Raw genomic sequence first — 144,179 nt, 5'->3', positions numbered from 1 at the left:
TAAGTGACTTGCCCAGGCTCATAGAGTTGATAAGCATCTAAGGGCAGATTTGAATTCTGGAAGATGAATCTTCTAGATTTCAGGCCAAGCACTCTAAGAACTGTGTCATCTATCTCACCACTGTGTGACTTTAGGAAAAAAATTATATATATTGTCATCTCTATGAGATCAATGTTTTGGAATTTCTCAGTTTACAGAGTTGTTGTGAAGCAATACAAATATGATATCTGCTAGAATCAAAAGCTTACAAGTTTATAGTGATAAAGTACTTTAGAGATAATTTCATTCAACACCCTCATTTTACAGACTAAGGTCTAGAGAGGTCAGCTTGCTGATGCTTCAAGATTTTTGAAGTAGTTGAGCAAGGACTGGAATTCTGACTCCCAATATAGCCTTTTCTAATGCATCCTTCAGGTGTCCCCATAATTACTTTTTTTTTTTTTTAGCATACCAACATCTGCTTTCTGTCTCAGATAGTAGTATTGAAAATGCTTTAGGTACTTTGCTCTCCTTCCTTTTTTCATACTTCTTATTCCTCAGAATCTGTTGATTGAAATGTTCCAGTATTATGATATAAGCTGTGTATTCTGAGGAAATCAGAATATGACAGCATGTACTTGTTTAACTTCAACAAATCAACAGAAATGTATTACTTAAACAAATTTGGAATAAATAAGAGTATATTGACTTTGTCCTTTAAAAACATATTCAGGCAAGCAAGTTTTCAAATAAGAAAAGACATTTCATACAGTGCTTTATAGGCATTAACTTCCCAGAGAAGAGTACATAAAATTGCATGAAGAAGAATCAATTAAGAAGCCAATCATTTTAGTGCAGAATAAACATTTTGAGTAACACATACATTAGGTAGCAAATGCATTTTGAACATGTCAATTTGGAGCTGCTAATCGCCACTATTTCATGCTCATGCATCAGTTGTATTGATGCAGTTGGCATGATGAGTATTTAGATTAAATCAAAACTTGCTGTGGACAGAAGAGGAATTGGAAGATAACAGGAAAAGGGGAGTCTACTTAATCTCAGTTTTGTATTAGTTAATTTTTTTAATTTTAATTTTTATTTATTTAGTTAGAATTTTCCCCAAGTTACATGAAAAAAATTTCCCATTGTTTTTTTTAAAACTTTGTGTTCCAGGGGGTGGCTAGGTGGCACAGTGGATTAAACACCGGCCCTGGATTCAGGAGTACCTGAGTTCAAATCCGGCCTCAGACACTTGGCACTTACTAGCTGTGTGACCCTGGGCAAGTCAATTAACCCCCATTGCCCCGCAAAAACAAACAAACAAAAAAAAAAACCCCAAAAACCTTTGTGTTCCAGATTTTCTTGCCCCCTCCCTCCTCACCCCTCTTTAATAAATCACACAATTCAATATAAATTTTACATGTCCAGTAATGCAGAACATCTTTATATTAGTTAGGTTCTGAAAGAAAACAGACAAAATAACTTCAGAAAGAGGAACTAATAAACAAAATTATACTCCAGTCTGTGTTCAGATACCATCAGTTCTTTCTCTGTTGATGGTTCACATTTTCAATGTCCTTCTGATATCATCCTGCTCATCGTTTCATTCACAAGGACTTTCTCTAACTGTATTACCCTCCATCTTATTCTCTCCCCTTTATATTTACTCTATTTTCTATCTTCTTTCACCCTATCCCTCCTGAAAAGTGTTTTGCTTTTTATTGCCCCCTCCCCCAATCTGTCCTCCTTTCCATCACCTCTCCCCCATTATTCCCTTCCCATCCCACTTTCCCTCAGGGCAAAATATATTACTATGCCCACTTGAGTGTGTATGCTATTCGCTCTTAGAGTGAATTTTGATGAGAGTACAGTTCACTCATTCTGCTGCTCCTTTCCCATCTTTCCCTCCTCTCCATAAGCTTTTCCTTGTTTCTTTTATGTGAGCTACTTTACACCCTTCCACTTCTCACTTTCCCTTTCTTCTAGTGCATTCCTCTTGCCCCTTAACTTTATTTTAAAGATGTCATAATGGGTCAGCCAGGTGACACAGTGGACACAGCACCAGCCCTGGACCTAGGAGGCCTCAAGCTAAAATTCAGTCCAAGGCATAAGCCAACCAACCCTTCCTGCTCCACACAAAAACAAGAATAACCAAAAAATAAATAGTTTACAGATATCATCCCTTCATATTCAATTCACACCTGTGCCCTCTGCTTAATTAAATTCCTTTCAGTTGTCCTAATACTAAGAAAGTTCTTATGAGTTGGAAGAATTATCTTCCCATGTGGGAATGGAAACAGTTTAACCTTTTAATATCCCTCATGATTTCTTTTTCCTGTTTACCATTTTATGACTCCCTAGGGTCTTGTATTTGAAACTCAATTTTTCTATTCAGTTCAGGTATTTTCATCACAGATTCCTGAAAGTCCTCTTTTTCACTGAAGTCCCATTTCCCCCCCTGAAATTTTATACTCAGTTTTGCTGTGTAGGCAATTTTTGGTTGTAATCCCAGTTCCTTTGCCCTCTGTAATATCATATTCCATGCCCTATGATCCTTTAATGTAGAAGCTGCTAGATCTTGTGTTATCCTGACTGTAGCTCAACAATATTTGAATTCCTTTTTTTCTAGCTGCTTGCAATATTTTCTCCTTGACCTGGGATCTCTGCAATTTGGCTATAATATTCCTTGATGTTTTCATTTTGCAATCTCTTTCTTGAGGTGATTGGCAGTTGCTTTAAATTTCTATTTTACCTTTTCTTTCTAGAATGTCCAGGTTATATTCCCTGATAATTTCTTGGAAGATGATATCTGAGGTCTCTTTTTGATCATGGCTTTCAGGTAGTCAAATAATTTTCAAATTATCTTTCCTGGATCTGTTTTCCAGGCCCACTGTTTTTCCAAGGAGCTATTTCATATTGCCCTACATTTTTTTACTCATTTGGATTTGCTTTATTGTGTCTTGATTTCTCAAAAACTCATTAGCTTATATTTGTTCAATCCTCATTAATAAGTAATGAGTTTCTTCACAAAGTGTATGTACCTCCTTTTCAATTTGGCTTTTCAAGCTGTTGCCTTTTTTTCATGACCCTCCTATACCACTGTCATTTCTCTTTCCATTTTTTCCTCTACGTCTCCTATGTTTTATTCTACCTCTCTTACTTTATATTCAAAGTCCTTTTGGAGGGCTTCCATGCCCTGAAACCAATTCATATTTTTCTTGGAAACTTTGGTTCGAGGTGCTTTGACTTTGTTATTATGTTCTTCTGAGCGTATATTTTGATCTACCTTGGCACCACAGAAGCTTTTGATGGTCTGCTGCTTTCTCTGCCTGCTCATCGTGTCCACCAATTTCTTGGCTTTTATCACCTTTTTAACATGGAGCAATATTTCTAGGATGTACTGTCCCAAGCTACAGGGGACCCCAGGTGGTAGTATTTGGCTTGTTCTCAGCCTGCCTCGCCTATAAGTAACCATGGCCTGCCTTCTCTTTAATCTGGAAGCAGAAATCTGATTGAAATCTGATTCTATATGGTCAAAAGCTTGTCATGCCCATACCCCTTCCTCACTGGGCCTCTGTCACTTAAGTCAGCTTCCTTAGCATCATGCTCCACCTCTGCTTCCACAGAGATCCCCACTATTTTTCCCTGAACTGCCAGTGGAACCCCTTACCAGCCTGTGAGCCGAGTTTCAGAAGTAACCACTGACACTGCAGATTATTAGGCTTTGGAGGCACAGTTTGCTTAGGGTTGGATCTGCGTTACATGCTGAGCTCCTCTCTTACCCAGAATAGCAGATGATCCCTGTTACCTATTTAGGATGTCTTTGGCTGGAAAATAGTCTCACTCTGTACTTTTGTGGGTTTTGCTACTCCAGGAATTACCATATAGCATATTTTTTGGAAGTATGGGGACAAATTTGTGGGGGACATGGAGAATCACAGCCTTTCCTCTGTCATCTTGTATTACTTTAAATATCTTAATTAAGTGCTTACTTTAAGTAGAAGTCATAATCAACCACTAAGTGGACAAACATCAGAGGCCATTGACTATCTCCAGTTTGGGGCAGAATGGAGCCTTACTCAATTGTCACAAGCAATCATTTGTCATATGGGATAGAAGGCAACATTCAGAATGGAATTTAGATATCAAATAGAGGAAGAGAATAGCAAGTCATAAAAAAAGAACAGAAAAAAACCACAGCTAGAGAGACATATATCATAAAATATATAGGAATAATTGAGCAGATACTAACTTAAGATAAAAATGAGAGACAGCAAAGGGCCTACCAGGGTCAAAATACCAGAGAGTAATTTCACTTCCTAATAAAGGGTTAAAAAGTCATAGTAGCTGGAGTCAACTTTGTAAAAAAAATTGTCAGACTTTTGAGAAATTTAGGAGAACTTGGTTATCAATATGGCTTCAATAGTAGATACAGATTCAGGGGATCTAGTAAGAAAGTTTCCTCTGCAGGCCAGATATGTGAGAATATAAGGGAAAGATTTGTCTTCATGGCACTTATTTCTTTACATCACCTTAAAAAGCAGAATGTGATGTTAGGATGGGGCAGTATGCAAAGAGGAAAGCACATTTGTTTATGTCTTTGGGCATACAGGGTTATAATGTTTGATCAGTGTCTGCCACATAAGAGATATTTAATAAATTCTTGTTGATTTGACTTGGTGGTTTTAAAGACTCAAGTTATTTTTCTGCTTTTCTTAAATATCATTATATTAAATGAAATTGGAGACAGTTAATAACACATCAGTTTAATCAATAATAATTCATAAAGTATTCCCCATGTGCCAGGCATGTTGTTAAGCTCTGGGAATTAACGGAGCCCATACCATTACTTAAAGATGTAATTATATTCTAATAGGTAAGATAGAATGTGCATAGACTTATAGGCAAAATACATAGGGACTGAATTGAATTTCTTTTTGAAAGAAGTACACTGATGGGGGGAAGAGAGCAATGATACCAAAAATTTTTCATGCAAAAGGTGTTGTTGTATGGTTAGTCTCAACATCTATTTTTTTTAATACAGTCCTAATATTTGGTGACTTGCTTTTTAATGAGTTTCTTACATTCCAGGGGCTAATATGAGCTGAGATGATTAACATTGGGATTAAGAGAACATTTCTTATTTGATTATTGTTCCAATGGGATTGTGGACTAAAGAGGTCAGTGATTACATGTAACTGTAAAAACATTTTTAAAATGTATTCTATGGAGAGAAGATGGTACATTGGGACATCCATTTAATGAGAAACATTCTAGTCATATTATTAATTTACCTAAAGAAAACCAGGATATTGATACTACATGTAGAAGAGTCAGATTAAAGATATAAAAATTTTAAATATATATATTTTAATTTATATGGGAAATGTCTCAGGAATACACACACATACATATACACAAATATGGGCATATGTATATGCATATACATTTTAAATCATGAAATTATATTTGTATGTTATAATAATTAAAGAATGGGATATATATACATATATAATATACAGTTAACATAATAGAATTATATATAATAGGCTAAATAATAGAATACATAAGCATACATATGCATGCATCCATATATTGTTTACATAATGGTTGAAAGGCAGGGGAAAATTGCTTCATAACCCAAATCAATAATGATGAATATGAACATTTCAGTTTATATAGTTTATCTTTATGGTCAATGAACTTCCATGTCCCTCCCTTTCCTCTTAAACTCCACTGAAATTTATATGGTCCTTAGTTTTTAATTTTTCTGAAAATTAAAATTTCATGTATAAGATTGATTATGTTTATAGAAATTGACTTTCTTGGATTGCAAATGTTTGCCTGAAGGAAGTTAGGTTTGTTTTCGGCTATGAACTGAATATAGTCATGAAAATATAATGAAGAGTTAATGAATATAAGCCACATATTAGACTGATCAAAGAATACTTAGGTAGAAATGAATTTTCCAGATCATATTTTCTCCTATTTTCTCTGCTGATTACTTGCAAATTTAGTTAAAATACAAAAGATGAGCCATAGTATGATGATGTTCAATTTATAAATGTAATAACATATGTATCCAAAAGTAGACTGAAAATGCAGAATATTAATGTTTTCCTTCATGACTACGTTGAATTCATCTTTGCCTAAAATGTGTAATTATTTAATGCAATATTTAATGGTGACTAAGACTGGAGGAAAATGAATATAGTACTCGATTGACTAAATATGTAATTTTTAGAATATTTGTTTATGTAATATTGAATAGATGGTCCCAATTAAATAGGGCTTTAAGAGTCTGAAAAGCCATATTGTAGTTTAAAGATGATTTTTTCTCTCAGAATGCATAATAATTCCATAATACTGCTGTTGTTTTTGATAACATATTATCAAAATTAGAATATTATTATTCTATATGCTCACTCTAAGCAATCTACTCTACCTTTACCAAAAGGATAATCTCTACAATTTAAATGCAATTTTCATAAAAGCAAAGCAAAGAATGTGTACCATGTTTTCTTTCCCCCTCCAATAATAAAGGAATAACAAGAGGAAAGCAGAACAACAAATTATCATTTTCATTATTATTATTTTCTATTTCATCTGAATCTGTGATTTTATGTATATAAGTAGCTTGCAGTTGAGGAAATTCTTTCTACCAAAGAAGGTAGGTTTCTTGTTTTTAATCTTTAGATTTGCTTCAAGTTTTGGTAGTTTATAACTTCCTAAGTCACCCAGCATGTATGTCAGAAGCTGTATTAATTTGATGATAAGAAGTGTAGCTTTATATTAGGCTCATATTTGTGTGTATGTATGTGTATGTATTTATGTATGTATATAAACATATATGTGTGCATGCAGATATGTATATATGTAAATAGTTCATAGACATACACACATATGTATGTGTTCTAAAATATGTATTTTTACATTTACATCTATAAATTTAATTTGAAAAATCAATATTTTTGCAGATTTATGAATATATATCCTATCACAGTATTTAAATTTATTTTTCAAGGGGTGAGAAGTCCTGCTGATTTGTGTTTTCAAAGAATGAATGTATACATTTGATTTCTCTCTCTACACACACACAGAGTATTTGTTTAAAGTGTATATATGTAAGCTTACACACTCACACACATATATGTGTATATATAAACAACTACATAGAAGAGACATATGAATAAATGATAGATAGATTATAGATAGATTAAAAATGATAGCTAGAGGGGCGGCTAGGTGGCACAGTGGACAAAGCACCGGCCCTGGATTCAGGAGTACCTGAGTTCAAATCCGGCCTCAGACACTTGACACTTACTAGCTGTGTGACCCTGGGCAAGTCACTTAACCCCAATTGCCCTGCAAAAAAAAAATGATAGATAGATAGATTTTCTTGCATATAACATTATTTCTAGCACTTAGCACAGAGCAGGTATTCAATAAATATTAATTGAGTGGTTTACACAAACATACTTCTATATTCTTTTGCCAACTTAGCTGACCAACATTTAAGTCTTATATATTTTTCTCCACTGCATCAAGCCCACTTAGGACATATTCTCTCTTATTTTTCATACTTATTCTCTATTATTTATTACTTCAAACCCACTTTGAGAAGCAATGAGGCATGGTGGAGAATACCATATCCTGGGAATCATAAAATCTATCTTTGATACCTGTCTCTGCCATTTAATGTTTTCTAAAGTTCAGCAAGTCATAGTATAATATGATTTATAACAGGAAGAGAAGTAATAATTGCTGATAGTAATAATTAGCATTTTTCAGGTGAATTATGTTTTATATAATGCATTATAAAAGCTCTCATCTGATCCTCTCAACAACCCTGAGAGGTAGTTCCTATTATTCTCATTTTACAGATGAGAAAACTGAAGCAGACAGTCAATGATTTATTTACTCAGAACCACACAAATAGGAAGTTTCTGAGGCTGAATTTTATTTCAATTCTCCCTGCTTCTAATCTTGGTGCTCTATCTACTATGCCACCTCTCTCTCAACAGACACATTTAGTCTAGTCTCCTCATTTTAAAGATTGAGAAACTGAAACCAATAAAAGTCAATTATCTTGCCAGCAATAGTTTTTTTTTGTTTGTTTGTTTGGTACAAATTTGATCCCCAAAGTCATGTATGTTGATAAGATGGTATAGTATAAAGAATACTTGATTTGATTCAGAAAACCTGGTTTGAAATTCTAATTCTGCTTTAATGATTTTGTGACTTTGGTCAAATTTCTTAAACTCTCTGTGCCTCTGCCTGCTCATTTCTAAGTGAAGTAGCTAGACTAGCTCAAATGTCAGACTCAAATAGAAAGTGGTATCCCTGTGGGCTTCATATTGACTTGGAATCTAACAAATTAACAGGATCTGTTTAATTATAGTTTTGCTTCTTTTCATAAATATTTTCCAATTATGTTTTAAATTTATTCCTGCAATTGGAAGTATTGGACTGTAAGCAGCTAGTTTCATGCCACTTTGATAGTAGATGCCTAAGTTTTAGCACTGAAGCTGTCACTCTGATCTCTTCTAGCATTTTATTCTCAATAGCTATGCAAAAGTTTGGATTCTGAGGGATTGTCTTGTGTACATTTATGTGGAAGAAATTTTCATTTTTACTTGGGCAAAAATGGGTGTGTAAGACATTTTCTATGCATAATCAAGTGAATCAGATTTTTTTGTTTGTTTATTTGTTTGGCTTTCATTTTCAAAATGAACAAATAACATCACAGTTCGATATCTTGACATTTGCATGAATTGGATTTAAATGAACCAGAGTTGCACAACGTTATCAGCCTCACACTTTTCCAGTCATTGAAGTCTGGGGGCAAATAAAGGAGTAATATACAATATTCATATTTATGTGATCACAGCAATAAGAAGATGTAACCAACAGCAACAACAAGAACAACAACATCCAAGAAGAGCTTCATTATTAGCATCAAGTTGAGGTTAACTTCCTTTAATAAACCTTCAGCAACTTCCTCATGATTACAGGCAAGGAAAAAAATGACCAAACAGTACCTAAGGAAGAAGTATAAATTAACGCTTTTTATCTTAAAAGTCAAGTTCACAACAGTATAGTTTGCTTACCAGTGCTATCTCTTTAAGCAACTTAACTTTCTGAATTCCTATTATTAACCCATCTCAACTTGAGTGATTTCATTTCTTTGGGTAGAGGCTTAAATAAAACTTTATTTCCTATGTCATCACCTTCTTTTTGGCCATGGTAAACTAAAACTTTTACATATTGATTCCTTGAATTTTAATTCAAAATGATTAGTGATATCTGTTTTATTCTGTATTGGCCCTCCAATTGATTATTTTTACCAGCTGCTGCTCATTTTCTTGATTTGACTTTTACTGATAGGTTGATTCTACTCCTCAACCTGATAAAAATCCCACCACCCTCCCATTTAGTCACAAGTGGAAAAAAGAGAGAGAGAATAGAAAAATGTTTTAATGTTGCTTTGAATATATGATAAAAAAAAGCAGATGCAAGGAAAAGGCTGAAGTATAAAGATGGTTTTAATAAAAGTAACATGGCTATGAACTTCCGGGAATGAGCTAACCACTCTACATATGTAGTAATCCATGATGCAGGTAGAAGTGTTTGAGACAATTATGCCAGTATTGTCTCAAATCTCCCAATTCATTTTGCATGTATGGACACAGTTTTGGAATTTATCTTAAAAGTTAATGCCATTACCCTTTACCAGGAAGCTGCTTTTGAGCCCAATTAACCTGATCTAAAGAAATTTGAAAGACTCCCAAGCCACTCAGTAAAGTGTGCATTAATTTCTAATTCCAACTAATTAGAAAACATTTTCTTTTTCTTTGACTTTTCTAAAGTATTTGAATTGTAAATGTGTTCCCCCTAAAATATTTTGCACACATTATAAATATTCAACTCATCATTCAACGCATTGATATTTCAGACTTGGGTAAAAATGAGGCTAAAGTGGCTGGGCATTATTGTAACCCCTTGGAACAGTGAACAAAAATGCATCACTTTCTTCACATATGTATAAAACAAAAGGCCTTGAGGGAACTTTGAAGAAGGTAATTAATTCAATGTGGCTGCAATAATGTTGCAAAATGCACTTTAGAGGATTTCTTTTAGAAAATGAAAATTTTACTTTTGAAGTGTTAATATATGGCAATACATGCAAATCATCTCAAATAATCATGAAGAGGATGTGGATTTTTCCTTAGTTGCAATAGCTACAGGACCATAAAGACTGAATGAAGTCTTTAGAAACTGGGGGATCATAGAAAAAGCCTGGCAGGCATAGATGATGGACAAACTCCCTAAAGTCAAAGAAGGTTGATATAATGTATGCCTATGCTTATGCTTAAATTGTGTGTGTGTGTGTGTGTGTGTGTGTGTGTGTGTTTGCTTATCTAAAGTGGTGTGTTGAAAAGACCAGAAGGGAAATAGATTGAAGCAAATCCAAATACCTTGTGAAATTGAGTGGCTTTTGAGAAGATATTTGTATAGAGTTATTGCCTTTGAAAATCAGAGAAGCTTCTTAACAGAACAACACAGTTAGAAGATGAATCAATTTTGTTAGCAAAATCTTGCATCAACAACTAATACCCCCAAAAAGTAAGGGAATATGATTCTTAAATCCAATGAAAATTTGAGCAAATTGGCACACCCATAATCCTTCCTCTTAGGGACATTAGACCACCCCCTCATTTTAGAGATGAAGAGACTGAAGGTCAAAAATACTTGAGTTAATTGTCCAATGCCACGTAGCTAGTAATTGCCAGAGGTCAGATATCAAATAAAGCCCTATGGGTCTAAATCCAGTGCTCACAACAGCCTTCTGCAGTGTATTCTTAAGGAACTTAAACATTTTTTTAAACATTTTTCACTACAATTTTCCCTTTTAGTCTTTATAGTTACCATTTCTCTCTAGCTGACATGGGATGGTTAGGTGGTTCAGCGGATAAAGAGTTGGACCTGGAGTCAAAATGATTCATCTTTGAATTAAACCTGGCCCCAGACATCCCTATCTATGTGACCCTAAGCAAGTCACTTAACCTTGTTTCTCTTAGTATTTTCATTTGTAAAATCAGATAGAAAAGGAGATGGAAAACCACTCCAATACCTTTACCAAGAGAACCCCAAATAGGGTAACAAAAAGTCATATATGGCTAAATACCAATAACTTTCACTGAAGAGGGCAGAGAGGCATTCTTATTCTTCTGATGGGGAAAATAAGGTTCATCAATGAAGTAAATTTAAACAAAATCAAATTATCAGTAAGTGGCAGAACTAATAGTATGCTGCAACAGTACTGGTATAGTTTTCTTTTTATTTTCCCATGCTTCATTTAAAAAATAATAATAGTAATGATTTCTAATATCTTTGATTATATCCTTGGAGAGCCATCAATTAGGTCTCTAGAGTTGTCTACTACATACACCAAGCATGGATTAAGCACATAGTAGTTTCTTAAAACATTTTTATAAGAATTCAATGAACATATTGCTCTATGATAAATTAATATCTCAAAATTTCTTAAGGAATTAACCATTTCATCTAAGTGAAAATATAAAATGGCATTGATAGAAATAATATATAAGCTGAGAGCTCAGGGGAATAAAATAAATATGGAAACTAAAACAGTGAAAACAAGGCCAAATATCTAAGCAAATAAGGTCATTTCCTAGAAGAGGAAACTTCTCAAAGAATTATTGACTTAAAGTCAAGAAGATCCAGATTCAAATACCACCTCTGGCAATTTCTAGAGAGATTCCAGGCTTATAATTTCAATTCATCTTCTTTCAGACACATGATTAAGTAATTTCTAATAAATTTTACTACAAATGGTTTGTTATCTGAGTTTACTGTAAAAGAACTTCCTATATGTTTATTGCCCTAGGTTCAGGAAATAACTGATCATATGTCTATGTCTATGTCTATATCTATGTCTATGTCTATGTCCATGTATACATATATGTATACATATACATGTATGTGTATGTGTGTATGTATATGTGTATGTGTATGTATATGTATATGTGGTGTGTATGTATATGTGTGTTTATGTATATTATATATTATATTTATATATTTATTATGAATTTAGAAAACAGCATATCTTTCTCCTTTTCATATCAACAAGGTGTTTACAAAAATAATTCAATTAAATTCAAAAATAAGTTATTAAAAGTTTTCTCTGTTCAAGAATTTTTTTCCAAGCCAGGAATAATGGCAATAATAAGAGAGTCCATGACTACAAGGAGTTTAGTCTATTGGAGGGATTCAATGTGGGCTGAAGTAAGTAGAACACAAGGAAATGAAGTGGAAGAGAGTAATAGCAACTAGAGTATGGGGGCAATATACTTCTCAGTGTTATAATGGATTTATATCAGATTTATCAAGAAAGTAAATAAATCGATTATATTCCTTAGTATAAATATTGCCTGATTTGATATCTGCTTTTCAAGGGACTCTCAAGAGTCTTCTCCAATACCACAATTCAAAAGCGTTGATTCTACAGTGCTCTGCATTTGTTATAGTCCAATTCTCACAATCCTACATTCCTATGAGAAAAATCATAGTTTGACAATTTCGACATTTTTCAGCAAAGTTATGTCTGCTTTTATTTTGTTGTCCAGATTTGCCATAGCTTTCCTTCCAAGGAGTAAGCATATTTTAATTTCATGGTTGCAGTCACTATCTGTAATGATCTTGAGCCCAAGATTATAAAATCTGACAGTACTTCCACTTCTATTTGCCAGAAATTGAAGGAATCAGTTGCCAAAATCTTAGGTTTGCTCTTTGGTTTTATATCTTTTATTGATGTTGAGTTTCAAGCCAGCTTTTATACTTTCCTCTTTCACCCTCAAGAGGCTTCTTAGTTCCTCTTCACTTTGAAGAATGCATTTTCCAGATTTAATATTATTTCTCATAAATATTTGTGGTTGACACTATCCTTATGTTATATGCTGTCTTTTTGTTTTTCAATATAAACATACAACCTGAGGCAGAAAGGAGATACTATAGAGCTAGAAGCTCAACCCCCAGATGTTTTATAGAGTTTTGCTCTCTAACTGGGGTAATAAGCATAAACCATTTCATAACTACCCCTCTAAATATAAAATTATTATAAAGTCAGGTCCTTTTATAAATAGTCCTCCTAAATGTTAGTCAAGGTTACATATACATTCGTATTTTTTTTTTGTTTAGTTTAGTTTTTATTTATTTATTTTTTGTTTTGTTTGTGAGGGTTTTTTTGTTTGTTTGTTTTTTGGTGAGGCAATTGGGGTTAAGTGACTTGCCCAGGGTCACAAAGCTAGTAAGTGTCAAGTGTGTGAGGTCAGATTTGAACTGAGGTCCTCCTAACTCTAGAGCCAGTGCTCTATCCATTGTGCCACTAGCTGACCCTACATATACTTTTTTCTTTCTTTCTTTTTTGTTTTAGTAAATATTTTTTTTAGCCTAGAACACTTCTGTCACATAGCAGATGCATAATAAATGCTTATTCCTTTATATATTTTTAATGTTTCTTCTATTTATTTATTTATTTAAAGTTTTGAGTTCCAAATTCTAACCCTCTCTCATTCCCTTCCTCCCTATCCTTCCCCCTCCCTGAGGCGGTAAGCAATCAGATATAGGTTATACCTGTGAAATTATGTAAAAAATTACCATATTAGTCATTTTATATAAAAAGTCTCAAGGTAAAAAAAATGAAAATGCAAAATAGCATGCTTCAGTCTGTGTTCATTCAATATCAGTTCTTTCTCTGGAGGTAGATAGTATACTTTATCATTAGTCCTTAGGAACTGCCTTGAACACTGCATTATTGAGAGTAGTCAAGTCATTCACAATTTCCCACAGAACAATAATGCTGTCACTGTGCTCAATATACTCCTGGTTCCACCCATCTCACTATATATCAACCCACAGAAGTCTCTCCAGGCCTCTCTGAAATCATCCTGCCCATCATTTCCCATAGCTCAACAACATTGCACTACAATCACATACCAGAGCCTGTCTAGTCATTCCCGACCTTATAGGCATTCCTATGATTTCCAACTCTTAGCTACAACAGAGTTGATATAAATATTTTTTGTACATTTTTTTCCTTTTCTCTTTTTCACAGTTACTATTGTTAACAGTTTCTCTCCATTCTATTCCCTTTCCCATGATATTTACTCTATTATCTATGTTCTTTCACCCTATCCCTCCCCAAAGAGGATTTGCTTCTGATTGCCCCCTGTCCCAATCTGCCCTCCCTTCTTTCACCCGCCCCTCCCTCCTTATCCCCTTCCCCTCTTACTTTCCTGCAGGGTTAGATAAATTACTTCAACCAGTTCAGTGTGTATATTATTTCCTCCTTTAGCCAACTCTGATAAGATTAAGGATTTTGAGCTAATTCTTATGAGGTTCATTTACTTCCCCACTCCTCTCCCATCTCTCCTATTCCATAAAACCTTTCCTCTTCTTTCCTGTGATATTTCACCCAATTATGCCTCTCCTTTTCTTGTGCCTCAGTGCATTTCTCTCCCCATCAATTTTACACTAAAGATGTCATCATGGGGCATCTATGTGACACAGTAGACAAAACACCAGCCCTGGATCCAGGAGGACCTAAGCCCAAATCCAGCCTCAGACACAAGACACTCACCCACCCCAACTGCACTCCCCCCCCCAAAATAAAAGATAAAAAATACATGTTTTACAGATATCAGCCCTTCATAATAAATTCCAATCTGTGTCCTCTGTCTAAATATATTCTTATCATCTGCCCTAATACTCAGAAATCTCTTAAGATTCAGATATATCATCTTCCCATGTAGGATTGTAAACATTTTAACCTTTTAAGATCTCTCATGATTTCTTTTTCCTGTTTATCGTTTTATGCTTCTCTAAGGACTTGTATTTGGAAATAAAATTTTCTATTAATTTCAGGCCTTTTTATCTCAAACACCTGAAAGTCCTCTTTTTCATTGAAGTTCCATTTTTCCCCCTGAAAAATTATACTCAGTTTTTCTGGGTAGGTGATTTTTGGTTGTAATCCCAATTCCTTTGCCTTTCAGAATATCATATCCCATGCCCTCTGATACTTTAATGTAGAAGCTGATAGATCCTGTGTTATCTTGACCATGGCTCCACAATATTTGAATTGCTTCTTTCTGGCTGCTTGCAATATTTTCTCCTTGACCTAGGGGCTCTGCAATTTGGGCATCCCACCACTCAAAATTAATTCCCGATTCCCTGATGGAGTAGGACTACTGAATTCTTCCTTAGGTCCCACAGACACTCCTGCATTTTCCCCCCTGGACAGTCATTCAGACCTCTCACCTGACCTTAAGCTTAGTTCCAGAAGACTCCAGCACTGCAGCTGATTCAGAGGCTCAGGGTAAGTTTCTCTGGCACAGTCTGCCTGGGACTAGAACTATGTGGTGCTATTGCAGGGTGAGACTCCACTCCCAGTCCAGCAGAGTGGCTCTCTCCTGTCAAGCTTCTAAGCTGTCTTTGGCTGAAAAATGATCTCAGCCCATTTTGGGGGGGTTCTACTGTTCCAGGGGTTGTCTTATGGCTGTGTTTGTAGCTTTTTGGAGTAATTGTGTCAGAAGCTCTGAGCACTTAATGTCGTTCCTCTGCCATTTTGGCTCCCCACCCCCGACATATACTTTTTTTTTTTTTTTTAAGGTGAGGCAAGGCAATTCAGTTAAGTGATTTGCCCAGGGTCACACAGATAGTAAGAGTCAAGTTTCTGAGGCTGGATTTGAACTCAGGTTCTCCTGAATCCAGGGCCAGTGCTCTATCCACTGAGCCACCTAGCTGCCCCCACTTATACTTTCAATTGTGCTATATGATATGTATTTTTCTCTCTCCTCACATGACCACTACTCTGATGCAGGCTCTTATCCTTATCACCTCATGCTTGCACTACTGCAATAGTTTCCCTCTTGGTCTACCTGAATTGTGTCTCTCCCTATTCCAGTCATTCCTCCATTCACCTATAAAAAGGAATCTTCCCAAAGTAAAAGTTGAGCAAATTATTTATCTAATCATGCCTCCCCAAATAAAAATAAAATTCTCCTTTTTATCTCTTAAAGCCCTTTATAATCTCATCATTTCCTACTTTTCTAGTCTTTTTACATTTTATTCACCTTGATGTATTTTATATTCAACACTGATGTTATTGTTCTTCACACATATCAATCCAACTCCTGATTCTCATACTCTGCCTTGCCTCCTCATCTCTGCTTCTTAGTATTTTTACCTTTGACTCACTTCAAATCATACCATCTAAAATGGGCATTTCCTGGCTCGTTCTATTCTCAACCCCCACCTTTACCCACTGCCAGTGCCCTCCCTCTGGGGTTATTTCCCATTTATACTGTGCATGTATGTGTGTGTATATATGTATGTGTATATACATGCATATATATATATATATATGTACGTGTCCATACATACATGTACATGCATATGCACATATATATGTATATATATTTGTCCATCTATTTATATGTATGTGTATACATATATATGTGTAAATATTTGTTTGCATGTTATCCACTCCATCAGACTATGAGGTACATGAGGGCAAGGACCCTGTTTTGAATTGTCTTTGCATTCCTAGCACTTAAGCCTGTGCCTGGAACATAATAATTGCTTTTTAAATGCTTGTTAATTAATGGAAATCACTGATCTGGTGAAAAAAATGTTTAATATGCACTCAGAACCTTGTTTATTCCTTTATTTTTTGGCCTGCCTTCCATGTATAAGGTAGATCAATAGGCAAGTCCAGGGGGCTAGGAAAAAGGCTCCTATTAAGCCTACTATAGCTGCAGTATGACATTTCATTCTGAACACATATTTCATAAAAGTTGGAGAGAAATTGGAGAATATCCAGAAGAGGACAACAGGGTGCATAAAAGACTCTATAAGTATAAGCCATTTGAAGATTACTTTATGGAAATGTTTATATTAACCTGGAAGCTTCCATTAAAATATGATAGTCATCCTTAATTATTTAAGGAACTTTCATTTAGAAGGATTATTCTTACTTTATTTGACCACAGAGGTATATATTTGGGGAAAATATTTGGAAGTTGCAAATTCAAAGACGTGGGTTTGAAGTATGCAAAAAAAAAAGGATTCTTAAAAATTATTCCTATTACTTTAGTTAATTGTTTATTCAACTTAATTTCCTTGAAAAAAGGTGTTTTGTCTTAATTTTCCTTGTTTTTATCTCAACACTATTAGAAAATAGTGGGGTGTACCTTGGGTGGAAAGTCTATAGATGATATGTGGAAGTTCATTTACAATAGTGTCCCAGGATAAGAGGGTCATTAAAAAATGAAATCTGTAATATTATAGAGAAAGTACTCATACCTATTAGGTGATAAATCCATTGAAATATCAAAAAAAAAACTAATTTCAACTTTTTAAGTGGAAACAAATTGGATTTCCTAGCCACTGACTTGGTTAGTAGTAAAGGATGCAAATTAAGGGCATGCCAATCATTTTCTATAGCACTCATATTTTAAAACAGTTACTAAGAAATCCATGCTATTATTTTAACCATTCATTTATCCAAGGATAACATCATAACTCTGCTTTATACCTGGACAAAATAAAGCCCTTTATTGTTAGGATAAACACATTGGAGGTTAACTTGAGATACTGCTTTCCCATGAACTTGTAATAACCTCTATCATTTGTCCAAAGAGTAAAATACATAAGACATAAGAGAGAGGTTTTTATTTTGTTTTGTTTTTTGTTTTTTGTGTTGTTGTTTTTCCTATTGGCTACAAATTAACATGAAGAGGTGGTTAAACACAAACTGAGAATTCTTCAGCATTTGTTGGTTCAATTGGCTGTATTTCAAGTCATTTTTGGTGTTACCTTTTAAATAGCTCACTAGAAGGTTTAGGAATTAAAAACATAAGCTATTTTTTAAAAAAAATCTGCTATATAATCTTTCCTTCTTGAGCTATAGAAAACCATGCATTTCTTGCTTGCCTCCTACCTCTCTGATCATTCCTTCTGTTTCTTTCTGGGTGCAATCCTTGTTGTCTTTTCACATTAATATGGAAGTTTCCTGGCATGAAACTTTGGCCTTTGACCCTTGGCCCACACTCTACAATTTCTAATTTTCATCTATGTCTATCACTTCTAAAAATTCTCAGACTCTTGAAGTTGACAATTTCCTTAGAAATCAATCACAGTAGTTCAACCATTATACGAACAGAAAGACCCTGTACTAAATAGCTATCTCAAGGTACTCCAGTAAAGGGATCCTATTATCTTAAAAGGCAAGTCATTCTACTTCAAAAGGAAAGACGTAATTGTTTGGGAATCTTTCTTTAAATATTTCTGAAAACTGCTTCTCTACAACTTCTGCCTGTTATTTCTTATTCTGCCCTGAGGAAGATAGGTATCACAGTATCTGGATCTGCAGACCTAAAAGCAAATCTAGGCTCAGGTACTTATTAGCTGCATGACCCTTGGCAAATCAAATAACTTCTTTCTAAGTTTTCTCCTCTGTAAAACAGGGGTAATAATAGTATCCACCTCCCAGGGTCCTTGTGAGGAGCCGATGACATACTATTTGGAAAGCACTTAGCTCACTATCTGACACATAGTAAGCATTACATAAACATTAATAACTTCTCCTTCTCCTTCCATTCTCCTTCTCCATCTCCTTCTCCTCCTTCATCACTTGACATCAAATTTATCTTCAGACACTTAATAGCTTTGTGATTCTGTATAAATCATTTAACTGCTGGATGACTCAGTTTCCTCAACCGTTAAACAGGGATAATAATAGCATCTACTTCCCAAAACCATTGTGAGGACTAAATAAGCCAATGTAAAGTGCTAAGCAAAGTGCAAGGCAAATTGGAAACATTTAACACATGTTCCCTTTATATTCTAGAACAGGGCTTAAACTGTTTCCACTCATGACCCCTTTCAATCTGAGAAATTTGGACATGACCCTAATTATATGTTTATAAAATAGGTATGCATAACCTTTTCCTGTTGCCGAATTTTTCATTGTCCCCACATCCAATTATTGGACCCCAGATGGAGTCCCAACCCACAGTTTAAGAAGCTTTGATCTATAGAATAAAGGCTAAGCCCACTTTTGTATGAGGAGTAACCACAAATATTTAAAAGTACTATGCTCCACTTCCCTCCTTTGTACTACTCTCTCTTCCCTAAATTTCCCTATGTGATAGGAATCTTTGCCCAATTCTAATTTTTTTGGGGGTGGGGCAATGAGGGTTAAGTGACTTGCCCAGGGTCACACAGCTAGTAAGTGTCCAGCATCTGAGGCCGGATTTGAACTCAGGTCCTCCTGAATCCAGGACCAGTGCTTTATCCAATGCGCCACCTAGCTGCCCCTCCCAATTATAATTTAACAGGGATATCAGGTACCTTATCCTCTTAACTCTCCTTTAGTCATGCTTTATCTTATTAGTGGCTTACTAAATTGTGATTCTTGGATGATTACAATAATTACTATTATTACTATTATAATTTCTTATAATTGATTTTCTGGCCTCGAGGATCTCACAACTTCAATCAATGTCCTACTTTGACATGTTAGCTTCTGGGTCAAAATGGCATGGCCCAAAACCTTTTGACAAACATGACTAATATGGAAATAAGTTTTACATAATTGCACATATATAACCTGTATATAATTGTTTACCATTGTAGGGAGTGGGGGGAGCAGGGAAGGAGGGAAAAAAGTTGGAACTCAAAATTTTATTAAAATATGAATCTTAAAAGTATCTTCACATGTAATTAGAAAAATAAAATACTATTAATTTTTTTAAATCTTGTGAAAATGTGAAATAATTTAAATGATTTTGTACCTGGAGTCAATATATCAGGGTTTGAATCTCAGACCTGATGACCCTCCATAACTATGCTAATTTGGTTAAGTTATTTAAACTCCTTAGAGTTCAGTATTCTCATCTATAAGATAGGAATAGTCCACATACGCTAAACAGTGTCCTGACTAGGTTCCCATTCTCCTTCGATTACCCCTCCCCCAATTCCTGCCTACTAAAAAGTAGGTGTACTGGGGCTACACAAGATACTATGGTATCTGCCTTAAGAGCATGATTAAAGGAATGATTCGCAATGATCAAATCACTCGCTTTCCTCACTAAACCTCTCCCCATCTATTGCTACTCTGTTCAGTTACACTCATTCACCATTGATTAAGAGACTACAACTCCATCGAACTCTTCCTTTCCCAATGATACTGAAACCCTGACTGTTGATGAAAAAAATCCCATTCTACAACATCAACTCTATTCCCATCCAAGCCAAACTTATCCTTTCAAGGTCTCATTCAAAATCTGCCCATCTCTTCCATTGTGCCCTTTGGAAAGACTGTTCCATGTTATGAGGTTCCTTTCATCTTAAATCTCTTCCTTCTTTTGCCGAGTGGGATGATATCTGTTTTTCTTTTGATCATTTTAGGACCTTTTAAACTTCACAAGATCAGAGGATTTGTACTTTTTTTCAGAACTTCTCGAATGCTGAACTAACTCTGGCAATATGGGAATCAACCCCATCATCTATATGGACAGCCCTGAGAAGTGTACTGCCAAGTTAAGTGAACTTATCCACAGCATTCAAAATGTCTTCATTTACATAGGGATGATCCGGTACTCTATTTTCTTGGCATTAATTATCAGGTCCAAATTAGCAGCCCCTCAGTGGCTATACTGAGTGCATAATTATTTTCAAACAAAAAGTTGAGCACCAAATTTCCCTGCACTTTTTCTTGGCTTATGTAGCCTTTTCTAGTAAATTAATTTGCTATTGCTGGGGAATTTCATCTTGATGACATTTTTGTTCTCATTGAAGGCATCTAACAACATCATGCTAAAGGGAATAGAAGCACACAACCCTCCTTCACTCCTCTGGAGGCTGAGCAAACATGAGAGCATCATTCTTCATCTAGGGCCCACATTAGCATGATATCATCTGGGCTGGCCAACCAAAGGACAAATGCATGCATACCTAAAAAAGCTATTTTAGAGAGAACTTATATCATAAGCATTCACATGGTGGTAAGAAGTGGTATAAGAACATTTTCAAGGCATCTCTGAGGAGCTTTAGTATTGACTATGAAACATGTGAAATGCTGATCCAGGCCCTTCCAATATGGCCTACCCTCATATAAGAAGGTGCTGCAATTCATGAGCAAAGCAGAATTGTAGAAACACAAAGGAAGCATGGGTTGCACAAATCAAAGCCTCTTGCACTATAAATATTCTAATGGGCCATTTGTGACTAATGTATGGTAGTGTCTTCCAAACTCATATTGCTCTGATCAACCATAACTGAATATACCATACCCTGACTCCAACACTTCAATATCACTGGTTTTCATTGAAAATTAAGGACAACCTACTGAAAGAAGAGTGAGGAAGGAATTCACTGTAGCCCTCCCATATTTCCCCTCCAAACAATTAGAAAACTACCTCAGGATTGTTTCTGGACCAGGGAAGCAGGTTACCAGATTGGCAGGAAAGGTCTGTCTTACCTGGGTATAAGGGAAACTAGGTCCAAGGGCAGCAGCAACAGCAGGCAGCCACATAGCAAGGGTACTACAGCAAGGTTTTTAGGATGGGGCTATCCGCCAATGAGGCCATAGCATCCTGCAAACCAGTAGCCCTTTAACCTAGTAAGGAGTCTGAGCTGCCCAGAAAGGCCCCAACCTTAGAAACCCCACCCCTGGCACAAGCCAATAGGGGGGCCTTGACCCTACTGCTGACCAATAGTGAAGCATAGCCCCAAGGATAGCCAACAGTGAGTTCCCATGCCTGAGGCCTACCAAGAAAGAGAATCTGTATCCATAAAAACCAAGCAGCATGGGCCCCAACCCTTGGGCAAATCTGGAACAACCTTAGTCCTCCATGGCTTACTAGGAGAAAGACTGTATTACCATTGCCACCCAACAGCAAGGCCATAACCCTTGGGCATATATGGAACAAACTTACTTCTCCAGGGCTTCATAACAAAGAAATACTGTTTTTTTAATATAGCCACCCAGAAACAGGACACCATCCCTGGGGAAGATAAGTAACAAGATCTGTTATCCATGACCAGTCACCAGAAAGATTCTGTTACTATAGCAACTCAGCAGGAGGACTTCACCCCTAGGCAAAGCCAGCAGCTAAACCCTGCTCCAATGAAGGCCAACAGGGAGGACTGACCCCAACCCCCACCCCCACCCAAAAAAAAGCCAGAAGGCATACTAACCTTACAGAGACAGCAAACAGCTAATCCCTATAGCCTAATGATAGCCATCTATAAGTCCAAGAGTACCAGCACAAAAACTTGGGACAGTGAGTAGAGCCTAACTCTCACTTGAAAACAGTAAGTCAAAAAAGGCAAAAAAAATGAGCAAAAGACACACAAAAAAAAACAAAAACTTTTGACTACTGATAGCTATTATAGTGAAAGGGAATATCAAGGCATAAATTTAGGGGAGAATAATAGTGTCAAAATGGCTAACAGGTGAAACTTCAAAGAAAAATGTAATTTGGTCTCAGTCCCAAAAAGAATTCCTGAAAGAGCTTTAAAAAATCTTTAAAAAGCAAATTAGAGTGGGGCAGCTAGATGGTGCAGGGGCAGCTAGATGGCGCAGTGGTTAAAGCACCGGCCCAGGATTCAGGAGAACCTGAGTTCAAATCCGGCCTCAGACACTTGACACTTACTAGCAGTGTGACCCTGGGCAAGTCACTTAACCCCCATTGCCTAAAAAAAAAAAAAAAAAAAAAAAAAAAAGCAAATTAGAGTGGAAGAAAAACTGGGAAAATAAATAAGAGTAATGAAACAGAATCATGAAAACAGAGTCAACAGTATGGGAAAAGATATAAAAAAATTTGGAAGGGCAGAGGCAAAAGGGAAGAAGAAATGCAATATCTTCACAGAGTTCCCCACTAGGTCCCCTCCAAATACCATAAAATTATGCCATAGCAAAATCCTTTATCCGCAAGCTCACAAAAGGATGAGGTGAGTTCATTTTCCAGCCATAGACAGATTAGAAGGTTGGCAAGAAAGGTCTTTTGTACTTGGAGTGAGAGTGGAGAAAAGCCCTGCAGCCATGCCATGCAGATCCAGCCCCTGGCCATGCCTGGCAGATCAAGCCCCAGGCAGACCATGGTAGAGGGAGCAATGGCTATTTCTGGAACTTGGCTCAAAGACAAGTGAGGGGGTTGAGTGGTTGGATGGGAGGAGATACGAGGGGCCTCTGCTGGTGCCGAGGCAGAACTCTGTTGTGTTCCCCTGCTCAGAACCAGGAAACAGTCTTCAGTGGCTGCTGCCCAGGTCAGGGAGGGGTGCAGGGATGCCCTAGCTTGCAACCATAGTGAACCAGATTGCTGTTCACAGGTTAAAGAGTAAGCAGGCCTGATGTAACTTACAGACCAGAGCACAGGCCAGGGAAGTGCAGAACGTGTCTCTCCTCAAATTGTACCACCTTGGACCCCCAGAAGAAATATAGAAAGTTTATTTGGTGACAAGGAAGATCAAAATACACCCTCAGAGGAAGATAACAAATTCAAAACTCCATATCCAAAGCTTATAAGAAAACTATGAATTGGTCTCAGGCCATAGAAGTGCATAAAGAGGACTTTGAAGATAAAGTGAGAGAAGTAGAGGAAAAATTGGAAAGAGAAACGAGAGTGATGCAGGAAAGTCATGAAAAAAAAATGTCAACAGCTTGAAAGGCCAAATGGAAAAGGAGATACAAAACCTCTTTGAAGAAAATAATTGTTTAAGAATTAAGATTGAGCAAATGGAAGCTAATGATTTTATGAGAAACCAAGACACAATAAAGCAAATCCAAATGAATAAAAAAAAAAATAGAGGGCAATGTGAAATATCTCCTTGGAAAAACAGATGATAATTTGGAAATTATTGGACTATCTGAAAACCATGATCATAAAAAGAGCTTAAACATCATCTTCCAATAAATTGCCTGGGAAAATTGACCTGATATTTGAGAACAAGAAGGTAAAATAGAAATTGAAAGAATCCACCCATCACCTCCTGAAAGAGGTGCAAAAATAAAGACTTCCAGGAATATGATAGCCAAATTCCAAAGATACCAGGTGTGGTAAAAAATGGAAGTTTTTAACTAAAATTTAAGAGTTGAATGAACATTACTGGAGGACTGCCAGTTTTTGAAGGACCGCCCTTTCAGGGAGGAGACCGTGACAAACAGCTGTGCGCCTGCTGATGCTCGGGAGAGCATGACCAAGTACTTCACTTCTAGTGTGCAAGCTTAAAAATGAGGAGAGAATGGAAGTGGGCTCTCTCGCTCTCGGCACACACATACTGGCTCAGGTTTGATGGGTGTTTGGGTGATCGGCTCGGGGCAGCACGTGCTTGATGCTGGTTCTCAGCCTGAGAGGTAGCTTTGGGATTCAGTGAGTTTTATAAAAGAATATAGACTAAGCTTAGATCTAAGACTATTTATTTGTATTTCTACTTTCCTATTTCTCTAATCAGTATCACCTGTTTGTTGCTTAATTAATTCCCAAACAATAAAAGCTAAGTAATCCATCTCTAATTGAAGCTCAGAGGTTTCTTTCTCTTACTGGCCTGGGAGATATATAAGGGAAAGGTTAAATAGGAGTTTAATGCTCTTATATCCAATTGTAAATCTCACACAGGCCAAAGAGAAAATATTTCAAGCAGCCAGAAAGGAACAATTCAAGAACTGTGGAGGTACAGTCAGGATAGCATAAGATTTAGCAGCTTCTACATTAAAGGACAAAAGGGCATTAGGGAAGGTATGTTGTACCAGGGTGAGAAGAGAGTACACCTGTGATGTACAGATACAGCCCCAGGCAGGCTGCACCTTCAGAGCCTCAGAATAATCACCAACAGTGGTTACTTCAGGAATTCAACTTATGGACCAGTGAAGGGGTCCAACAGTTGGCCAGGGACAGATAGAAGGTGTCTCTGCTGGAGCTCAGGCAGAGTGCCGATGTGTTGCCTGCATCTGGATCCAGGAAGTAGACTTGAATGGCAGCTGCCCAGTGGAGGAGGGGCACAGGCATGCCAAGCTTGTAACCAAAGTGAACCAGACTTCTGCTTCCTGGTTAAAGAGCAATCAGACCCATGTTTACTTATAGCCAAGAGCACGAGCCAGCCAAGCTGAGAACATGTCTTTCCTTAAATCTTGCCAGCTGGGACTCCTTGAAGCTTGGGACAGTGTGTACTGGAAGGAGTTCCCCACTTTATGAAGGATTTAAAAGCTAAGACACAGACTAGGGTAATGAGCTGGCATAAAAAGAAGTGGACCATCAAAAGTTTCTTTGGTGAAAAGGTAGATTAAAAGACACCCTCAGAAGAAGATAACAAAGTCAAAGCTCCTACATCAAAAATTTCAAATACACACACACACACACACACACACACACACACACACACACACACACATACACACACACACACACACATGAATTAATTCCAGGCCATAGAAGCACTCAAAAATGACCTTGAAAATTAAGTAATAGAGGTAGAGGGAAAAGTAGGATAGGTAGAGGAAAAAAAATGGAAAGAGAAATGAGAGTGATGCAAGAGAGTCATGACAAAAAAGGCAATAGGGTAGCTAAGTGGCACAGTGGATAAAGTACCTGCCCTGAAATCAGGAGGACCTCAGTTCATATCTTGCCTCAGATACTTGACACTTACTAGTTGTATGACCCTGGCTAAGTCATTTAATCCTCATTGCCCTGGGAGGAAAAAAAAGACAACAGCTTTAAAAGTCAAATTGGCCAAATGGAAAAGGAAATACAAAAGCTCTCTGGAGAAAATCATTGCTTAAAAAATAGGATTGAGCAAATGGAAGCTAATGACTTTATTAGAAATCAAGCCACAATAAAACATATTCAAATGAATACAAAAACTGACAGAATAATTGACTCTATCAGTAACAAGCCCAACTGAAATAATATGATTATTTCAATAGATGCAGAAAATGTCTTTAATAAAATACAGTACCCATTCCTACTTAAAAAAAAAACAAAGAAAAACACTAGAGAGTATAAGAATAAATGGAGCTTTTCTTAAAATTATAATATTTATCTAAAACCATCAGTGAGCATTATCTGAGATGAGAATAAGCTAGAAGTTGCTCCAATATAAACAGAGGTGAAACAATGATGCCCATTATCTATTATTTAATATTAATATCTATTATATAAAACTGTACTAGAAATGTTAGGTATAGCAATAAAAGCAGAAAAAGAAATTAAAGCAATTGGAATGAGCAATGCAGAAACAAAATGTTCACCCTCTGCTGCTTATACTTATAAAATCCCAGATAATCAACTAAAAACCTATTTGAGATTATTAACAACATTAGCAAAGTTGCAGGAGAGAAAATAAATCCATATAAATTGGTGCCATGTCTATTTATTACCAACAACATCCAGCAGCAACAGATAGATAGAGAAATTCCATTTAAAATAACTGTGACAATATAAAACACTTGGGAGTCTTCCTGCTAAGACAAACCCAGAAACTATATGAACACAACTATAAAACACTTTTTACACAAATAAAGTCAGGTTTAATCAATTGAAAAAAAAATTGCTCATAGGTACTCTGAGCCAGTAAAATAAAAATGAAAATCCTAAATAAATTAATATATTTATTTAGTGCCGTAACAGTGAAACTGTCAAAAATATTTTTATATCTAGAAAAATAATAGCAAAAATAATCTAGAAGAACAAAAGCTCAAGAACATCAAAGGAATCAATGAAAAAAATGCAAAATATGGTATTCTCACAGTACCAGATTTCAAGTTGTATTACAAAGCAGTAATTATCAAATTGATCTGATACTGGTTAGGAAATAGAGTGGTGGGCCAATGGAGTACAATAGGTATGAATTATGCTGTAGTAAATGTCTATAGTCATCTAGTATATAATAAACCGAAAGATCCAAGTTTTTGGAACAAAAATTCATTATTTGATAAAAAAAAACAAAAACATCTGCTTGGAAAACTGAAAAACATTATGGCCAGATCTCCATATAGATCAACATCCCACACCATATACTAAAATAAGGTCACAATGGGCATGTGATTTAATCATAAAGTATGATAAAATGGAAATTAAGAGATAATGGAATAGTTTATCTATCAGATTTATTCAGAGGGCACATATTTACTACCAAAGAAGATATAGAGAGAATTACAAAATGTAAAATAGAAAATTTCAATTATATAAATTTTTAAAAAAAGTTTTGCACAAACAAAACCACTGCAAAGAAAATTATAAGGAAAGCAAAAAAATGGGAAATAATTTTTGCAATAAGTGTCTATGATAAAGGCTTCATTTATCAACTATATGTGGAACTGAATCAAATTTATAAAGAAAATACAAGTTATCCTCCAGCTGATAAATGGTCTAAGTATATGAATACGCAGTTTTCAGACAAAGAAATCCAAGCTATCTTTAGATATATGAAAAAAAAATGTTCTAAATTAGTATTGGTCAGAGAAATGCAAATTAAAACAACTATGAGGTACCATTTCTCACCAATTAGAATGACAAAAATAAGAAATTAAAGTAAAATATTGGATGTTCTTGGGAATGTGGGAAAACTCAGATGCTAATCCAATGGTGGTTGAGTTGTGAACTGATCCAACCATTCTAAGAGCAATTTGGAATTATACGTAAAGGTCTATCAAATTGTAGATACCCTTTGATCCAGTAATACAACTGCTAGATTTATATCTCAAAGACATCACAAAAAAGAGGAAATAAGACCTAATTATACAAATATATTTTTAGCAACTCTTTTGGTGGTGGCTAAAATTGGAAATCAAAGGATTGCCTATCAATTTGGGAATGGCTAAACAAGTTGTGCTATATAATGATGGAATCTTATTGCGCTACAAAAAATGACAAGCAGGATATTTTCAGAAAGTTTTGGGATAACATATGAATTGATGTATAGTGAAGTGAGTAGAAACAGGAGAGTGTTGTGCACAATGAAAGCAATATTGTTTGATGAAGAACTGTGAATTAACTATTTTCAGCAAAATAACAATCCAAGGCAATCCCAAAGAACTATTGATGAAACACACTATTCACCTCCATAGAAAGAACTGATATTGATTAATCACAGACTAAAGGATGCTATTTTTCATTTAATTCTTTTCATTTTTTTATCCAAGTTTTCTTATACAAAATTACTTTGCCAGTGTTTTATATAATTGCATATGTATCACTTATATCTGATTGTTTGCTAACTAAGGAAGGGGGGGAAAGGAGGAAGGTAAGGAAGGATAAAATCTGGAACTCAATACTTTAAATACATTTTTTTTCTTAAAAAAAAAAAGAAAAAAGAAAAGTAAGGACAAATAAAAACTGTGTAAGATGGTACATTCTCAGAAAACTTACTAGAACTCTCTCACTTAGATGTAAGACTAAGTAATTGCCAAGTCAAAGTAACACGATATATACACTTTGTGATTAAACAACAAAAAGTATTTATGACTATTTTTAAGCACATGAGCATTTTTGCACAGTCAAAATAGGCCATATAATAATAATAATAATAGGCCTATTTTGATGCTGAAGGAATACTGCCAGTCTTAAAACAAATTCTGGAGAAAGAGAACCCACAAAAGGACAGGGCAAAACAATTTTCCAACCTAATATAACTTAGAAGTTCTCCTAGAAGAGATAAAAAAATGATTTTAAAAACCAAATCATAGAGGTAGAAGAAAAATTGAGAAATAAATGAGAGTTATGCAACAGAATTAGGCAAAAAAGAGTCAACTCTTTGGTAAAGGAAGCAGAATTATATGGGAAAACATGTACAATAATTCATTGAACAAAATGTTCCTTAAAAGTAGAATGGCCAAATGGACAAGGAAGTACAAAATTGGACAAATGTAAAAGAGGTACAAAAATCCTTAAAAAGTAGAATTGATCAAATAGAAAAGGAAATCCAAAAGCTAACTGAAGAAAATAATATCTTTAAAATTAGAATTGGGCAAATGTAAGCTATGAACTTTGTGAAACATCAAGAATAAATAAAATAAATCAAAAGAATGAAAAAAATGGGAATGTGATATACCTCATTGAAAAAAAAACTGACATGGAAAATAAATCCAGGAAAGATAATTTAGGAATTTTTCAAGTATCTGAAACCCATGACCAAAAAATAAATAAATAACAATAGATCATAGACACCATCTTTCAAGAAATCATCAAGGAAAAACACCCTGATATCCTGAAAGAAAATTCTTAAGTATTCCCCTTACTCACCAAAGAATTTTGAGATCTTTTGCTTACCCTCAAACTGGTTTAGCTAATCTGAAGAACTAGTTTTACTGTGATGTGGCCACTATACATGATTGTTGATTGTCTTTTGTTCTCAAAGGATCAATGCCATCAGGAAGATGATGTCTTTACTGGCAAGTGAATTAGATTTAAATGAAACAAGGCTGTGAATAATCATCAGTTTTACATTCTCCTCAGTAGCAGTCTAGATCCAATGGCAAGACACAGATATGGATGACTGGAGATGACCCTGGATGCAGTGGGAGGCCTTTACATTTAAGCTGTAGTCTTTTTCCAAGTGTCAGTTTGTCTAAGGCAACACCCATTAGTGATTAAGGATAGGTAAAAAATAAGGGAAAAAGATGGCCTCTTTTACCTACTCAAAAATAAAAAAATAAAAATTTTCAGATTTTCAAAAAAGCAATCTGCAACAGGAAGACCCTCAGGGTTTCTAGCCAGAACAAAAACAATTGTTATTTACACTCGGTCTGAGTCACCAAACCCCAAACCATGACATCCAGAAGCTTGGGCCAGAACTTCTTGTCCTATCAGTGAGAGCCAGAGTGATTTGTGTTTACAGTAGCTCCATTTGAATCCCAATGGGCCATAAGAAAGTCTGTTTTTTTTCACAGCTATATTTTAAGAAATCCCCTTTCCTTTGGGCAGAACACCCACATATAAATGCATGATTATCCATTCACAGGAAAGAAGAAAATAAGGGAGGAAGAGAGGAAGGAAGGAAGGAAGGAAGGAAGGAAGGAAGGAAGGAAGGAAGGAAGGAAGGAAGGAAGGAAGGAAGGAAGGAAGGAAAGATGAATGGAAAGAATGAAGCATCATTGACCAACTGGAACTTGCCAGTTTGGTCCCCAATGGGACATCAATTAATATTTACAATCTGTTGCTTATCCTACATTCTCAGAGAGGATCAATGAGATCAGAAAAGTGATATCTTAACTTACAAGTGAATTGGATTTAAATGAGGCAAAGCTGTGCAAAGTCACACATGCTACAGCTATTTGGAGACACAGATGAGAGTTGGGTGACAGATGGAGATCAAAACTTGTTGAATAGAACTGAAAATGGCTCAGCAAGCACTCACAGTGGAGATTCTAGTTCTCCCTGAACATCCCATACACATCATAGACCTTCATAGTGGGCACTTTCTCAGATACTCTTACATCTCTGAATTGTTCCCTCCTGTCTTTAAAACAAAAACAAAAACAAAAGACAAATTTTCTGTTGGTCTCTCCTTTTGAGGTAGGTTTTTACATAGGGATTTTCCCATGGTTTTTTGTCTTTAAGTCTTTCTCTTATATTCTGTCTTAGGACTCTGGTTTTCCTCCTCAATCTTTTATTCTCTATCTTTAACAGATAGACAGATCCCCAGTATCTGAGTTATTACTTTGGGGATTTGGGAAGCAAGCTTAGGCCCCTCACTAGATCAAAATCCAGTGGGAGTTTCTAGTTCTCTTTCCTTTAGAGTAAGGATCTTATTAAGGCCTGGAAAGGTCTATGTAACACTGTGCTCTGTGTATCTTCTAATCTTCCTCCTGAATGTTCGTTATTTTGTCATTGTGGCAAGAAAGAATACTTGGATGGTAACCGTTTGACATTTATTAGAGGTCATTGAGCAATGGGTGAATGACTACTTGGCAAGTGTGCTATAGAAGAGATTGCTCTTCCTTGATTTTTTTTTTTAAGACTAGATGACTGCTGTGTTCACTTCAAATTCTGAACTGTGATTCTTTGTGCTTATACTTCACTAAGATCCCAAATTATTCTTTCCATTTATTAACTTCTATCTAATTATCTACCCAAATATTATGATAAGGAAGTTGATATTTTCCTATTTTGAACTCTTGTTGGCTATGACATATTTCTTTATTAAATTCCATCTTATATACAGAGTTCAGTACTTTTGGATCCTGATCTTGTTTTCTAATGTTTAATGCTTTACTTTCCCCTACCACATTGTTGTTATATTTATATTTGATAAGTATATTGAATATGCTTCAATCCAAGTCATTAAATGCACACACATACATGTTTACATATAACATATAGATAGATAGATAAAACATCTCTCTCTCTCTCTCTACACACACACACACACACACACACACACACACACTACCACCACCACCACCACCACCACCAATAACAACACAAAGCCAAGGAGAAATCCCTGGGTCATTCTACCAGAGGCTGCCTTCCAAAGCAACATCAAACCATCAATACTTATTCTTAGGAAGACATTCATTTATTTTGAATTCAGCATTGTACCCCATAGGCTATTACTGTTTAACTTTTTTTTTTACTTTTTTATCCTGTGTGCCTAGTACAGTGTTGTACTTATTGTCCAAGCTTAGTAAATGTTTGTTGCATTGGATTAAATTGGAACTAGATAGGGGAAAAAATGTGATCTTCCTTATGATATAGAAACCTACTCAGAAATGTGCAGACTATTTCTATATTGACAGTACATTATGATTCAAATTCATTTCTTTGATATCCAGTGTGATAACATGGATCGATCAACCCTAATGAAAATCACTTGGCACTAATACCCCCCTACTTTCACTCATATCCCATACTGGTAATGGATGTACTAAAGCTGCCAGCTATGAGAGTTTAATGTGAATGTAATATGTAATTCCATCTTATAGGGACTTTTAATGTCCACTTTGTTTTGCAAGTTTGCGTTTTTACAGACATTCATGATGTTAATGCACTTTTTATTACTTTCTACAGCTTAATTTCTTTGTAGTGAAAACTTGTAAGAGTTAACCCATTCACAAGTGTTATGTAAAATACCTGGGACTATATGTGAAATATATTCGCTCTGGAGAAGAAATATTATTTTGCGAATTTCTTCCACCTATTGTTAAGGGCATTTAGAAATTATTTTAGATATTTCTTTCAATTTCTTCAGGAGATGGCATTGCTGGTTTTCATAAGACGCATTAATTTACATGATACATATTTGTTTGTATATACATGCTTGTATTTTTAGCATAGTGAAATAATGCCATTGTGTGTTAACTAACCAACCATCTAGGTCTTTTCAAACTAATTCATTCCATTAAAAAAATCACATGATCAAAGTTCTGAAATTGTAGCATTTCACTGTTAGACATATCACATAATGAGATGCTATTTTCAAGTTTAAGCATAAAGTTGGAAGAATATATTAAATAGATTGTAGTTTGATCCTGAAACACGAGAAATGTTTATCTGAGAAAAATTATAAGTTTTTTTTTTAGTCAGATTTGGGAAGAATTAAAATTGTTAGCATGCATGATCCATGACTCAATCAAGGCAGAAAATCCAAGTGGGAAGTAAAATTTCTTTAATCTTGATTTGAAGAAAATAATATCAAAGCCCCAAGAGCTGGATACACAGATTGAAAAGCCCAGAAATATTAATAGTAACTTGCCTAATGACATGTACCATTTCCTTGACTTTCACCTTCAGCCATGTTACTTCTGTTAAAATTTTTATATAGATAACATTTCTCTTTTCTACCTTTCCTTCTCTACTCATGTCCTTCCCATCTCTGGCACCCATGTTCCTTTTTTTCCCCTGAAGAACAGAGTTTGCCACTGTAGCCCCTGAGAAATTTACCCAATGTCCCATGCTCCAGAATTCAATCTTTTCTGATTCTACTATCCCACATATCTCCTTTCAAAATCCTGTGTCTTATTTCAACATCTTAGAGTCATACAGTATGAACAGCTAGATTATATGAAGGATTTTTTAAAAAAGCATAATATCAATGGTTGAAAAATAAGTTTTATGTTTTTCCTTGCAGATAATTTAATTGGATATATAATTCAAAAGAAGAGATATCATGAATATTTCAGGTATTGTAACAGAAAGAGCATGTGAAATGTTTTTGGATAGGAGAACATTTTCCTTGTTCTACTCAAGTCATACCACACAGTTGGAAGACTACCATGGCTAAGCAAATATACCTTCATTGTAATTCAAGATGACAGCTATTCAAGTTGATGTTTGAATCCTAACTATGGAGTAAAAATAAAGTTGGAATATATATTAAAAAAAACCACAAACAAACAACTGAGGGGCAGCTAGGTGACACAGTGAATAAAGCACCAGCCATGGATTCAGGAGGACTTGAGTTCAAATGTGACCTCAGACATTTGACACTAGCTGTGTCATGCTGGACAAGTCACAATTCTCATTGCCCCACAAAACAAAACAAAAAAAATTAAAAGCAAAAAACAAAAAAAAAAACTGAAATATACCATTCAACCAAATGAAAAGATGTATTAATTTTCTATCACCTAAATTTAGTTTATTGGATGGAGGCTGGTGGTAGTATGTTGCTAATAATGATTAGAGGAAGAAATGGCCCCCAAATATGTCATTAGGAGAATGTTTAAAGGGGAAAGCTTGATGGCACAGTGGATAAAGCACCGGCCTTGATTCAAGAGGACCTGAGTTCAAATCCATCCTCAGACATTTGACACTTACTAGCTGAGTGACCCTATGCAAGTCAGTTAAACCTCACATACCCACTCACACACAAAAAAAGCATGTTTGATTTAAAGAAAATTAAAAGGAGGTGAGCTAGTCTTGTAGAAATGGGAAAGATTAACAAATGTATGGCCTGAATGGTTCTGTACTCTGGGAAGAATATTAATTATTTGCATAAATTCATATATATATATATGTATATGTGTATGAACATGTGCATTTGTTTATATATGTACACATTTTTGTATATAATTGTCCAATGTACTGAGTTAATAGATCTTTTATCAAAAATTTATATGGAAAGACAAGAACTGAAATTGCACAGGTTGTAAAACAACGGATGAATTGTGACTAGGCCCAATGGAGGAAAGATTCAATTAGTGAGATAATGCCTCCATAGAAACAGATTCAATCATATCCTAACTCAAGAAAGTAATGAATAACACCTTATTAATTCACCATATCAACTCTTTGGAAAGGAGACATTAGTAAGAGGGGAAAGTATTTTATTCTGAATTTGCAAACATTCATGACTTGAGGGACAGTGGGATTCTCACTAGAAATAGGGAAATTGAAGGTTGAAAGGATCATGAAATGCAATCACCCAGACAACAAACATTTATTAAATGCTTATTATGTGACATATAATGAGATCTTCATTGGACATACAAAGAAAGGAAAAAAAAATATTCATCTCAAGAAATTAACCTTCTAATGGGAAGAACAACATGTAAATAGGTAAATTCAAGATATATGTAGAGGAGATAGAAGGCAATTGGAAAGCAAAAGGCAGTAGCAGGAGAGTAAGGGAAGAAGGAACTGGGAAAGGTCCCTTGAAGAAAGTAGTATTTGATTTTATTCTTAAAGTAGGTCAGAAAACTTAAGAGTTAGAGGTGAGAGAACAGAGAATTTTAGGTATTGGGATATGTACAGGATACACAATAATGTGATTAATTTGAGACACCTATGGTACATAGATGAAGAAATGTCTATTAATAGGTAGCTCTTCGTCTGGTACTGGAAGTTAGGTAAAAGATTAATCATCTTCATGAAGATGATAAGTGAATGATAATTGATATATAATGTTATATAGTGACTGAACTGCTGGGCTTGGATCAAAAAGACCTATGCTAAAATTTAAAAATATTAAATATTTGACTATGGTAAAGCGTTGTCATGTCTCTCAGTTTTAATTTTCTCACTTAGTAAATGAGAGTATTGAACCTTGAATTTAACATTCATTCATTCAAGCTCTAAATCTTTAAGCACCTGGGAACTGATAGGATAAGTGAGGGACTATAGAGAAAGATAAAATAAGATGATTTAGAAAATAGCCTTAGTGTTATAGTTATGGTTGTGACATGGACACTTTAGTCCATTAAATCTCTTAACCTATCAGGAGAGTGGGACATGAATGATGACACAATAAAGGAAAATAAAAAGCATTATGAGTAGTAGGATAAGATCCAGAAGAGTATATCATCACAAAAACCAGGGGAAAAGAAAGAATTTTGACAAAAGGATGTAGTCAACAGTGTCAATAACTAAGCAGTACTCAAAAAGAATGAGTACTGAGAAGAAACTATCAGAGTTAACAGCTAAGAGGTCTTTTATCACCTTGCAGCAAGCTAAGTTGAATGATAAGGTCAGAAGGAACAAAGGTAAAAACCAAGTCCAGTCAAAACAACAAGTAAATAAACATTTAAAGGTTTGTTGTGTACCAGGACCTCTTTGGATCACTACCTTATAATGGGAGAGGGGCTTGCATAGCTCAGTGAAACTATGAGCTGTATGCCATGTAGGATTAACTAAGATGGACAGGTCAAAGTGGAAAGATCTGACAAAAGGTATCTACTAGAGAATGAAATGGCTGAGTTTCCTTTTGGCTTTGATTCAGTCATTTATCAACACTAGAACTACTTATAGGTATCTTCCATTCTTTTCCACTAGAATATTGGACACATCCTAACCTGAGGGGTTCATCTTCTGATGGCATCTTTTTTATCACTTTAGCATGGTTAGTAGGAAGTTCTTGGCAAAGATTATGGAGTACTTTGCCATTTCCTTCTCTAGTTGATACCTCTTAGGTACTTCTGGTAACAAAAGGAAAGACTGATGTTGTAAAGATCAATATTGCTTAAGACCTAGAATATAAGATCTATGACAAGGCAAGCTCGATAGGGTCAAACAGCACATGGAAAGATTAAACATCAATATCTTGTGTGTCAGTGAACTTAAATGAATAGGAATGAGTGAATTGAATTCAGATGATACTACTGTTGACAAGAATCCATTAGAAATGTAGTAGCCCAGTGAGATCTTGAACTCATGACAGAATCACTCCACAAAACATCCAAATAATGCCATAAGACAATGCCTGGAGCAGTAAAACCCACAGAAGAATGTGCTGAAATCATCTTCTAACCAAGAATAGCTTGGAAGGTCAGAAGGAGTTGAACCCAACCCCACACTCACCCTGACATAGAGTCAGTCCCAGGAAGGCCTCACCAGAGAAGGAGACCCCCAGAGCCTCTGAACCAGCTGAAGCATCAATGTCGTCTAGAACTAAGCTCACAGTCTTATGAGAGGGCTGAGCCCTTGGCAGGGGGGACACTACAGGGGTCTATGCTGGTGCTGAGGCAGAACTTGGGTTTTTCACCCCTGCTGAGAAACAGGAGGTAGGCTTGAGTGACAGTGTTAAGTAGCAGTGGCCCAGGTTGGGGAGGGGCACAGGCTTGTCAGAGCTGACAACCACAACACACAAAGCTGGTTGATTAGCAAGTTGGTCTGGGGTCATCTACAGACCAGGGAATAGGCCAGGTGAGTGAAGAACCTGCTCTTCCTTAAGTCATACCACCTGGGACCTCCTGAAGCTTGGGATACTGCAGCCTGGAAACAGTGCCCCACTTTAAGGAGGTAAAGTCTAGTAAAAGAAAGGCAAGATGAGCAGACAGAAAAAGGTGAGGACCAAAGAATGTTTCTTCAGTGACAAAGAAGATCAAGGTGCACCCTCAGAGGAAGATGTCAATATCAGGGCCCCTATATCTAAAGCTTCCAAGAAAAATATGAATTGATCTCAGGCCATAGAGGTGCTAGAAAAGGACTTTGAAGATAAAGTTAGAGATGTAGAGGAAAAAATGGAAAGAGAAATGAGGGTGATGCAGGAAAGACATGAGAAAAGAGTCAATAGCTTGAGAAGCCAAATTGGACAAATAGAAAAGGAGGTACAAAAGCTCTCTGATGCAAATAATTGCCTAAGTATCAGAATTGAACAAATGGAAGCTAGTGACTTTATGAGAAACCAAGACACAATAAGGCAAATCCAAATGAATAAAAAAATAGAGGGCAATGTGAAATATCTTCTGGGAAAAACTGCTGACCTGGAAAATAGGTCCAGGAGAGATCATTTGAAAATTATTGTCCTATCTGAAAACTATGATCTAGGAAAGAGCTTAGACATCATCTTCCAAGATATTCTCAGTAAAAAATGCCCTGAAATTCTAGAAACAGAAGCTAAAATAGAAATTGAGAGAATTCACAGATCACCTCCAGAAAGCTATTTGAAAAGGAAAACTCCTTGGAATATTATAATCAAATTCCAGAGTTCTGAGGTCAAAGAGAAAATATTGCAAGCTGTCAGAATAGCACAAGATCTAGGAGCTTCTACATTAAAGGACCAAAGGGCATGGAATATGATATTCCAGAGGGCAACAGAATTGGGATTACAACCAAGAATCACCTACTCAGCAAAACTGAACATAAACTTACAGAGTAAAAAAAGTACTGTAATGTAAAAGAAGACTTTCAGGTATTCATGATGAAAAGACCTAAACTGAATGGAAAATTTGACTGTCAAATACAAGACCCTAGAGAAAGATATAATATTGGAGTTGGGGGACATACCTGGGGTTGTACATTGAGTTACTGTCTTGTGTCTGAGGCCAGGTTTTGGCTGGGATCCCCCTAGGTTCAGGATGTATGCTTTGTCCACTGTGTCACCTAGCTGCCCCATGATGACATCTTTAGGGTTAAATTGAGGGGTGAGTGGAATGCACTGGGGGAGAGGGAAGGGCAGAGGTAAAATCCTACATGAAAGAAACAGGAAAAGGATTACAGAGTGGGGGACAAGCAGGGCAGTAAATGAATTTTACGCTCATCAGAAAAGGTTCAAAGACCTTAAACTCATCAAAGTTGCCTCAAGGAGAGAATAACACACATACACAGAAGCACACACACACACACACATATGCAACTGGGGTGGAGTAATCTATTTAATCTGGGCAGTATATGAGCCTAACACTCATCAGAATTGGCTCAAAGACCTCAATCTCATTAGAATTAGCTCAAAGAGGGAATAACATACACACACAATTGAGTGCAGTAATCTCTCTAACACTGCAGGAAAATAGGAGTGGAAGGGGATAAAGAGAGAGGGGCAAAAGAAGGAAGGGTAGCTTGGGGGAGGGGACAGATGGAAACAAATCCCTTTGGAAGAGGGATAGGATGAAAGGAGAAGGATAATAGAATAAATATTATGGGGAAGGGAATATGATGGAAAGGAAACAGTTAATAATAGCAATCATGAAAAAGAGAAAAGGGGGAAAATTCTACAAAAATATTTATAGCAACTCTTTGTGGTGGCTAAGAATTATGAATCAAGGGAATATCTATCAATTGAGCAATGCCAGAAGAAGCTATGGTATATGATTATGGTGAAATGGTCTTGCGTTATAGGAAATGACAAACAGAATGATCCTAGAAATTCCTGGAAAGACTCAGGAACTGATGTATAGTGAACTGAGCAGAGCTGGGAGGACTATGTGCTTAGTGACAGCAGTATTGTTCAATGAGCAATTGTGAATGACTTAACTACTCTCAGCAATGCAATGATCCAAGACAATAGCAAGGGACTAAAGATGAAGCTTACTAAGTTTACTATCCACCCTCACAGAAAAAAAACTGATAAAAAGAGCACTTGTGGATTGGACACATATAACCTGGTTGCTGTCTTATGGAGGGGGAGGAAAGGGAGTGAGAAAGGGAGAAAAATTTGGAACTCTAATCTGATGAAAATGAATGTTATGCAGTTAGGTGGTGCAGTGGATAGAGCACTGGCCCTGGATTCAGGAGGACCCAGGTTCAAATCCAGCCTCAGACACTTGACACTTACTAGCTATGTGACCCTGGGCAAGTCACTTAACCCCAATTGCCTCACCAAAAAAAAAAAAAAAAAAAAGAATGTTGAAAACTACCCTTACATGTAACTGGAAAAAATAAAATAAATGTTTCTTGCTTTAAAAAAAAAAGTAGTAGCCCTCATAATGAATAAAACAGTAAGGAAAATAGTACTGGAATATACTCTCAAAAATGACAGAATTATATTTGAATCCAATGTAAACTATTCAACATCACAGTAATACAAGTCTATACTCCAACGATTGATGTCAAATAGCCCAGAAAAGACAATGCCAAGTAATGTTCGAATTACTTAACAATCATACAATAAGATGATGTTTAATATTCTGCAAGCTATGCTTCACCAATATGTGAACCAAAATAACTAGAAGAGCAGGCTGGTTTTCAAAGACTAAGAGGAACTAGAGACCAGATTGCCAACATTCTCTGGATTATGGCAAAGTGAAAAGATTACAGAAAAACATCTACTACTTCTTCATTGGTTACACTAAAGCTTTTGACTTTGTGGATCATAAAAAACATGGAAAGTCCTCAAAGAGAAGAGAATGACAGATCATCTTATCTGTCTTTTTAAAAACCTGTGTATTGGCCAAGAGGAAACAGTTAGAACTGCACATAGAAAACTGATTGGTTTAATATTGGAAAAGGAGTATGACATAGCTCTATTTTGTCATATTTTTAATTTAACTTATATACAGAGTACATCATGTAAAATGCCAGCTGAATGCATGAAAAGACATAATTAATATTTTTGAGAGAAATATATACAATCGCAGATATGGGGTTGCCACTCTGATGGCAGAAAGTGAAAAGGAATTAAGAATCATCTTGATGAGAATGAAAGAAGACGGTGGAAAAGCTAGCTTGAAGCTAAAAAGAAGAAAAAAAAAAGATTGTAACAACTGATCCCATCACTTCCTGGCAAATAGAAGGAGAGGAAATGGAAGCAGTATTATATTTTATATTCTTGGGCTGCAGATGTTGACTGTAGCTGCTGACTGTAGCCAAGAAATTAAAGGATTTTTTTGCTTCTTACAAGGAAAGGTATGGTAAATCCAGATAGCATGCTTAAAAACAAACAAAAAATCAAAACAGAATCATCACCTTTCTGACAAATATCCTGCTACTGAAAGTTATGATTTCCCCAGTAGTAGTATGTAGCTGTGGGAGTTGAACTATTAAAAAAAAAAAAAAAGCTGATCATTGCAGAATTGAAACCTTTAAATTGTGGTTCTAGAGAAAGTCCTTTGGACAACAAGGATATCAAATAGGTCAATACTTAAATTATTTCTGGCTATTCGCAGGTAGACCAAATACTGAAGCTGAACCTTAAATACTTTGGTCACATGATATGAAGATGGGACACACTGGAAAAGACTCTAATGTTGGGAAATATTGAAGGCAAAAGGAAAATGGGGCATGAGAGGATGAGATAGCAAAGCATGTCATGGAAACAATGAAGATGAACTTGATAGACTTTTCCAAAGAGTACAGAATAGAAGTGCTGGAGTGCTATCATCCATCAGGTCACAAAGAGTCATTCACAACTGAATGACTAAACAACATATTTTGTTACGTGATGGAAATAAAGATATAATTATGTTATGGGGGAAAATGTGGTACCGGGTTTGGGTTAGGGGTTCTTAGGAATTCCTCTTTAAAGAATTACACCCACTTGCACACAAAAACAGTTAGAATAAGATGGTAGTTTATTTAGGGGCAAGGGAAGGGAAGGGGGGGGAAGGGAAACCATGAAAGAAATCCTTGGACTTCTCATGGGGAGATAGGTATGGAACAAAGCACGTGGCTCTGAGGTACCAATCTCCTCAAGCAGGAGACTGGCAGGTACTTTTATACAGGACTGATGGGGAAAGGGGTGACCATTTGACTGTGGAAAGTTCTTTTAGTGAGGGAGGACCATCCCCCAGTGGTGGTAGCTGGGGGAATTGGGTGAGGAGTGTTGGACCATCCCCCACTGGTATTGATTAGAGGAATTGGGTGAGGGGTGGCTATAGATCTCTCTTCAGGACACAAAGGCCACAGTCACACCCAAACTTATCTCCCCAGGGGTAAGGGAAATCAGAATGAAGGGTGGAGATCACAACTAGCTCAGTCCAATTTGGTTCTGCTTATCTCTCTAGGTGTATCTGTCCTCTGGTTTAGTTTCTCAAGGAGAAGATTCCTTGATGTGCCCCAGAGAACTTCTGGGGTGCTTTGTACCCCATGACAATTAGAAAGAAACAGTGTTCTTGAAGAATTTATTTTTTACTGGTAACACACAGAACATAAAATGAAATTGAAAAGGTTAAAAATAGAGGAAGCTAGAAAAAGTCCTGAGAGTCAAAAGTAGAGACAAGATAAGAATGAAGAATTGGTTGGCCTAGGCACTTTCTTTTAAAATGAAGGTTCTGGGAAGAATAAGGCAATCAGAGGAAGGAGTTCCATATTGTGGAGTCTACTTGCAGTGTTGCAGTGTGAGATATCCAAAGTTGGAGTAAACTTTCAGGTTGAAGTGATTGCAAATTCAAGTCTAAATCCCCACCTTGAGCTTGTGTTCAGGTACTCTGGCTTTTCAGGACCTCCCTACTTGCAGGGCTACAACATCAGCTCCTGGAATCCTGGGCTGCAAAATTCACATGGCTTGCACTCCTGAGTTGAAGATTTAACTACAGGCAACCAGAACTGAAATAAATAAAAACAATGAAAGTCCAAATCTATTTCTTGGGAACACACATTATTGTATGGTACCTATTACCTCTGTTGAGTGAGTCTTTCACTACTGGTTGCCACCAGAAAAGAGGGAAAAAAATCCCGTGGTTTCTTAGGGGGATGCTTCTTCTGAATTTTCCTTGTTTAATTTATACACAAATAATAATAAAAATATCTTTCCATTGATTATACCAATTCCATTTGCTGAAAAAAATATAGTTTGCTTCTCATCTGCCTGTTGTGAGAAAATTATTAATAATTGGATGTTTGGGGGGCCACTGAAGGAGGTAGCCATGCAGCCCAGTTTCTCTCCGCTCTATCCTAGGCATTTGGGCTGCCAAACTTTAGGAGCCATGTGCTTTCCCTCTTTACCAACATTTAATATGCTTTAATAAATGCTTAATGCCAAAAACTGGTGTTATAGTCTCTAATTTCTAAGCAGCAATATATTAGAAACCCCAGCTAATTTTTTCCTAAAACCTAGAACAAGGATAGCACCCCCATAAGATTTCAAATGACACACTGTTATCTCTTTTCCAAATGACTTAATCAAGGCCAAAGAATCTGTATTTTACTTAAGCAAATGTGATAGAATTATCATAAAGCTGAATAATCTGGCAATTAATATGATAAATACAATTGATTGTGAAGTGACTGACTGGACTTCATCTAGTTTAGTTCCCAGGCCAATGAATTGCTTGGGGCTAAGCAGAATTTGTTATTTTGTAGATCTTCACTCCAGAGATTCCCCAAGCTTTCTTTTCATGCTTTTGCTTGTTATGTAAAATAGCTTACCTTAAGAACTTATGAGATACTTAACCCTCCCAAAGGTAGTCATGATTGTTCCATTAATTTTCAAGCTGACAAATATTAGTTATATTTGAATGTTTTCTTGGAGCTTCTATATGTGTGAGTGTATTTTTGGTGCATTCATGGATGTATATACATGAATATGAATAAGGCCTTTTTAGGTTTCTAATGGCTAGCTATTTGAAAGGAGAGTGGATGCTATTAAGCAGAACATATTGGGAAAGGTTTTTATAAGCATTTACACTAGTTCAGAAATTCAATATCTTAAAGTCTCATTGAAGTTGTTTTTATTTTTTTTTAATTTAGTTTGAATTTTGCTAAGTGAGTTCCTCCTGTGAACCATAGGGGTCTTTGATATAGTGTAGGTAGGGAAGTACCTAAGAGGAATGAATGAGGTACCATGAGGAGAGACTGTTATTCACTGGGAGAAAAAAAAATCACCAAAATCTCTGTTGAAATGCTTTCCAAAAACCCTGTGAAAGCCCCATTAGGCTAGGAGAGCCCTAAGAGGCACTTTCTGCCACCTTTATTTAAAGTACACGGCAGGCCGAATCTGATTTTAACAGAGTTTTGATTTTTGTTGTGCTCAGCAGGCAATTCAATTAAAAAACAAAGTTTGATTTTAAAGGGCCAGTTTTTACATTACTCTCATCTACTTTCATTTATGATGTTTTGCTTGGTTATTTACATTTTGCTCATTCCATTCACAACATATATAATTCTGTGATGAGATATCCTAGGGTATCACATATTATGTGATTGTGATGTAAGAAATATAATTCATTTGTACTAAGGAGTGCACATGAAAAAGTCCTGCAGATCTTTTCTCTGGGTTTCTACAAAGTTTAATTTTTAAGGGCTGTCAAATAACTTCTCAACTTCCATTTTTAAAGTTGCAAATATTCATAGAAGCTAGCTAGGTAAAGAATGCCAATACTCCAATATTTCATTGCATCTGTGATGCAATGTATGTAAATATTTCCTCATAGATGTAAATATTTCCTCCAATTGTGCAGATTGCAATCCATCCAAGTATGCTCATCTTGCCTATCTTTAGCATCTTTATATGAATTAAACAAAAAGTAGGGATGTGTGATGCAAGGGGGAGGGGAGAAGGTACCCAATGAGTGGCCTTCCTTCATTGTTCTTAATATTGAAGGTTTACCAATGAAGCATCTAGGCTATCCTTAATTGTTTATTTCTTTAGCACAGACAAATGACTATAGGGAATTACACCAGACATTCTGCCCAAAGGAATATAAATTTATTTCCTGAAACTCCAAAAATGTGTTGGGCTTTACATGCTAGATTTCTTCTAAGGATCACTCTTTAAACTCAAATACTCTGTCTCTCATTGATTGGATAATAATAGATCCTAGCCCAGGCCTCATTTGGCTATTGTTTGGCCTCTAGATGGCTCAGAGTGGGTATAAATAGCAATTGTTTCTACTTTGGCCAGAAATCCTGAGGGTCTCCCCAATCCCATCTATTTATTTATTCTTAGTTTTCTTTGAACAAAGGTAAAAGAAGTCTTTTTTTTGCCTCATTTCTTACCTAGCCTTAATCACTGAGTGGCTATTGCCTTGGGCAAACTGACCTGTGAAAGCTCTAAGCTTAAAAGATCAAGGTCCCCCACTTCATCTGGGTCAACTCTAGTTATCCTGATGTATATCTTATCACTGGACCCATATGGCTCTGGAGAAGAGAGTGAGGCTGGTGACTTTGCACAGCACTTCCTCACTTAAATCCAATTCCAATCATGATATCCTCTCCCAGATGTCATGATCCTCTTCTAGAATGAAAGACAAAATAACTTTAGCTATGACTGGACTATCAATTAGAGAATTTCAAATCCTCCTGACCCCAAGTCTAATACACTATTCACTAGCCTTACTGATAAAGGAAGGAAAATAACCACATTCTCTTTCCACCATAGATTCCTCCTCTCCTCTTCTTCCTTTTTGACATATAATGGATGCCATGCTTCTTTTGTCAAACAGCAGCTAAGGAGCCAATGAGATTCATCATGATGTAGTGTTACATGCTTGTTCTGACACTCCCTGTAGTCCCTGTGTAACCATGAGTAAATTACTTGACTATTTTGGACCTCAATATACTCATGGGTAAACTTAGAGGGTTGGACTAAGTCTTTACAAATCTATACTAGTCATATTAATTTGAAGGTGTCAGGTTAATATGTATTGAATAGGCAACTTTGTGCAATAGAGAGACTATAGAATTTGGATTCAGAAGGTTCAAATCTTGGCTATGCAACTTATAACTTATGTGACATTTGTCAAGTCACTTAAACTACTCAGGCCTCAATTTCTTTATATGTAAAATGAGAGGTTTACACCAGATGACTACAAAATCCACTTCAACCTCTATATCTTTAATCCTATTATAAAAGATGGGGTCATATACTCCCCTGTGAATTAATGTAATCTATTCAGTATAGGATCATTATGAATCTTTAAATGTGTAACACTGATTAAGCATCAGTCTCCTTGATTGAGTCAAGGAGTTGTCATGGGTCAGCAAAAGAGCCATCTGTACCTCTGGGGGTCTTTAAATAGTGGAAGAATTTTAGTAGTACTCAGTCTAGCAAGGAATCAGTCAACCTTCAATAGCTTCTAGGTCACCATAAGGAGCGAAATTCTTGCTCCTAGACAAGAGGTATCTTTCACGCTGCAGATATCAACTGAGTGATCCACCCTGCCAAAAGGAGACTCACAGAGAACAAATTCCAATAGATATGACACAAACTGCTTGAATAATGAAATAGTTTCAAGGTGGATGACCCCTTGAAAGACATAAGAATGTACTTTAAGGACTTAAGAAAGGACTTCCAAAACTAAGAGTTATATATTTTCCATAGGTGTGCCTCAGTAACTTCATACTCTCAGTTCAACCATTCTTACCTTGGAATTTGTGCATAATAGTGTGGGTGACTGTGCTCTGAGCTTTAAAAACATTAAGATAGGTACACTGTTTTGTATTAACTGTTCCTATTATAGTACTTTATTAATATCTTTTATTAAAAGCTAATCAAAGCTACTAGATCATAATAAATTGAAAAAAAAATCCTTTAGTGGGGGCTCCCAAGTAATAATGCTAGAAAACCCAGAGACTCTCAGGTTTACACCTAGGTCCTTGAAGGGATAGTAATAATCTAGAGATCCAGACCATCAATGTGAATCAGAATTGAGAAAGAAGCCCCAGAGGAGATGCTACACTATGATAAAGAGACACATGCAACTTAATAGACTAATGGGAATCCTTTGTAAATGGCAGGAATGATCAATGAAGTAGATTACAAACTAATTTGATGGGCAGTCAATCAATGAAAGAGACATACCTGCACAGTTGAAAAGAGAGGTTGATGTTAAAAATGATGTTTTCTAGTATCAGACAGAAGGTATTTCCAAAGAAAAGGGAGGGGAGGGTGTTGGTTATATTAGAACAGAATTATAATCCTAAGGGGGGAAAATGCATTCAAAATTTGAAAATAGAAATTCTTCAATCTAGCTACTAAAGTATAATTTTCATGCGATCATATATTTTTACTTGAATGGTAATTTAAAGTTTATCCTATCTGGCCCCTTCATCTTAGACATAAATAACTAATGCTCAGGAAGTTTCAATGATTAACAAAGGTTGCACAGAGACATACAAGCTGGGATACAAACATGGGTACTGTGACCTGAAATCCAGCTCTTTTTCTAGTATAAAACACTGTTTCACTGAATATTCTTTTGTGATGAGACCTTTATCCACTGTGCCACCTACCTGCCCCTCTTTTTTTTTTACTATTTTTAAAAATCAACAGTAATTTTTAAAGAACCTCAAGATCATGCCCCATCAAAATCCCTTATATGCATTAGGTTTAAAAATTCATATTTTCGTATCTTTGAACTTATCAGCCATAATAAAAATTTTTTAAAAAGTTAAAGGAAGTGGACAGATTTTGATACATTTATAGAATAACTCACATTTGACTAGTACCTGTAATGGGCTTCTGGGTACCTCAGAAGTTTTCTGGGCTAAATCAAAGAACCTTCTCCTTGAGAAAGTAAGCCAAAGGATAGACACACCTAAAGAAATAAGTAGCACCAGATCCTGACTGAGTTAGCTCCAGGACCACTATCCTTCATTTCAGTCTCCCCCACCCACTGGGGAGATGATTAGGTGTGGCTGCTGCCTTTATGGCTTGAGGTGGAGAGAGATGGCTTGGGAGATCCAAAGCCCACCCCTCACTCAACTTCCCCCAGTCACCACCAGTGGGAAATGGTCCTCTCCCAATAAAGGAACTTTACACAGTCAGATGATCACCCCATTGGATCACCACCATTGGTCCTCTATAATAGTATGTGCTTGTCTCCTGCTTGAGGAGAAAGGTATCTCATCTCAGAAAGCCACACCTCTGGGCCATGTCTTTTCCCCATGAGTAGAAGTCCAATGACTTCTCTCCTTTCCCTAGCACCTAAATAAACTATTATTTTACTCTAATTGGATTTGTGTGCAAGATGCTATAATTCTTTAAAGAGTAATTCCTAAGGACCCCTACCCCAAATCCCCATCAATTTCCCCACAACAGTACCCTAAGGTTTAAAAGTACTGTCTTCAGAGTAATCCTGCTAGGGACATAGGAACTTTTGTTCCCATTATATAGATGAAGAAACTGAAAGATTCAGTAGTTTATCCATGGATTAGAATCATAGATCAGGAAAGGATGCTAAAGAAAGAAGAGAGGCACATCATTATTACTATTACATATTCTACATATTTCTTTATGATGAATCTTATCTTTGCCTATGTTTTTTTTTTAATATGTGTAAATGCTATGCATGGATATTCCATTTCCTATTATGTTCTGCTGCTCTCTCACCATAAGACTCTAAATGGCTAATTTCACAAGAGTTAGAAAAGGAAACAATTCATCCTTCCTATAGATGATGCTACATTGTGAAGAATTTTAAATAGTAAAACGTAGAAATTAAATTCTTGATTAATAGGAAATTAATTCACTTTATCCTCTGAGTGTCTGGTTTGCTAATAATCTTCCCCTTAAATTTCCAAATGCATCCTTCTAGATAAAGATATGATAGCCTAAGCAGAAGAGGTATACTTATATTATTTTTCCTCTGGGCCTTCATGTGGCAAGGTAGATAAGGTGTTGGCCTTAGAGTCAGGAGGACATGAGTTCAAATCTGGTCTCTGACCCTTACTAGCCATGTTACCCTGGAAGAGTCACTTAACCCTGTTTGCTTCAGTTTCCTCATCTATAAAATGAGCTGATGAAGGAAATGACAAATTAATCCAGTATCTTAAAAAACAAACAAAAATAAAACCATTTAGAATTAGAAACATCAGCCATCTCTTTTCTCTGAGCCTTCTATTTCTCACTTTGTATACATTTTGTTTTCAGTTGTTTTTAAGGCACAGAATTCTATCACTTGGGAGTATAGGAATGTGTGGACAGCTGGTTTATATTGAGTTGATAATAGTTTGATGAAGTATGTCCTTTGTAAATGGTTGCACCTTTGATTTTATGTATATCTTAAACATTGCTTAAGATTTGTCTTATGGAAAGAGACTCATGCAACTTCTGTTTCCTTACTTCTTTCAAGGTCTCAGAACACTCACAACTAGATTCTACCTTTCACACACACACACACACACACACACACACACACACACACACACACACGCACACACACATATATATATAGGCAGGGCAATGAGGATTAAGTGACTTGCCCAGGGTCACACAGCTAGTAAGTGTCAAATGTCTGAGGCTGGATTTGAACTCAGGTCCTCCTGAATCCAGGTCCAGTGTTTTACCCACTGTGCCACCTAGTTGCCCCCCCCACCCTCACTCCTGCCCTTTTCACATAAATCTTAACTCTTTTTTCAGTGATAATTGATCCTTTCAATTTTGTAAAGAAAGAATAATGCCACAAATACAATTGATTCTTTTGACCTGAATCTTCACCAATTTACAGCTGGGAAATTAAACTTTACTTTAATAGGTACACTTCTTGTAAACTGTGTCTAAGTGAATAATAATGATAATTCACATTCTAAAGACATAAGCCTGTCAGTGCTGTTTATTACAGGCATAGATTGAACATAGTAAGCCTTCAAAACCGTTGATTCTGTGGGAAAAATTTTCCTTTTGTTTTTGGCTGAGGGCTTTTCACACACACACACACACACACACACACACAAACGCACACACACACACACACACAAAACCTTTCTAAAATAAAAATTTTTGCCTCTAGTCACTATTTCTTTGCTAACTAATATATGTCATTCCATGAAAATAGCACACCAGCTGTAGAGGTTTACCATCTGATGAAAGAGCAATTAAAGTTCCTAAATATAGTTAGTATAAGGAATATAAGCTCAATAATGTGATAAGATAGGAAAACAATTCATTTGCCATGCCATACATTGAAACCTTGATCTCTTCAGGGATTTTCAGGATAAAGCATATCATGTTCAAAAGCAGCATGTGATAATGCTGTCCAGTTTGATTACATATTTTAATTACCCAGAAAAGAGGTGAAAAGAGTTGGAAATAGCAGTTATCATGTCAATTGGGAAGAATTTGGAGAGGAAAGTCAATTATGGGAGAAAATTCTGAGTACAATTAAAACAACAGGGACATTCTAAGTTTGTGGAATCCATTTTAGCATTCATGACACTATAAATATGTTGTAATGCACATTATGCTTTGAATATCATAAAATGAATATGCTTGTATTCATTACTGCATATGGTACACAATAATGAATATAATTCTATTTATATTTCATGTTATACTTTACAACTCACTTTCCTTCAAAAAATATTTAACATAGGCATGCAAGATAACATTCCTGATTTATAAATGAGAATATAAAGGAGGAAGTTGAGAAAAATCAAATTTAGACGATGTCATTGGTGATGGCAGCATTCACTTATAATTATAATGACAAAAAAGTAGAATGGGTTTTCTCTTTATTAGAAGACATTGAACAGATGCTGGAAGTTGGTTGGTTTGTTGTCCTTCATTCTTGAAAAGGACCAAAATGACATCACTATATTGGTGTCAAGGTACAGTGTGTCTAACCATGACTGATCATACCAGTACCATAAAGGGCTAAAATTCTAGATATGATGTCTAAAATCTAATGAGTGGTTGCCCCAAATTAGAAGCTTTAGCAAGAGTTCAGACTTTTAAGAATTTATTAAAGAGCAATCAGAAGTAGGTGAGGAGATAAAGAGAGGTAAAGATCTAACTATTTCTACATCTCCAACCTGAGGTCAGGAATTCCAAAGACAAAACACTTCCTTCCTCCTCCCAGAAGTCTCCTTTCAAACAGGAAATAGGGATGTCCACACACACACACACACACACACACACACACACACACTTCCAAGCTAATTGGTTGGCATCCCTGATTGACAGACCTAACAGGCGGCTCTACAGATGCCAAGTTCCAGAAGCCGGCCAGCTTCCAAACACTAAAGTCACATGGCTTATTCTCACATACCTTCTGCTCATGGTGGAGCTACCCTATGGTATCTCTCCAGCAGGGGTGCCATTCCAATTCTCATAGTATCAACTCAGACGGCTCTACCAAAGTGGAACACAAATAGTCCATGTGAACTTTCAGAGTGGAAATGTCTCTAAATTTGCACATCTCATGTTTCTTTTAAGCTATTGCAATTCTGCTTTGCTCATAGAGTACAATGACTTTATTGATGTGGGCACTATATCCTGGAAAATCAGCCCCATGTCAGTGTTTTCATTGTCTCACAATTCATTACAAAGTTCTTCCATGAGATTTTGAAAATACCATCATATCACTTCTTCTGACCTCTGTGTGATTGCTTGCTTTATATGAGTTCTCTGCAAAATTGTCTTTTAGGAAAATGTACTTTTGGCATTTGAACAACATAGGTATCCCATTGGAGTTGTGTTGTATGTATTAGTTTGAATGCTTGTCAGTTCAGCTGAATAAAGGACATTAGTATCCACTACCTTATCTTGCCAGGTGGTCTTCAGAATGTTCATAAGACAATTCAAATGGAAGTGATTCATTTTACTTGCAGGGTACTGGTAGACTGTCCAAGTTTCACAGGCATAAAATAAAGAGGTCTGCATAACAACTCTGTAGACCTTCAATTTGGTAGGCAGCCTAATGGTTCTTCTTTCTCACACTTTCCTTCAGAGACTCCCAAACACTGATAGCTCTGGCAATTTATGTGTCAACCTTATGTTCTATGTGTACATCCCTGGAAAATATAATCTTAAGGTAAGTTAAGTGATCAATAGCATTCTAAACATCTTCATTTGCTGTAACAGATGGGCCCATGTATAGATGATGCCGTGCTATGTGGTGGAGTACCTGTGTTTTCTTGGTGTTAATTGTTAGGCAAAAATTAGCACAAGCAGCAGAAAATGGATCCATACTATGTTGCATCCCAGCTTCAGAGATTGAATTGATTTCACAGTCTTTTACAAATGAAAAGTAATGCACCAATTCTCCCTCCATTTTTGTCTTGGCTTGTAGCCCTTACAAGTTTAATTATTTACTACCAGTGTGGTAGCTGATCTTAATGCCATTTTCATTCTCATTGAAGACATATGAAAACAATTGTGATAATATCATGATAAAAAGCATGGGAGTAAGCACAAAACCCTGCTTCACTCCCTTGGCGACTGGGAAAGCAGGAGAAAATTGTCTATTATCTAGAACCTAGGCAAACATGCCATCATGAAACTGAGAAACAATACAGATGAACTTATCTAGGCAACAAAATTTTGCCATAATTTTCTACAAGCTCTTACAAGTGACATTAGATTAACAAGTGACATTAGATTAACAAATATTATGTACAGACCTCCATTCTGTTCTTGGCATTTCTTCTGGAGTTGTTGAGCAGCAAACATCTAAATGACCATTCCTGGGTCCTTTCTGAAGCCACAATGGCTTTTGGGTAGATAACCATCTTGTAGGTGGAGGGTTATCCTATTAAGAAGAACTCTGCCAAGAAGCTTGCCAACAATGACTAAGATACACCCCCATTAGTGTCACAAAACAATCAATTTCCCTTTCATATATATATATATATATATATATATATATATATATATATATATATATATGGTAAATGAAGGCATCCTTGAACTCTTGGGGAATAACATCCTCTTTCCATGTAAATTGGAATATTATAGTTATCTTTTGTATGAGTAGTGGATGCCCTGCCTTGTAAATCTCAGCTTGAATAGAATCAGCACCATGATCTTTGCCAAAAAGGGGGAGTCTAGTGATATTTAAAACTTTTTCAATTGGAAGTTTTACTAGAGAGGGATTGACTTCAAACTGAGCATGTGTTCAGTGATCTCAGCTTTGATTGATAATTGGCTGTTGAAAACTCAATAGACGTGTTCAGCCCATCGTTCCAGGACCATGTCCTTAACACTAATGAATATTGTTCTATCAGCAGTGAGTAACTGAAATGCATCAGAGATCTTTGAACCATAAATAGCCTTCAGGGAATCATAAATGTGCTTTGGACTGTTATTATCAGCATAAAACTAAATTTCCTTTGCCTTCTTACTGAGCCAAGGATCCTGTATCTCTCTAAAATTCACTCACGTTTTACTTTTGGGGTAGTTAAATGTTGCCTTCTTAGAAATGGATGAATTAACCTGCTGGTAAACCCCATAGAGTTCTCACTTTTGATTTAGCAGATTCTAAATTTCCCTGCCATATTTGTCAAATCAATCTTGATAAGTATTCCAGGCCAGGTGAGTAAGTGACATGTACACCAAATCTCTGAAAACTGCCCACTTCTTTTCTTTTACACTATAGCTAAATTAACAACAAACTGTTCACATATTGAGAGGTACTCTAATCTCTTGACATTAAGGCTTCTGGTAGTCATCTCATGTTGGGGACACTACTTTTGTTGAATGTGAATGTTTAGCTTAGAGAGGATAAGTCTATGATTGGTCCAACACACTGTGTCACACATGACCTTTGTCACTCTCACATCTTTTCTCTCTTCTCCTTACAATGATATAGTTATTAAATGTCAATGTTTGCTGTGAGAACATACCCATTAAGTTTTATTGTGTTTAGGTGAACTGAAGGCAGTATTTGTGATGAGGTCATGAAATGCACAAGTCTTCAGTAAAAAGTGACTGTTGATGTTACTGATTCTCTTCCTCCGATGGACACCCTGCCATGTTTGATAGTCACTGACTACTCTGGCATTAAAATCACCCAGTATTACAAACCTGTCCACTTTATTTTTCCCCAGGGCAATGAGGGTTAAGTGGCTTTCCCAGGGTCACACAGCTAATAAGTGTAAAGTGTTTGAGGCCAGATTTGACCTCAGGTCCTCCTGAATCCAGGGCCAGTGCTTTATCCACTGTGCCACCTAGCTGCCCCCAAACTTGTCCACACATTGATAAAGAAACTCTACAAATCTTCATAAAATTTTTCTCTGATTTCATCAGGATTTGTCATTATGGGAGCATATGTGTTGATGTTGTAGTGTTCCCCTTTTTTTGCAAGGGGAAATCTGTTTGTCATGAGATTGTTGTTCACCTCTTTGGGGAGGCATATAAGCTTGTTGACTAGTTTCGATTGTGAAAACTATGCCAGATCACAGTGCTTTCCATCACTGTAGCCACTCTAGAAAATAAACAAATAAACCAACAACAATAACAACAAAACCACATATATCTAGCTCAGACTTTGGTAAGCTGGGTTCCATTTGCCAACATGCTTTCATTCAGGGCTGTTATTTGGATGTGATATTTGCTGAATTCTCTTCCAACAAGAGGTTTTCATCTTTCAATTCTACTGTATTTCGTGTTGTCCATAAGTATGTGCACATTCTATTTAGTAATGGTGACTGAAATCATCTTCACAAAATAATTTTGTACATTTTGGTGTGTGTGTGTGTGTGTGTGTGTGTGTGTGTTTCAGCTGCAGGATGGGATCCCCCTCTTGCTGTGGCATGCAAACGAGGGTTCAGTGAAGCAGACAATTTTAAGGTACCTTTTCTAGCCCCTTCCTCTTTCCAGGAGGTGAGCAATGGAATCCCTAAATAAAGGCTGCTCATACAGCCAAGGGGCTGCTGAATCCCATTGCTACTTTATTCCAGTGAGAAAACAACCACATGGCTTGGGCCACCTGTGTGCAGAGTTGTGACTACAACTCCCAGTGTTTCTCTGCCTGCTGCTTCATCCCTTGCCTGTCACCACAGTACTTTGAGCTAGGTAAAAATGCCAAAATGGTAAGGATGATATCTTTTGATTCACACATAAGTTAGATTTAAATGAGGCAGAATTGCACAAAGTCATTGGTCTCACTCCCTCCTCCAGAGTCATCAAAGTCCATTGGCAAGACAAACCTTAAGAACAACTGGTGATAACTCAGGTGCAGTGCAAGACCTCAGTGTCTTTGCAGGATTATCAAGCTCTTAGCATTTCACAATGTGTTCTTCGGCTGCCTTTATGGTCTTTGTAACAAATTGTTCTCATCCATCTGTTCCACTGGGGGAAGTCTTTATATGCTTAGAGTAGGCACCCCCTAACTAAACAATGGCTTTGAGATTTTCAAGCTTCTGTAGCTTTTCTGCTGAAATAGTTTACCAGAGTGTGGCTGTTGCACATGTTACAGCGTTTTAGAGTCCCAAGTAAGAGTTTGATGAATCAGGTAGACAACAAAGGTGGAAACCAGACCTGAAAATGGGCTCAGTACCCCTCACCCCAAAGGTATTAATCTTCCGTGAACACCCTATGCTCTGGCTGCAAATTATTCCTCAGATATTATAATAGGAATTTATTTGAGGGTATGGTTTGAACGAGAATAATTCTGATTTTCCTTCCAAATCTAAAATTCTGTGTAATGCTTTACCTGCCCTCTCTATTGCATGACTCATGATCTCCAAATCTTTGGTAGTATTCTTTTTTAGTGTAAATGAATAATATATTAAAATTTTTTAAAGCATTAGTATTCCTCTAACTGGAGTATTCAATAGGTATTTCCCTAGGTGGTGACGAACTACATTTTATTCCACTGAACTCTATGTACTTCTATTTGGGGCCAAATCAGAAAGGTTGATAACATGGATGATTGGCAAGTATGTAATCAAAAAGTTGATAGGATCAATAGGCTGTTGGTATTATTTTGGCATCTGGCATTAAGAGGAACACACTGTAAAATGAACAGTGTAATTATTTTAATGATTAAAAAGATTTTCCTAGGTGTTGAGCCAATTTATAAATGAGCAATTTGACAGCAATCTTAAATTAGCAATCCTTAATTTTCCTTTTCTTTTCAATTTTGTGGAAGGGTGTCTGGACTGTGATTCCATCAGTGCAGTCAATTACTGAAGTGAAAATTCCCTTTGACAATGCTGATTGGGAATATCAACAAGACCTTTGTATATTGGAATATTAGACAAGTGCTGGAAAGTAATGAGAGATTAAACGACTTAGCCATCACTACACAGGTAGTAGAATATGAGGTCTTCTGCACTCCCAGTTTAGTTCTCCGTTCTCTAGGAGACTACCACTCAATCATATCTACAATAGTTAAATCCTAAGCCTCCCATTTCATACTTCAATGCTCCAGGCCCACATCACAAAAAAACATTTTACACTAAATGTCCCATAAACATTTCAAACACAAGAGTGCAAAACAAGCCATACAACTTTCCTCTTCCCTTCCCCAAACATAGCCCTCTGTTCACCATCACTATTTCAGGTAAAGGCAGTGTTATTCTTTCTTGTTTGGGACCTTGGTGTCATCCTGAAGTCCCTATTTTTCCTTTTTCTAAATATTCAATCATTGTCTGTCTTTTTGTTTCTACTTATTTCACAAATTTTAACACCTAAACACTTCTGTATACTAAGACATCCAACACCCTATTTTAAGCCCTCATTTCTCACATGGATTAGCACAATAGATTTCATTTTTTAAATAAAAGTATTTTATTATTTTCCAGTTACATGTAAGGATAGTTTTCAATATTTGTTTTTATAGGATTTTTGGTTCCAAATTTTGTTCCCACCCTCTTTTCCCTCCTTCCTCCCAAAGATGCAAAGCAAACTGATATAGGTTATATATGTACAACCACATTAAACATATTTCTTCATTAGTCACAGTGTGAAAGAAGAATCAGAGCACAATGGAAAAATCTAAAAAAAGTAGCCCCAAAGCAGAAACAGTGTGGTTCAATCTGTATTCATAATCCACAGTTCTTTTTTCTGGATGTTGAGAACATATTTTATGATGAGTTATTTGAAATTGTTTTGGATCTTTTCACTGCTAAGAAGAGCTGAGTCTAACACAGTTGATCATCACACAATGTTGCTGTTGCTGTGTACAATATTCCCCTGGTTCTGCTCCTCTCAGTCAGCATCAATTCATGTAAGTCCTTCCAGGTTTCTCTGAATTCCTCCTGCTCATCATTTCTTACAGAACAATAGTATCCCATTGTATTCATATACCACAACTTGTTTTACCATTCCTCAATTTATGGGCATTCCCTAGATTTCCAATTCTTTGCCACCACAAAGAGAGTTCCTATAAATATTTTTGTACATGTGAGTCCTTTTCCCTCTTCTATGATCTCTTTGGATTACATATCTATTAGTGGTACCACTGGATCAAAGGGTATAAACAGTCCCATAACCCTTTGGGCATAGTTCCAAAGTGCTTTCCAGAATGGTTGGATCAATTCACAGCTCCATCAACAATGCATTAGTGTTCCAATTTTTCCAGAGCTTCTCCAACATTTATTATTTTCCTTTTTTGTTATATTGGCCAATCTGATAGGTGTGAGGTGGCACCTCAGGGTTGTTTTAATTTGGATTTCTCTAATTAACAGTTATTTAGAGCATTTTTATATATGGCAATATGTAGCTTTGATTTATTCATCTGAAAATTGCCTGTTCGTATCGTTTGACCATTTCTCAATTGATGAAGCACAATAGATTCCTAACCAGGGTTCAAGTCTCAATAATTTCAAGTCTCCCCAATCTAATTCATCCTCCACACAGCTGCCATGGTAATTTTCCTAAATCACAGATCACACAGACACCCTTGCTCAATAAACTCTTTCCAAATAAATCGATGGTTGAAGACAAACTCCCTCCTTTGTTATTTGAGCTCTTTGAGAACCAGGTTCTACCCTAACTTTCCAACATTTTTTTTTTGTTTTTTAGTGTATTTATTTTGTATATTTGAATAAATACTCTTTAATGTATATACTATATCCAAAATATGATGTAAACTGCTTGAGAAGAACAGATGTTTCATGTTTTAGCTTGGTATTCCCTCATACCTACCCCAGTTCTCTGGTGCATATAATGTACTTAATTAAATGTTGGTTGATTGATTGAATGCTAACCTAAATAAGAAATTCAAAGCCATTTAAATTGTTTAATGAGCCACATAATAAATTTCCACTCTACAACATTAAGAATGTTGATATATATGTATAGCTGATTCTGACATAGTAATCATCATTCCATTAAAAAAATAAGATGTGACATGATAATTTGTTGAAGAAACTTATGATTGGTGGAGAGAAGGTTGGTGTGGGGGGGGAGGAATGATAATTGTCTTCAAACATTTGAATGCCCATCATTTAGAAAGATTAGACTTATTTGATCTCTTTCTGGGGGTAACAAATTAGAGCCATAGAGAGACTCTTTAAAGAAGTAAATTAAAACTAGATGTAAGGAAAACTTCCTAACATGCTTATCAGGCAAATTTCAATTCCAATGGATGCTTATTCTCAACACATCTGGAATACAATTTGATACATTTTTGTTCTAGTGCTTATAATATAATGCCAGTTGCCAGTGATTGAAAACACTAGATAGAGTCCTCATTTCCTCAAAAGGTATTAGGACAAATATTCACACAGGACAAATAAAAGCAGTCAGGATTTGTTTTTTCCATAATAATTATCCTACTCCAAAGGAGTGATTCCTCTCAAATGAGATAGTATTATATAGTGCAGATAGTAGGCAGTTAATTATTATTCCTTTCCTCTTTAATTGCCTTCATACACTATTTAAAAGATAGCCCAATTTATGCTCTCTCCACACCTACCCCAAATCACTATAAATATCTTGTAAGATATATAGTTCCAACTTTTGACAGTAATAAGATATGATAAAATATTGGATTATTATATTTGATTATATAGGAGAGATAGGCACAATCTGATTGTGACAATAATCACAATGTTATTATTTCCTTCCTTCCTTCCTTCCTTCCTTCCTTCCTTCCTTCCTTCCTTCCTTCCTTCCTTCCTTCCTTCCTTCCATTCATCCATCCATCCATTCATCCTGCTTTCTTGCCTTTCTGTCTCCTTTCCTATAACTAAGGACTGTCTGGAAAGATTTCCTGTAGAAGGTGGCACATGATATGAGCCTAGTGATTCTCAGTGGTGGAGGTGAACATGAGTGAGTGCATTCCAGGTACAGATGACAGCCTGTGCAAAGTCACTGAGGACATAGATGGAATGCAAAATACATGGTAAAGCAAACAGACTTTTTTACCTATGACAGAGAAGTACAAAATGTTTGGAAATGGATACATGCCTTATTTCCTCTATTAAATAATAAATATCTTGAGGACATAAATTAGATCTCATTAATTCTGGTTTCCAATCTAAATGTCTTAAGCAGCTATTACACAGAAGACAAAGATGAAACAAAAGAAAACTTGCTTTCAAGAAGCTTGTGTTCTACTTTGCCTAATTGTGAATAGTCAATTTCTAATATATAGAAATCTTTCAATTAGTATTAATGCAATAAATAAATGATTGACTTCTTCATGAGGCTTGGTTAGCACTCAATTGCTATTTATTTATTTAAATAAATAAGGGGCATGGTACAAAAACTTCAATTAATGCTTTGTGTTGTATTTTACTTTCTGGCATAGAAGATTTAGAGTGCATTTTCCCAGCATCATTTAATGAATACATTTACTCAACGTACAAGGTGTCCCCAAAGTATTAGTGCACTTTTATGCTTTAAGGGAATAAAGCCCCTGAAACTTTAGGGACACCCTTTACCTTTAATATCCCTTTCTTGCTGAACAGGAGCTCAGCAATAAAAATATTACTTTACTATGTTTCCTCCATTAATTCTAGCTTGCTTCCCTACCACACATAAATACCTAGTAGTTATTTTTCAAAATTATACAAGGCTATCCAGTTGTTTCCTGTAAAAATGGTGACTACCATGGTATGTTGCCCATGTGCATATTTGTAAAGTAAAAACTAGCCAATAATAACCTGGTAGACATTACCAGTTATTAGTATCACCATTTGAAATATAAGAAAATAGAGTCTCAAAACTCAAGTTGTCCATAACATCTATTACCCTATTTCCCATTTTTGTGGTCATATAGATACAACCTGTAAATGGAATTCTTTGGAAATTAGGACAAGAATTATTGACTTTGTATAGTTATGTTTGACTCTTTGTAACCCCATGAACTTGTCCATGAGGTTTTCTTGGCAAAGGCACTTGAGTGTTCTTCTTTTTCCTCCACCATGTCTTGGGGTTAAATGACTTGCCCAGGGTCACAAAGCTAGTAAATGTCTGCATCTGTTTTTGACCCCACCTAGCTGTCCCACATTATTAACTTAGTTCTAATCAAAATATTGTTTTCATTTTCTAGGTCTGATTGCCACTTAGTAATTACTATTGTACCTTTGCTGACTTTGTGTATTTTTGATTGTAATGTTGAATAATTATAGTATCTGAATGTGTTACCAAAAAGGTCTAATTCAAGTGGATGTTTGGCTTTAAATGGGCTGGGAATGCTACACCACAGATGGTGAGCAGCCTCATGGAAGGCCTATGTGCCACTGTGTGGGCCTTCAATGTTTTGGGAGCCAGACGTGTTTAATTGACTTAGGCCCAAGTGATCTATTTAAATTTATAGCTCAAAGATATTTTAAATTGACATTATGCTGTTAAAACAGGACTTGTTTTATTTTTTTCCCTCTTTCTCTGTTCCTTCATAGAGCCCATCTGTTTTTCATGGAAAGGCAGAATATAATACTCAACATGAGCATTGTTCTGAGAATTTGACACCTTAGCAAGTGGAGTTATGAAAAGTAATTATCTAGAACATATTTAATTCATTCCTGTTTTAATTTCAAGCTATCAATATCAGATAAAAGAAATTATTTCCCTTTCATTTTCTGATGACCCTAACTAGCTTTTGACTATAGAGGTAGAAATCTTGCCATGCTATAACAACTGTCTTAGTTTGAGCATGTCACCAAAAGTTTTGTTCCAATTTAAATAAAAAGGCATAATGACGATATTAATTCAATATCTCTAAGTAGAACAAATAAGGATTTGATCTGAGAATTTGCTAATATAGGAACTCCCCAAACAGGAAATTCCTCCAGGTAAATGTTTACTCCTTTTCTGCAACTACTTGTCTTACTGAGGTACTTCTTCCTCTTTTTCAGTTGTTTATCCATGTCTAACTCTTTGTGTCCCTATAAACCATGCTGTCCATATGTTTTTCTTGGCAGAGACACTGTAATGGTTTGTCATTTCCTCTTCCATTGGATTAAGACAAACAGAGGTAAAGGGACTTGCCCAGAACCATACAGATAATAAGTGTCTGAGGGCAGATTTGAATTCAGCTCTTCCCACTCCAGGCCCAGAGCTCTATCCCCTGAGTCACCTCACCGTCTCCTACTGACATACTTGGGGAACTGATATTTTAAATGACTTTTGTATGTTTTGGGGGTAAACCTATATAAGAGGCAGCTTAGTGAAGTCGAAACAGTACAGGTTTCTGAGTCAGGAAGACCTGTATTCAAGTTTCACTGCTGAGCTCTAAATAGAGCATTCACTTAATTGTAAAATAAACCTCACAGGCCAAGTAGACCCAGAGCAAGGACATAGAAATATAGATCTGTAAAGCAACTTCGAAATCAAAGTTCTAAACTAATAGATACTCAAGAGACTTTTAAAATTAAAAATGTTTTTTGACAACGCTCAGTAGAATGTAATACCTCAAATTTTAATGTATTTTATTCCTTATAGAACATATCTAGGGAGGCCCTTCAGGCCTATTTCTTGTTTTCCAAAAGGAGTTGAGAATTGACCAATGGTCACAGAGAAGTTAGAGCACAGAATGATTAGGGAGTGAGACATAAAATACAAAGCTAGTGACCTGATCTGGAGTTCATCCCGTCCCTTCTCTAGATTTTTATGATACTGTGCCCAGCTCCTGACAGGACCCCTATGGAAAGTAGAATTATTTCATGCTTCATCCAGGCATTTGTGAATGTCAATACCTTTTTAGGATCCTGACAGGAAACAACTCTGACGCTGCCCTCTGAGATGCTTATGAGTCCTATTTGGCAGTGATTTTGCAGGTCTTCTATAGCTCACTGAGGCTGCTAGGACAGTGTCCAGATATTTTAAGCTTTAAAAGAAAAGAAAAGAAAACAAATCAAAACAAAATTCCTCACCGGTTACTGATAGCTAACTGGGGCAATTAAAATTAGGAGGCATTACTTTCTGACCCAAACTCCTGTTTCTTGGAATGTCTAATCTGGCCACAGTGCTCAATTGGTTGTAGCTTTGTGATAATAAGGCCAAGGCCTTCTGTTAAATTTCTGGCCCTGTGGGCCAAGGCATTTCACTTTGTTTTATGGCTGTCAACTAAACATCTAATTTCAACCAGCTGTTTTGCTAAAGGATGTGCCTTACCACACAGTTGCAATGTGGAAGAGAGGGCTGATACATGGCACATATTCCTCTTCAGTACTAGAAAATCATCTTAAAGTACAAACTGATAGGAGCTAATAACACTATGTTTGTCTTCAAAGGAGAAGATTATTTTTGTTTGGTTTGTTTTTTTTTTTTTTTTTTAGTAAGTGAGGATGAGAAAATGGTATGAAAATTTTTCCAAATGTAATAATAATGATGAACTTTTATTATAGCCTTTTAAGATTTACAAAGTACTTTCCATATAGTAGTGATTCATTGGATCATCCCAACAACTGGATGTGGAAAATACTGCAGATACTACTATCTCCATCTTCCAGATGAGGAATTGAAGCTGAGAAAAGGTAAGTTATTTGCTCAAGGTCATACAGCTAATAAGTCTCTGTGTGTCGTTGGATTATACAGACTCAGGGTACAAAGCTATATTGCCTATGTTGCAATGGCTCCTTAGTCCATTAAATAGACAGAATAGAAGAAAACATTTTATTGCAATTATTGGGAGTTATTAATTTATTTGTACAACCATCAGTGAAATGGCAGGAAGAGTCACATGTTATATATAAGTTACAGCAGGAAACCTATTGCCAGGGTTTAAGCACATCCAAAGACAATGAGTCGTTAGCCTTGTGACCATTTGGGTAAGCTATACTTTCCAGAGATTCTTGTCTGGAAACATTCTCATTTTTCAATCTCATGTAAAATGCTTTCCGACATCACCATGAAAAAAATGGCTCCATGATAACCAAAGATCTCTTACTTATTCAATTCAGAAACCATTTCTTGGTTCTTATCTTTCCTGATCTCCATGAATCATGAGGCTCTTTAACCTTTCCTCCTTGACATTCTCTCCTCTATGAGTTTTCATGATACTTTTCTCCTTCAGTTATCCTCCTGTCTAAGCTCTCCTCATATTCCTTTGTATCAGAAACAGACATGGTTTTCTAAATCAAAGGGATGCTAAATAAGATTCTTTTGTACATCAGACTTATTTCCTAGTTCAATTCCAGCTAAACTAGATAAATTGCCATCTGGACAGTCGGGACTTTGAACTGAGTATACTGATTCCCCCTAAGAGCAAAGACACCTTTAAATCTGCATTACTTCTGCTCTCTCCTTTATGAGGTGTCTCCCCTTATTAGAACAAGATCTTTTTCAGAGAAGGGAATATTTCACTCTTCTATTTATGACCCTAGTGTTTAGCACAGTGCTTTACACACAATAAGCACTTAATACATATTCCCTTTTCATTCATTCAATCATTTATAATAAATTTATAAAAAACTGTAGTAGGCATTCAATAAATCCACATTTATTTATTTCTACTTGAGATAAATCATAACTTGTAACATCTTTTACCACTACAACTAAAGCATGGCATAATTCTTCCTTGTATGATATTTCACAGTTTGCAAAATGCTTTTGTGTATATAATCTCATTTGATATTGATGCAGAAGAAGAAAGGATATATTGCTTACCAATTTGTTTCATAACATTCAAATTAAAGTAATGTTAATGCCAAAAGGAAAAAAAAATGATTCCTATAATTACAGAATGTCAGTTTTTGGCACATATTTGGAGATAAACAGAAAAACAAGTATTTATAAAGAGCTTTCTATGTTCTAGGCACTAAGTGTTATCCTTATAAATATAGGTAAGTAAGAAAATTTCAGCCCTTAAAAATCTCATACTCTAAAGAGGGAAGATAATATATAAAGGGGAGCCAGAAAGGGGCTTGGGATAAGAATATGTTTAGCATGATATGTAGATTTCCAAGAAGTGTCATGGAGAGATTCTTCAGAGCATTATCATGCTAATTCACACCTAGATCACTATAAATCAGAATACAGGTGCCATATGTGGCAATGTCCAGGAAGTCATTTCACCCATCTGTTCTAAAATTCAAAGACTGAAATTCATAAAACAATTAAGGAGAACTGAGTAGCAATGTAATAAATGAGTAGCAATGTAAGACTATTGTAAATTAACTGCTGGGGTCTAATCTAGCTGGAGGGAGTAATCTAACTGGGGATTAATCTGGAGACTTTTGACTGGCTGGCTATCTGACTGCTATTAATTTAATATGGGCCATTTATAAAATTTCTCCACACTGCTCTACTCCCAAATTGATAAGCAAAAGATTAAGAAGTCTCTTAATTAATCAAAGCAGAATTTATTTATAAAAATCAATGTAAATGATAAGGGTTAAGAAATGCAAATTATACAACCTGTCTGCTTTTAATATAATAAGGGCCATTATTGCCTCTTGCCTGAGGGTATGCTGCTTGGACTAGTTAGCCTCCAGTTTTCTCCAACTTTCACTCTTTTTCTCCTTCACTCCAGCTTCCCTGCACTTTCACTGCTCAGCTCCTTTCTTCTAATTCCAAGCCCCTTTCACTTTGTCGACCCCCCCTTACCAGCTAACTTTCCTCTCTGTACTGCCGCGCTGAACCCCTGAGTCTCTCTCTCTCTCACAGACCATCTTGTGTTCTCCTAGTCCTCTGGCATCCTTATTCCTTGCTCTTAGCTTTTTCTCCCTCTCATTCAGCCCCTCTCTTTACATAGTTTCAGTCTCCTTAGTGTCCTTGTAGCAGCCCCCCCTTCTGTCCATCCACTCCAACCTCCCTTGGTTTCTTCTTAATCTTCTGGCCTCCAACTTTGCTTTCTGCCCTTACCTGTACCGTCTCTCCCTCTCTTGTCATCCCCATTTTTATTAACCTGCTCTCCCAGGTGAAACCCACACTCGCCGCCCCCAGGGCTGGCAGAGCCCTGTTCTTTAAGAGCCTGCAGCTGGGGCTGGGTGAAACAAACCCCAGCATCCCTGAGGGTTTTTGCTAGCCTTTCTTCTGTGCAAATGGGGCCATGCCATGCCACAGCCGTGGCTCAGGGATTTTGTCTGCTCAGTTTAGCCCCGCTCAGAGGACTCCCTGCAGCTGAAATGGAGGGGGAGGGGCCCTAGCCCCTCTTACACAAGAAAAATCCCTGAGTGCCTAAGGCTTTTTAATATCAGCCCAAAGGCAGGGTCCCCAAATCAAAATAAATTCCCACACCCTTTGCTCACCTCTGTTTTGTCTACTTACCATAGTCTATTTTATATTATGGTTATTTGGTTGAACATTTTTTTTTCTTGATTATGTTTTCTCTTCTTGATTATAGTGTAAACTCCATGAAGGCAGCTTCTATGTTATATTATCCCATGCTCCTCTCCTTATCTTGGACAATATAGATGTCCTTTAAATTAACATTTAATAATAATAATGAGTAAATAATTTCATGAATTAATGAATAAAAAATCAAAGGAAATAAACAAATGGGAAAATTTAGAAAAAAAATAAAGTCAAGATGAAAATTTGAAGGCATATTAAGGTCATCCCCACGATGGTATACATTCTTTGTGTCATTCTTTTTTTTTTTTTAACAGTAATTAGTGCATGATTATAGGAAGGAATGCCATTACCACTTTAAAAAAAATTCTTGCTATTGTCACCTTTTGAGATTAAACACATCTACCATTAGCATCAACTAAACCCTATAATTGTCATTCCTACCTTTGGAAATTTTAAAGAAAGTTTGAAAAGTCTTTTTTCCTAGAATTTGACTTTTACAACAATGTCCTCACTGCCTAAGGTCTGTGCTTTCATCAAACGAAAAAAAAAAAAAAGAAAAGGAACAAAACATTGAATGGCTGGTGTAGCAGGAAAGGAATAAATAAGCAAATAAAAGAAGCCTTTCTTGTCTCATGTCATTTTTTGATCCATTATTGGTAGAATAAAGGCAAATGGGATAACCAAATCATTACTCAACTAGGGCAGCCAAGTGCTGGCTTGTGTATATCACTTGCATTATTATAATGCCTTTCATTAAAGGTTGTCTTTTTTTTAGACTTATACAACATGAAGCCTACCTTTACTGTTCACTATGTTCCTTGTCTACACTCCAGTGACAGACAATAGAAAAATTTGATTTCAGTAAGCCCATGTTACATTTTTATTATTTTTTTTCCTTTCAAGCCTGAATGCACTTGAATGGGTTTTATTTAAAAGAAAATAGTTTAATGGTCCTATCTCTTCTCAGTTTGTGTTTGTCTCTTTCTTCCTCCTTCAGCTTTTCCCAAAAGAATATTGTTTTAATATGTGGAAGAAATGAGGAAAGGGAAGAGAGTTGACTTTTAAGAAATAATTGTTTGAAATTGTAAAGGCCAAATTGACAAAATGTGCACCAAAAATGTCTAGAGTTCTCCCCCATCCACAAAGTAAATGTAAAGACCTTAAAGAGTCAGAATAAGTTCAACATTTTGTGATACAAACATATAAGTCAATAATTGACTATTTGGCATGTCACCCACCCAAGCAGATAGTTGGCACAGTGGATAGAGCACCAGGACTGGAGTCAGGAAAACTCATCTTCCTGAGGTCAAATCTAAACTCAGATACTTACTAGCTAAATGACCCTAGGCAAGTTGCTTAACCCTGTTTTCCTCAGTTCCTCATCTGTAAAAAGATCTAGAGAAGAAAATGGCATCCTTCTTCAGAATTTCTTCCAAGAAAATATCAAATTGGGTCATAAAGAGTCAGACATTACTTCAAAGAGCTGAACAACATGTCACTCACTGAGGAAAAATCTAAATGAAATGCCTATCTCAGAGATCCATGTTCCCCAGTTACTACAGCTTTCTCCCCACAAAATTACCTTTTATAACATGTGTCCCTTGTTATAAAACTAATTGCTTGAAGGTTGGTACCATTTTATATTATTTTTCTTCATAAACCTAGCTCCCAACACAGAACCTGGGATATTACAAGTATTTAATACATGTGTGTTGATTGATTCTAAGGAGTAGGTGAAATAATGTATGCAAAATATATGTAAATTTTAAAAGGATACCCAATTGTCTATTTTTGCTATTGTTGTTGTTGTTATAAGCCATTTTGTCCTCTAAATATGTGTAACTGATAATTCAGTTATAATGAGAGTCTGGTTCTTGAAAAGCTCCCATTATCTGTTACAACATCTCCACCTGGATGACATAAAGGTTGAATCTACTCAGCAAGCTGAATGGGTCTGCTTTCACAACCAATTAAATCTTTTACTCAGTCTATCCTCTGTTATCCCATTTTCCAGTTAACATGTAGTCAGATATATTCACTTGTACTTTCAAGAGTAAGATTTCTCACAGCAAAAACAAACAAACAAACGAACAAACAAACAAGGGGGCAGCTAGGTGGCACAGTGGATAAAACACTGGTTCTGGATTTAGAAGGACCTGAGTTCAAATCCAGCTTCAGACACTTGGAACTTACTAGCTGTGTGACCCTGGGCAAGTGACTTAACCCTCATTGCCCTGCAAAAGCAAAAACAAACAAGAATAAGATTTCTAGTCATCACTAGTTTTAAGAAAATTGATATGTTTATCAATTTACAAGTAGTACAAGACTTTCCCCAAACCTGACAGCCAAAAAAAAAAAAAGTAATCCAGGAATGGACAGACTTAAGGGAGACATAACTTACAGTGATGAGGATATGACAGTTCTATTGTACTTTATACTGGTCAGATATATCTAGAATATTGTGTTTAAGTGAGAGAGCCACAATATAAGAAGGCTATTTATAAGATACAGAAAATCAGAAGAGGGAGGACAACTAAGATTTAAAGGGACTGGAGCTGATGCCATATGAGGATTTGGAGAAGAGAAAAATCAGGGTGTTGGGTGGGATATGGAAATGATAGTCATGTTCAAATATTGGAAAGACTTTCATCTGGGAGAGGGACAAAACTTGTTCTGTTTGGACCTTCAAGGTTGAAATATACAGGAGTTAAAGAGACAAATTTATATGTTCTGTAAAAAGGACCAAGTGAACAAACAAACAAAAAACTTCTAAAATGGTAACTATCTGAAGGTACAATGGGTTGCCTCATAAGTTTATGATTTTTTTCCTCACTTTAAGTCTGTTAGTTCAAGATGGATGAAAACTTGTTTATATTTTATAAATGATATTCCTTTTCAATAGACTGGACTAGGTGTCCACTGAAATCCACCCCATATTTAAAAATTCTGTGGTTCGGTGATTGGGACTTTAGATTTTTCCTTCCAATCACATTCAACAGGATCCAGCAAAAGTGATTTAGCTGCGCTGAATATCACCATAAATGAGAAACTGAATATGGTGAAGTACTTGGATTTAAGGGTTGTCTCTATGCATAAGGCATTCATTTTCATTTCACTTACTACAAAGCAATTCTCTGCAGCATTCACTTTTCTTAACCTATAAATAACAAAGCCTTTCATTTCCAACTCTCTTTTTGTAAAGTAGAGGGCTATAATTTCCCTCCTAAATTTCAGAAAGGGTGACAACTGTGGCCCTAGAGAAGCCATTTTTGAGAAGCCACCTTGAAGAATTGAAGCCATTAGTTTGAATATCAGATCTTTCTGGGGAGTTTAGCTTGGTACCTGGGTCTGAAAGTCTCAAACCTTCCCCCTTATATAAAAAGACTAGAGGCAAATACACAACATTTTTCTTTTGGAGGATCAGGAAACACTAAACCCATTTAATTTAAAAAAAAAAAAACAGAGGAGAGTTTGCCAAGAGGAAAGGGAATCTCCTTTTACCTTTACAAAGGCAACTTATTGTACTTAGAGACTAACGTGTACTAAGCTATCAGAGGTGGTGATAACCTCTTGACATTGGTTTCTAATGCTTTAGAAAATAGGAATAATAGAACATGAAGCTTATTTCTATTCATTCTCTCTCATTTCTGAAGAAGTAGCATTTTCTAACACCAGAAATTTAACTTCTTTTTAAGGAACCTATTGACTATGTACATTCAGTATCTACTCATACATGAGTCTTCTTCCCCCCCCCCCACCAGAAAATGTATGTTGTTTCCAGTGAAATTTGTAATTATTCAAGCAAAGCCATAACAAGTCAATCCCCACCAGCATAATCATCTTAGAGGAAATAATTATTTCAGAGCAAAGTAGTCAGAAAAAAAAAAACACATACTGACAAAAAACTCTTCTTTCCACTAAACTGAGATATACTCTCCCACTCATGTGAAAACTATGCATTTCTAGGGAACCCACACATAGAGGGCAAATATGACAGGACCAAAAAGATAAAGAAGCACACTTATAATTTACATACAATTTACAGATACACACATGTTTATATATAGCAAAAGTATTTGTGGCACACATTGAAAAACAGTAGCCCTTGAAGAATACAAAGCAGGTGATTTCTTGTGGCAATGTCATCACATTTGCTCTTATTGGGCCTTTTTGAGACCAGTCATCTCTACTGGTCTCCCATGACTTGTAACAGTTTCCAGAGTGTTTTATTGCTAGAAGATATGGGCATTATATTTTGTCAAAGCTAGGTTCTATTTTTTGTCTGCAGTAGTGGCCCCTGGATGGTTTTCCAAGTCATCTAGTTCCTGCTAGTTGATGATAGGTCTGTAGAATTTCTTTTCTTATCAAGCTTCTATTTTCAGCTGGAGTCTTCACTTGAGGTACTACCTCTTCCCTGTAATAGGAAGGGAGGGCTATACTATCTGTTTTAACCTAGAATCCAGAGACTTATGCTTACCTATGTTATAGATACAGGTTCATCACACACCCAGAATTTAACTAGGAAACATTAATTACTTTTTCCCCAGTAAAGGAAGTCTTACTGTACTAAGAGCTTTTTCCTCTGCTAGAACTCTTCTCAATAGAATAGATTTTAGTAGCAGGGTTGGACATCTGAAATGTAGAGCAGTCAGCCAATGAAACTGCAAACATAGGGCTTTCTGCTAACCGTGTTCACCTTGTGGCAAGGTCACAATCCCAAGCCTCTATGGGAAAAGATTAAAAAGTCCTTGTAAGTTTTGCTTAATTTCTTATTTACAATTAGTTATTATTTAGAACCATTTAAAAAGGCTTTCCTTTCATCAAACCCCAAGGTCCATGCGGATATGAGGCTTCCTCACTTTTCTGAACCCCAAGATTCTTTTGTTCTCCCATGAAAGCAAAAGAGGAAAGACAAAGAGTAACCCCACCCCCCAAATGAGGACCTTGCAGGCATTGCTCACAGAACCTTAATATTTTAGGCCATCTTCTAGGCTTTAGTGTGTGTATGTCTGTGTGTCTATGTATGACTCAGACCTTATTACTGCCTCTTTATATATGAGATAAGCATATGCAATTTAGTAATGTGTTAAGTTCTAGGTTTCTTTTTCTTTAAAGTAGAATTTTATTTTATATAGACTGTTTATATATGTTTGTCTATGTGTTCTTTTTGTTGTTATTTCTCTTTGACATTTTCTGAGATAGGAAAAAAGGTACATTACTTGAATAAAATATTTTGATAAATTTTAATTGTATAACTTACCCTACAATCCTAAAACTACAGTGACGAAAGAAGGGCTTAACCTTTTTTATGTGTGTCAAGGGCCTCTATGGCAGTCTGGCAAAACTTATGAACTCTGTCTCAGTTTTACATTTTTAAAAAGAAATCATAATTGACTTTATAAGGGGTTAAAATTAGAGCTATACTGTCTAAAATATCTAATGAATGGTCGACAATAAATTATAAGCTTTAGCAAGAGTTAGACTTTTAAGCATTTATTAAGGAGAATAAGAATTTGGTGAAGAAAGAAAGGCCTAGATTCATCTATCTATTAAAGAGAGAGAGTATTCCTGGCTCCACTCTCAAGAAGAGTCCTGAGGAAAGAGTGTGAGAGAGCCAGCCTGGCCCCCTCTTCTTCCCACAAACAAACATCACTTCCTGACACCAAAGAAAGATGCATGGCCTTGCCTTCAGAGGCCTTATCCTCATGGTGGAGCTTTCCTACAGTAAGTCTCCAGCAGGTGGCATCATTCCAATCATTCCAATCCCCCCTTTGTTTCTTCAAGAAACACGGGGTGCTTCCTTGATAAAACAGTCAAAAATAACAGAATATAATACCCTATGCTAGCAAACAATGTGTTAATAACAATATAGAAAAGGGAGAGAGAAACGTTTTGTCCAGAGGGGAGATCCCTCATGAACCAATGCTTTGACACTAGCCTGAAGAGGGAGGGCCTCTGCAGAAAATACATATTACAAATGGTGTATATAACAACAGAAAGGAATAAAATCAACAAAATGAAACCATTCATTTAAAGTCTTTGATTGTCTTTTCTCAGATGGTTCTTGGCATGTCCTCTTGGTGTAGTCATGGAATGGAAGTCTTTTCAGGGGTTGATGTGTGGATACTGATAATCAGTCAGGAAAATTTCCTACAAAATTGAGCTTAACACAACATTAAAATAGCTTTATCAATAATAAAATCAAACAATGAGAGTTCTCAAAAACATGTCTAAGCAAATTCAGAATCTTAGTTGTTATACAAGGACACTGGATTTGTAGTCACAGGACCTGGTTTAGAATCCCAGATCTGCTATTTACTACCTAAGTGATCTTAACAAAATCCCCTAACCTCTCTATGCCTTTTTCACCTCATTTCTAAGATAAAGGAGTTGGGTCAGATAACTTCTAAGGTCTCTTCTAACTCAATACATGATACCATGTGAAAAGGCAGAGAAAAGTACAATAAATCACTGAAGAAATAGATTTCACTGTAAAAAAGGATGTCTCATAAGCCATTCTGTATAACGTAGGAACCCCCATGTTTATGTTACTCTGGACTATGTATCCAATTTAAGATGTGTGGCTCCTTGGAGAGTGTAATGCCCCAAATCTCTGCTCTACACTTGATCATACAAATCTTCCCAAATCCCTGCTATGGCAGTGCTAATCCATACCCGACCTCCAACTTATTGGAAACTGTATGCTTACCCAAGTTCCCAGTGCCTCTGGGGAGACTGATCCTTCCTCCATTACTTCCTATTTAGTAAAGTAAAAACTTTGGGGATTGAAAAACCTAAAAAATAATGTTATCCTGTGGGGGAAAAATACACACACACACACACACACACACATACACACACACATATATATGCACACATACACACACATTTCATATATATATATATACACATACATACACACATATATATACATATATTATACTTTACATTTGAAATATGTCTGACAAAACATGCAATACACATTCACATACATACTTATATACATACCTATTTGTAAATTTATATTATTTTATATGCAAGCATATTTAACCTAGAGAGAGAAATGTCCAAACTGGGAAATCCAGCTGCCACCCTTGCTCTTCAATATGTTTCTCCAGCAGAGGAGATTTGATAAAAACAATTTTCAAACAAACAAAAGGTCATACATAAATTCAATCTGGGGTTAATATTTCCAGAAAAGTGACCCTGATTAATTACTTCTTTGTCCACTCCCCTCCAGAGTTATCCTAGAGTAATAAATGGGACTTCCTTCCTCTTATCAATATCTCAATCCTTTCTGAATGGCCCAATAAACTTAATTAATGTGAGTTTCCACCATTCTTCCATTTAGTGGGATCTTAACTTTTGCAATTTTTTTAAACTTTTGCACATTTTCAAGGATAGAAATGTGTGGAAACATTTTTAATAGCTTAATATCATTTCTTAATATTTCCAGTTGAATATAAAAGGAGGTTCTAAATATAATTCCACATACCTAAAGCAAATTACACAATCTATTTGCCTGAAAATATTTAAAGATAATAGTTTTCATTTGTCCTGTATGTTTTTAGGTATAATTCTGTTTGGAAGCATCAGAGAAAATAAAATAGTCTACAATGTCCAAACTGTAGCTGATACCAAATGGGATTGATGTGCTCTTATATCAAGATATTATAGATGTTGTTCTCAGCTAGAGCTGACCTAAGCTACCACAAAGGACATCCCTAACCTTTCTGCCAATGCCCCCTTCCCTTTTTCACTCTTGTCTGAACTCTCATCCCCCTCAGCAAAACAAAGCCTTGCCAAAAGGAACTCATAATCTCCACTCTAATCTGATACTTAAATTTACTCCCCTAAACCTAAGAGTGGAATGACACTCCACCCTTTGATTTCCACTTTTCGAGGCAAGCAATTTAATTCAATTTAACAGCCCAACTCCTGGACCTTGTCAGTCAACCTTTTTCTGAACCTTTAAGACCTCTGGGTCTTTCTATCTCCCTAACAGTTGAATTCTCCCATTTATTTTTTTTCTTCAATTATAGGATAAAAACCTTGAAAACAAGTAGTGTCTTCTCTTCTATTTGAGTCATTTAAACCTACAATTATCTTAGTGCCTTACACATAAAAAGTGTTTAATAAAAGCATTTTCATTCATTAATCTATCCATTTTGTGACTCTATACTTGAATAAATTTGTAGACTAAATTGAGTTTGGTAGGATGTGTATGTACCAGTATAACCAATTTTTTTCCTTCCCTGTGTACCTGGGAATTTCCTTAACTCAAAAATATTATCTGAAAATGTTTATGTGTATGACAAAAATATACTTCAAATTTGGAAAGAACTTTATAGGACATTGAGTCAAATGCATGCCTAAAGGGAAATCCTTCAAAAAACTACTCACTGTAGCTTAGGTGGAGCAGTGGATAGAGTACTGGCCATGGAGTCAGGAGTACTTGAGTTCAAATCTGACCTCAGACATTTAACACTTACTAGCTGTGTGACCCTGGACAAGTCACTTAACCCCAATTGCTTCACAAAAAAAAAAAATTAAAAACTACTCAGTCAGTCAACCTCTAGTCAAAGACCTCTAATAAAGGTAATAAATTTCATCCTGAGGAAAGTCATTCTACTTTGGGATAACTCAAATCATTAAGAAGTTTTTTTTTTTCTTTTTGAGTGAAATTTCCTTCATTTTTTGCAGGGCAATGAGAGTTAAGTGACTTGCTCAGTATCACAGAGCTAGAAAGTTTCAAGTCGTGGTTGAAGCTGGATTTGAACTCAAGTCTTCCTGAATCCAGAGCCAGTGCTTTATCCACTGCACCACCTAGCTGCCCCGAAATTTCCTTCATTTTGTTTTTTTTTTTTTTTTGGTGAGTCAGTTGGGGTTAAGTGACTTGCCTAGGGCCACACAGCTAGTAATTGTTAAATATCTGAGGCCGGATTTGAACTCAGGTCCTCCTGAATTCAGGGCCGGGGCTCTATCCACTGCACCACCTAGCTGCCCCGAAATTTCCTTCATTTTGTTTTTTTTTTTTTTTTTTGGTGAGTCAGTTGGGGTTAAGTGACTTGCCTAGGGCCACACAGCTAGTAATTGTTAAATATCTGAGGCCGGATTTGAACTCAGGTCCTCCTGAATTCAGGGCCGGGGCTCTATCCACTGACCACCTAGCTGCCCCAATTTCCTTCATTTTCAAGAGAAAACTGCCCCTTTACAAGTTTTGGGTTTTAGTACTTTTATTACCCTTTGGTGCCAAGAAGAAAAAATATAATGGGTAGAGCCAAGATGATGGAGTAGGGAAAGCATTCAGCAAAGCTCTCCCAACATTTCCACTCCAAACAACTTTAACATAATACCTCAAATTGAATTACGGAGTGGGAGAGAGCCAATGAAAGGTCAGAATAAGGCGTCTTTTCAGTCCTGGGCAACTTTGGAGATTGGAAAGTGAGATCTATGACACAGGTGGGGACTAGACGGAGCCCATGTGGATGAAAAAGAAGTGATCAGACTAGATGTAAGAAGTAACATCAGCTTCAGGATCTCTCAAGCCACAAATAGTAAGGATAGCTGACAACTGGTCACAAAGATATTACACGTTAACCCAGTGATAGCACTGAATAGAGAACCACATACCATTTGGAAAATCCTTTACCTATACCTATTTCTGGGTCATAATCAAGTGCAGAGGGGTATGCTTTTTGTTAAGATGGAGCAGGAGACCTGAGGAGAACTATTATTTTTTTTTGGGGGGGGGGACAGGGCAATGAGGGTTAAATGACTTGCCCAAGGTCACACATCTAGTAAGTGTCAAGTGTCTGAGGCTGGATTTGAACTCAGGTCCTCCTGAATCCAGAGCCAGTGCTTTATCCACTGCACCACCTAGCTGCCCCCAAGAAGTATTACTATTGATTATAAGGGGATCAGAGACCTTGAAGAATGCTATCACTTATGATCCCAAGTGAAGCTGGGGGCTGAGGAAGAGTATCATTTCCAAGATATCCAGGGACTTTCTTGGGTACGTGCTAGAAAACAGACCAGGAAAGAGGTTACAAAACCTTTCCCCAGATCATACCACCCTGAAAACAATAAAAATTTCCAAACCTCCATAACTACTGCTGAAAAAAGCAATGTGAAAAAGCCTAAAGCTTAAGACAGTTTCTCTCCCCCATCTCCTGGACAAGGAACAGAGTCAAACTTTAACAGAATGTTAAAAATTAATAAATAGGGGTGGGGGAAAAATAAGCAAATAATACTACTACTAATAAAGAAGAACTTTACTATAAGAAGGTACTATGGTGAAAGGGAAGATCAAGACACTAAATCAGAAGAAGACAATTAAGTCAAAACAGACAAAAGCAAAGCCAAAATTAAAAATGTGAATTCAACATAAGCACAACAAAAAATAATGGAAGAGCTAAAAAAAAGATTTTTAAATAAAATAAGAGTGGTAGAGGAAAATTAGTTAAATTAATGATAGAAAAGAAAGAAAATTATGAAAAGACAATTCGCAGCTTGAAAAAAGGTACACAAAAATTATTGAAGAAAACAACACCTTATAAACCAGAATGGGTAAAATGTAAAAAGAAGTACAAAAGTCCAGTGAAAGGGGGCAGCCAGGTGGTGCAGTGGATAAAGCACAGGCCCTGGATTCAGGAGGACCTAAGTTCACATCCAGCCTCAGAAACTTGAGACTCACTAGCTGTCAAGTCGCTTAACCCTCATTGTCCTGAAAAAAAAAAAATTAAAAAGTCCAGTGAAGAAAATACTTATTTGAAAATTATAGCTAAAGATTTAGAAGTTAATGATTACATGAAATATCAAGAAAAAATAAAACAAAGTCAAAAGAAAAAAATTAGAAAATGTTAAATATCTTAGAAAAATTCAATTCACCTGGAAATATATCCAAAAGAGATATTTTTTTAATTGAACTATCTGAAAGTCATCATCAAAGAAGGAAACTGGAAATCATATTTTAAAATAGTTATTCATCTAGAAAAAATACTGTTATATACCAGAAAGAGATAATAAATTGAAAGAATATATTAACTGCCAACTTAAAGAGATCCCATGAAAAGTCTGAGGAATATTATCACGAAATTCCAGAGCCACCAATTCAAAAAGGAAATACTTCAAGCAATCTGGTATTGGTTAAGAAGCAGAGTGGTGGATCAGTGGAATATAATGCATTCGAATTACACTATAATAAATGATCATAGTAATTAATATTTGATAAACTCAAAGATAAAAGCTGTTGGGACAAAAACTCATTATTTGACACAAATTGCTGGGAAAACTAGAAAATAGTATGGCAGACCATAGGCTTAGACCAACATATCACACCACATACCAAACTAAAGTCAAAATGGGTGCATTATTTAGACATAAAGAGTCATACCATAAGCAAATTAAGAAAGCATAGAATAGTTTATTTATCAGATTTATGGACAGTGGTAGAATTTAGAACCAAAGAAAACACAGAGCATTACAAAATATAAAATAGATAATTTTTATTATATAAAATTAAAAAGCTTTTACATCAATAAAAGCAATGCAACCAAAATTATAAGAAAAGGAGAAAACTGGGAAAAAAATCTTGCAACAAGTATCTCTGATAAAGGCCTCATTTCTCAAATATATGTATAACAGAGTCAAATTTATAAAAATATAAAAGTCATTTCTCGATTGACAAATGGTCTAAGGATATGAAGTTTTCAAAGGAATCAAAGCTATCTATAATCATACAGAAAATTTTCTAAATCACTATTGATCTGACAAATGAAAATTCAAACAACTCAGATACTACCCCACACATATCAGAGTGACTAATATAACAGAAAAAGCTAGGATATTGGAGGGGATGTGATAAAACTGGGACACTAATCCACTGTTAGAGTTGTGAACTGATCCAACCATTCTGGAGAATAATTAGGAACTAAGCCCAATGGACTATAAAACTGTAAATACACTTTGATTCAATAATACAACTGTTAGGTATGTATCCCAAAGACATTTAAAAAAAGGAGGGAAAGGACATATTCATACAAAAAAAATATTTACAGGAGCTCTTTGTCTGGTGCTATGAATTGTACATCAAAGGATTCCCATCAACTGGGGAATGGCTAAACAAGTTGTGGCATATAATTGTAATGGAATAATATTGTGTTATAAGAAATGACAAATGGGATTATTTTAGAAAAACCTGGAAAGACTTAGATGAATGTATATATAGTGAAGTAAACAGAACCATGAGGACCTTGTCCATAGTAACAGCAATATTATTTAATAAAAAAACTGTGAATGACTTAGCTATTCTCAGAAATGCAATGATCCAAGACAGTGATAAATGACTAAAGATGAAGCCTGCTATCCAACTCTAGAGAAAGAAATTATATCGATTGAATACAGACTTAAACATGTTATTTTTCACTTTCGTCTATTTTGTACTTTTATTAGAGTCTCATAACAAATTATTCATATGGGTACATTTTACATAATTCCATATTTAGGACTTATATGTGCTTGCTTACCACATTGGTTGGGGAAGGGGGTTTATGGAAAGGAGTAAGAGATAGAATTTAGAACTCAAAAGTATAAACAAACATGTTTAATAATGCAGTAAGAGAAAAAAAAACATTTTTTGGTAAATGGAGTCACATTAAAGATTACACAGCATTTAGCACTTACCACTTAAAAGAAGTGAAATACTTGGAATATGATATTTCAGATGGCAAACATTTTCCCAACGACACTGAGAAGTGAAATTCCTCTGTAGTTGTTACAGTCACTCCTGTCTCCATTGTTCGTATAAAGAATAACTATCTGGGCATCATGCATATCCTGTGGCACTTCACCTTTCCAACACAGGCACAACAATTCCATTGAGGGGCTTTAATAGGACGTTTTTAGAGCACTTGATCATATTCAGCTGTGATACCGTCTCACACCCGGAGCTTTCCACATCTTAGGGAGCTAATTGAATCCTCAAGTTCCTCAAGTGTGGGTACATTGTCCTAACTCCTGTAGTACAGGGAAGGACTCTCATGATGTTTAAAAGCTGATTCTGTGATAGAATTTCTAACGGTGTACAACTCAGAAAAGTTGCTCTACCCATCTTTCCATTTGTTTAACTCTGTCCATAATGTACTCTCCAGTGGCTGGACTTGAGGGGAGCTGTCTTGCTCTGAGTGGGCCTGCAATATTTCTTGATGCCTTTGTACATTCCTCTGAGTTACCTGTGTCAGCAGCACCTGTATTTCCTCACTGATCTCGACCCAATATTAATTCTCACACTGCCTCACAATTTGCTGAGCATTTCTTCTCGTAGCACGTAGTTTCTGAAGAGCACTTTCATTTGGGGAGTGTTTGTTTTCGATGAGTGAGAGAGAGAGAGAGAGAGAGAGAGAGAGAGAGAGAGAGAGAGAGAGAGAGAGAAGGATAAATAAAAAGAAATAGGATATAAGGAAATCAACTGTTAATAATTATAACTGTGAATGTGAATGTGAATGGGATTAACTCACCCATAATATGAAAGCAGATAGTAGAATGGATTAGAAACCAAAATTCAAAAATATGTTGTTTATAAGAAACAAACTGGAAGCAGAGACATGGACAGAGTAAAGGTAAAGGCCTGGAACAGAATTTATTGTGTTTTATGCTGATAGTATAATTAATAAAAGAATAGCAATAAAATATAAGACTAAAAATACTTGAAAATAGACCTAATTAAAAGGCATAAACAGAGAATATACATCTTGCTAAAAGTAACTATTGATGATGAATATTAATACTGAAATATGTGCACCAAATTGTATAGCATTCAAATCATTAAAGGGAAAAATAAATGAAATACTGGAAGAAAAAGACAGTAAAACTATACTATATAGGGGATATTTCAACTATAGAAAAAACATTAGTCAAGTGGAGCCAAGATGGTGGAGGAAAGGCAGCAACTTTTCAGAGCTCCCCACGATCCATCCACATACCTCCAAATAATGCCATAAGAAAATTCTTGGAGTAGTATAACCCATAAAATAAGAGAGTGAAGCCATTTTCTAGTCCAAGACAATATAAAAGGGTGGCAAGGCAGGTCTGTTATATTGGACTGAAGAGGGGAATAAAGCCACACTGCACAGATCAGCCACAGGCAGAATGGACCTCTAGAGTCTCTGAAACATCAGCTTCAGCAGCTACTTCTGGAACTCAGCTCATGGGACCAGTGAGGGGTTCCAGTGGTAAGCCAGGGAGAGATAGCAGCGGTTTCTACTGAAGGTGAGGCAGAGGGCTGTTATGCTTCCCAGGAAGCAGACTTGAGTGGGATGTGACTCAGTGGAGAATGGACATAGGCACACAAAGCTTACAACCAGAGAGAATCAGATTTCTGCTTCCAGGTTAAGAGCAAGAGGGCTTGTGGTTACTAACAGGACAAGTGGGCTTAGAAAAAGATTTCTCCTTAAATCATACCATGTGTGACCCCCATGAAGCCTGAGATAGTGCATCCAGGAAACAGTGCCCTATTTAAGAAGGAGTTTAAAAGCCAAGAAATAGGCTAGGATAATGAGCAGAGAGAAAATGATGAAGAATATTGAAAGTTTCTTTAGTGACTAGGTAGATCAAATACACCCTCAGAGAAGTAACAAAGTCAAAACTCCCATATCCAAAGCTTTCATAAAAAATATCAATAGGTCTCAAGCCATGGAAGCACTCAAAAAGGACATTGGAGATAAAGGAAGAGAGGAAAAGGAAAAATGAAAGAGAATTGAGAGAGATGGAGGAGGGTCAAGAAAAAAAAAAAAAGGTAATCAGTTTGAAAAGCCAAATTGGCCAAGTAGAAAAGGAGGTACAAAAGGTCTCTGAAGAAAATCATTGCTTAAGCATTAGGATTGAGCAAATAGAAGCTAATGACTTTATGAGAAATCAATACACAATAAAACAAATCCAAATGAATAAAACAATAGAGGGTGATGTGAAATATCTCCTTAGGGAAAAAAAAACAAAACAAACAAAACAAAACAGCAGACCTGGAAAATAGATCCAGGAGAGATAATTTGAAAATCATTGGACTACCTGAAAACAATGATCAAAAAAAGAACTTAGACATCATCTTCTAAGAAATTGTCAGAGAAACTTCCCACCAAGCCTCTGAATCACCTGCAGCACCAGCATCTTCTGGAACTAATCTTATGGTCAGGAGAGAGAGCTGAATGGCTGGATGGGGTGGGGACTATAAAGGGATGTCTGTATGACCTAAGGTGGAATTTGGCTATCCCATTCCAGGAGGGAACCAGGAAGAAATCTTGAGAAGCAGGAGGCCCAGGTGTGGGAGGGGTGCAGGCTCATCAGAGCTAAGAACCACAGCACACAAAATTTTGCTGGCTGGTTAATTAGCAAGTTGGATTGAGGTTCTCTTTGGACCAGAGAACAGGCCATGCTAGAGGAAAACCTCACTTCCTCAAAGCAAAACACCTAGGACCATCTGAAGCTTGGGGAAGTGTAGCTTGGAAGTAGGGCCCCACTGTGAGAGGGAGTTAAAGTCAAGTAAAAGATGGCAAGATAAGCAGGCAAAGAAAGTGGAGAACTATAGAAAATTTATTTAGTTACAAGGACGATCAAGGGTGCACCCTCAGAAGAGGAGAGCATCCTCAAGGCCCCCTAAATCCAAAGCTTCCAAGAAAAATATAAATTGGTCTCAGACCATGGAAGTACTCAAAAGGGACTTTGAAAAGAAAGTAGGAGAGATGGAAGGTGGAGGAAAGGTGGAGGAAAGAATGGAAAGAGAAATGAGAGCAATGCAGGAGAGTCTTGAGAAAAAGTCAACAGACTGAAAAGTCCATTGGCAAAGGAGATACAAAAGCTCTCAGAAGAAAATAATTGACTCAGAATTAGGATTGAATTAATGGAAGCTAGTGACTTTATGAGAAACCAAGATAAAGTAAAGCAAATCCAAATGAATAAAAAAAATAGAAGGCAATATTGAAATATTGGCCTTGGAAAAAGAGCTAACCTGGAAAATAGATCCACGGAGAGATCATTTTAAAATCATTGGACTACATGAAAACCATGATCTAAATAAGAGTTTAGACAGTAATCTTGCAAGAAATTTCCAGGGAAAATTGCCCCTGATATTCTAGAAGTAGTAGGTAAAATAGAAAATTGAAAGAATCCACCGATCACCTCCTGAAAGAGTTCTCAAAAGGAAAACTTCAGGAACATTTTAGCCAAATTCCAGAGCTCACAGGTCAAGAAGGAAAATACAAGCAAGTAGCTAGAAAAAAAGAATTCACAATACTGTGGAGCTACTATTAGGATAAACAAGATCTCAGTTAGCATTACCTTAAAGGACCAGAGGGCATACAATATAATATTTCAGATGGCAATGTTACTTGGACTACAGCCAAAAGCACCTACCTAGAAAAACTGTGTAAATCTTTCAGGTGAAAAATGGGACTTAAATGTAAAAGAGGACGTTCAGGAATTTGTGATGAAAAGACCTGAATTGAATAGAAAATTTGACTTTAAAATACAAGACCCCTAAAGATGTGTAAAAGGCTAAACAGGAAAAAAAAGTCATGAGGGATGTTAAAAGTTTAAACGTTTTCCATTCCTACATGAGAAGATGATATTTCTAACTCATAATTTTTTTTTTCAGTTTTAGGAAGGGTGAAAGGAATATAGTTAGACAAAGGACACAGGTCTTAATTGAATTTGTAAGTGATGATATCTGTGTAGATTTATTTTTTTTGTTTATCATTTTTTGTGGGCATTCAAAGTGGGTTTGCTTATGTCTAGGGCCAGATTTGGGCTCACACCCTCCTTTGTTCAAGGCTTGTGCTTTATCCACTTTGTTACCAGCTGCCCCATGATGACGTCCTAATATAAAATTAAGGGGTAAGAGGAATGCGCTGGAAGAAAGGGAAAGGGGGAGGTAGACTGGCAAAAAGTAGCTCACATAAAAGAAACAAGAACAAGGTTTTGGAGTTGAGGGGAAGATGGGAAGGTGCAGGGGCATGAGTGAGCCTTACTCTCATCAGAATTGTTGCAAAGAGAGAATAGCATACACATTCAAATGGGTGTTGTAATATATTTTGCCCTGAGGGAAATTGGGAAGGGAAGGGGATAAGGGGGGAGAGGTGAAGGAAGGGAGGGCAGATTGGGGGAGGGATCAGTAAGAAGCAAAACATTTTCAATGAGGTAAAGGGTGAAAGGAGATAGATAACAGAATAAATATCAAGGTGAGTTAATGCAGTTAGCAATAGTAACTATGAAAGAAATGATGAGCAAGATGCTATCAGAAGGACATGAAAACAGCAATCCTTCTACAGGGAATGAACTAATGTTTTCTGAATTAAGATTTAAAAAATATACTAGTATGGCACCTTCACAAAAAAACAAAAATATTGATCTTGTATTAGGGCATAAAACCTCAAAAACCAGTGCAGAAGATTAAAAATATTAAATTCAACCTTTTCAGACCACAATGCAATAAAAATTCTATTCAAAAAGGGCTATGAAAGCATAAATGGAAAACTAAGTAATATAATTCTAAAGAGCAGGTCAAATGACAAATCATAAAAAATAATAAATAATTTCATTGAAAAAGAATGACAACCAGGCAGGTAGGTGGCACACTGGATAGAGCACTGGCCCTGGATTCTGGAGGACCTGAGTTCAAATCCGACCTCAGACACTAACACTTAATAGCTGTGTGACCCTAGGCAAGTCACTTTACCTCAACTGCCTCACAAAAAAAGAATGGCAACCTTCAGGCAACATTATAAAAATATTAGAATGTCGTTCAAAGCAGTATTGGAGAAGAAAATTTATTCTTCTAAATGCTTATATCAATGCATGAGAGAAATAACAGATTATTGAATTGGGTGTGTTACTAAATAAACTAAACTAGAAAAAGATCAGTTTACTAACCCATAAAGACCAAAATTGAAATCTTAAAATTAAAAAAAAATAATTAATTTGAAAGTAAATTATTTTTACACAATAATAAATATATTAAGTATTGATTAATTGGATTTAACAAAATTAATTCAAATTACCAGTATTAAAAATAAAAAAGTGCTAATTCACCATCAATTAAAAATGCAATTAAAGCAATTATCAGGAGTTTTTTTATGAATTATGTACCAATAAAACAAAAAAATCTAAGTAAAATGCATTAATATTTAGGAAAGCATAAACTGCTCAGATTAAAAGAAAGGAAATAGAATATCTAAATACTCTAACTTAGAAAAACATAATTTATACAGGCATCAGTGAGCTCTCTGAGAAAAAAGTCTCTGGGCCAGATAGATTTACAGGTGAATTCTATCAAACATTAAGGAACAATTAATCACAATACTATACAAATTATTTGAAAAATAGGTAGGAAAAGAGTATTATGAAATTTCTTTTGTGACATAAATATAGTTACGATGCCTAACAGAGAAAAATCCTTATAGTACCACCTTCCTCAATGAATACCAATGCAAAATAATTTTTTTTCTTTTTCTTTATAGTTTAAATTTTTTCCCATTACATTTAGATAACTTTTTCATTAAAAAATTAATTTTTATAAGATTTTGAGTTCCACAATTACCCTCCACTCTCTTAACTCTCCCCCAACCTGACAGGAAGCAACCTGATAAAGGTTACATATGTACAATCACATTAAACTTATTTCCACATTAGTCAAGTTGTGAAACAAAAAGCAGAACAATAGGGGAAAATCTCAAGAAAGCAAAAAAAAAAAAAAGTGAAAATAGTATATTTCAATCTGCATTCCAGATTTCACAGTTTTTTGTTTTTTTTGTTTTGTTTTTTTTGCTTTATGTGGAGAGCATTTCCCATTATGAGTCCTTTGGAAATGTCTAAGATCATTGCATAGCTTAGAAAAGCAAAGTCTGTAACAGTCATTCATTACACAATATTGCTGTTACTATATACAATGTTATCTTGGTGCTCACTTCTACTCATCATCAGTCCACTTAAGTCATTTCAGATTTTTTTTGGAAATTTGGCCTCAATTCAAAATTTTTAATTAAAATATCAGTAAGGAGATTACACAAAATTTATACAGGATGACCAGGTAAGATTTATAACAGGAATTAAAGCTGTTCAATAATAGGAAAACTATACATCAAAAGTGACTACATCAATAACACCAACAATAAAGGTTAACATGATTATATAGATGCAAAAAAATCTTTTGAAAAAATATAACAACCATTCCTTTTAAAATGCTAGAGATAATAGAAAACAATGTAGTTTTTCTTAGAATGACTAAGTACTATCTAAATCCAAAAGCAAGTAATGGAGATAAACTTTAAAGGTTTCCCCAAATGATCAGGGATGAAACAAGGTTATCCATTGACACTACTATTACTGAATATTTTATAATTATGCTAGCTATAGTAAGACAAGAAAGAAGACAAGAAAAAGAAATGGAAAGAATAAAATAGGCAATGAGCAAAAAAAGTATCACTCTTTGTAGATGATATGATGGAATACTTACAGAGCCTAATAGAATCACCTAAAAATCTAGTTGAAACAATTAAAAATCTCACTAGATTTCCAGGTATTTAAACTATTAGAATTTCTATATACCAGCAAAGAAACCAAGAAGCAGGAGAGAAAAAAAGAAATGCTATTCAAACAATTGAATACAGTTTAAGATACTTAGAAGACTATCAGTCAATTTAAACCCAGGTACTCTGTGAACAAGATTATAAAACATTTCACACAAGTAAGGTAGTTCTAAACAATTGGAGAAATATGAATTGCTTGTGGCAGACAAACCCAATAGAATGAAATAACAATTGTGCCTAAGTTTATTTATTCTGTGTAATATCAAGCAAACTACTGTAAAGGCCAAAATTTAGTAACAGGAGAGTTAATTGGGAAGCTCGCCATAATAGTGGGTTAAGAAAGCAGATTAACAGCCTCTTCAAAAGACAAAACAGGGTTCATTAATGGGAACAAATTTAAACACAAGTAAGGTTAATAGAAGTATTGGACAATGACAAAGGGAATAGAGAGAGGAAAATAATACAACCTGGAAACTCACCAACCCTGGAAAATCAGTTCCAAAAGAGGACCAGCTGCTCAGTGTCTCACTCCCTCTTCCCACTCGTGCCAGAGTCAGCTCTCCTCCTTTGTCTCTCCCAGAAAACCCCTCTCTCACAGGAAAAAGGGGTCAACTACACACAGCCTTATAGCTAATTGGCTGGGAGCCCTGATTGACAGAACAAGCGGCTCTACAAATGCCCAGCCCCCCCAGCTTCTGGATTACCCAAAGATTACCTCACCTGTCCTCACCAGTTTTCTAGTCATGGTGGGCTTCCCTCATTATAAATTTTGGGTAGGTCCATGCAGGCACGTGGGTGTCCAGGGCAAGGCTAGCATTCACGGCCAACGTGCTGGGGCTTCCCAATCTCAGCCAAAGATGGGGTCACAGAAACCCAAACACTACAACCAATTTCTTACATTATGAAAGAATTGAGCTAGAAAAAATAATAACAACATTCATGTCAAAGAAGAAAAGGTCAAAAATATATAAGAAATCAATGAAAAGAAATGCAAAGGAAAGTGGCTTAGCGGACCAGATTTCAAGACTATATCACAAAATGTTAATCATCAAAATCCTAAGAAACAGAGTGGTGGATCAGTGGAATAGATTATGTACACAATACATAGCAGTAAATGATGATAGTAATCTAATGTTTGATAGTAATCTAGTGTTTGATAAGGCCCAAAGATGAAAGCTTTTCATATAAGTATTGAACATTTGACAGAAAATGCTGGGAATACTGAAAAAGCAATTTGGTGGCAAGGCATAACTCAATAATTAGAATGTAGTACTCTAAGATAACGTCAAATATATAAGATTTGCACATAAAGGATAATATCATAAGTAATTTAAGGGAACATGGAAAAAATATACGTGTCAGATCTATGAAAAAATGAAGTTTATAAGACAAAACAAGACATAGAGTTCACAGTAAATAAAATTAATTATTTTAATTATATGAAATTGAAAAGCTTTTGTGCAAACAAAACTAATGCACTCAAAATTATAAGGAAACCTGGAAACTGGGGAAGTGGGGATTACAACAAATTTCCCCAATAATGGTCTCATTTCTCAAATATATGGGGAACTGAGCCAAATTTATAAAACAACAGTTTCCCAGGTAATAAATAATGAAAGGATATTATTAGGCTATTTACAGAAACATGGAAACTACATTTAATAACTTGAAAAAATGCTCTAAATCAATATTGATTAGAAAAATGTAAATTAAAATACCTGACATACCACCTCACATTTATAACACTCTAACTTGATAGAAAAGGAAAATGACAAATTCTAGAGGGAATGTGGCAAAATATGGACCCCAAAGCACTGTTGGTTGAGTTGTGAACTAGTCCAATGATTCTGAAGAACAATTTGGAACAATACCCAAAGCCTCTAAAACTTTGCAGACCCTTTGATTCAGTGATACTCAATATTAGGTCTGTATCCCAAGAGACCAAAGGAAAAGGGCAAAGGACCTATTTGAATACTATTGGGCTATAAAAATAACAAAGATTGTTTCAGAAAATCTGAGGAGACATATGAATTCATTCAAGGGGAAATGAGCAGAACCAAGGAATATTATACACAGTAGTTGTTTGTCCTTCATTTTGGAAGAGGGATTTATGATATCACATAATGGGTGAGATCTTGACTTGTGTATGAATTGCATTTAAATGAGGCAGAGTTGAACAAAGTTAGTAGCCCTCATTCTCCTTCCTGAGTCGTTGAATTCCAGTGGCAAGGAAAAAGTCAAGATTGCCTGGCAATGTCCTGATATGTAATAGATGAACCTCTTCAATGTCCTTACCAAGCTCTAAGTGCTCAACAGGAACCCTGCTTCAGCCACCTTTATGGCCACTGGATCATTTTTTTTTTTCATCGATCCATTCCAACAGGGGGAGTCTTCATTTGCTGGGAGTAGACATCTTCCTAACTTACTCAACAGTATGAGGGCTTGTCAGTTATTCTCAATTTGCTTTGGGCCCCTCTACCAAGACAGTTTACCAGAATGTGCCCACTGTACATGCTGTAGGCTTCTTGGAGCCATACTAAGAAATGGTTGGACACTGTTAGACACCAGAGGTAGATGAGCAGCTCTGAAAGGATCTGAGGTGTTTATCCTTATGGCCTACCCCATGTATCTTTGAACACAGAAACAGCAATATTGTAAGGATGATCAATTGTGGAAAAACTTAGGTATTCTGATCAAGGACAATGACCGAAGACAATTCCAAAGGACCCATGATGAAAAATGCTATCCACCTCCAATATTTATGAACTCTGAATGCAGATTGCAGCATACTTTTATTTTGTTTTTCTTGTGATTTTTGTCTGTTTTATTTTGCATCATGGCCAGTGTAGAAAAAGGTTTTGCATGATTCACATTAGAATTGATAAAAAAAAAATGTTTGCCTTTTCAAGAAGAGGGAGAGGTGGGAGAGAAGAAAAAATTTGAAATTCAAAATTTTAAAAATGAAAAAGAAATAAAATTACATAAAAATTGGGAAATATTTAATGAAATGTTTTAAATCTGAAAATAATGAAGTATAATTCATTTTCCTTTTTTACAGTCTTCTGTGTACTTATTGTTTTTACAGCAGAATGCCCAAGACAGATCATCATAACTGCCAAATAGTCAGCTGTTCAAATATAAATAGTAGCTTGAGTACAAATGGGAGACGTGATTTTGTAAAATAAATACTTAAACACAAATTTATGGTCCTACAGAAAGAACATTTAACTATAGGTCTAAGTTGATCTGCCTCCTTTGACCCACATTAACTATTATTATTCCCCAAACCAATAGAAACAATATACTGAATCATCATCAGTTCCACTGTGTGAATAATGGATCACAATAAATGAGTCCCTTTTGTGAAGAGCTTTCCTTGACTCCCTCTACAAAACATGATCTGGCCTGGATAAAAAGACAACAGGAATTTCTTGAAGGTCAATTGGTCCCAAAATGCTATGTATGTTTAATTATTCTACATGATCTATCTTCACTGGTTCCATTATTAGTTATGGTGTACTTAGCTTACTTTCTTCAATCCATCATACAGGACAAGCATGAAAGCTCCACTCATGCCTCTAAGAAACATTGGACCAGGCACCCTCAAAAACAGCTTTGCCACCTTCATCTTTAGCAATCTTCTTCCAGCAGCCAGTATCCCAGTGTACATGATAAGAGCTCCTTTACACCCAGACTGCTTAGTCATTAGCACTGTACTCAAAGGAAAGGAAGCTACAACTGCTATAGCAGTCACTGTGCAATCATCCAATTTATCACAATATGAGTATTCTTCAAATCTGGGAGCATATCTTTTGCTGTATCATAGATCCCAACGTAGGCTGCTCTGATAATGATACCCTGCACTGAGACATTGAAACCTTGATATAAGCCGCAAATTCCATCAGACTTGATGATTTTCACAAGGCAGTCTCCCAGGCCTTTAAATTCTCTTTCAGTGCCAGATTTCCCAACACCCAGCTTGTAAGTGGGTTCTCACAAAAGCCAAGGGGTAGACAAAGCAGAGAGAAGTGGCTCCAGCCAGCACCACCAGAGGCAAGATTTGCCAGCAAAATACCTCCAACAATTATGTGTGCTTGTCTATTCTTCCCAAAACACCTGCTTATATTTATCCTTAAAGGCAAAGTTAAGGTTGTGCGTGGGGACATATCTGATGACATTTGCTAAATTACCCTGCCAGAAGGAAAGCATCACTTGTTCCTTTGGAATTCGGTCAATACAAACCATTCTGCCTTCTTACTGCTGAGCTACAGCAATTTGTTTACTTGCATGTTACACCTGCAATAGTAGCTTGAATCTCTCGATGGGGGCCACCACAGTCTTGAAGATAGCAGTGGTGAGCCACCAGCCAGGAAGCCCTTGGCAAAGGAGACAGACTGTTCCAATCATGGTTATGGGATGGGGGAAGAGTGTTGGAGATGGAAAAAGACGCCAGTGAGAGAGGGCCAAAGCTGATTAAACTAGTTGCTCTCTGCATAGCCACTTACTACAGCTTGGACCAAAAGAGTTAATTCAATTCCTATGTAACAGCTCTTGGTTTGTTGTGAAGATACTTGACAAGCTTTTCTCTCTTCCTTTCTCTTCCACTAAATCTTCAGTTTTAAAGGAAAAGTTTTTTAACCATTTTCACAGAGCATAGCCTCCATTCTTGTCACTAACCCATTCACTCTTTTTCAGACAATGTTCCCTCTAAAATATGGATAGTCCCATAAAATATGGATTCTTCAGTTGAGATAACATTAGAAGTATCAACTTCCCCTCAAACACCAATTTGCATAATAGTCTAAAATAAAAACTATTTTTGACTGCCACCATGGTACTGTTCATTCACAGTTTAGCATTCTTGAAAACTCTATGTGTTTTAAAGGAATCTTTCCTTACTACATGTGCTGAATATATGGCTGATTTCTTTTTAAAACTCAAACGTAGTACTTTACATTTAACATTATTAAAATTCATAAAATTTTATTAAGTTGATCATTGTTCTTGACAAGATTATTTTGGAAACTTACTCACAAATATTCCTCTCAGTTTTACATTGACTGAATTTTTGATTAAGCTACTATTTATGATTCCATCCAAGTCATTGATAAAGGTATTTCATAGCCATAGAAAGAGATATCTCTTGGAAAACTCACAGTGGACCTGCCTCAAGATTGGGCCCATTGACTGCCACTCTTTGAAACCAGAAATTCAACTCTTTCCAAACCTGGCAACTACTTTATCATTTAGTCCACTTTCCCCTTTTAACACACAAGATATTAATAACAAGCCTTTATTATTTCAAACTGAAATTTTCTTTAATATTTATAGATTTGGGTAATTTCTTCTACAGAAAACAAGACAAAAGAACAAACACCTCTAAAATGAATAATAATTTTGGAAGGATTCATATTAGTTATTATTTCAATACTCAAAATATCAAATTAAATTCAACAAATATTTATTGAAGGTAATAAAGCACATTGCTAGGTTTACCAGGGAATCAAAATAAAAGGAAATTATCCTTGATCACAAGGGTCTTTCCTTCTTATATGTCCTCAGCAATACAGATCTTATCTTCTCAGCTTAATCTATTTATCTAATAATGAAGAAGCAATGCTTATATCTAACATAATATTAAAATAGTTATTTAAAATAAATTATTTCCCTTATAACCTTTTATCATACTTGTTTAGAAAATGGGATATATAATTTCACTTGCATAAGTAATTCCAGATGAAGAAACATATCTACCAATTCAACTATGAAACTCATTCTTAGAAAGTTGTCTGGGGCATTGCTAGGTTAGGTAATTTATCAAAGTTTGAAAGACACTGTCAGAAGCCAGAATTGAATCCAGATCTTCCTGATATTGAGGCTGGCTACCTCTCTCCAGTATGTCATGATAATCTAAACATTAATAAAAAAAAAGACACTATTTTCAATTACTATTGTTTTTCTTATTCAACTAAAAAAAAATGAACCAGGTTGTCACAATACCTTTCTATTACCCAATGAATTTTGAGTTATTTTATATTTAGTCTAGCTTAAAATATAAGTTCAAATTATTTCTTATTTCAATTTTTGTTTTCAGCACTATTAATAGAGTTGCATTTGATTTTACAATTATTTTCTTCCTTTTGTAATCTTATTTCACATGAAATAACATAACCATTCACTTTTGGAGGGAACAATGACTTAAATTAATGACAAATCATGATGTACACAAGTAGGATTTGTTGCTAAGCAACAGATATCTATTATCAGGGGAATCATATTACATCTTATTGAACACTGACATACTCAGCAAATAGTCTCTGAGGAAAGGGATCAGTCAGAACTCTGTCACAAACCTCCCACTACAGATGGTCACAGGAATTCATCTAGGTTTTCTCACTTAATAGCTTGTAGTCCCTGTCTTTCCAAAAACATGCATTTCAATTTTATCGACTATGAATCACTGTAGTGCTTTAAAAGATTAAATATTATGAATCTTACAGACCAGTAATTTAAAAATAAAATATTCCATTTGCAGGTGCTGTCTGTCAAGTGTCTAACATTTAGTTAATCTTATACTGTCTTCAAAGATGTTCCCTGGGAAAATGAAGCCTGAAATTGTGGTAGACATCCTAAGCAATACTTTGAAGGGTCTCCAGAGCTTTTCTCCAAGTTCCCCCTAGATCTCAAATGAAAATCTATGCTCACATGTAGGTACATCCAAATATGCCTAAATATAATTAATGATAAAGTGGAGCAGAAGGGTTTTTACCAATAAGAATTCAGTTAAATAGGCAAGTTGATATTCAGTGAATGAACTTTTCTATCAAAGAATCAATATAATCTATGTAATAATTTAAGCATTAAATTGGTTTAAAAATGCAAATCTAATCTAAAACAAATGTTTCCAAGAGTATGTAAGGCATACAGTGAGGATGGCTATCAGGGCTGTGCAGAAATACCTTGAACCAGCTATTGGGATCTACTTGCTCTACTTTCTGTGTGAGGTAGGTGCTATTATTGTCCCATTTTACAGATGACTAAACAGAGCCTGAAAGAGGCTATATTATTACCCAGTATTATAAAGCTAGTAAGAATCTGTAGTAAAATTTGACTTCAGGTCTTCCTGACCCAATACCAACATTTTATGTACTGCAACATTTAGCTGGCTCAGGCTTGTATGACCTTGGGAAAGATATTTCTGATATCTCAGCCTCACTTTTTCCTCTATTAAATGAGTTGGTTGAAAATAGATAACTCCTAAGGTCAGTTTCACCTCTAAATACTATGATGCTGTAAAGTTTTCAAATTGTATGATGATAGTAGAGAAGACAAGTAACAGCACTATTTGTTAAATGGTACACCTCAAAATTTTTTAAAAATGTATAACAATTTGCCCTTATTATTTTAGTTGATTGTTACTTTCCAAACAAAAGAAATATCTCTATTCATGTGTCTGATTTGCAACTGCTCCTGTCCTTTTCATTTATGGCCTTTTTCAAAGAGTTTATAATTCTTCCCTTGGGAAATCTAAATCACCAAATTGGACATAGGGAGGGAAAATTATCCCTAATTCTACCCTGTTAAACTTGATCAGTTAAGAGCTAATGGTTTTCTCACATGTCATAAGCAATGAATTTCTCATTTATATATAATTACTACTAAATATTAAGATGTCAAAAATAATTGCCTAAATATATAACAAATAGATAAAAATTTATATGTCTAAATGAGTTGATGTTGGTCTACCTGACCATCATCAATGCTCTTTACAATCTAAACATAATTTCCCATATATGAAAAATACATATTTTTGAAGTTTACTCTTACTGTATTTTTATAAATGTTGCTATACCTAATAACTCAGTTACTAATACTAATGATTTTCTCCACAATCTCAGATATTATATACATTATCTAAATATATCTCTTCCCAACATCCTTTAACCTATTTTTTCATGAGCACTTAATAAGTCCTTACTACATGTAAACCACTGATCTGGACAATGAATGACATACGTATATGTAAGCTTGACCAACACATCAACCAAGTCAAAATTATGCACAATAATCCACACTTACATTTCCCTAGGCATGGATATTTTATCATTTCTTTGGAAACAAGCTTGGTCATTATAATTAAACAGTGATTAGGTTTTGCTCTCATGTTTTATTGTTGTTGCTGTTATTGTTCTTTCCATTTACATTGTTACAGTGATTGTGCTGTAACATATTTTTTACTTGCTCATTCTCTAACATACATTCTTGCTCCTTGAAAATTCTCAATTAACTAAACCTTTTTTACCCCAGGTATCAATTTCTACTATATTAGAATGAGGCTAAACCAGAAGAAAGCTTGATAACCTGATGCAGTGGCAATTATGAATCTCTCTATGTCTCTTTCTGTCTGGCTCCTCATTTCAATTTCTTTCTGTTTCTCTGTGTCTGTCTCTCTATGTATCTATTTCTCCCTCCTTCTTTCTCTTTCCACCTCCATTTTTCTCTCATAGCTCATGTTTTGGGGTCACACATTGTTAATATTACTTCCATATCTTTTGTGGTTTATATTTTACTAACCACTTTCAAATATTTTAGATACATTATATTCTTTGAACTATATACTTCCTCCAAAGTAAATGTGATTATACCTATTATAAAAATGAGAAGCCTAAGACTCAAAGTGATTATGTGATCAGCCCAAGGTCATAACAATTATTGGCAGGGTGAAAATTTGAATGAAAGCCTTCTGACTATAGTTCCAGTAATCTTTCAGTAGAAATTGTTGTATGCCACTACTGGAGTATTCCTGGCCTCAGTTTTTCTGATCCAGTAAAGAACACTTCCTTCCCTAAGAATCTGATGAACTAGCCAATTTTCTATCTTAATTGTCTTTCCCTTACAGGTTTATGAAGCACATTTGATTGTGGATGACTACGTTTATAACTCATTTCAACATGCTACTCCAAATCTGGTTTCCTTCAAGGGTGCTCTGTTGTAATAAGGAGGAATGAGGTTAAATTCTGCAGCAAATACATCCCAACTAAAGTAAATTTCTTTCCTTTTCCTGATCTTGGACTTCCTTTTTGTTTATTTTAATGAGTCATTTTAATAACCAAACACTAAAGTAAATTAGCTCAGAATCTCGTGGCTGTCATGACAACGATGGAACTGTCCCGGCTGATTTCTAGTCTGATTAAGCCCTTGACCATACCTTAAATCTTCATTTGGAACTGGAATTAAAACAACTCTGAGACTTAGCAGAGGCTCACAGGTTTAGGTTCTAAAAGAAATTAGACTGATTTAAAAGAAATTGAACTTTGGATAGGAGTATTTAAAATATAAATTGCAAATGACCCATGGGTGAGGCATATGGTTTACAGGAATATGGGAGGAAAATGGTCTATAAAAATATGGACATTTGGGGCAGTTAGGTAGAACAGGGGATAAAGCACTGGCCTTGGATTCAGGAGGACTTGAATTCAAATCCATCTTTACACACAATACTTACTATCTGTATGACCCTGAGCAAGTCACTTAACCCTTGTTAGCCAGCAAAAACATATGGACATTTGTGAGGCCTTCACACATTCCAGGCTACTGAAAGAATAAAGTCATTCAATTAACTTTAAATCTCCGTTAAGATTTTTAAAGTACATGCACAAATAATATGCTGGCTTCCATGGACATGAAGGTAGAAGCAAGCCATACATCCCATTAGGTCAAGTATGTTCTATTGGGGAATAGGATATGTGAACATTCATAAAACTATAGCTAAGCATCCTTTGGAATTATCTTGGATCATTGGAAAGACTACAATAGGTGCCAATACTTTCTGTCCTCTTTTCTCAAATCCTTTCTATCTAGCTTCTGACCATACCATTACATTAAAATTGCTCTCCACTATTACTAATGACCTCTTAGTTGACAGATCAAATGACTTTTTCTCAATTCCTTTTCTTGAATTCTCTGAAACCTTGACCATACCTTAAATCTTCATTTGGAACTGGAATTAAAACAACTCTGCTGAGACTTAGCAGAGGCCTCACAGGTTTAGGTTCTAAAAGAAATTAGACTGATCATCTGTTCTCTCTATGCTTTCAGGACACATTCTCCCCTATTGTTCTACCTACTGATCACTTCTATGTTTCATCTTCTGAATTATCTCACAGATTCTGACCTCTAACCATAGATGTTGCCTCATATTCTTTCTTGGACCCCTCTCTCTTCTCCCTCTACATAGGACTATGTCTGGGGTTTAGGGCTTCCTGGCTCCAGGGCTGGTGCATTTGTCCGCTGAGTCAGCTAGCTGTCCCATTATGACATCTTTAAAATAAAGTTAAGGTGTAAGAGAAATGCACTACAAGAAAGGGAAAGGGAAAGGTTGTGATTTGGCAAAGTAAGCTCACATAAAAGAAACAATAAAAATCTTATGGAATAGAGAGGAAGATGGGGAAGGAGTAGGGGAGGATGAGTGAGCATTACTCTCATCAAAATTGGATAAAAGAGGGAATAATATACACACTCAAGTGGTATAGCAAAATATCTTGCCTGAGGGAAAGTGGGAGGGGAAGGAAGCATAAGGGGGGGAGAGGCAAAGGAAGGGAGGGCAGATTGGGGAAGGGGGCGGTAAAAGCAAAATATTTTGAGGAGGGATAGGGTGAAAATGATAGAAAATGAGTAGTAAATATCAAGGGAGAGAATAGGATGGAGGGTAATTACAGTTATCAAAAATAAATGTGAAAGAAATGATGAGTGGCATGCTATCAGAAGGACATATGAAAAATGAGAACCATACACAGAGAAAGAACTGATGGTATCTGAGTACATATTGAAATATAATATTTTGTTAGTTCCTCTTTCTAAATTTATTTTGTCTGTTTCCTTTCACAACTGGACTAATATGAAGATGTTTTGCATGACTGCACATGCATCACTTATATTGAATGCTGATTCCGAGGGAGGGGTGAGGAAGGAGGGAGGAAGAAAATTTGGAACACAAGGTTTTTTTAAAAATCAGTGTGAAAAAATTGGGGATTTTTTACATGTAAATTGGAGAAAATTCTAATTAAATTAATTAATTAAAAAGAGTTGATTTGGAAAAAAAGTGTTGAGTTTCAAAATGTCTCTAGTCACATATGTCTACAAAGGTCAGTTGTTTTGGAATAAACAAATCTATCATATTAGATGGATCAATCAAATGATACTTTATTTCCCCAAAATAAAAGCATACTCCAAAAAAGCTTGATATTAATTGTTGGGAAACACTATAATTCCACAATCTAAATTCACACTAATAGATCCATTCTTTACCTCTTCCTCTTCTGCATCCTGTCTTCCTCATGCCAATGTATATCCAATATCCTTCCTCCTTTCTCTTCTTGCACAACTTCTACCAAAGTTCAGAATTTGTTTTCCTGGTTGCTCCCTGTGGCCCCCAGATTAAAATGCAAAATAATAACATCATCATGACATTGAGACAATAAACAATTTATTTAAATTTTTTTCCATAAAAGTATTTTATTATTTTCCAGGTACATGAAGAGATAGTTTTCAACATTTGTTTTTATAAGATTTCTAGATTCAAATTTCCCCCCCTCCATCAACTCCATCCCCCCTTCCCAAGACAGCAAGTAATCTGATATAGGTTATATATTTACATTCCCATATTTCTATTTTAGTCATGATGTGAAAGAAGAATCAGAGCAAAAAGGGAAAACCTCAAAAAATAAAAACAACAACAAAAACAATAGAAATAGTATGGTGCAATCTGAATATAGATTCCACAGTTCTTTATTTTCTGGATTTGGAGAGCATTTTCCAGCATGAGTCCTTTGGATCTATCTTGGACCATTGGATTGCTGAGAAGAATCAAGTCTATCACAGTTGATCAACATATTCTCCTGGTTCTGCTCATTTCACTCAGCATCAGCTCATGTAAGTCCTTCCAGTTTTTTTAAAAATCTGCCTGCAAATCATTTCTAACAGCGCAATAGTATTCCATTACATTCATATACCAAAACTTTTTTATTAGTTCCCTAGATATTCTTGACATTTTGCTTCTCCAGATGAATTTTGTTATTATTTTTTCTAACTCTATAAAATAATTTGAGGTAGTCTGATTGGTATGACACTGAATAAGTAAATTAATTTAGGTAGAATCATCATTTTTATTATATTAGCTCAGCCTATCCATGAGCATTTGATATCTTTCCAATTATTTAGATCTGAATTGATTTGTGTTTAAAGTGTTTTATAATTGTGTTCATAGAGTTCCTGGGTTTTTCTTCGCAAGTATACTATCTAGTATTCAACATTGTCTACAGTTACTTTATATGGAATTTCTCTTTCAATCTCTTACTGCTGGAATTTGTTGGTCATGTTTAGAAATGCTGATGATTTATGTAGATTTATTTTATATCCTGCTACTTTGCTAAAGTTGTTAATTTTTTCATGTAATTTTTTAGTTGATTCTCTAGGATTCTCTAAGTATAACATCATATCATCTGCAAAGAGTTACAGTTTTATTTCCTCCTTTCCTAATCCAATTCCTTTAACTCCTTTTTCTACTCTGATTGCTAAAGCTAACAGTATTAGTGAAACATTAAATAATAGAGGTGATAATGGGCATCCCTGTTTCATCCCAGATTTTATTGGGAATGCCTCTAACTTATCCCCATTACATATAATGCTTGCTGATGCTTTTATTGATGCTTATTATTTTAAAGAAAGTTCCACCTATTCCTAAGCTCTCTAGTGTTTGCTGTAATCTCTTTGCTAATATCTTATATAAAATTTTTGCATCAATATTCATTAGGGAAATTTGTCTATAATTTTCTTTCTCTGTTTTGACTCTGCTTGGTTTTGGTATCAATATCATATTTGTGTTTATTTATTTATTTTATTTTGCAGGGCAATGAGGGTTAAGTGACTTGCCCAAGGTTACACAGGTAGTAAGTATAAAGTATTTGAGGCTGGATTGGAACTCAGGTCTTCCTGACTTCAGGGCCGGTACTCTATCCACTGCACCACCTAGCTGCCCCCAATACCATATTTGTGATATAAAAGGAATTTGGTAGCACTCCTTCACCTATTTTTTCAAATAATTTGTATAATATTGGAATTAATTGTTCTTTAATTGTTTGGTAAAATTCACCTGTGAACTCATCTGGCCCTGGGGATTTTTTCTTAGGGAGTTCGTTAATGGCTTGTTCAATTTCTTTTTTTTAATATGGGCTTATTAAGGATTTTATTTCCTCTTCAGTTAACCTGGGCAGTTTGCATTTTTATAAATATTTATCCATTTCATTTAGATTCTGAAATTTATTGGCATACAGCTAGGCAAAAGAATTCCTAATTATTGCTTTAATTTCCATTTCAATTTTGGTTAAATCACTCCTTTCATTTTTGATACTAGTAATTTGTTTTTTCTTTTTTTTTAAATCAGATTCACCAATGTTTAATTTTTTCATAAAACTAGCTCTTAGTTTTACTGATTAATTGTATAGTTTTCTTACTTTCAATCTTATTTCTCCTTTAATTTTCTGGATTTCTAATTTAATGTTTAATGGGGATTTTTCATTTGTTCTTTTTCTAGTTTTTAAGTTGCATGCCCAATTCATTGATCTCCTCTTTCATTTTTTTTTTTTTTGATGTAAGCATTTAGAGCTATAAAATTTCCCCTAAGCACTGATTTGGCTGCATCTTGGATGAAGTTAGTGATTGTATCTATGATTTGTTGTTTGTCCCACTCATTCTTTAGAATGAAATTATTTAGTATTCACTTCTGTTTTATGGCAGAGTTCATCCCATTCACATTCATAATTATTATTACTATCTATTTCCCTCCATTCTGTTTACCCGCTTTGTACTTTTTTCCCCTTCTTTCACTCTATTCCTCCTCACCAATGTTTTGCTTCTTATCCCTTCCTCCCCCAATATGCCCTCCCTTTTATCAGTCCCCCTCCCTTTTCTTTACCCATGTCTCCCCTGCTTCTGCCCTCCCTTCTATTTTTGCCTCCCTTTCCCCCTTAACTTTTTGCTTTCCTAAAGAGTAAGCTAAATTTCTTCATTCAAATGAACATATATATTATTCCTTCTTTGAAGTAAATCCGATGAGAGTAAGTTTGAAACCATGCTCACCCCCTCCCTTCTTTCCCTCTATTGTAATTGGTTTTTTGCATCTCTTCATATGATGTAATTGACCCCATTTCACCTGCCTTTTCCTCTTTTCCTCATAAACTCCTTTTTTCTCCCTTTAATTTTCTTTATTTGATAACATCAAAGACAATTTATACCCTCTATGTTTACTTTGTCTGTCCACATAGAGATACAGTTCTCAAGATTTATAAGTATTATCTTCCCATGTAGGGATGTACGCAATTTAACCATATGGAATAACTCCCCCACCCCCCCCCCCAAACACCCATTTAACTTTTTTAACTTATCTTGAGTCTTGTATGTTAAGATCAAATTTTCTATTCAGTTCTGGTCCTTTTCATCAGGAAACTTTGAAAAGCCCCTAATATCATTGAATTTCCATCTTTTCCCCTGAAAGAGAATGCAGGTTTTGCTGGATAGTTCATCCTTGGTTGCAATCCAAGCTCCTTTGCCTTCCAGAATATCATATTCCAAGCCTTGTGGTCCTTTAATGTTGAAGCTGCCAGGTCCTGAGCAATCCTGACTGTGGCTCCATGATATTTAAATTGCTTCTTTTTGGCTGCTTGGAGTATTTTCTCCTTCATCTGATAATTCAGGAATTTGGCTACAACATTCCTTGGAGTTTTCTTTTTTGGGATCTCTTTCAGGAATTGATCGGTGGATTCTTTCAATGATGATTTTATCCTCTGATTCAATAATATTAGGACAGTTCTTCTTGATAATTTCCTGGAATATGGTACCCAGGCTCTTATTCTGAACACGACTTTCAGGTAATCCAATAATTCTCAATGTGCCTCTCCTGGATTTTTTTTTTTTTCAGGTCAGTTGTCTTTCTAATGAGGTATTTCACATTTTCTTCTACTTTTTCATTCTGTTGATTCTGTTTGATTGATTCCTGGTGTCTCATGGAGTCATTAGCTCCAATCTGTCCAATTTGAATCTTTTTTTTAAATTAATAAAGTATTTTATTTTTTCCCATTACATGTAAAGATACTTCTCAACTTTTGTTTATACAGGTTTTCCAATTTCAGATTTTTCTCCCTCCCTCCCCTCCCTCTCCCATCCCCTAGACAGCAGGTAATCTGATATAGGTTTTATACACACACACACACACACACACACACACAATAACATTAATCCTATTTCTGCACTAGTCATGTTATAAGAAAAAAATCAGAGCAATGATGAAAAACCTAAAAATAGAAAAAAAACAACAGCACCAAAAACAAAAGAAATAGTATGGTTCATCCAGAATCTATACTCCACAGTTCTTTTTTTTTTTTTTCTTGGATTTGGAGATCCTCTTCTATCATGAGTTCCCTGGAACTCTTCTGTACCATTGCATTGGTGAGAAAAATATAGTCCATCACAGTAGATCAACACTCAATGTTGATGATACTTTGTACAATGTTCTTCTGGTTCTGCTCATCTCACTCATCATCAGCTCACGCAAGACCCTCCAGGATTCTCTGAACTCCTCCTGCTCATCGTTTCTTACCACACAATAGTATTCCATTGTATTCATGTACCACAACTTGTCCAGCCATTCTGCAATTTATGGGCATCCCTTCGACTTCCAATTCCTTGCCACCACATAAAGAGCAGCTATAAATATTTTTGTACATGTGGGTCCCTTTACCCTTTCCATGATTTCTTTGGGCAAAAGACCAAAAAGTGGTATTGCTGGGTCAAAGGGTATGCACAGCTTTATTGCCCTTTGGGCATAATTCCAAATTATTCTCCAGAATGGTAGGATCAGTTCACAGCTCCATCAAGAATGCATTAGTGTTCCAATTTTCCCACAGATTCTCCAACATTTATTATTTTGCTTTTTTGTCATTTTAGCCAATGTGATAGGGGTCCGGTGGTACCTCAGACTTGTTTTAATTTGCATCTCTCTAATCATTAGGGATTTAGAGCATTTTTTCATATGGGAAGAGATAGCTTTGGTTTCTCCATCAGAAAACTGCCTGTTCATATCCTTTGACCATTTCTCAATTGGGGAATGACTTGAATTCTTATAAATTTGATTTAGATCCCTATATATTTTAGAAATGAGGCCTTTATCAGAAGTACTGGCCACAAAAATTGTTTCCCAGCTTTCTGCTTCCCTTCTAATTTTGGATGCATTGCTTCTGTTTGTACAATTTTTTTTTAATTTAATGTAATCAATATCATCCATTTTACATTTTATAATATACTCTATCTCTTGTTTGGTCATAAAATGTTTTCCTTTCCAAAGATCTGATAGGTAGACTATTCCTTTCTCTACTAATTTACCTATGGTATCACCTCTTATGTCTAAATCATGTATCCATTTTGACCTTATTTTAGTATAAGGTGTAAGATGTTGTTCTATGCCTAATTTCTGCCACACTATCTTCCAGTTTTCCCAGCAGTTTTTGTCAAATACTGAGTTCCTATCCCAGAAGCTGGAGTCTTTGGGTTTATCAAACACTACAAGTGTCATTTACTACTGTGTTTCCTGTGCCTAGCCTATTCCATTGATCTACCACTCTATTTTTTAGCCAGTACTAGATAGTTTTGATGATTGCTGTTTTATAATAAAGCCCAGGTTTGGTACCACTAACCCACCTTCCTGTGATTTTTTTTTTCATTATTTCCCTGGATATTCTTGATTTTTTTGTTTTTAGAGATTAATTTTATTATTATTTTTTTCTAGCTCTATAAAATAATTTTTAGGTAGTCTGACTGGTATGGCACTGAATAAGTAAATTAATTTAGGTAGTGTTGTCATTTTTATTATATTAGCTCTGCCTATCCATGAGCAATTGATATCTTTCCAATTATTTAGATCTGATTTGACTTGTGTGAAGAGTGTTTGGTAGTTGTGTTCATAGAGTTCCTGGGTTTGTCTTGGCAAGTAGACTCCCAAGTATTTTATATTACCTACCGTTACTTTAAATGGAATTTGTCTTTCTATCTCTTGCTGCTGGACTTTGTTGGTCATGTATAGAAATGCTGATAATTCATGTGGATTTATTTTATATCCTGGTACTTTGCTAAATTTGTTAATTGTTTCAAGTAATTTTTGAGTTGATTCTCTAGGATTCTTTAAGTATACCATCATATCATCTGCAAAGAGTGATAGTTTTGTTTCCTCCTTGCCTGTTCTAATTCCTTTAATTCCTTTCTCTTCTCTGATTGCTAAAGCTAACATTTCTAGGACAATATTAAATAATAGGGGTGATAATGGACAACCTTGTTTCACCCTTGATCTTATTGGGAAGGCCTTTAATTTATCTCCATTGCATATAATACTTGCTGATGGCTTTAAGTAGATACTATTTATTATTTTAAGGAAAGCTCCACCTATTCGTAAACTCTGTAGTGTTTTTATTAGGAATGGGTGTTGTATTTTCTCAAAAGCTTTCTCTGCATCTATTGAGATATTCATATGATTTTGGTTGGTTTTCTTATTGATGTGGTTGATTATGTTAATAGTTTCCTAATGTTGAAACCAGCCCTGCATTCCTAGTATAAATCCCATCTGGTCATAGTGTATTATCCTGGTGATCACTTGCTATAATCTCCTTGCTAATATCTTATTTAAGATTTTAGCATCAATATTCATTAGGGAAATTGGTCTATAATTTTCTTTCTCTGTTTTTCCTTTGCCTGGCTTTGGTATCACCACCATATTTCTGTCATAAAACGAATTTGGTAGAATTCCTTCTTCACCTATTTTTCCAAATAATTTGTATAATTTTGGAATTAATTGTTCTTTAAATGTTTGGTAAAATTCACCTGTAAACCCATCTGGCCCTGGGGATTTTTTCTTAGGGAGTTTATTAATGGCTTGTTCAATTTCTTTTTCTAATATTGGTTTATTTAAAGATTTTATTTCCTCTTCAGTTAACCTGGGCAGTTTGTATTTTTGTAAATATTCATTCATTTCATTTAGATTGTCAAATTTATTGGCATGCAGTTGGGCAAAATAATTCCTAATTATTGATTTAATTTCCACTTCATTGGTGGTAACATCACCCTTTTCATTTTTGATACTGGTAATTTGGTTTTCTTCTTTCTTTTTTTTAAATCAAATTAACCAATATTTTATCTATTTTATTGTTTTTTTCAAAAAACCAGCTCTTAGTTTTATTGATTAATTCTATAGTTTTTTTGCTTTCAATCTTATTAATTTCTCCTTTAATTTTCAGGATCTCTAGTTTAGTATCTAATTGGGGATTTCTAATTTGTTCTTTTTCTAGCTTTTTAAGTTGCATGCCCAATTCATTAATCTCCTCTTTCCCTTTTTTATTCATATAAGCATTTTGAGCTATAAATTTTCCCCTAAGCACTGCTTTGGCTGCATCCCATAGATTTTGCTATGTTGTATCATTATTGTCATTCTCTTGGATATAGTTATTGATTGTTTCTATGATTTGTTGTTTGGCCCATTCATTCTTTAGAATGATTATTTAGTTTCCAATTGATTTTCATTCTACTTTTCCCTGGCTCTTTCTTAAATGTAATTTTTATTGTATCATGATCTGAGAAGGATGCATTTACTATTTCTGCCTTTCTACATTTGACTATGATGTTTTTGTGCCCTAATACATGGTCCATTTTTGAAAATGGGCCATGTACTGCTGAGAAAAAGGTATATTCCTTTCTATCCCCATTCAATTTTCTCCAGACATCTATCATGTCTAACTTTTCTAGTAATCTATTCACTTCTTTCACTTCTTTCTTATTTATTTTTTGGCTAGATTTATCTTATTCTGAGTGGGGGAGATTCATATCCCCCACTAGTATAGTATTACTGTCTAATTCCTCACCAATGTTTTACTTCTTACCCCTGCCTTCCCTAATCTGCCCTCCCTTTTATAAGTACCCCTACCTTTTCTTTACCCTTTTCTCCATTGCTTTTGCCCTCCCTTCTATCAGTCCCCCTTTTCCCCTTACCCTTTTACTTTCCTAAAGAATGAGCTGTTTCTTTATCCAAATGAATTTATATGTTAGTCCCTCTATGAATCAAATCTAGTTGAGTAGGGTTGAAACAATGTTCACCCCTCCCTTCTTTCCTTCTATTGTAATATGTTTTTTTCACCTCTTCCTATGATGTAATTCACCCCATTCCACCTCCCCTTTCCTTTTCTCCCCATAAACTCCCTTTTTAACCCCTTAATTTTCTTGACATAATCACATCAAAGACAATTTATATTTATACTCTCTGTATATAATCCTTCTGTCTGCCCAATACATATACAATTCTCAAGAGCTATACATATTTTCTTCCCATGTAGGGATGTAAAGAGTTTAACCTTATTGAGTAAAAGTTTTCCCCTTGTTTACCTTTTTAAACTTCTCTTGAGTCTTGTATGTTAAGATCAAATTTTCTATTTAGTTCTGGTCTTTTCATCAGGAAACCTTGGGGTTTCACTCTCCAATATCATGGAATGTCCATCTTTTCCCCTGAAATAGATTGATGAGTTTTTCTGTGTAATAGATTTTTAGCTGCAATCCAAGCTCCTTTGCCTTCCAGAATATCATATTCAAAACCTTGCAATCCTTTAATGTTGAAGCTGTCAGGTCCTGAGCAATCCTGACTGTGGATCCATGATACTTAAGTTGCTTCTTTCTGGTTGCTTGGAGTATTTTCTCTTTCACCTCATAATTCTGGAATTTGGCTGCCATATTCCTTGGAATTTTCCTTTTGGGGTCTCTTTCAGGAGGTGATTGGTGGATGCTTTCAATGACAGTTTTTTCCTCTGATCTTATAATATTAGGGCAGTTCTCCTTAATAATTTCCTGGAATATTGTGTCTAGACTCTTTTTCTGATTATGACTTTCAGGCAGTCCAATGATTCTCAAGTTGTCTCTCCTGGATCTGTTTTCCAGGTCAGTTGTCTTTCCAATGAGAAATTTCACATTTTCTTCTACTTTTTCATTCTTTTGAGTCTGCTTGACTGATTCCTGGTGTCTCGTAGATTCCCTATCTGCCAACTGTCCAATTTTAATTGTTAAGGCATTGTTTTCTTCAATGAGATTATGCAATTTTTTTTCCATTTGGCCAAATGAATTTTTTAAGGAATTGTTTTCTTCAGTCAATCCTTGTCCTTCCTATTCCAAGCTGCTGATTGTTTTTTCACAATTTTCTTGTCTTGTTTTCATTTCTCTCCCTGTTTCTCTCATTTTTTTTCTTGTATCCTTCAATTTATTTTTAAAATCCTTTTTGAGCTCTTCAAAGAAGGCTTTTTGTTCTTGAGACCAATTCATCTTCCCTCATGAGCCTTCACATGTAGGCAATTTGAGGGTATAGTCTTCATCTGAGTTTGTGTCTGCTTCTTCCCTGTTGATACAGAAGCTCTCAATGGAGAGGGCTCTTTTTTGCTTCTTATTTGCTTCTTATTCATTATTGCAGCTTATTTATTTATTTTTTTTTAAGTTGAGGTCTGCTCTGAGGACACCAGGGTTCCTGTTTTAGACTTCTTGTGCAGGGGTATAGGTGCTATGTGACCAGCTTTTTACACTGAGGCCTTTATTATGTGTTCAGTTTGCCTCTTCTGCACTTCCTGTCTGAGCACACTAGGATCAGTGGGCCTAGTCGCGCCTATCCTGTTCGTGGCCCTCCAGCTGGCAACTTGCCCTCTCGGCTGGTACAGGTAGGTTTTTCCACTGTCCTGGTGGTCCACCAGATTTTTCGGCCAGTATCCAGGGGCCTCAGTTGTTTGGCTGTGGCCCGCAGCTTCCTGCTGACTTGTACTGACCCCCTTGGTGCTGGGCTGCTGCCCTGCCCTGCACCTCCCTTTTACCCGAATCAGACTGACCTTTTCTGAAGTCTTCTAAATTATCTCTGGTTGGAAGACTGTGTCTCTCTGTCTCTTTGTAAGTTCTGTAGTTTCAGAATCTGTCCAGAGGCTTATTTTAAAGTTCTTTTTGAGGGAACAGAAGGAGAGCTCAGGCAGCTTGCTGATTCCTCTCCACCAACTTGATAGTACATTTTTAATAACATAATATGTTTCACTCAAATGCTACAGTTAATCAATGTTTGAAGGGATCAAGATATAGAAAGCACATGCAATGTAGAGTCAGAGTTCTTCTCTGGGTCCTTAATTTCCTCATAAGCAAGATAAATGTATTGGACAAATTGATCTCCAAGGTACCTTCTTTCACTAAACATAATGATTTCAAGTTCATTCATTTGCAATCCTTGCCGAATATTAGTATTCTCGTATTCATAATCTTCCAGAGACAAGTTATGCCAAAACTACAATCACACAAATTTATGAATCATTCATCCCTGAAGGAAGGGCCCAAACATTATATCTTTTCTTCTTAAAGAAGCAAAAACTGTCTACTTTAATGCATAGTAAAGAAAAGGCATGAACTAGGTAACCTATACTATATAGGAAAAAAAGTCATCCAAATCATTAGTAATTAGAAAAATCCAAATGAAAGAATTCTGATATTCTAACTCTCACTTACCATATTAGTAAAGAGAAGAAACAGACAGAGTAATGATCTGTTTGTCAAACTATGAATTAATACAACCTTTCTGGAAAGCAATTTAGAAATATATACCAAAAAAATTACTAAAATTTTTGTGTCTGGGGGGCAGCTCAGTGGCTCAGTGGATAAAGCACTGGCCCTGGATTCAGGAGTACCTGAGTTCAAATCTGGCCTCATACACTTGACACTTACTAGCTGTGTGACCCTGGGCAAGTCACTTAACTCCCATTGCCCCGCGGAAAAAAAAAAGTGTGTCTTTTGACCCATTTTATATTACATCTCTGCCTTTAACCCCCAAAATTAGGAAAAAAAATAATTATACATACAAATACATATATAGAAGATATGTTTGTGGTGGTAATAAAACTGAAAACAAAAGGGAATATTGAGAAATTAAAGAATAGTTGAATGTCATGGCATTTAAATGTGATTAAATATTATAGTCCTGTAGGAAATGAGGAAAGAAATTATTTCAAAGAAACATGGAAAGAACTACTTGAACTGACAGAATGAGGTGAGCAGAATATATACCATATCATCAATGGATAAAAAATGAATAACTTTGAAGGCTTTACATACTGACAGAGAATGAAATGAGCAGAACCAGCAGCACAATTTATACAATAATGACAACATTGCAAAGACAAACAATTTTGATACAATGTCAATACAATGTTTCTTCATTATTTCAGAGGACCAGTGATGATACTTTCCTTTTCCTGACAGTGAACTGATAGATTTGGGTTGCAAAATGGTTGAAAACACATACAGACAATCATACACACCAATGTATGTATATATGCGTGGATATATGTATGTATGAATGTATATAAATATACAAATATATATTTGTGATTAGACATAGAGAGGCATATCTACATGTATTTATTATTTTGGCTTAAAACCAATGAGAGTTGTTTTAATTATATTTATGACAAGATATGTGTTTCTATACCACTTATTTCACAAGGATGGAAGAGGAAATATATTTCTTTACATTTCTTTTTTAATAGAGAGGTAGAGGCTACTACAAATGTAAAATCCTGCATTAATTTTCAATTGAGGTCACTATGTTGTTAGTTTTATTTAATTATTATATTATTTTCTAAGATATCTCCTCTAAAGAGTAAATAATACATAAATCTTTGTAATGTAAAAACTTTAATACTTTTTAAAGGGATGGGCCAAATGTATAAGCAGGGAGGAGGGAAAAGTGGAGACAGAAATGGGTACAGATGGCTTTGCTGCAACAGAGCAAGGCCTTCATTTGGGCTTCTGCTTCACCCTATGTCCAATTTGAATTCAGATCATGCTAATGAAGACCATTCAGAAGAAGCAAATGTGAAACCAATAGGACTTTTGAAATGGGGCAGCCAGCTGTCATTATCGTGAAATTGTAGTTGGAATTCAAACAAGGAGAAGTAAATAATATATGATCATATGGTGTACTTAGTGAAGTTTTTGACCATGTGTGGCTCATTTCTCAGGATATGTAACTTAAGATAGACATACCTCTGTGTACATCACACATCTGTGTCAATAGGCCTTAGACCAATATATTTAGCAAGCCTCTTTAGTATTCAGTACCAATAATGCTAAACTTACATTCGAGGCGATGAGACTGATTTTATAAGCTATTTACAACATTGTTGTCCTTTAATGAATTCAGCAGAAAATAAGAAAAAATTAGAAATGTGAGAAAGAATATGAATTATTATTGGAATTATTTCATCAGCATTTACGGAGCTACAAAACACATGATTAGGAATGGTAAACAAAGGAAAGGATTACAAATACATTTAAAATGATCTGATTATAAATTTGTTAATGTACTCCTAACTGGAGTCTGATTATTTTGGAATTTAAAGGAAAAGTACCTTTTCTGTAATCATTTTTGTTTGTTTGTTTTGCTGTTGAATTTTGAAGATAAAAATAATCTGCCCTGGACTTTTATTTCTAAAGCAAAAAGTAACTTTAAAAATAAATAATATTAGTTCCAGTTCTTTGAAGCTTTTAAATTATTAAATGAAACCCTAAGAATTCCTAATGTTTCAGCTAGGCAAAAGAGGGATAATTTAGTCCTAGAGTCATGTGGTTATTAGGAACATCAAGAAGTTTTCTAACTGATCTAACCTCTGGTAATAATAAAATGTAAGCATGTAAACCTCAGAGATGTATGGATACCTTCAGCAAGAGAGAGTGGATTGTGGCAACATAATGGCTATTAATTAACTTTTGTTTGTTTGTTTGTTTTGTTTTTCTTTTGTTTTGGTTTTTTTCTTTTTGTTTTGTTTTGTTTTGTTTTGTTGTTAGGCAATTGGGGTTAAGTAACTGTGCCCAGGGTCACACAGCTAGTAAGTGTTAAGTTTCTGAGGCCAGATTTCAACTCAGGTCCTTCTGAATCCAGGGTGCTCTATCCAGTGCACCATCTAACTGCCCCTATTAGGTAACTTTCAGGAATAAGAACATTCCACCCTTTCAGTGATTTCTTATAGATGAGACTACATATATAAACCAATATGTTCCATAAGCAGTTTCTGTATTGATGGATCAACAATAGGAAAGAGCTCTAATAGCAGTGAATTGTAAATGATTGGAATGACGCCACCTACTGGAGACTTACTATAGGAAAGCTCTGCCATGAAGTCTTTGAGGGCAGGCCCATGCGTCTTTTCTTTGGTTTCAGGAAGTGACGTTTGCTGGTGGAAGGAGGAAGGGGCAGCCGGGCGCTCTGCCTCTTTTCTCTTTTCCTGGGGACACTGGTGGAGAATGAAGCTAGAAATGCGCTCTCCCTTTTATAGATAGGAATCTAGGCCTTTTCTTCTCTCTTTACCAAATTCTTATTCTCCTTAATAAATGCTTAAAAGTCTAACTTTTGCTAAAGTTTATAATTTATTGGCAACCACTCATTAGATATTTTAGACATTTTAGCTATAATTTTAGCCTTAACAGAACAGAAATGTAAATATAAGATAGTAAAGTTAGGAGTCCCAGATTACAAAAAATGATAGAAGTAAATGGGCAGAAGTCTGAAACACTTTAAATGACCCTGAGCTACTCATGAAAGCAATAAAACATTTCACTAGTGTTGTTATAGGGTCACAAGACCAGGAACATCATGGCAACTAAAGAATAAGGATATTTACTACATAGAGCACAATAGAGAGGTGGCTGTGGTGAATTGCAACAAATAAAAAGAATAAAAGCTTTTGCCAAGGAATTGTGTGATAGGAAGAAATGATAGACTGGTCAGGAAGTTTTTCCTAATCTCTCTTCATTCTACTTCTTTTGTTCCTATTAATTATTCTCATTTTGTATATTGAATATATTGCTTGTATTCCATATATAGCTTCATTGTCCACAGTTATTTGTTTATTTACTTCCCCATTAGATTGTCAGCTTCTCAAATGTAGGGGCTGTCTTTTCACTTTCTGTCTAAACACGTTGTACATTGCCTGTCACAAAGTATGTTCCTTTTTGTTTGTTTGTTTTTATTTTTGTTTTTTGTTGTTTTTTTGTGGGCAATGAGGGTTAAGTGACTTGCCCAGGGTCACACAGCTAGTAAGTGTTAAGTGTCTGAGGCCGGATTTGAACTCAGGTACTCCTGACTCCAGGGCCAGTGCTCTATCCACTGTGCCACCTAGCTGCCCCACAAAGTAGGTTCTTAATATGTGTTTATTGACTGACAGACTAATTGGTCATAAGCAAAGAGAAAATGAAGACAGTCAGAATGTCAGAGGGCTCCATTGCTATCCTTTTGATTTGGAAAAAAAAAAGAGAAGGCCTCCAGCAACTTTAGTGGATAACCTGAGTTGAAATGAACAAGAGTCATCATATTGGGCAGGTAGAAATGGATGTGATATGTATCTTTAGAAGGAACTGAGTAGATGAAATCCCATATTTATTCAAGTGTGCTGAACAAGAATCAAGATAAGCATTGGGAGTCTTAGACTTTCAGGATTGCAAACAAGAAATAACTTAAGGAAGAAAATTCAGCATCTTTATTGGAGAACCTCTAGTGAGCTGGAAGCCATTACCTCCCAAGGCAGTTCATATAAATTTGGGATGGCTCTAATTGTAAGGAAGTTTTCACTTACATTTTTGTTTAGTTGTTTGATTTTGTTTTTGTTTTTTGGCACTTCAATTCATTGGATCCAGTTCTATCCTCTGCCTTCTATCATTTTTAAATAGTGCAAAAAATAAATATTATTTTCAAAATAAAAATTCCATTTTTTCAGAGAATCATTTGAACAAAATAGATTTTTTTTGTCTTTTTTTAAGGTGTAATTTAAAAATTGACATAGTGAATGTCCCTTTGCTCTCCTTTAGATGAGATCTCTCTCTCTCTCTCTCTCTCTCTCTCTCTCTCTCTCTCTCTCTCTCTCTCTCTATATATATATATATATATATATATATATATATATATATACATATCCCCTTGATAATTATGTAAAGGGAATTTGAGCCACTATAATTGTATTTTCTAGACCAAATATTCCATGTTTTGTTTTGCTTCGATTTTCATAGAACAGTAAGAAAACATTCAATGTTTTTTCAGTACTATACAGATATTGCCTTCTTACTGGCAGATTATTACTCTTTCCCCTATTTTATTCCTAGGAACCAGACAGTCAGGTGGTACAGCAAATAGATTGCCCTTCCTGGAGTCAGAAAGATTCATCTTTTTGAGTTCAAATATATCCTCAGACACTTACTAGCTGTGTGACACTGGGAAAGCCAGTTGTTTGTCTCAGCTTTCTTATCTGCAAAATGAGCTGTGTGAGATTTAAAATTGGATATTAGATCATAAATCTCCCCTACTTAACCCTTCCCTTAATTTATCTCCCAGACTAGTAAATGGAAGAAGCTTCTGGTTTTCTAGATAGAGCCTTTATTGTATATAAGGTGTTGTTGATTAGAAGGATAGGAAAATAGAAATACAGTACAAATCGTCTTAAATCTAGGCTTAGTCTATATTCCTTATAAAAACTCACCAAACCGAAAAAGGCCACCTTTGGAGTGACTCAGACCGTCTGTGCCGCGCCGCCAGGAGTCCCGCCAAGCCGGCAAAAAGGCTACTCTCGTTCTCTCCACCCCGGAAGTCAAAAAACCCGGCAGGCAGTCTGACATGCGCAGCAGGCGGACTGTACCCGGCAGGCAGTCTGACATGCGCAGCAGGCAGACTGTACCCGGCAGGCAGTCTGACATGCGCAGCAGGCGGACTGTTCATCTCCTCCCCAAAAGGGTGGTCCTTGAAAAAACTGGCGTCTTTCAGTTATCCTAACCGACTGTTAAAAACTTTCATATTTTACCACAGCTGGAAAAGGAAAATGCCAAGAAAATCATGAATAAGTTCATGAAGAGCCAGATGAAACTGAAAATAACTGAACAAGAAGAAAAATTCCATAAACTATTGATATGTATCGATGTACCCAGAGCTCTTACTAAAGTAGAGCAATCAGAAAAAGCTTCAGGCAACATGGGAGAGGATTTGTCCCCATGGAGGGGGCCACCATTACTATGCCTCAATTCTTATAGTCTTCCAGAACATAACTATGAGTAGATTGGAAGATAAATCAACATTAGCCCCAGGAAAGGGCAAAAGATGAAGGTTCCAGGTTATGAGAGATGGAAGACGGAAGATGAAACCCCTTACCTGCTTTGACTGTCCCTATTAATAGATTATTTTATTAAAGTGCCACCCCAATGACTTTTGCTATGTTGCCCTTCTTTGCCACTTGAACTAATGTCTGCCATTTCTGCATTCAACTTTCTTCCATCCCATCTTGATAGTTTTTGTCCAAAGTGTGAAAAAAATATTGTTATGCTTCTGGTTATGCAAGAAAGTATTACTTTTCCTTCAGAAAGGGGATTAAAAAGATCATCTGGGTACAGAGCCAAGATGGTTGAGGAAAGACATTAAACATACAGAGCTTCTGACACAATTAACCCCAAAATATCAATAAAACAACCCCTGGAGTAGCAAAACCCACAAAAAGAAAGGCTGAGATTATTTTCCAGCCAAATACAGCTTGGAGGGGGCCATGTTGGGCTGTTAAAAGGGGTCAACCTGGGATCATGCCTGACACAGTGTCCAGGCAGGCTGCACCAGAGAAACTTACCTCCAAGCCTCCAAATCAACTACAGAACCACCATCATCTGGAAGTAAGCTTATGGTCAGGTGAGCGGGCTGAATGCCTTGCTGGGGTTGGGGGGGCAGGAATACAGGGGTGTCTGAAGGAAATAAGGTAGAATTCAACTATCCCACCCCAGGAGGGAACCAGGAAGAAATCATGAGAAGCAGGAGGCCCAGGTGGAGGAGGGGTGCAGGCTCATCAGAGCTAAGAACCACTACAGCACACAATGTTCTGCTGGCTGCTTAATTAGCAATTTGGCTTGAGGTTATTTTCAGACCATAGAACAAGCCAGGTAAAAGAAAAACCTGCCCTTCCTTAAATCAAAACACGTGGGACCCTCTGAATCTTCAGAAAATGTAGCTTGGAAGTAGGGCCCCACTGTAAGAGAGAGTTAAAAGTCAAGGAAAAGATGGCAAGATGAGCAAAAAAAGAAAGTTGAAAATTATAGAAAGTTTCTTTAGTGACAAGGAAGATCACAGTGCATGCTCAGAAGAGGTCCCTACATCTAAAGTTTCTAAGAAAAATATTAATTTGTCTCAGGCCATGGAAGCACTCAAAAGGGACTTTGAAGAGAATGTAGAAGAGATAGAAGGAAGATTTAGAGAGGTGGAGGAAAGAATGGAAAGAGAAATGAGAGCAATGGAGAAAAGTCATGAGAAAAAAAATCAACAGCTTGAAAAGCCAAATGGCAAAGGAGAAACAAAAGCTCTTAGAAGAAGATAACTGCCTAAGAATTAAGGTTGAATTAATGGAAGCTAGTGACTTTATGAGAAACCAAGATAAAGTATAGCAAATCCAAATGAATAAAAAAAAAATAGAAGGCAATATGAAATATCTCCTTGGAAAAAGAGCTGACCTGTAAAATAGATCCAGGACAGATAATTTGAACACCATTGGACTACCTGAAAACCATGACCAAAATAAGAGTTTGGCCAACATCTTCCAAGAGATTGTCAGTGAAAAAGGTCCTGATATTCTAGAAGCAGAAGGTAAAATAAAAATTGGAAGAATCCACTGATCATCTCCCGAAAGAGATTTCAAAAGGTAAACCTTCAGAAATATTTTAGCCAAATTCCAGAGCTCCCAGGTCAAGGAGAAAGTATTGCAAGCAGTTAGAAAAAGGAATCCAATTACTTTGGAGCTACAATAAGGATAAAACAAGATTAGCAGCTTCTACATTAAAGATTGGAGGGCATGGAATATGATATTCAGGAGGGAAAAGGAACTGGAACTACAGCCAAGAATCACCTACCCAGCACAACTGTGTATAATCTTTCAGAGGAAAAAAATGAGACTTAAATGTTAAAGAGGACTTTCAGGCATTTGTGATGAAAATACCTTAATTGAATAGAAAATTTGACTTTCAAATACAAGACCCTAGATAAGCATAAAAGGGTAAAGCAGGAAAATAAATCATAAAGGATATTAAAATATTAAACTGTTTACATTCCTACATGGGAAGACAATACTTCTAACTCATAAGAACTTTCTCAGTATTAGGGTAACTAAGAGGAATTCAATTACACAGAGGACACAAGTCTGAACTGAATATGAAGAGATGATATCTAGAAAGCATTTCTTTAGTTTATCCTTGTTTTTTTGTGGGGCAAGCAGGGTGGGGTGGTTTATTCCTGGGGCTTGATTTGGAATAGGAGCCTCCTGGAACCAGGGATGGTGCTTTGTCCACTGTGCCAACTAGCTAACCCATGATGACATTTTAAAAATAAAGTTAAGAGGTAAAAGGAAAGCACTGGACAAAAGGGAAAGGGAGAGGTAGACTGGGCAAAAGTAGCCTACATATAAGTAACAATAAAAAGCTTATGAAGGGGAGGGAAAGAGGAGGAAGAAATGGGGGAGTGAATGAACCTTACTATCATCAGAATTGGCTCAAAGAGAGAATAACATACATACTCAAGTGGGTATAGTGATATATTTTTCCCTGCAGGAAAGTGAGAGGGGAAGGAGATAAGGGCGGGGGGGGAAGAGGGGAAGGAAGGGCAGAATGGGGAAGGGAGCAGTGAAAACCAAAACACTTTTGAGGAAGGTGAAGATGTTCTGCATAATTGCACATGTATGACATATAGGATTGCTTGATTTTATAGGGAGGGTTGAGGAGGGAGGGAGGGAGGAAGAAAATTTAGAACATAGAATTAGCTAAAAGACCTTAACCTCATCATAGCTTGCTCAAGAAGGGAATCACATACGGACCCAATTGGGAGGAAAAATCTATCTAACCCTACAGGAAAATAGGAGTGGAAGAGAATAAGGAGGGAAGGGTAAAAGAAGGGAGGGAAGAACTGGGGAGGGAACAGTCAGAAGCAAAACAGTTTTGTGGAGGAATAGGGTAAAAGAAGATAGTAAATAGAGTAAATCTCATGGGAAAGGAATAGGATTCAGGGAAACAGTTATGATGATTGATTATAATGGCAAAATGTATGGTACCTACTTTGCTGAGCTGTTGTAAAGAATAAGTTCCTTTATCTGAAGTTTTGTTTTTATCTGTTTTCTCTCACAATGTAGCTAATGTGGAGATGTTTTCAATGACTACTCATGAATAATTCATATTGAATTACTTGAGTTCTGTGGAGATGGTGGGTGGGAAGGGAGGGAGGAAGAGAAGTTGGAAAACAAAGTGTTTAAAATATATATATCAAAAATTGTTTTTACATGTAATTTGGAAAATAAATTTCTAAACAGGAAAAAAAGAAAGGGGATAAAAAAAATCTAATGATGACTCATATCAACACACTGTAGCTTAAACTGTAGATTTTTCTTGTCCAATGCCCCTTTTTTAGGAAGAAGAGGACTGGATACCCTGTGACTGCTTGGTATGCTCTTTGATATTTTATTTAGTGTCTATCCTTTATGACAGCAGCATCAGTTCTTGCTGTCTTTTTACTCTAGACCCATGGAGTAGTAACAAATCCCATGTTGTTTTTTCATACTTCATAAACTCAAAGCATTCTATCCAAATAAACTATCTTTATTTTTCCAACATCAGAAAATAGCTAGTAAGAGTGTGAACCACAATGAATGCATAATAATTAATTTACAATACTAACATTTTTAAAATGAATGCTTTGGATTTCCCAGTCAAGTTTAAATAAGTCTATTACAAATCCAACCTTGTCTGGAAATCATAATGAATGAGATTAAAAAACAAAATAATCTTGTAAAACAAAAATAGTGCAAAGAAGAGTGTATCTACTAAGTTGTAAATTGTTATAGTATATAAAAAGGTGGAGACATAATCAAACTTTATTTTCTGTTGCCTTTACTGTAGCTGAAGACCACCTCTTTTGCTGGTACTACAGTCTAACTTCAGAAAACTTTCTGCACAAAGTGTTGTGTGGAGAAGGAATCAGAAAGGAAGTTGCACTACTAACTGCCGAGAACAGGTATAGATAGAAAGTTGTACATAGGAATGACCCCTACAACGTAGCCTTAGTAAACAATCACTAGGAAATGAACTAGGAAAAATACACAAGATTTTATGTATTAACAGGCTGAAGGTGATTTCCTGGATGAGGCAGAGAGGAAAGGAAGTGGCAGTGAAGAGTTAGCTCTAGGGTATAATGAATTATGAATGAATAAAAGAATGGAAGAATGAATGAATGAATGAATGAATGAATGAATGAATGAATGATAGAGCATTTAAGTGCTATGTGTCAAAAAATATACATAGCACTGGCAATACAAATAGAAGAGAAAAAGTAGACAGCTCTGCAAGGAATTCACTTTCTAATTGGGAGAGATCACACATACAAATTAGTTCAGCTCCAGACAGAAAGGTTCAGATTTCCTAAACATATAATAGCTTAGCAGAAGGCAAGGTTAAGAGGTCATTAGTATGCAACACTAAGTTAAATGACAGTGCCAAGTGTTCTGGAATGCATTTCGGCAAGGAAGGTGGTAAGACTTGAAGAACTGGTGTCCCAATCACAGACAGGTGCCAAAGCCTGTTAGTCTTCTCTTAGATCTATGACTTCTAGCCCATCAAAGTGGTATAAACAAGCATGTAACTCTTCCCCCATATGGGGACTAGGTAAGAGTCATTGTGGAAAGGTTCAAGAGAAAAGAAGAATTGAAATCCTTAATGCCAGTTCATGTGTGAAGTGGTAAGTCATAGATTTGGAGTCAAATAACTTGTTCTCAAATAGTAGCTCTGTTACCTGTATAAATTTGGATTAGTCATCAAAGCACTCTGGTCCTCAGTATCCTTAGATGGAACACAAAGAGGGGACACTAAATGACCTATAAGTTTCCTTTTACCTCTAAATCTGTGACCTTATATAAAAGACAACCTTCCAAATGAGGTAGAAGAAAGGAGATGGAGGTAAGCACAAATGAGGCAGAGTGGGTTCAACCTGGTGGAAGAAAATAGCCACCTGGAAAGAAGCAAGACCCTCAAGTAGAAATAGGGAGAAAACAAGGGAGAAGTGAAATTCACTAGGCAATGCCTCAGAGAAACAGAAGCAGGTGGTCCAGTAGGACTGATGGTCAGTTAGGATTGTACAGGTAGAATTTATAAACTCTGAGAAATATGCAAGAACTTCATTTGTGTATTTATATAAGGACATCTTGCAGAAGAGGCAAAGTAGAGAGAAGGGTAGGCATGCTTATGAAAGATCACTTATATAATAAGATTAGACAAAGGTGCGGAGCATGGAAATGGAAATGTACAATTGTGGTACAACTTGAATAAGGAGCAAAACATTCTGGGATGGGGTCATTAGATGAAACAGCCTACGTCTTCCAATTAGTGTACTGGGGGAAAAAATGTCCCTTCACTTCACTGGTTAAGTCACTGACAATAGGTATAACCAGAGTATTATACTGCCTTGGTCTCTGGTAATTTATCTTTGCTCCTAAATCAACAGAGACTCACTCAGTCTGCTGGATCTGAGATACTGCCTTCTTTCCAATTTAACCTATCTGAATAGGTATTATGGTACCCTTTATCATTCTCTCATATTTTACAGAAGTATTTTCTTTTCTTTTATATGTATGAGGTTGATTTTGATGGTGAGTCAATAGTGTATTGTAAGTGGTGAGCTCTTACAATGAAAATTGTTCTACAAATTTCTAAAACTCAGAACTCCTCAGAAAAGGCATTGTCTGTATCAGAAGGGAAAGTTTTGGCTGACCCTTATTTTGTCAAAATTATTATTTTCTAGACCTACTTTCCAATTAAAATCAAGAAGAAGACTAGATTATTTGCATGACTATGGCTTAGCTAAATATTGCTTTTGAAAATAGTAATTTAAACAAAAAGTGGGGTTGGGGCTGAGAAAATATGATATAGGAATACTGTAGTTCAATTGAATGTACTTGCAATTGTTGAAAGACTTTATATAATTTGGTAAGGAAAGGAAAAGGAATATGCTTTAGTATACAACCCCAAAAACTTACACCTGGGATCCAATTTAGAATTGAATTTGACTGAGAACACATTATTTTCTTAGCACAGTTTAAGCCATTAAGCATGAATCTTATCTTAATAGTATAGCAGGAACTAACTGTATGCCATAGAGCATTTAGAATATTGATCTGTGCTGTGGCGCCTTGCAATGGGTCATATGTTTAATGGTCCAGCTTGGTAAGGGAAAAGAGTGACCAGAAACTTCTACTTAGCCCCCATGCTAAAGGGGGAGCAGGAGAGGGAGAGTGTCAGTTTCAAAGACATTAGGTGCCTGTGCCAGGAAGAATAAAGAATAGTTTCTATTCAAGCCTGATAGGGGATCTCTAAGCCTTGACTGACTATTCTGCTTTGTATTTTTTTTCCCTGAACAGAGATAACTGAGTTGCAATCCTAAGAGACAGTTGTTTTTAGACTCAGTATTTTCTTTGTGAATTTGAAAGCTCCTGAGTCCTCTTGCACATTGCTCCATCCCTTCTCTCCCCCCCACCCCACCCCCAACTTTACCATTAGATCTGACAAGGAGGAGATATCAGGTGAATGAGTTAAGCTCTGACTAGTCAACATATCTGGATTGTAGAATTAGAAAACAATGAAGACTTTTCCATTCTTCTGAAAGTATCCTAGGGATTTTTTTTCTGACTCCCAAAGAATATAATAGAAGCAAGAGGTTGTTGTTACATTAAAAATATTGGGGGGGGGCTGGGTGTCACATTGAATAAAGCACTGGCTCTGGATTCAGGAAGACCTGAGTTCAAATCTGGCCTCAGGCACTTGATACTTACTAGTGTGACCCTGAGCAAGTCACTTAATCCTTATTGCCCCACCCCCCAAAAATTCCAAGTATGTTTATGAGTCATTTCTGCTTTGAGGATGTCTTTTGTGGCAAAGAAAATAAATGCCTCCCCTTTACCTGATACCTACTTTGTATATTACAGATTATTTTTAGAAGGGACTTTGATAAATCCTACTAGTGAAGAGCCTAGACATGAATCAAATATAAGATTTCTTAGTGTATCTCTAGCATGTTGTTTGAAAATATTGGGGGGAAGCCTGTCTCTGTTCTAAGTTATTGGGGAACTTAGCTGGGATCTCTAATATATTGCTACATATAAATTAGAGGTTATTGAACCAGTTTTTGGCAGCAAGCATTTATTAAATCATATTAAATGTTAGTAAAGAGTTGAATGCATTTAAGGCACGCCAAAAGCCTTCAGCACCATAGAGAGAGAGTGAGAAAATGGCTCCAAAGTACAGTTCAGAAGTCCTGCATTACATAGAGCTAGAAAGAGAAGAGAGGGGGCACAACTAGCTACCTCCTTCAGTCTCCCAGGCCAAAAGAGTGTAAGCCTTTAGTGACCCAGAGGAGAGGGCACTCTTATATACTGCTCAAACCTAATTGACTAGCATCATTGAATTCTATTGGTTTACGGGACCTGAGGGTGGTCCAAATCAAAATGAGCTGTACTGTGTTGAGCTCAAGGTCTAATGAAAAACAGACCCTCTACTGAGAGTTTGATTTGTATTTCTATTGTCTCTTGGCTGGCTTTGAGAAACCAGCCAGAGTTCCTGAGTAGGGGGGTGTCTCTGGGTCTCCCCAAAAATGCATTATTAATAATTATTTTCTCATAATAAGAAGGTGGAAAGAGGCAGAAAATAAAAGGAAAGGCTTTTTACTTTTTCTTTAGGGTCATCCTTCTACATATATACACACACAACATGCATACATAGATAAAGCCAAAGTCATAGAGGGAGAGATGGAAGAAAGAGAAAGAAAGAATAGAATAGAAAATTAGAAAGAGACATGAAGAGAAACAGAGATAGGGGAAATGAGGAAAAAATGAAAAGAAAGAGAAAAGGAGAAAAACTTAAAAATTGAATCAAACTTACATTCTAATTTATATCTTGGTAACACACACATATATACATATAAATATACATGTACACACACATATATACATATATACATACACACACACACACACATATACCTATATTGCTTACTAAACACTTGGGATGAATGTATTCAGCACTTATTTTGTCAGACATTCTCCTAGGTGCTATGGATACTAAGATATCAAAGAAAATGGTTCTTAACTGAAGGAACTTACATTCTATGGAGGATAGTACAATGTAAATATCTAAGTAGATACAAATAAATGCAAGGCAATTTCAGTATAATTTGTTGGAGAGACATTAGAAGTTGGAAGATTTATGTAGGACATAGCACTTGAGTTAAGTTTTGAAAGAATCTAGAGGATCTGAATGAAAAAAAAAAAAAAGTAAGGAGAGTGCACTCCAGGCACAGGGGGAATCAGTGTAAAAGGCACAGATGATGATTGGTTGTGAAAGGGAGCATACAGGTCAATTTGACTGTAATCTAAAGTTTGTGAATGTTAGTAATTTGTACAAACATAATGAGGTACTGAATTGTGTTTGAAAACATGCTGTGAAGGGCAGGTGAATATGGACATTAGCTAAGAGATTGAATAATCATTCATACCTCTTGTAAAAGTTCTAAGATGTACCATACTCAGCAGAGTTATGGGTAATATCGATGGATTTAAAAGGCCAGAAAACTGATGGTTTCCTCCTATAGCACTACAGGTTGGCTATATTCACACCAAGAAATTAGTTGCAAGCAGAAAAGCAGTGTCATATAATAGATAGATATTAAATTTGGAGCTAGAAAAAGCTTAGTTCAACTTTCATCTTACACAGTAAGTAGTTGTGATTATAGGTAAGGCATTAATTTCCCTATACCTCAATTTTCTCATCTGCAAAATGAAGCAATTGAACTACATGGCCTCTGAGGACACTTTTAGACCTAAGCTGATGATCTTATAACCCAATGAACTAGATAATTGACTAAACCAAAGATGATGCAGTCAATTGTTGGTTGTAATTAATAATTTCTTTACCCCTACAATATCTTCTACTATAAAAAAGTAATGTGAAATCTATACAAAGCAGAAAATTATCTCAGCATAATCTATCTTTGACATCCAAAGGCATTTTTATTTACTTTTGATTATGGGATGTCTCATATAAGAACTCACAATGAATGAATAAAATTATGATAATTTACAATAAAGATCAAATTACCTAGCATTCCTACCCCACACTTCTCTGATCTAACTACAATTATGGAATGGACTACTGCCACTCTGATAAAAAATTAAAAACTGACAAAAAGTCTGAGCTTTCAGCAACAATTACTGATACACCTCTTTCTCCATGGTCTAGGAAAACAACACTTTTGGCTTAAGGTCCTCTCCCCAGTCCTCAAATACTAAAGTGAATCAATGTCCCTCCCACCTTTATTAAAGTGTCTAATTTAAAGGAACGGGGGAAAACAAAAATAGCAAAAACAACAAAGCCTAGCATTTATATACTGCTTTAAGATTTGCAAAATACAAATATTATCCTTTTTATCTTCACAATCTAGGGAAGTGGAAGCTATTACTATCTCCAATTTACAAATAAAGAATCTGAGTCAAACAGGGGTTAAATGGCTTTACCAGGGTCAAATACCTAGTGAATACTCAAGTACAAATTTGAGCTCAGTTCTCATACCAAATACATCAATCAATTCATTAGTTTACCACTAACATAGGTTTGTCCATGATTAATCAACAATTGACAGTAGAGTTGTTTCCCTTATTTTTGTATTCATGAACTATATTCACAATGATGCTTACAAAGTAAATTCCAAACACTTTTCCTTAATGTACAAATCTTCCCATTCTCTGGCTATAGCCTATTCTTAGAGCTTTATCTCCCACTACCATTTGAGTATACACTGCACTATGTCAAAACAAACTAATCAAAATCCCCCAGTGTGTTTCTTGAATTTTCCATCCTCCTTGTTTGATGGTGGCCCCTCTGCTTGTATTTCCCTTCCCATGTTTCCATTCATTAGAAGTGAATTCATTTCACCACTTCCATCGAAGTATTTCCTGACCCACATAGTCAGAAATGTTTCTCCCCACAGCTGAACTCCCATAGAACTGCTTTTATTTCTCTTGTGGTTTTTAATCCCATTCTGCTTTTTTAAAAAGTCATTATTTGTACACCTATATCTGCTCTTTTCCTTGAATGTAAACTCCTTGGGGTCTGAGGCTGTGTCATACCTTTTTAACCTCCATTGCCTCTAGCATAGTCCCTTCCAGAAAGAAAGTGCTCAGGAAAGTTACATTTTCTATTGAATGAATAAATAAATTCCATCACATTGTCTGCTCAGTTTTCATTCTACAGTCAGTCTTGATTAACCCAGCTTCCATCTCCTTGATTAATTGGTTTGTCTTAATCTTTGAAGTTCCTCAAGTTGCCCATAATTCCAGTTATATCAATTTCACTTTTAGATTTAAAAAGTCTGTAAGTGTAAATGTAGATACCTTAATCACATACATAATTAAGTTACATTCTTTTAAAAAAGGTGGGGATTGAAATAGTAAAATATGAATACAATATGTCTGGAAATACAGGATTCATTTTCTAGCCAAAGGCTTGTTTTTTCTAAGGTTAAACAGGTTAAAAATACTCTTGTGTTGAGTATCTTTATATAGACTGACCATCTTCCCAGCTTCCCTCTTCTTGGGTGGGGAGGAAATCTATATTTATGTATATCTATATCTTTCTATCATTCTATATGTACACATATAACATAGATACACAATTATACACACATACATATGCATATTCTTATTTACACATTAAGTATATGTAATGTACTTCCAATACCCTTTACACTTCACTTTTACCTCTCATTATAATAATAACCCAGTAATACCTTATTAAACAAATTAATTAATTAATGAATCAAAATTAGTCTGCTTTCCATATCCCAAACACATTTTCCAAAATTTGAAAATGTCAGCATTGGAAGGGACCCATAGGCCAAATATCACAGCTCACACTTGGAAAATAATCTTCTCTAAAACATCTTTTTTTTTTTTTTTTTGGTGAGGCAATTGGGGTTAAGTGACTTGCCCAGGGTCACACAGCTAGTAAGTGTCAAGTGTCTGAGGCCGCATTTGAACTCAAGTACTCCTGATTCCAGGGCCGGTGCTCTATCCACTGCGCCACCTAGCTGCCCCCTCTAAAACATCTTTAATCTCTGATGTCTTTACATTTATATGTAATTGTTTAAAGACTCAATTGGATAAAAGCAAAAAAAAATGAAATTTATTTAACTGCACATTGAATGAAAATTAAATATATGCTGTTAATTAAATAATGTAAATTTGATGATTTGTTGCTTTATAAAAAACAAAAACAAACAAAAAAGAAAAAAATGCACACACACACACACACACACACACACAAAAACAATGATTCACTGAATCCAGGAGCCTAGGATTTAAGTCATTGAAAGGAATAGGAGGCAAAGCCTGAGGATGGTGTGATGAAAAGATTGAAGAAAACTGACAGAAGTCTCAGCAGGGGCAGAAAAGCAACTTTATTAAACTTATTTGAGAACACCAATTGCAGGAACAATTGACTCACAAAAAGACTGCACTTATTTTCTCCTGGATGGCTAAATAAAGACTTATGTTAGGTCTTAAGAGCAATGAAGACTCTCAGACTTTCTGTTGCTGTAACTGCCTCCTTTGAAAGGAGAGGAAAAAACATGAAGTGGAAAGACAGATTATACACTTACTGAGTTGGGTAGGAAGATATTCTGCAATTTAATTGGATGATAAAGAATCATGGTGAGTGAAGAGCTGGTCAGCCTAGCTCATCTTGTTCAGAGGGCCAGGGACAGACTGAGCTAATTGTTGTGTCCAATGTTTACTTCCAATTTGATTGAACACAGCATGTTTGTAAGAGAATAGCTGACTTGTCTGCCTTGAGAGGACCTTAAAAGGAATTTATATCCATATTTATAATGTAAGATTATTTTCATCCATCTTTGAAAGGTGATTACATGTAGAAAGATTTTATGATTGTTATGTCTGTTAGAGAATGATAAAGAAAATAATTTTCCCATCTGGGGAAGAGGTTAGGACCAGAGACAAGCATTTAGCAAAGTGCCTTCATATCTAGCAGACCTCTGAATGGACTAATGGCATCAAAGCCTAGAGTTCAGAGTTGAGATTGATGCTGAATATGTATATTTTCTCCTTACCGCTCCAACCCCATCGGCTCTCCTTCCCTTCCCTCACAGATGCTGATTCCATTGGTGAAAAAATATGACCTCAAGTTTATTTGAGGAATGTGATGTATTTATTATTCCTGCTTTTACTTCTTTAATATATGGGTAAAGCTGATACTTTTAATTATTTGCTTTGCCTTATTACTTAAGTGAATAATTTTTATCATCCAAAAATGTCATAATTGTGAGTGGCTGGGTTTATATAAAAATAAGACCTTAGATGTGGACCTAAGATCTAAAGAGATGAGTAGAAAGAGTATATTCTCCTTTCTAAAAGGTTTATTTATAGGACTTTGATCAGGAACAAATTATTGCAAGGTAGTGGTCCTTCTTTGGGAATTTATATATGCAAGTATGAAGGCAGATTTCAGTGAACAAGCTAGTGCAGAGAATAAGTAGATATTTCACATACCTATATTAGAGGAGTAAGGCCCCATATGGTCAGTGGTGTCAGCCCTCTGCACTGGTTAGAGTAAACTAAAAAAAAAAAAATTATTGGTTGATATAATATGTTTTGAGGACACACCAATACATTCTTTATTGAGATATGGACTGAATCAGTCTGAAAAACAATTTGGAAGGATAGTATTATGCATCAGAACTAGACCTGTGTTTTCATTAGGAAGAGAAAATTCTAAAATTAGGATACTTCCTTCATCAAGATAGGTTATCATTTTCTCTAAATGGAGAGTTACCAAGGAGATTCGATGACTTTCCTAGGGTCATATAGCTAGTATATGCCATGAGACTTGAACCTTGGTATTCTTGAATTTGAGGCTAGCCATTCAATATAGCATAGCTTCTTATTATGGAAAGTAATAGTTCAAAATGTCTATGACATTTGATAGGGAAATACCACTGCTCAGCAAATACCCCAAGAAGGTCAAAGACTTAGAAAGGACTTGTATACATCACAAAATTTTACAGTAAATTTTGTAAAATAATAAAGAACTAGAAATTAAATAGATGCCCATAAATTGGAGAGTGTCTAAACAAATTCTGTTACATGAATTTAATGGAATATTTTTGGATTGTAAGAAATTATGGGGGACAACTATGTGGCACAGTGGATAAAACACTGGCCCTGTATTCAGGAGGACCTGAGTTCACATATACCCTAAGACACTTTACTCTTACTAGCTGTGTGACCCTGGTTAAGTCTCTTAACTCTCATTGCCCCCCCCAAAATTATGAATATTATTAACACATATAAGTATGGCAAGACATATATGAACTAAAACAAAGAGAAATATGCCAAACAAGGAAAACAATATCAACAATAATAAATATGCTTATTGAAGGAATAACCAAAAAACTAAATTTGATACTGAATACTAGAAATTGGATCCTACGAAAATTAAAAATGAATCCCAATGAAGAAATATGAGATAGTACTTTCTTCCCTCTTCTTCACAGAGTAGAGCATTATGAATGTGGAACACTGAATATAATGTAAGAATTTTTTAATGTGTTGGAAAATTAGATCAGCTTTCACTCCTTTTATTTATTGGGAGATGTCAAGTTGTAAAAGCAAAGTTTATGATTAAAGTGTATTAAAATAAATGTATTGAACAAGACCTCAATATTTAAATAATTCTTCATTTTTTGTATCTCTCATAGTATCAGGGTTGGGGATAGTATAGTAATTCCTTAATATATTCTATTTGATTGATTACACTGTGTTTTATATATGTGGTTAATCTTAAAGAAGCTGTCAGCCAAAATGATTTGACAATAAAAGAATGTGCATTGTGTAGCAATTCCTTAAGGCAAGTATGCCACCAAAAAAATGCTCTTAGTAGTTTTACAATCTCTGGTTGCTAGCCTCCAAACATTTCCCCCATTTCATCCCAAAGAATAAGATACACTTGAAGTAGTCCCCAGAGAAATGATAAAGTTTAATAACAGAACCAGTTACATGGAAAAAAAATCAGCCACAGAAGCTTTGTTTTATCCTTGAAAGGGGTGGTAGCTATTCAATACATGATATGCCATAACCTTCTGTGACCTAGTGTGTTTTCTGCTAATCCAAACAAATCAGTTTATTAATTTCTATTAAATAAAAGTAATTAATATAATAGAGTAAATTTCTGCTATGAAAAACTAACAATGGAATTAAATGTATTTTAACAGTAAATGGACAGTGAGAGCCTCTGTGGAGTGCAAGGACAGCTGGCATGACAGCACTTGACATCCTGTGTGTAATTGGTTTTGAATGCTTGACAGATTTTTATAATGGTACAGAGGCCCTCAGACTGGCAGGTAACTGTTGGGAATAGATTGAGTGGTAGTGGGGCCATTTTCATATAAGTCTTACTTGAGAATCCTTTAGACACACTTGACATCAAAGATGTATTCTCTTTTAAGTTCAGCGCCTGTCAACTGGTACACCCTGTTTCATCAAATTCTAGAATAGAATGCCTAAACCATCAACCCATTATTTAATTAGTTTTATGTTGTCCCCCCCTCTCCACACACACAGACACACAGACACAGACACAGACAGAAAGACAGACAGACAGACACACACACACACACACACACACACACACACACACACACACACACACCTCTTCTCCCCTAGGCAAAGTGTAAAGGTCAGCTTTAGATTGGAATTAAGATTGTATTGACTAAGTAACTAGGGAAATAAACATCTACCTTGTGGGTCCAAAATTTTGTTTATTGGCAAAATCCAACCTTGGGATCACTTGTGAAATCTGTGTCAGAATCAATTTAAATGCCTGAAAGTTAAAACGAAGATATAACCCGTGAATTGTATTTGTTAGAAAATGGCCTCTTAATCTATGAATATTCTCAGAAAGCAAATATAATTGTGATTAAATTATAATTATGATATAAATGATCAGCATTGGGGGATAAAGCTATATCAATGTAGTTTTAGGACCACTGCTCCATTTCCTTGAGATAATGCAAAATAATAACAGAGCTGCTGCTAGAATATTAGTTTGTTCCTCTTTTCTCTGCCAAAGAAAATATTCTTTGGTCTGGAAAGCACAAAAAAAATAGTACTAATAGGGAGTTGATACCCAGATAATAAGAGAAGATCTAACTGCACTTTTGTAAGATCCTCTACTTTGTTTCTGCTGTTGGGTCCGATTTCAACTGCACTGAACAAGATGCCTCTCCCAGTTTAGGCTTATCACCTCTAATCTCACTATCAGGCTGCTAGATCAAGCCTTGATTGATACTATCTTCCCTAGCCTAATTTGCCCCCATGATTGGAGGGCTAGAGGGTGAGGTGCTGAACTCTTTACAATGCCTTCTTTATAGAGGGCAGAAATTGAGCTCTCAGCTAACTCTGCCTTACATCTGCTGTTCTCAATAGCACAGAACAAGATGACCCCTGCTATCCCCGATCCCAACCCACCAACTCACTTTGTGCTTTCTATCTCCTTTTGTTTGTTTTCTACTCCTTTAGGTTATAAGCTCCTCGGAGATAGGAACTGTCTTTCTTTTTCTGTATTATATACACTATGCCTGGCACATAGTAGGTGGCTAATACTTTTTTTATTGAATTGAGTTTAATAGCTGCCATATGTGAAATACTTCCCTATGTACTGACAGAATTGACGTATTTTTTTCCCTGTTGTTTGTTTTTGTGGGGGTACAATCATCATTTATATTTGAAATATTATAGAGAACTGAAGAGGTTCTAAGGGATGAAGGAGGATGAATAATTTTCCCAATTTTCAAAACAAGAAAGATAGATGATAGAATTTGTAAAGTTTAAACCATTGAGTTTGACTGACACAAGACACAATTAGGGAATCTATTATTCAAGGGATAGTTTATGAAAACATATAAAAGAAAGTGATCATAAAAGACACAATGTCTTCATCTAGAAAATGATTCCCAAGTAGATAAATGGACAAAGGATATAAACTGACAATTTAAATACGAAGAATTTCAAGCATTCAGTATCTAGAAGTATAATAGGCTATCTTTGATGGTAGTGGATTCTTCCATACTGTAGGTCTTCAAGAAATGACTGTGGGCATATTGGATAAGATTCCTTTCTAGAAATAAGTTGGACATGACAGTCTCTGAAATCCATTCCAATTCTGAAAATCTGAAAGGAGGTTGATTTAAATGTCCTCTAAAGAATAAACTCTAAGTCTACATTTTTATGAATTGAATGAAGTCACATTAATGTCACATATTATATGTCACTCATAACACTTACTATATTCTTTTTTTTATTGTTAAGTCATTTAGTTGTGTTAGACTCTTTATAACCCTGTGGATCATAGGATACCAATGATGTCCATGTTCTTTTCTTGGCAAAGATACTGGAGTGACTTGCCATTTTCTTCTCCAGCAGACTAAGGCAAACAGGATTAAATGACTTGAGCAGGGTCACATAGATAGAAAGCATCTGAGCCTGGATTTCATTTAAAGTCTTCCTGACTCTAGGTCCAATGATCAATCTAGTGAGCCACCTAGCTGTTTTATTATATTCCTTAGGGATTTGTAATATTTTTGCAATTATTAAATAAATGTTTTGAGTAATGAAATGAATAAAATTGTTATCTTGAATATAACTTAATACTTAGCTGAGCCAATGACTCTCCATAGAGATTCGATTTTGGGGGGAAAAGTCCATTTATTAAGGAAAAAAAGGCACATCATCCTGACAAGAGGTATAATAGAGTTAATCTAGTAATAAATGCCATATACAATGAGAACTGTGCATTGGACAGAGTGAACACATTTGGACACATTTTGGACAAGTATTTTTAAGATGTTTAACATATGAAATTGGAAAAATAAATTTGCATTTGTACCACTTTTAAACAATTCACTTATTTTCTATATTTTATTAAATAGCTATTTGATTCCTTAGATCAACGGCTCATATAATTTAGAACTAAGTGGGAATTTGAAAATCATATAGTCCAGTCCTATCATATTTTAGAGGAGAAAACTAGAGCTCAGTGAAATTAAGTGATTTTCTGTCCAAGATTATACACGTAGCAAGTGGAAGAGCTGAGTTTGAACTCAGATCCTTGGAAGTAAAATTAAATGTAATGGCTGTTTGACAGGAGCTAATTTGCATTTGTCAACATGGTGCATCTGGTAACCTAAATGATAGATTCTATCATTATATTTTTGAAATTAATGAATTATAGAGGGCAGCTAGGTGGCACAGTGGATAGAGCATTGGCCCTGGAGTCAGGAGTAACTGAGTTCATATCCGGCCTCAAACACTTAACACTTACTAGCTATGTGACCCTGGGCAAGTCACTTAACCCCAATTGCCTCACTAAAAAAAAAAAAAAAGAAAAAGAAAAGAAAAAAAAAGAAATTAATGGATTATAATTAGTAATTTTGAGTTTTAAGTAGAATGAGTTAGGTTATGTATATACATAATTTACATTTTGTGTTTGCATGGGTGTTACATATATACACATATGCACACATATTTACATATGCATATATGCATGCATAATTCTTATGGTTTACTTATGGTAACATGGATAAAGTACATTCTCTCTCAAATATTTTTCTTTGGAACAAGAATAGCCTTAGTCTAGAAATAAACATTGGATACAATAAAAGGCCTATTTACTAGAAATATTTTGTATGTATTTTCATCAACTATATTCTCACTTTTATATAGATATGTAAATATACCCCACACTGGGTGTAAGTACTTTATAATTATCTCATTTGTTCATCAAAAGAACCTTGCAAGTTAGGTGTCAACATTATCCCCATTTTACAATTGAGGAAAATAAAGCACACAGAGGTTGTGACTTGTTCAGGTTCACAAATGATGAGTCTGACTGCATTTTAATTCAGTTCTTACTGACTGCAGGCCTAGTGCTCTAACCACTGGACCATCCCTAAAAGAACAGCAGAGATATGATAGATATCTTCATATATTTCTAGTTTTTCATGTGAAAAGTAAATTATATATATTTTTTCTTAACCCTATAAGATAAAATAGGGATGGGGGCAGCTAGGTGGAACAGTGGATAAAGCACCAGCCTTGGATTCAGAAGGACCTGAGTTCAAATCTGGCCTCAGACACTTGACACTCACTAGCTGTGTGACCCTGGAAAAGTCACTAAATCCTCATTGACCTGAAAAAAAAATGGAAAAGTGGGGAAAGACCAATGAGTAGAAATTATATAATACTAGATGTCACTTTGAAATAAAATAAAAATAATCTTGATAATTAGAAGCCTACAGACCTGGAATGGGTTATTCCAGGGTCTTGTATATGCTATGTCCCTTGAAGTTTGTAAGAGAAGTCTAGGTGCTCACTTGTTCAGGTTGTTGGAAATTACTCATATTTTTTTGTTTGTTTGCTTGCACTTTTTTGCTTTTTTTTTTTTTTTTGCTTTTTTTGCTTGTTTGTTTGCTTTTGCGGGGCAATGAGGATTAAGTGATTTCTTCAGGGTCACATAGCTAGTAAGTTCAAGTGTCTGAGGCTGGATTTGAACTCAGGTACTCCTGTATCTGGGGCCGGTGCTTTATCCACTGTGCCACCCAGCTACCCCAATTACTCATATATTTAATAAGACCTAGATTATATTTCTCTCCCAACTCTGCAATTCATATTCTATGATTCTGTGAAAAACAGATATCCCTGGCAATCTATTAATAGAGAAAGTAATAAATAATTTTTCATTTACAGAAATGTAATTTCTTACCATTTGGCCATGCTTATTAAAGCATTATTTTGTCTTTATTATTGGCATTCTGCAAAAAGCAACACTTCAGCTTCATAGTGAATAATATTATTCTCAGAACCTTCTATAAGTACTACAAATATATTGATTCTTCATTATTCATAATAATAAAAACCATACTCTGTGATTTATATTTGTTTTCCTTTTGTTATCATGAGGAATTTTATTTTTTTTTGTTAGTAAATTTCTTTTTGCAAGAAAAAAGGTATCATTCTATGGTGACATAGCATTATCAACCAGGCTAGAATGCTGGAGTAAATATTTTAATAAAAGAAAAAAACCTTAAAAAACCTATTTTAGTAGTCCCTCATCTCATTCTTGTATGAAAGGAAAAACTATTCAATTAAAAATAAAGCCAAAATAATTATGCCATACCATTTAATCTGGGAAATTATAATGAAATAAATCTGTGCCTCCCTTTGAAAGAGAAGACAATTTGTACTGAAAAGATTTTAAAACATTTAATGATTCTGGAGATCTATTTTTATACAAATTTTTCAGCTAAAAGACCCACCATTTCTTTGGAATTCTCAGGAACACCTTCAGTAGTCCAAGCAATAAGAGTAATTGAAGACCAATGATAAATCCCAGAAGCTTTCTCAGCATGATATACAGCTTCTCTTGAGAACTGGTGTCCCACATCTCAACCCAGGTGAAAAAAAAAAAGAGTATAAAACAGTGGGTCCTTCAACAATAAGCTACCCCCTTTACGTGTAGGACAGGCTGCATTGAGTTCTCAGAGTGGCTGTTATTTTAGATGTGGACTACAACACTGACAATTCAAATACAAAGGGCATTTATAGTTATACATGCTCAAGGGAAAATGTTGTGCTTTAAGATTCTTTTTCTTATTGAAGACAACTTTTAAATTATCCTCAGTCTGGAAGAAAAGTACCTACAAGGTCAAAAAATGACAATAAAAGAGGATTTTTCCAGGATGGAAGCATTTATTCAGACAATGGGAACCAAATCTCTTTGGCTGCCCTGCCTTCAGCTTGTATTCTCAAATTCTTTTTTTTTTTCATTGCAGTAATTTATATATATATGTTGACAATAACACTAGTCAGCAAAATGGTCATTCTTGTAATTTAGGAAACAATGGAGTTAATAACCTTAAAATTGTCTGACCATAGTGCACTTAACCAAGAAGCTGTGCATTGTCAAAACTATGCACTGAGCTATACAGCAGATTCAGTTGCTCCAGAAAACAATATATATTTTACACTTGAAAAAAAATTCTACATGGATCCCTTTCACATTGTAAATGCAAATGCACTTAGTGGCTCATTAAAAAAAAAAAAAAGTACTGTTATTTGTCCTCTGTGAAGGACTTCCCATTTTTAAAAAATCAAATCAGAAGGAAGAGAGAAGAAATAAACAACCAGGAGAGTGGGGGGGGAAGTAGATGAGGTTGAAAACAAGTGACCTGCATCCTTGCCTCCAGGGACTGTAAAAATGCAACTCAGTTATAAACAAAGAGTACACTCCTTTGTGGTATATTGTAAATGCAAGGCTTAAAAGAAAATGGTTGCATCAAATATGTTATGTGGAAAAGCTAGTAGATGGTAAGTTTTTCTCAAGAACAATTCAACCTTGGTTAATAATGTTCACTTCACTCAGTCAGGGTCATTTTTATATTTGTGTAAAAGCACAGATAGGAGGTAGTTAGGTAGCTCAGTAGATAAAATGCTGGACCTACAATCAGGAAGATGTGAGTTCAAATCTGATGTCAGACACTTAGTAGCTGTGTGACCTTGGGAATATCACTTAACCCCTATTTGCCTTAATCCACTGGAGAACAAAGAGGCAAACCACTCTAGTGTCTTTTCCAAGAAAACCTCATGGTTGCAATGGTCCACAGTCATGAGAAGTGGACCCAACTAAACCACTCAACAACAAAGCTCAGGTAGGAGCATGGTGTTTTTAAAGCTGATTTAGTGGTTGAAAAGAAACATTTTCCTTTCCCTTTATTAGATTACTTTTATTCCAGTTTTGTATTTGCAGAATGCAATGCTGAAAGAATATTAAATGTTTTTGTTCCATGGGAATTTGATTTACAAATAACTTGACCTGGTGAAATCATTTAACTTCTCAGTGATACCAGTCAAATATCTATGACTGAGTGGCTAAAAAGGAGTAGACTTGCATTGGTAGTGTGGGTGAGATTTTCCCTACCCCTTAGATATATATGACAGATTGTAAAGGCTTGAATCAGTCTCTCATCTCCTATAGAATAGACTGTAATTGCTTTGTCTTCTCATTAATTAAACATTCTCCTTTAAACCTTTAAAGGTTTGTTGTTAGGATGGACCAATCAGGATAAAGGTAAGTTAAAAAAAAAAAACTACTCTGGAGTTGCTCTGGACCAATCTGTACTGGTGGAATAATAAGTAAATCAAAACCCTGATAACTACACTCAAAGTTGACCAAACAACGTAAGAGTGGCATATTGTGTAATAGCCAGGCCCAAGATGGCCTTTTCTAATTTTTTTTATGGTTTTCTACTGCCACAGTGTGAAGTCATGAGCTACATAACTTAGCAAGGATGATATGGAGAACCAATAGATGAGAAGATAACACTATGTAATTGCTTATTGCAGAAATAACTAATGTAATTTGTACTGCTTAATCTTGGGGCCTCTAAGGGTATAAATATCCCTCTTCCCTGTGACTCAAGGTCTTTACCTCTTAGACCTGAGACCGGCTGTATTGTGAGACAGGATCCCTCTCTCAATAAACCTATTTTCTTCAGCTTGGAGACTTTGGTTTTTCTTCATCTAACCCTGCCACTTAGAAATTTTCACAACAGTAGAAAGAATTCCTTCTTCTAGGTGTTCCTTATGCCAATGTCAGCTGCCATTGTAGCTTAGTGGGTTGTTTTGATAATAACTATCTATCTGGTTAAGTAAATACCTAAACACAATATTAAGAGTATTAATTAAATTGTTTTCTAAATTCATGAACCACTATGGTTATACATATGTACTGATATATTATTTTATACCTTACAATAACCTTGTATTGTAGGCACTATAACAATTATAATTGTCATTTTACATATGAAGAAAGTGTGGCGCTGAGAAGTTAAGAAAAGTACCTATGGTTACACATAAAGCTATTAAGTGTCTGAGGGAAGATTCAAATCAAGGTGTTACTGACTCCAAGTTCAACACTCAATACAATAAGTCTTGTGAATCACATATTAATATGTGATTAATAAGTGATTCCTGACTATATTAATAATAGACAGGAAGCACATAAATGAGAGGCAGCATGGTATAACAGATAAAAAGCCAACCCTGGAAGGAAGACCAAGATCCTGCCTCTGATACTTACTGGTTGTAAGATTCTGAGCAAGTTATTTAATCACTCAGTGCACTGGGACAGGAGATTATACATTTTTTTTTTTGAGATTATACATGCTTTTTTTTTTTTTTTTTTTGTGAGGCAATTGGAGTTAAGTGATTTGCCGAGGGTCACAAAGCTAGTAAGTAAGTGTTAAGTGTCTGAGGCTGGATTTGAACTCAGGTTTTCCTGACTCCAGGGCCGATACTCTATCCCCTGCACCACCTAACTGCCCCTATATATTCTTTTTAAATCTTAAAATGTCTTGTAGGTGCTATGTCATTATTCTAAGTTGCAACGGTACTAACCTATATTGGTAGAGGGGATTTTATCACAGGATATTCCCTTCAACAATGAAAATACAGTTCTTCCCAATCTCCTTAAATAATATTCAATCTATGTAAGATGGATTTTTAAAACTACCACGGAGAACCTACTATTTATAAAGAACTGCTGATATAGGTACTGTGAAGGATGCAATAAACAAATAAATAGTTAAACAAAAAAGAAATAGATGAATGAATGAATTGCTATGATACAATATCTGACCTCAAGGAGCTGCAATGATAGGTCACATTCAATATATAAAGTATTTTTAATTACTAAATGAATATAATTAAAAATAAAGGGTAAATCACTTATAATAGGGGTGATCAGATCATCTTTTATGAAGAAGTAGAAAATTTAGCTAAATTGAAAAATGGTTAGCATTTAAGAAGGAATGGGTTTGATGATATAAATCACTATTGATTAGAGAAATGCAAATTAAAACAACGGAGATACCACCTTACAACTATCAGATTGGTTAATATGGTAAAAAAAAAATAAATCAGTAAATGTTGGAGAAACTGTCAAAAAATTGAAACACTAATGCATTGCTGGTTGAGTTGTGAATTGATCCAACCATTCTGGAGAGCTGTTTGGAGCTATGACCAAAGGGCTATAAAACTGTGCATACCCTTTGACCCAGTAATACCATGACTAGTGATGTATCCCAAAGAGATCATAAAAAGAGGGGAAATTGACACACATGACAAAAAATTTTATAATAGCATTTTTTGTGATAGTAAAGAATTGGCAATTGAGTACATGCCCATCAATTGGGGAATGGCTGAATAAATTGTGACATATGAATGTAATGGAATACTATTGTGCTATAAGAAATGATGAGCAGGCAGATTTCAGAAAAAAAACTGGAAGACTTAAGTGGATTGACGCTGAGTAAAGTGAGCAGAAACAGGAAAACATTGTACATAGAGTAACAGCAACATTGTGTAATGATCAACTATGATAGCCTTGACACTTCTCAGCCATGCAAGGATCCAAGACAATTCAAAAAGACTCTTGATGGAAAAATGCTTGATGGAAAAATAACTGTAGAATCTGAATGCATATTGAACCATACTTTTTCTACTTTTTGTTTTCTTTTTTGAGTTTTTTCTTTTGTTCTGATTCTACTTTTGCAACATTACTAATGCAGAAATATGTTTGATATGATTGTATATATATATATATATATATATATATATATATATATATAAACCTATATCATTTCTTTCTGTCTTTGGGAGGGGGAGGGAAGGGATGGAGGGGGGAAAATTCGGAACTCAACATCTTATAAAAACAAATATTGAAAAAGAGTCTAACCTGAAATCCTAATCTCCATTTACAAAATTATTTCTGTGGAGGGAAAAATGCATTCCAAGTTTGAAACAAGTGACTTATAAATGAATTTTTAAACAAAAAAGAAGAAACAAGCTATTAAAAACTAGAAAGAGGTATAAACAAAGTTACACAAGGGAGATTGGGAAAGTGGGTTTACCTCTGAGGAGATTTTTCTTGTGGGGGCAGAGAATGCATGTTATGAAGTAGTAGGATAAGATTCAAGAGAGAACCTGAAACTTTATTGTAACATCTGATTTCAACTCTTCAGAATTTCCACGTTGTTCTATAATGATTTTTAACAATGAAAGTGTTTGAACAAGGTAATATTCTAATCTCCTGAAGTGGACTTTATAATAAAGAGGTTGGTAATTAGGGGTATGACAAGTTGCATGTACTTCATGATGTGGTCACTACACTCAGTTGATTTAGCTTAGTGGTATTGCTTTGTTAAAAGGGAGGGTTAAGAAGTGGATTATGGTGGATAATGAATAATTGAGGAAACACAATCTGATTTATTAGCAAAACAGACATAATTAGTGGGCCAATGGATTCCTCAGTAAGTTCAAGGACCCTGAATTCCAAAGAGAGATTTTTATGTGTTAAAAATAATCAATCAAATAAGACCAATTAATTAAAAGAAAACAGTTAAACTGGACAAAAACCAGTATACAACACTGGGTAATCTAGTTTCTACTTGTAGTAAATATTAGCGGCTTTCCAAGTTGGGAAGGGGATAGTGAACAGGTACAATTCACTGAAATGAGAAAATAAAAAGGTGTCTGACTCAATCCAAGTATATGTTTTCAATTAAAGTAGCAATAACTGATTTTCCAGTATGGGGCCAGTTTTCAGATAAGACATATGGGTTTTTTGCGATGGATAATTATGGCAAAGCTTTGGATCTGCCTGGGTTTCTGGTCAGCATAGCCTAAATCCTTAATTAAAGGTCTCAAAGCAACAGGTAGAGGTAGTCCAGCTTTCTAGTCACAGAGGAAGTCACACACATATTCAAAAAATGCAATAAAGTTTTATCCCAATTCCCATAATTAAATATAGCTTTCTCACAAGATAGGAACTAGACTAGTCAGAACTGAATCACAAGATGGAGTTAGTGTGGTTTGAACAGATGGCTATTTCTGGAAATGACTGGAATATAAAGAATATAAAACAAACAAACAAACAACAACAACATGGTATTAAGGGTGGATTAGAAGAAGGATACAGGCAAAAAAATCACTTAAGGAATGAGAGAAGACAGTAAAGTTTTAAAAGCCTTGACCAGAGCTGGAATAATGTTACTAACCTTTGAAGGATTGTAGAGAATCGGGGAGGGGAGAGATAACAGGAGTAAAGAATATCAAAAAGAAAATGGGTAGATTCTCTAAATTATAGTCTGTTGAACTTAACTTCAATTACAGAGGGGGATTCTATAATATATAATTAAGAGGTCCTTTGAAAGCATTTAGATAGGGAAAGAGTGATCACTATGAACCAAGAAGACTTTATCAAGAACAGGACATGTCAAAATAATCTAATTTTTGACAGGGTTAAGGAAGTGGCAGATTGGGAGAATACTATATACCTTATATAGATTTCAACAAGGCATTTGATAAAATCTCTCATTCTATCACTGTTGACAAAATGGCAACATGTGAGCTACAAGACAGAAGATTTAGGTGAATCTGTATGAATACTAAATAATTTAATTTGTGGTCCAAGAATGAAAGATTTTAATGGAGTAGCCCAGAATCTAATGTGGTATCCAGTGCTGTTTAACATTTTTATCAATGGCTTGAAAGAAGCTATAGATTACTATATAAATAAATATATACACACATATATATGTATATAAATTTAAGTATGTAAATACATAAATATAACTTTACAGGTGACTAAACTGCCTAAGGAATAACTAACACATTCATTTTCCATGATTGCCTTGTTGTCAATATTCTCTTTATTTAAGAATATCTTACACTATTCACAATTTTAGAATGAAGATAAGGCCTAGAAATGTGATTATTTTAGTGAATGAATCTTCCCTCTCATGGGAGGAATCTCTCTCCTACCAATGGATGTCAATCATTTCTCTACAACTTATAAAAATAAATAGTGGTTAAGTGACTTGCCAAAGGTCTTGTAAACAGTATCTGTCAGGTCTTCCTGCCACTGTGAACACTATGCTGCTTTTCACGGGCACAACTTAGATGGTTATCATGATTTTTGGTAAGCAAAGCAATCTACCTCACTCATGTCAAACTTTTCTAAACTTGGTTAGACTGCTCTTCATGTGAAAGCTATGTTGCTCATCACTGACCTTGGTCTCAAACCCATTCCAGCTTTTCATTACTTGTCCTTTCCTGTCATAGATTACTCCAGACTCAACTCTATACTTCAATAAGGCATCAAATAGGATACTAGAAGATGAATTAATGAAAACAAATGAGAGAAAAGAGCCTTTATTAAGCACTTACTATGTTCTTGGCATTGTACTGAATGCTGAGGATATGAAGACAAAAAGAAGATACTCTTTGCCTTCAAGAGCATTATATTCAAATAGAGGAAGACAAATTACATAAAGGGAATGATGATGGGGACTGGGTTATTTTGGTCTAAGAAGCCATGAGTATTGTGGTTGGAATCATAAGTCAACTAATTAACTCACTTATTTTGGAAATGATACTATTGATTTCATTACTGTTCCTAGAACTAATGATTTTGAAAGTTGGGGTGACACATGCACATGACTAAAGGACAAGCTTAGTGGGGCCTATTCTGGGTAAGATATGTTTAACCTTTACCAATCAAAGTCATATTTTTACTAAGATTATGTTTTATATATATATATATATATATATATATATATATATATATATATAAGTAATTTTTGGATAACCCACATAGATTCCTAATTGGAAAAGTTTATTTTTATTATTTTATTTATACCATTTTAATTTTTATGCCACCTATATTTTCAATATGTCATCTACCTCTCCCAGAATCATTTATGACAAAGATTTTTATTTAAAGGTAGGAAGGACTTTTAAACAGATCTAAGTTGGACATTATATGCAGTGCTTCACAGCAATATTAACTAATTTCTCCCAAGAAATAAACGAGGTTCATGTTCAAATCACTTCATTGGGACCAAGTGTGCTCATTATAATTTCAAAAAATTCAATTGTGAGTGTTTTGTTTCTGTTGGTCTTCCAAGTTACATAGTTGATAACTTTACATAGTTGTAATAACTGTGCATCTTGTTTTTCTGGTTCTCCTTAATTATCTTTTCATAAGTTCAGATGGGACTTCTAATTTTAATTGTTTCTTACAGGACTGTGGTATTCTATTATTTCTATGTACTAGAATTTGCTCTTGGTCAATCTATAGGCACCTGGTTTTTATACCTGAATATATTTAAAAACTAATTCTCGGAATCTATCAATACTTGAATATAGAGTTTTATATATGTCCCTTACTTTTCAATTACTAGAATTTATAATTTAGCAAGGACTTAAAAACAAATAAGTAAAGCATTTTGCAATCAAGCTTTTATATTTAAGTGATTACCAGAATTTTTAAAAAAGCAATACGCAGATTTTTAAGTTGTTATTCAGAAAGAAACCTCACTTGAGTGGAAAGATCATGAGAATGAAATTAGGAAAGTTGTATTCTAGTTGGTGCTTAGAACATAAATAGCTGTGTGACTGATATTTGGCCAGTGACTTAGCTTCTCTGTGCCTCAGTTTTATCATCAGTAAAAAGAAAGAATTTGATCTTCCAGTTTCCTTCCACATCTAAAATACAGTGTAGGAGATCACATACAAAAATAAGTATAATATTTTTTTTGCAGGACCATGAGGGTTAAGTGACTTGCCCAGGGTCACAGGGCTAATAAGTGTCAAGTGTCTGAGGCTGGATTTGAACTCAGGTCCTCCTGAATCCAGCTAAGTATAACATCTTGAAAAATGGCATGTTAATTTAGACTAATGTTTCATGTATTTTCAACATATTTTTGAATGGCTGAGACATGCAAACTTATAATCTCTAAGGAAATGAAAATTGTGAGGGCCAAAATTGGATATACTGATTGCTATTTGAGTGACTCGCTTTAATATTGGTGTCCTGGAAATATGATGGCCTTTTTTTTAGGTTTAATCTCCCTTCTGAACTATTCCTTTTAGACACTTCTCCCAGGCCAATAAGAAAGGAGCCTCTAAGCTTTAGTTCACAAAAGGATCAGATTTTATTACTTGGGAAGTGATTAAACAACAAAGGTGAAACTAGTAAAAATCAAAGATAAGGAAATGGGAAAATAGAAACACAGATAGATGCACTTAACTCTAAACTTAGCCTAAGCTGGTTCAAAGGAATTTAGGGTTTTCATTAGGTAACTCTCCAACCTGAACAGCCTACCAGTCTAAGTTGCTCACGCTCTACCAAGACCTCAGTCAACCACCAGAGAGAGCGTTCTGCATATGGGAAGTGCCCAAGAGCTTAGCCTGCCAGAAGTGCCTCGCCTCCCTTCAGGTTTCATTCAATCTTTCATCCCCCAAAAGGGGAGGTCCTTCAAAAGCTTCTCATGGAAGGTTCTCCTTCTGACCTCAGTAGCATATGTAATCTCAGGGTGGGCCAGGTGTGGCCCCTCCCAAATGATTCAGCTAAAACTTGAGATATTACTCTTTACCACAAATAATTTTTACCACAAAATGAATATCATCGAGGACAAAGGGAGAATTTAATAAAGAAAATAAATAATGGAACTAAATTTGGATCAGTTTGTATTTTGCTTTACAAACTATGCTGCAACCAATTGGAAACAATTATGAATGACAATGACAATAAAGAATATGATCATCAAAGAAAAGTTTGAGTGAAAATGAAGATAGCTAATTATGTAAAAAGAGTGGGGAAGAGCCAAAGAAAAATCTGAATGCTCCTCTTCATGTTGTTAAAAAAAGGCAATGAGGGGGGCAGCTAGGTGGTGCAGGGGATAGAGCAATGGCCCTGAAGTCAGGAGGACCTGAGTTCAAATCTGGCATCAGACACTTAACACTTATTAGCTGTGTGACCCTGGGCAAGTCACCTTACCCCAATTGCCTCTCAAAAAAAAAAAAACAGGCAATGAGGGTGAAATAGGGTGAAAGAAGATAGAAAATAGAATAAATATCATGGGGAGTGATCAGGATGGAGAGAAACACAACAATAGTAACTGGGGAAAAAACTGAAGCAGAGGTAAAAGGCAAGGTAAGACGATGATGGTAGTGGTTTTGGTGGTGGTGGTGGTACTTACTTTGCTGGGCTATTGTGAAGAAAATTCTTTGTCTGGTATAAGGTACTATATAAATATTAGCTATTATTTTTGTTGTCATAATCAACCTCATGGATGTTTTGTAAGGAAATTTCCCTTTATAACACTATGTAAATGTAGTTTATTATAGAAAATAAGATTAATAGGATGTTATCAGAAAAACCTGGAAAGACTTACATAACTGATTCAAAGTGAAATGTATTTTATACAAAATAACAGTGATATTGTAAGATGATCTGCTGTGAATGACAGTTATTTTTAGCAATGCAATGATCCAAGGCAAATCTGAATGATTTATGAAAAATGCAATCCATCTACAGAGAAAAAACTGATGGTACCTGAATACAGGTAGAAGTATATTTTGTTGTTGTTATTAGTTCCTTTTTCTAAAAATTTTTTTTTTAATCTGCTATGTTTTGCAAGAATGCACACGGATAACATATTGAATTGCTTTCATTCATCAGGGTGGATAGGGAGGAAGGAAGAGAATTTGGAAGACAAAGTTTTAAAAATCAGTATTACAATTTGTTTTTACATGTAAGGTGGGGAAAATTCTACATAAATAAATATAATTTTAAAAAAAAGAAAAGATAATAATGGCCCTCATCACACATTGAGGATTCCCTATGGTGAACTAAAGTAAGGACATAGAGGAAAACCACATAGGATGGAGAGACCCAGACTGGGAACAGTAGCAATTGAATCATTTAAGGGAATATTCACCTTGTAAGAACACAAATGCATTTGAGTATTTGGTCTATTTAGCCCAATATTCTGTCTCTGCCACCAACTGGTATTTTTGTTGTTGTTGTTGTTGTTGTTGTTGTTGTTGCTGTTGTTGTTGTTGTTGTTCTTGTTTTGGTTTGTTTTTAGGATGTATCTCTTTATGATGCTGACCTAAAGATCAGAGGTGCATACAAACTCCTCTAGCTTCCTTTGTCAAACTATTATAGATATGTCATCTTATACTTCTTTGAATCTGTTTCAAATAAATTCTACTTTAACATATTCAATATACTTGTGTGTTTTTTATGTAAGAGAATCACAATCAACAATAAGATACTTAATCCTAACCAATGGTATTTGAACTCATTCAAACAGACTGTTTCTTTTTGATAAAAAGTCATTCAACACTAAAAGGATTATGTATATAATTGTTTGTTCCCATACTTCCTTCCCTGTTTCCACTTATACTTTTTCTAAGCGAAATACAACCAGCTCCAAACTTAGATCCATGGTTTATATATTGGGTGAGTAAATATCTCTGAATCATGAACATATATTTAATCTATATTTATGTTTAACTTAGTAAGTTTTAGTGATCCCTACAACTGATTCGCCCCCCCCCCCCCCATTGATGCTGATTTCTTATTTTACCTATTGGACTACATGAAGGCCTAGAGAAATATGTGATTTGTGAATTTGCTTAAGGGCATGTGAATCCACTTCCTTATGCATAATAAAAATTCCTTCCATCTGCATAATGAAAAGACTGTGGGTCTGGAATCATAAGTTGTAATGCTAGCTTTAGAAGTAATTCCCTCTTCTGACTTTTCTGAACCTATTTTTTTTTATCTGCAGAATTGAAGAATTGATAAAGAAAGTAAATTATTTTTCTAAGACCATACAATTCTTGGTTTCTCACACTTCTAATATAGTTTTACTGTAAAACAGTGACCATTTACAATTAGTTAACTTTTTGTGAGTATACAACAATCCTTCATTTATTCTTGATAACTATGAGGACTTTTGAGAGGTAGTACCAGAAAAGCCATATTGAGAAGGATTGGGCAGAAATTTATTTACTCATACCTCCACCACTACCACTGCTACTACTGCTGCTGCTCACCCTCCTAGTATGTTTATGTCTCAGTAATGGATAGAAAGACAAACCTCGTCAGGAAAATGCAGGTTTAATTCCTTCCTCTGAGACCTGTTGACTGTGTGACCTTGTGGAAGTCTTTTGAACTCTCTAGGGACCTATGCACCTTTCTAAAACTCTGAGCTCCAACAGTCAATCAATAAACATTTATTAGGCATAATTATTTGCCAAGTATACTGTTAATCACAAGAAATGCTACATATGTATTTTACATATAATTATAACATGACACTTTATATTCCTCAAGAAGCCCACATTCCAATGGCAGAGGCCATATGCAAAGGAAGTATGTACATGTAACATATACATAGTGCAAATGATATATAATTTTAGAGGGAAGGATTCTTGTAGAAGATGGGATCTTATCTTCTTACTGAATGCAGTCATTACCTGAGCCTGACCCCAAGATCAGGATAGGTTGAAACCAGTTGGAGTCAGTCTTGCAGTTGCTCTGGAAACTCCCCTTTGTTTCCCCTGGAGCTCACTGTTCTGACCAGATGTTACCACTCTCCAAGCATACCCAGACTGCTCTATGGACTTTTGGCTATTTTGCAAAAACAAACAACCCCCCCCCCCCAACATGTTATGTAACAGCTTCAAGATGCTATGCTTTGTATAAGAGTCCCTCCCAGATGAAGTGTACTTAAAACTTTCCCCTTCCACCCCTCCCAGGCACTCCAGTACTTCCTTGCTGCATGATTTTTGGGAACTGTAATTTCCTTGGCTCTATGAAAGACCATTGTTTTTACTTTGGTAACCCTCTTTATTTCAGGTTAAGAGTCGTGAAGGAAACCATAGAAGCCAGGAAATGAAGGCAAGGTGGGGCAGCCTTTCAGGCATGGGAGCTAGTCAATGAAAGGTTGTAAATTAGTGGCAAATTCTCCCTAGTCAATAATAACATTCCTCCTCTGACATCAAATTTCCTAATTCATAAACTTCTGTACCTTAGCTCTCCAGAATTCATGACCCTGAGGAAGTTAACCCACTTATCTTCGAAGGTTCTGTTCTAAATCCAAGTGCTCTTATTTGATGAAAAATGAGTGCAAGGTAGCATTCCCAGACCATACTTTAATCCATTTCAGCCATCCAGATTTCCACCCCAAAAATCCTGCCATCCGTTTTGTGTGCCTGCTCTTCTCCTTCCACTGGCACCCCAAATCCATCTCTTGTTTGAGGCACAGAATCAATACAACCATTGTTTTCCTGGGAAAGGGTGTATCAATTGACTACTCTATGAATCTACTTTCTTTACCAATGACCTCTCAAAGCGAAACTCCCTTCTCAGGCCAACACTCCAAATGGAATGAAAGTTCCTTGAGGACGGGGACTAACCCCCCTACCTGTACCCTACCTTGTGTGTGTGTTTGTGTGTATGTGTGTGAGAGAGAGTTTGTGTATCTCTAGCATTTCACACAGTGTTCTTTCATGCACTCTACTTTATATATAAAATATAATATTGTGAATTATAGCTGTGGTATTGTCTTAACAAGTTAATACATCAATATCTGGAAGAAACCTTAGAGGCCAACAAGTACAACCTCCTCATTTAACAGAAGAACTTGGAGCTCTGGATGATTAAGTGACATGCCCCATTAGACAGGAAGAAGACAGAGGACTGCAACTATTTCAATTTAAAATCTCTCTAAGTCAGTAGCAAATCCTTAGAAACAGTAAATGTTTATTGAACTAAAAGGGTTTGTTTATTTAAGTAGGTCCTTTAATAATGTTGTCTTCTTTGTTCTGAGAGAAAATGAAAACAAAAACACAAACAAGAAAATTATAACTGATTCAGAGAAGGGAGAATTTATCACATTTTACTATGCTGTAGTTTAGAAAGTGTATTCTTTCCTCAACTTTGTTCTACCATTGGGGGGGAAAAGCTGAAGCACTAGAAAGAACT

At 35.6% G+C, this 144,179-nt stretch overlaps 1 pseudogene; it reads right to left on the bottom strand.

The window, feature by feature from the left end:
- Positions 1–87,537: 87,537 nt before the first annotated feature.
- Positions 87,538–91,808, bottom strand: LOC122725372 (annotated as a pseudogene).
- Positions 91,809–144,179: the final 52,371 nt, after the last annotated feature.

The sequence above is a fragment of the Dromiciops gliroides genome, chromosome 4, assembly GCF_019393635.1.
Source record: "Dromiciops gliroides isolate mDroGli1 chromosome 4, mDroGli1.pri, whole genome shotgun sequence".
Classification (NCBI taxonomy): Eukaryota; Metazoa; Chordata; class Mammalia; order Microbiotheria; family Microbiotheriidae; genus Dromiciops; species Dromiciops gliroides.
The sequence above is the reverse complement of the archived record's forward strand: the minus strand, read 5'-3'. Positions and strand labels throughout refer to the sequence as shown.